This window comes from Hirundo rustica, chromosome Z, assembly GCF_015227805.2.
Source record: "Hirundo rustica isolate bHirRus1 chromosome Z, bHirRus1.pri.v3, whole genome shotgun sequence".
Classification (NCBI taxonomy): Eukaryota; Metazoa; Chordata; class Aves; order Passeriformes; family Hirundinidae; genus Hirundo; species Hirundo rustica.
The window spans coordinates 16,603,541-16,747,719 of NC_053488.1; the positions used below are offsets into that span (position 1 = coordinate 16,603,541).

At 41.6% G+C, this 144,179-nt stretch overlaps 2 protein-coding genes across 2 annotated transcripts in view; both read left to right on the forward strand.

The window, feature by feature from the left end:
* The first annotated feature begins 5,909 nt into the window (after positions 1-5,909).
* Positions 5,910-101,715, forward strand: PLCXD3 (phosphatidylinositol specific phospholipase C X domain containing 3). The gene is made up of 3 exons (XM_040090410.2): positions 5,910-6,094; positions 63,951-64,659; positions 94,289-101,715. Exons 1-3 carry the CDS (start codon positions 5,992-5,994, stop codon positions 94,443-94,445), a joined length of 969 nt encoding a protein of 322 aa, XP_039946344.1. The 5' UTR covers positions 5,910-5,991; the 3' UTR covers positions 94,446-101,715.
* Positions 101,716-128,188: 26,473 nt separating this feature from the next.
* Positions 128,189-144,179, forward strand: part of C6 (complement C6) — a 25,561-nt gene continuing 9,570 nt past the window's right edge. The window contains exons 1-11 of the mRNA XM_040090579.1: positions 128,189-128,218; positions 129,871-130,028; positions 130,862-131,018; positions 133,277-133,421; positions 134,032-134,173; positions 135,010-135,148; positions 137,066-137,266; positions 140,895-141,135; positions 141,819-141,941; positions 142,910-143,076; positions 143,991-144,179. The exon at positions 143,991-144,179 is cut by the window's right edge and continues 37 nt beyond it. Coding sequence (XP_039946513.1) covers positions 128,189-128,218; positions 129,871-130,028; positions 130,862-131,018; positions 133,277-133,421; positions 134,032-134,173; positions 135,010-135,148; positions 137,066-137,266; positions 140,895-141,135; positions 141,819-141,941; positions 142,910-143,076; positions 143,991-144,179 — 1,692 coding nt within the window. The remainder of the gene's footprint in view (positions 128,219-129,870; positions 130,029-130,861; positions 131,019-133,276; positions 133,422-134,031; positions 134,174-135,009; positions 135,149-137,065; positions 137,267-140,894; positions 141,136-141,818; positions 141,942-142,909; positions 143,077-143,990) is intronic.

Genomic DNA, 144,179 nt, shown 5'->3' on the forward strand with positions numbered 1-144,179 from the left:
TCACTATTTCCTCATTTAATGCAGTTCCCATTTTTTTCAGAATGTTTCAAAAAACACTTCCTACAGATCATGAACAGTTTGACAGATGTTTACTCTTTTAAAAGTAATCATACAGAAAGAGATGGGAACTATGTAATAGTACATATCTGCTGCTAGTCAAATCCAGGGTCAATTACAAAATGTCACTCTAAATATCGTGATGGTAAAGAAACAGTTGTGAAATCTGAGTATTTCTTTTTATAGCAATTAATTTCCATACCTTGAAAAATTAAAAAGTACTTTAATATCTATTTAGAAATACTATTTTTATCTTTTCTCTCTTTTCTAAATTCTGTGAATGGCAGTTCTGAACTGCATCCTAAATGGTTTACACTTACAAGCAGATTGCACCTCCTGTTTCTGGTGGTCCACTGTAAAATCCTGCAAGCATTATCCACTTCTGATTATCTCAACCATTTAATTCCTGCTACTTTCACTGATTTTCTGTATATGGAATTGGTTTTATTTACCACTATGTGATAACACAATATATAGTCAATGAAAAAAACGTTTTTTCACTTGGTTTGTTCTTGCATTTTTAACAGTTTTTACTCTGCCTTGAACATTCCTAATTCCTCTGTGCTAGTTACAACCCCAAAGGAGATCAGGCATCATGCAAACCAACTTCTGGAATGTTTTGTCTATCATTAATTTTTAGTGAAGATTTTACTTAAGACTGTTCAGAATTTTCTGTTAGTACAAAGATCTGTGTTTTCTGACAAAACTGAGTCATGGGATTATCTGGCTGCCTTGAAAACTTCTCATTCTTTTTTGACAGGGCTGGAAAACATAGCAGGGAAGAGGTTGTTTTGGGTCTTTCAAGTGTGGGTCTTTTTTTTGTGTATGTGTGTGGTTTGGGGGTTTTTTTTTGGTTGTTTGTTTTGTTTTGTTTGGGGTTTTTTTGTGTTGTTTTGTGGTTTTTTGGTTAGTTGGTTGGTTTTGTTTATTTATTTTTATTTTTTTTTTTTTTTACTAAAGGTTGATATTTTCCTATTGATAAAGTCTTCTGTGACCATGTCAACACTATGTTGAGAGGCTACAAGGATTATGATCAGCACTGATGCTTCCTTCTGCATTGCCGATGGTAAACCCACCACTAAACCATCTCATTTAGCTTTTGTTTTCAATAAAACAACAGTTTTCTACCTAGAAAATGTACTCACATTCAAATGCTTGAATCAAGCTTCCTCTGCAAGTCCTTAACCATGTCAAACGTGAAGCCTTTAAGTCTCAGAAACACTTATTCATGACAAAATGTTCATGAGCTTCTACAAACACCTTTTAAACATCATCAGGCTGATCTGGAAATAAAAAGCAATCTCTTTCTCACCTTTCCCTGTATCAAATTTGCATAGTTTGCTGTGATCTGGTAGCACTGGCTGTGAGAAAATAGGGTTTATCATGTTCTGACACTGCTGTTCTTGATAATGCCATTAGGGCCTTTTCAGTAATGACAACACAACCAAACCTCTTTGTTTTCAGCCAGGGCTGCTTTGATGCAGCCATCTTAGTTGAGACACAGCAGGATTCTGTTTGACAAAGTTACAAAAGAAAAAGACAAAACAAACCTTCTACCAGAAACCTAAAAATATTCTTCAGAAAGAAGTGGCTAAGATAAAACTGATTTCCACCTTAGGACTGCGTACAAATAATCTAATTTGCCTTTTATCTTGTTTATTTAAAGCTTCTGGAATTTGGTTAATTATAGCAAACTGTCTTGTCATACACTTTAATTATTTAATATTCTGTATATTTTTGTAATGTCTTTGCTTTCATTATAAAGTATGCCAGTAAATAAAAACATGAGTTGTACCTTTATATTAACCCATCATCTTCCCTGTCACTGTAATTTACCACAAGAGAGTAAGGATAACATTAGCATCATTCTGACATTTGTCAGCTGCTCAGAACAAGTATTGTTTCTTCTCAGATTCATCACTGGCACAAGCAAGTACACTCAGGTTTTCTTAGCAGAGAATAACAAATCAGAGTATAGAACAAACCAATTTTCTTCTGCTTGAAAATCAAAAACAGATTTATTCTTTCACATAAAATGAAGAAAAATACTATTTTCCTGTTTCTATAAGGTTTCTGACTACTAAGGAATTTTGTAATCTGTTTTGACAAGAAAAGTACTGCTAAATAGAGATTGCTTAACGAATGCAGGGTGAGTAGTCAGACAAAGTATAAAATCAAAACAAAATACCTGTCATGACTTATATTCACCCATATGGCTATTGAATAAGTGATCTCATTCAGTCAATCTACTTTGACTCTTTGAGATTTTACATACTTGTCCTCCTTGTTATACCTGTTAGCCATGAGAAGTAGCAAAATTGAGAGCATAATGGATCCACTGTTTTCCCAAGTAACAAGAATATAATTAGGAACTCAGCTGCAAACTGAAAGTTACTGCTCAAATGTTACTCATAGAGTCACTGAAAGCCATGAGAGATCCAAACATGGGGTGGCAGCCAGGATTTCTGAAAAAGTTCTATTAATAGAAATGGGTAGTAAGAAGGAGGAAGAAACCAACCTCAGAAGCAGAATCCACTGAAAAAGTTCAAGTATTTCAACAATACTAATTCTTTCATTCCAAGACTCATTTTGAATTAGTTAACAATAAATTTAAATAAGTAAATAAATAATTTTCTATATAATAGCATAGTCACAGAAATACAATGCCTCATTAAATAATTTTTTTTCTTTTATCTTTCAGAGTGGAATGTACTTTTTGTAATTTACAGAAGAAAATCCTGTTAGTCCTTTGTTATTCACCTGATTAAAATAGATGCCAAGGACAGATGAAAAAGCAAACTCTGTGAATACAAAAATAAAAAGTCTAACAGTGAATGTACACTGTTAAAATGCCTCTTTTTTTTTGGTAGAATGAAAACAACAGAAAGCCTTTTTTTAACAGTATAATTAATTTTGTATGCTCAAGCAACATTCCTCTTGGTGAATTATTCTATTTTGCCATTCCATGGAAGCAGAGGTGTCTCTATTCATCCACACTGCAGACTGGAGAAAACACAATACATGATGAACAGATAGCACAATTTCAGTTTTCCATCTCTTTGTGGCATCTTCAGTGAGCTCAGCATAGCCATGAATAAAAGAGCAAAGGGAGTATTTTTTGTATGTTGGCACTATTTTTAATTTTTATTTTACCTGGTATTTTTAAGTTTTAAAATTATTTCATTGCTGAAATCTACTTTCTTTACCATTCAGACTTGCTATGTTTATATTACTTTCAGTAATATGGCCAAAAATGTGATTTTTGTTGTTGTTGGTTTTGGTGGGTTTTTTGTTTGTTTTTGTTTGTTTGTTTGTTTTAAAACTTGTTTTTGAACAGGAACAAAAGTTTGTATGGATACTCTGTCTTTGATTTACGGGCTTTCATTGTTCATAAATCTGTGAAAATTAGTAATATGACAAGTTCAAACTAAACCACAATACTCTGCTCTTCAATCAAGATAAATGGTTTGCCTTTTTTTAATTAAACATCTCCCAAGCAGATACACAGACAGATGCTGACATCTCATACCACTGAAAAGCTAACACCCCCCCCGCCTTTTTATTTGAAGTCAAAGGTTCCAAGTCAGTGTTTCTTAGTTTGCTCTATAAATGTTTCTGACTTTCTATCCCATAAAAGTCTCCTTTCCTATCCCATTTCCCTTCAAATTATTTAAGTCTGTGACTCCCAAGTTCATAGAGACTGAATGACAGATTGTATCTTAGCAGCTACATTGCACTAGAGACAGAGGCAGACCTCTTCAAGCACGATTAGCGTGAGACACGTTAGAGTGGGCTAGTTTTCATGAAGCAGAGTATCTATGGTTCTAAAACCCAGACTATGAAAAATCTTACTTCGGGCATTAAAAAATAAAGAAGACAAACAAGCCTAAATTACTTGCAGAAGCAAAAGCCAACAAGTTTCTAGTCACCTAGTACAGAGAGAGAGATTTACAGGTCTTCAGCAGAAGAGAAAGCACAGCTGAAAGTTTTAGATGTTATTGTACATATTAATACATTTTAAAGCGATGAGTTTGCTGCTTTTTGTTTTATTTAGCTCTGAGCTATCCTCAAAGCTTCAGAGACCATAAGAGATCAACAACAGCCCTAACAACATATTTAATCATTCAAAAAGATGTATACCTCCATTTTCTCTCAGAAAAGGTAGGCCACATAGTGAAATGGATGAAAGTTCAGCAGCAATTTTCCAAGTGACCAGTGCAATCCATTAATAACTTTGCCCCTTAAATAAAAAGCCCGATTTGATTTAATCATGTGGATAGAAATATGAATTGTTCCCTACTGGAATGCTCATTAGAAATATTTAAATTTTCCTTTCTTGAAATTTTTACGAAAATTTCTTCCCATTCTTGGAAAATGATGTAACATCTTCCACCTTTATGTGAGCAACATCTTCCATGTTTTTAGTGAGGCTTATGTCTTCATATCCAAAATGTGCATTTGTCTTTTTTTTTCATGCTTGCTAACACCAGTGATTTTGGAAGGGGCAGATTAGCATCTTCATACCCAGGATGCAATACTGCAAAAACTTAAGAGGCCTTGGTGGCTGTTTTCTTTCTCCTTCCCCCTTTTCACATATTGTTCAAATCAGACTCAACATCTCCCCCAAGGTCAACCTTACAATCACATTTCCCCAGTCAAATCCCACCTCAAGTTATTTCTATTGCAAAAAAGCGAGTCAGCAGAATTTCCTTTATTTAAATACCTCAGAAATAGTCACTCAGTTTCTAAGAAATTGTGGTCAAAGGAAGAGTTTCTCATCATACTTGCTCTGGAAACTTCAGACAGAAAGAGAAGGGAGGGCTATTATTAGTTGTTCCCTGAAGTTTTATTTTCAAACCCAGCTGTTTTAGAAGGGTTGGGGTAAGAGCAGAAGCTAGAGTTGATCCTCCTAAGAATTCAAGGTGAACTGAGAAAGTGAACTCAATCACAGCTCTCTCCAGGCACTGTTTTTGATAGCTCCACCATATGAACTCCTAGACACGTATAAACAACTTTCACAAAAATGGTAACAGCTGAAGGTGAAAAGACCAGGTTTGTTCTAACAGTTCAAAATGGCTCACAGAGCTTTATCAGGTTCATTCATTTATCCATCCAGAGGCAGCCACGCAAATCCTTCCTTGCTGCCAACGGTAAGGAAAGTACTGTCTCCAAAACCAGGCTAGAGATGGTAAAAGAAGACACTACTTTGGATCATCCTCAAAGAAAAATAAAAAATTATTGCCGAAAAATTAGATCTCCACGGCATGTTCATCTAAGGTGGTGTTTTATTTTTTATCCGAACAACCCATTGCAAAAAACAGACGTTCGTATCAGGGGCAGATGAAGCTATCCGGGGGGTAGCCGAGAGGGTGTCGGCTCCCGACGCGGGGCACTCAGCCGAACCACGGCCAAGGTCAGGCAGGTTCTGCTGGGGCCCACGGCCACCAGCCGCCAGCCGGGGCCCCGAGCGCCATCCCAGGCGCCACACCCGGCCGGCGGCAGCCCCGCGCTCCCGGAGGGGCTCTGGTGCCGGCCCCCGGCCCGGGGCGCTGCGGCGGGGGGTGCCCGGGATCGGGGCGGTGCGGACCCGCCACGGCCGCGCCGTGACGCCGCTCCCTCCCCAGCCCCGCGCGGTACTTGGGGCGGGATCGCCCGCCGAGCGCCCGGGCCGAGCCCGGCGGTGCGGTGCCGCCGAGCCCCGCGCTGCGGTCCCTCCGCGCCGCGGTCCCTCCGCGCCGCGCTCGCCGCGGGCCCCGAGGGCTCTCACGCCGCGCCGCGGGGAGGCGGCGGGGGGATCGGTGGGGCGGGGGGAGGCGGTGCCAGGCGGGCGGGGCCGGAGCTCGGCCACACCACCGCTGTGGCAGTGGCGGTGGCCGCGGCCGGGACCGGGCGAGTTGGAGCGAGCGGCGGCGGCGGTACGGCTGCGGCGGCAGCATGGCTTCGTCGCAGGGGAAGAACGAGCTGCTCTTCGCCGACTGGATGGCGGCGCTGCCCGGCAGCCTCCACAGCGCCCCGCTCACCAACCTGGCCATCCCCGGTGGGTGTTCCCGGCTCCCTGCCCCGCGGCCGCCCTGCGCCGGGAAGGCGAAGCGCTCGGCGCGGTTCAGTGCTCCACGCCGCTGGGGAGGCGGCGCGCCCCGGCCGTGCTGCCGGGGGGCTCCGCGGAGATCCCCTACCGCGCTGCCGCGGGGCTCCGTGCCCGTCTTCTCTCCGCGCTGCCGCGGGGCTCTCTTCTGCCCCTGACCGCGCTGCCGCGGGGCCCCGTGCCCGTCCTGTTCCGCGCCGCCTTGCAATGCCTGCGGAGGGGGTGGGAGCGAGCGGGGCAGGTGCGGGCAGAGGCGCCGGCGGGACGCGGCTCCGGCGGCCCCGCGCTGTGAGCGGCCGTGGGGCGGCGGGTGCGGAGTGCGCGGCTGTACCTAGCGCCGGGGAGGGAAGGCAGCCTGTTTCTGTACCGCCTGACAGCCCGAGCAGTAAACCTCGCTTAGGACATAATGCCACATACTGCCCCTTTCCCCATAAACTTGTGCGGCGAGGTCGGTCGGAGCGGGAACGGACGCAGGGCTGCGGCTGCGGGAGGGGAGACAGGCTGCGGCAGTGTGCGGCTTCATGTCATGTCGCTGTCAGAAAACGCTCGATCTCAACACTGTTTTAATAAAATGAGGGATGGCAGGTAATGGTGTTCAGACTACGAACTCTTTCCTGTCCTCTCTGTTGTTTTTTTTTTTGTTGTTGTTTCTTCTTTTTTTTTTTTTGTTTTGTTTTGGTTTTTTTAAGATACTAACTATAGTAGTAGACTTAGGCAAAATATATGTTAGAATGCAAATCAGTAATTGATTCAGATGATCTCTAGTTCAAGGGAGCACCTCAAGGTTTTGCAAGGACTCTAGCAACATCCTTTCTCTATAAGGCGTCTAACTGGAATGTGATTTCAGAGATGCTGAAGCTCTAATGTCTTTTAAGCTTCTTACGAGAAATCTTCACTTGCAAGTTTCGTGTGGTAGCTACTCGTGTTACACCAGTTTTTATAACACTAAAGATACTTTAGGACGATGTAATAGCAGCTGACATTTGTGAGAATGTGTTTTCTATAGTTTCATTGAGACACAGGTGTGCCCTTCTAAAATTAAGTGTCTCTTATTTTTTTACAGTTTGCACAAATTAGCATTTTACTCGCTACACAGAGTGTTGCTGTTGGTTGAATATATCCTGTACAAAATTGTGTCTGTCCAAGGCATAGGAACCCCGCATCTGCAATTCTTACATCAAATTCTGTTGGAGATGTAAAAATCTTTCAGTATAATAACTTTTCAACATAATAACAAACCGTGGAATGCTCTTATGGCATATTGGCATGATGAGAAATTATTCTCTTTCAGATGGATGGTGGTTTTTCAGGTTAAATGTATTGTTTTAGACACTTTTTTCTGGTTTGAGGAGATGTGATGAAACTTTACTGGCTTCCAGATGCAAAAAATTGCCTTTGTTATGCATCACCATTAAGTGGCTTCCTCTACCAAAGGAAGCATCATGAGGCTGTTGCTGGTACATCTACCTCACCAAGATCTCTCTGTTACTTTCTCACAGCCTCCTTCTAAAACCTGTCCACAGTTTTTGCAGTGGACATTTCTCAGAGCTTCAGCAGTAATAATACAAGCTTTCACATCTTGTTAACATGTTTAAATGAAAAGCAAACAAACAGATCAATTTACAGTGGGCTGTGCCTGTTAATCCCAATATAGCATTTAGCAGTGGACAAGTTATGCAGGCTGTAAGTGTGGAGACTGATCCCTTACATTGGCAGAACAATTTTGTTCACGTAACAGCATTGCACACAGACTTGCTCTTTGTGAAATTCGCAGAAAAACTTATATTATTTGAGTGGCATAGTGTTAAGACCTTTGAAATTTGTCCTTCTGTTAGTGTAAATTGACACAGACTTCTTCTCTGCCTGTCTCACTTTTAAAATGCCAGATTTGGCGAATAGAGTCTTATGGGGAGGGTGGCAATATTGTTCATGTGAATTTCTAAGCTAGGGAGCATGGCACATAGACTACAGGTATCAGAGCATTTTAGAAACTATCTTTTAACAGTAGATTTATTATTATATTCAACGTACAATGTGGACATGCACAATATTAAATACAAGAGCTAACATGGGATTGGTTTCATCCTTTAAGAAGAAATAACCATTCAGACATTCATAATATTTATAAGAAAGTTTTCTCCCATATGTCTACAGATGAGCATTAATGATATGTGCATAACAGCTGTTAGCATATAACTAGTATTCAAGTAGTTAATGCAAGGAATGTGTGTAATCCAAACCTTCATGTGTCAAATCTTCATAGTTTTATCTTGCGAATTTTTCGATGCTTTTGAAGTTAGTGTTTAAGTACTAAAGTATTCAAGTATTCATATTGACTTTTTTTTTTTCTCCTTACCAGAAGAAGTTAACAGTACATTTTTATTTTTTTTTTTCCCCAGCAGGATTTAAACTTCCCTTGCGCAGTAGGAATACTGATTTTGACCTTAATTCAGCTGGATGAATTATGAAATTCAGTTCTGGAGCCAGAGTCCAACAGTCAATCCAATGCTAATGTTGAAGAAAACAAACTATTAGCTTGAAAATGTTAGAATTACTTTTCCATTACAAAGGGTGTTCCACTGTATTAGGGGGAAAATGTTCTAGAAATCATCAGTACATTTCTCACTGTGTAGAAGGAATGCTTGGAACTGAGGCGGTACACTCTGTTGTCTTTGCACAGACATGCTTGTATCATTTTAGCTGTTGCAAAGAGAAGCACAAAAACCACGATACTCTGCTGTGACTGTATTTAAACAATATTACTGAAGGAATCTTCTGTTCATAATACATTTAAAAATGTCATTCACACACCCTTTCATTGTTCAGTTCCTAAGCTTTTGCAAAATTTATACTATTTACCACTCCATATACTTTTGTAAATAACAAATCTGTGCTGGATTTTGCTAGTATTTCAAGTTCTTCTACTCATTTCATTCTCCACAGTTCAAACTAGTTCCTTTTGTTTTCCCAATGCAGGAACCATCTAGATGAGACAGAAATTTCTTATATAGCATTAGTTTTATCCATCAGAAACTCTTCTATTTGAATTTCTTCCAAATATGAGGATGGTACATTTTCTATGAGGTTTTCTTCTTTCTATAATTTGACTCTGTCTGTGTTCTCTTATGCTACAAGTACCAGATTTTCCTCAATTGACAATGGTAGCAAATAACAGTATACACTCTTTGGAAATAAAATAATCTATTAGTTTCCAGAAAATGTCACACATATTTAATCTTCTAGTGCTATGGCAATTAGAATAATGAAGGGATATATTCTCAGGACTTTGGGTCAAGTTGTATGTCTTCTAGTGCTTGCAAACTGTCTCTTGTGTTAAAGGATCTGCCTGGTTGAACTCTCAACAGTTTGGCTAAGAAAAAAGTTGGAGAACTGTGGATTCTGGTCTTTGGGGGGGTTTTTTTCAGTAGTTAATAAAATTTTCAGTTGTTGATAAAATGTGGCTTTGCCAGTGCCTATGCCTCTTTGACCAGGATAAGAAATAGGTTTTTGTAAGCATTGTATGTTTATAGAACTGGAATTTTGTGCTCCCAAGGTGAGGCTGAGAGGTGAGGTATGGAGAACCAGTGTATTCTGCTGTGTCAATGCACCTTCCTTTATCTGAGCTGATCATATAATTTATGTGCAGTGCAGTAAAGAGACATCAGTAGGCAGCATTTCCTTATTAATTGTTTCACTTACTGATCAATAAGCTTTCTTACTGATAGTCTTTAAATATGTGTCTAGTTTAATATCAGAGCCTTTGTACAAATAATTTGTGTAATCATTGTTGCTTTTTCCCCTGGTGCCAATATTCCAAGACTCTGAGAAGTCCGTAAGAATAATTTATGATGGAAAAGAGTATTTTCTCCCACAGCTAACTCATCCCTCCACCAAAACTGATACTAGCCTAAGATCTGCCATATGAGCAGTCTTGATGCATGCTAGGAGGATGTCTGTATAGTATGAGTAAAATCTGAATTAATTTAAGACCCAGAATATCTCTTGAGTGCATAACTTTAAGGAGTGGTGATTCTTCATGCTTTTGTTTCATAGGAGAGTTTCTGATTTCCTTGTGCAGATGAAACCTCTGACCTCAGCCCAGGACCTCACTGGCTTCTGTGGTCTTTCGGATTTTTTTTTTTTTTTTGACATATAAAGTTCTTTGTCCATCAGTTGGAAAGCAACTTCTAGACACAGCAGAGCTAGCTTGGCTCCCCTTAAATTAGAAGCAGTTGTCAGGTGGAATTTTTAATACTACTGATCTTTAGAAAAAGGCTCTGAGACTTGAAATTTCTATTTCCCACTATCATCATACTTTGAAAAGAAAGAGCAAGACCTCATAGGGAGTTTTTTACAAAGAGGAGGATGTGTGTTAGCATCAAATGTCAAAGATGTATCAGGATATTGAAGATGGTATGGTGATACTTGAGAAAAGCAAGTTAATGCAACTGGAATGTTTTAGCCTTTTTTTTTTTTTTTTTTTTTTGTGAATGATAGCAGTGCTGCACTGACATAACAACTCTGTTTCAAATATTTTAACTTCTGTTGTAGCTTGCAAATCTTCAAGTGATATTTTGTTTCTTGGATAGACATTCCTCATTCTCAGCCCCTTAGGAAAATTCTTTCACCTTAATAAAGGTTAGAAGTTCTTCCTTGTTGGTTATGTAGACACACACAGCATTTTCACTGTTTAAATGTTATTAGGATACTCTTTAATTTTGATCTTGAATAGCCAAGATTAAGAGCAAAGGGTGATTGTCTTTGAGAAGCAGGATCTGTTTCACCCTTGTCTGTCTGCTCACGGTCACCAGAATACCTCTGCTTCACTTGCCTGGGTCTGATTCCGTACAAAATTAGCTTTGTCTAGAACTGTAAGCTGATAATGCAGGTAAATTTATAAATAAAACTGTAATGCAAGTTGCTTTTGACATGCATATTTACCTAGAAGTATTCTTTCTTTTTCTGCTTGGAGTGTCTTGCACTCCATTTTCAGTGTTTTTGTACCAGAAATAAGTACCTTACGTTTTCTTTTCTGATCAGAAAATGAGCAAATATCCTTATAACTTTCCTTCAGCATAGCTTTTTTTAAAATTTGTTGATTGTCTTCTTTTTACATCAATCACTTTTATCCACAAAACAGTTTCTCACTGGCCTTGCATGTGCTAATATGTCATTTCCAACCCTTTCAGAAATACTTCTGTGTGATACAGTTTCCTGTGGCATTTGCCAATAATTTCTCCTGCTGTGACATGTTTCTAGCACACACACAATAAAGCTGTTGGGTTACTCACACTGCTGTAAAAATCAAACAGTTCAAACCCTTCAGTTACGTGCCCATCTGCTACCAGAAGTAATTCGAAACTGCCTTTGCTTGGTTTCTCAACAAGGGCTGTTTGTTAATCCAGTAATCTCTGTCCACTGTGTCTCTTGCGGCTCAGTTCCAGCAGAAATGCCTTCTCCAACCTGCCTCGAATCCGGCCACCATGGCAGGTCGGGCAGAGGGAACAGCTTTGTTGCCATCTGGAATTATTTCTGCCTTTCCAACTCAATGAACTGCTAGGGTTTTTTATTTCTTGTCTGGAACTTTCTTGGCTGTTCTGTGTGCCCAAACTGCCCTTACCTTCTGACAGTCTTTAACTTTGTGTTAGTTGTGTGTTTTACGTTTGGTTACTTCCTACGGTTCTTGCTATATTGAAGCTTGAGCTCTGGTCTTCCATGCAAAATGGATCTTGCTTTGAAAATCTTCAGCTGTGAGACACAGTTAACTGTGTAAGTAATTTAAAATGCAGATCCTAGGTAGACAAAGTTATGCAGACTGTAACTTTAAACCCCCTAAGAGTGCTGTGCAGTCTCTTCTACTGTTCTCTATAGAAATAATAATTAAAATGCTCACTACATTTTTAGAAATTAATTGTATGCAATTTATAAATACCATTCAGATTTAGTAGACATATTTGTGTTTAACCATTATATTCTTCAAAGAGCAACCAGTTTCAGGGAGATAACTTTCATCCCCATCTTGTTCTTTCTTCAAAACAGATTCAAATTATAGGTGCTTAATTTGTGAACAGATCTCCTTGTGCAATCCCTACAGTATAGCCCTTGGGACACTGCAAACAATGTAATTGGGAAGAAATGTGGTTCAAAATCTGAAGGTTTAGATTTTAATTTAAATTTTTGCAAAGTTGAATGGTTTTTCATTTGACCTACTATAGCAAACCTTGCTTTAATCTTTTCCATTATTTTCAACAGCTAAATAGTGTCAGCTGACAACTATACATAAAGGCTGAAATATTTTATTTCATTTTAGGAAGTTCAGGTTTCTGTTTTTCTGTCTGTTTTAATACCATCTCAGTTTCTACCATAATCTAATTTAAAATAAAATGCTAAAACAGTTTTCAGATGCTTTGCTGTCTTTTAAAACAGTGTCTCTGTTCATTTTAAATAAAGTTAATCTTTGGTTCATCCAATCTCTTACCTTGTTTGCTCACATACCTCATGCTTAAATATTTAGTGTTTTAACTGTGAAAATAAAATGTTGTAGAATACTGAAAAAGGATAGAAGATGGAAAGAACAAATTGATTTCCTTTGTTGTGGTTCCAGGCTTTGCTCCCTTCTGTGTGTGTCACTTAGGAGGTTTCAGATGATTGGAGATACATGACATGCTGCTGCCATCAAGGCAAAATACCATCCATGAAGTCTACTGCATTATGAATTTTGCTTGTAATTTACAAAAGCCAGGATAAAAGGCACTGAACTAATGTAGCCTTTAATAAATTCCATAGCCTTTTTTTTTTTAACAAAACAAACTCCAGGGAGATAAATAGTATACTTCATGCTTTACCCTGCTGTCATGCTGTCATTCATAGTGCTTTTGTGTTTGAATAGAAAGTCTTTAAAATCCTATTAAACATTTGGCTTTTATTTATATGTTGGCAGCCATGCAGCTTGGTTTTATAATTATGAAAGGTTGCTAAACTGGAATTTAAGTGAGAGTAAGAAAAATGTAGAAAAGATGAATTACATGAGGTGCTGTGCAATCAAATTGATTCTTTAGAGCCTCAAAGGTTATTAGTTTGTTAGTTTTGCTAAATCCTGCTGTTAGAAATACACTCTTCAAAAATACATGCTTCAGGCTAGTCTGGGTGTTCACACTAAAACTAAATGATTGCATGTTTCTACCTCACCTGAACCAGCACGTGACTGGAATTGTCTTCTGGTGTTTCACTCAGATCACTGCCATTAAAAGGTGGAAGAGAAGTGGAAACGTTTGACACATTTTCAGTAACTATGAAGCTGCTGATTGATCTTAAGACAGAGGTTAGAAATCTTAAGACATCTGCTAGAAATCTCTGCCGTTTTTTCTGATTTGTAGACTGGGTCTGGTAATCTCAAGGAGACCACTGATACTGAGGTTGGCCTAGTTCTTAGGAGGAGAGCTGGGTTAGGAAGTCTGCTCAATGGGTTATGGAAGATTTCATCAACCCCTAGGCTGTGACTTGGAAGAGAAGGTGTTTTACACTGCAAAGCTCACAAAAGCTTTTGGTAGAGTGCTGCTTTCCATCCATTGTGCACGCTACCCAAAACCTGTGTCAATGGGGATATTTGAGCAGGTGGTCATTCTAGGTGCTAGCACAAGAATCCCAAGAGATTTGTTATTTTGGGATTAGTCTTCTTTCTTTCTGTGCAAACCCTCAAAATTTGCAAGACTGTTCTAATTGTGTAGATCATGTTCACAAAGACTGTATCAGAAGCCATGCAATCTAGGGTAGATGTGTCTCTTGTATTTCATATGTGAAGATGTGATCCAAAAATGTGAGACACTTGGGTGGGTTCCCTCAGACTTGAAGTGCCTGCATCTCCAAAGGGGCTCCTCTCTGGGTGGTGGGCAGACCAGGAGATCACTTTGAAGCTGCTCCAGGAGGCACCTGCCAGTTGCTTTTTCCATTGCTGGAAAGCAATGAAGATTGTGTTTGCACTTTGCATGGCACCGCAGTAGGAGCAATTCATTCACAGGGGTGAACAGGCTGGATGTAGCTGGTTTTGAACAGAAATTCCCAAGTTAACCTAAGCTGAAAAAAGGGGGAGGAGGATATTTGTTGCAAGAACAAAGATCTAGCTTGGACACCGAGTTTGCAGATGCTGTCTTTTTATTCATCTGCTTCCTCACTGCACTAAAGAAAAAAGCACTTTTAGGGAGTTGCGTCAGTAATTTTTTGGTATAGAAAACCTGTATGTTTAAATTCAGGACACTTAGACCATGTGAATCCAAATCTGGCATTATCTGCTTTGAGCCACATTTCTGTGTTAGTTTGGTTGGTTTGTTCTGTTTTTAATGCTTTAATTTTCCCCCCACCTTATATGGTTCTCTTACCATTTCCTTGGTTGAAGTGAAATACTCAGTTTTGATGAACTGTAATCTGCAAACCATTGCTCAGTTGGAGCTCTGCCTTCCTCTGCTTCTGGTGCAAAATTGACAGCTGTTCTTTCAAGTAGGAGAGATCACCTCAAAACAGGTGCTGTCCAGGATGGGAATGGGGAGCACATGTCTAGACATGCTTCAAGGCTTATCCAGGAGTGCAGGCTCATGCTGTGCGAGGGAGCTGGACTCCTGCCTTTTGCGAAGTGTTATTTAGAGCATGTGCCGAGTGAGTGTTTTGAGAAACATTTTGTAAGATGACAATACATAAGGAGAAAACAAGCCAGCTTCAGTAATTTTTGGATGTAGCTGTATTATAGGGGAAATGAGCCAAGGGACACTATGAAGGGCATGAACAGCACATGTGCAAATTAATGCTCTTGCTTCTGGTGTGCATGAGGTGAGATTTTCTTTAGAAATCACAGTGTGGAATATGGATAAAACTGGTATTTCTAAGATCAGTTTTAACGAACTGGCTAGCAATGCTTCAGACTCTCCTTGCTGAAAACAGCACATGAACCAATAAAACAAACACCGACCTATTTGAGAGCTTAGGATGATGAGGTGGTGGTGGTACTGCAAAGAAATGGTTGGCTTTTGTGCCATTATGTATTTGGCCTTGTCACATCCTCCTGTCTTGCAGGGGTCAGAACAAGTCACTGTAAGGTTGGGTGATCTGGTCCATGTTGGGATTACAATTCCTAGCTGCTTATTAATGTGCTTTGTACACCACAGAATTCTTACTGTTTCCTTTGAGGCTGCATCCTTCACAAAACCAAGAGTAATCTCTGCTTATTGGAAAGTGGCTTCAGTTTTGCAGGAGAGCCCTGTTTGTATCTGGATAAATAAACTAAACAAGGTTAAACAAGGTGGAGTTCTAGGGCTGGGGGGAGAAGTGCTGTGCTGAAGGGGATCAAAGTTGCAGTTAGTTCAATGCCTTGGCTCTGGTGTCATCTCTGATGTGTATCACAGAAAAGGCTCAAGGACAAAGTGAGAATAAAGGGATATTCCCCCCTATACATATCCCTTTACTCTTCTGGCCTGTGTAGTTTTCAGGAGTGGATTTTACCTTTATTCAGCATGGTTCTTCCAGATGTGCTAAGAGAGATAAGGTTTCTTAATCTTGAAGCCATCTATCCTGGGCTGTGAATTACCTTGAATTTTCCCACGGAAAAAGAAGATGATGGTGATTGTTGTAATTTTTAGGTTTTATTAATTGGTCTACTATTTAAAAATGTATTCAGAAGTGCTGATAAACAAATTAAATCCCTTGAAAGCAGCTTCTCCAAGTCAAGTGAGAGATAATGCCTTTTCATTTTGAATTGCTATTGTCTGCAAGAGCATGTTGTTCTTGCAACCCAGAAGCCAAGAAGCAAAATGCAATCCTCTTTACATCTCACTTGCATCAGGTGTTACTTCAACTCTGTCTTAAGTGTGGGATACAGGCTGGAAATAGTTAGAGGATATCTAAAAACAACAGAGATATGGAGAAGTATTCTGATCGGAAATTACATTTGAAAGTAAGTGGGGATAAGATAACATGCCTGTTTTTCTGCCTGCTAGATTAAAGCAGGGCTTTCAACTTACTATGTCAGACAAAGTTGGTGTTTAAAAATTCACACCAACTTACAGGCAAACCAGGAAAGATCCAGGAGGAGAGAAGGGAACTACTATGTTCAAAGTGAACTTTTTTCCCGAAGTTCTACTCAGTTCATGGTTTGGGTGTTGCTTTTTTTTTTTTCTTCTTTGGAATAGTTTTCAGCAATTTATTGGATAACAGGATTCACTCACTGAGAGGAGAAATTTTAACATGAATCTAACTGAGTCTGGTTTTACACTTCCTTATACCATGTCTAAGTGCAGATCTGTATGAAACGTCACTAAATCAGAGCAGTATGTTTACTTTGTGCACTATGCAGGGTGGAACTTAGTCTGCCTCAGTTACCTCTTGATGAATAAATTGCTCTGAACAGCTGAGGAAAGCAATGCTGACAAGATGATGAACTTAAATATGGCCTTCTAAAATGCACTAAAATGTAGTGCATTTGTCAGAAAGAAGATACTGGTTTACATTGCTTATAGTCTTTAAGTGAAGCATTATTAAACAGCTGCATTAAAGAAAAAATAATCCGTCTTCAGAATAAAAAAATCACAAGATTTATGGTTCAGCTTTATCCAAAAATTCCATTATCTTTGCCTATAACCTAAATATAAGTCAGGGAACAACAAGAGAAAAGCAGGTTTGGGGATGTTACCTATTGCATTTTAGTCAGCTGACACATACACTGTGATGACTAATGGTGCTAGATCAGACCCTTACGTACAGAAGAGGAGGAAATAGCATATCTTCTAATTGATTATTTTGAGGCTGAAATACCACTAAGTAATATTTTGGGTTTTATCTGTATTATAATGTTGTTTGAGGCAGCAGGGCTTTCACAGACTTGCTCCTTTTTGCTGTTAAAAATACAGTGTATTAACATTTATTTATAATAATACACTTTGATATTTAGACCAAAGTATTTCAAAATCAAGCTATGTAATTTTCAAAGTCTTAGCATATCTTTTAAGATGTTGATGTATTTGAAGTCTGGAGAACTTTTGGAACAAGAGTAAGTAAAGGTTGAAATTTCTGCGTTTTGTCTCCCAATGCATTTGTAGTGATTTTTTTTCCTGGAATTACTGTGGAATTGAGATAGGCATTGAAACAGAAAATATTCTTCAAGAAAGGGCTTTAAAATCTATGTTATTTGAGGCTGCATACAATTGTTCTATAGTAATATTTTATAATTTTATAATTGCTCTGTTTTCTGAAGCCCTGGAACACCAAGGCCCATCATACGTCTTTTGAACAGCTTCTTCCAAAAGACCAATCCTCTTCCTTTGGTCTCTGATCTAGGCCGGATCTTCTTGTTGCATTGCTGTGTGATGGCTTGAAAACAGGTAGTTTAGATTATGCTGGGGAGAACAGAAGAGTAACTGTCAAAAATACTACATGGATTTCTGTGTTGTATTGAAGGTAAGGATTTATGGAGTTTTTGATACCTGGACTGGGCATTGAGAAGAGTAGTAGAGCTGGAGATCCTTGAGACATCACAATGCAAGTGATCAGACATGGTGACTTTGACATTAGTCCTGCCAAGTAGATACAGCCCTATATCAGCATGTAAAAACACTGGTGGCTGGTGGTGAGGCTGGTCTAGGACAGGGCTTCTGACAACTGGATTTTCCTGATGCTTGAGCCAAAGACATGGGCTTAAAGCCTTTCTGAAAGAAATGGTCAGAGCATGGAAAGTGTGTGCATGTTTTAACACTCTCCATAGCCTCCGTATTAAACACAAATTATAAAGGATTCATTTTCTCTATTATGATGGGATGTTTTCCATGTTTTGTTGACAGGAAAACTAAATTACTTGATTAAAATAGGGGATGCTGAGGCAGGAATAGAAAATGAGCCTGTGTTTTATAAATCTTAATTTAGTGACTTGACCTTTAAACCATGCATTTTCATAAACATAGAGGAGAAAGAGGGTTAACAAAACTTCTCATGACAGCAGACACGTCAGGTTTTTATGTGTTGTACATGAGATTTGTGTGCTTTGCACATATCATAACAGCAAGGAAGGGAAGCATTTTTCACAGGAAAGCGACATGTGCATCAAATGTGATGGCATATGGACTACTGCATTGCATCACCCGCCTCTGAAGTGGTCTCTGAAAAGAAGGACCAGTCAGAGGTGAGACCACGCTGTAAGTGGTTTGGCAGATCTCCGTGGATTAGGAGGTGAGATGCAAGAGATAAAGTTTCTGGCCTTGCTTGGAAATCAAATAAAGGGTTACAGCAGCTCCAGCTAAATGGGAGGTTTGTAAGCTCTGCAGAGCAAGGGAGGCCAGTTAGCAGCACATTCTGAGTTACATTAGGAGTTGCATGGGCTGTGTTGGAGTTATATGCAAGCACTGCTTCAGCAGTGCACTGGATGTTCCCTAGTAGCATCTGGCAGCACTTCTTCCCCTTTCAGTCTGGGAACCACAGACAGCTGGTGTTACCTGCATTCTTCAGTCACCTGTGCAAAAAACCCAAATGTGGGATTGTCTCCTGATGTGATGGTTATTGAACAAGTTGCATATTCCTGTAATCTTTAGTGTATTATAGTGGGGAGAGAGTCAAGGTGTGGAGCACTTGGAAGACTCATAAACATTTCCTGAAAGCAAGAAGACACCAGCAGTTTCATTCATGCTCCCAAAATGATGCAAGAGATAGAATAAAGTGAAAAAAAATTATACATATACATAGACACACATATATTCTGAAAGCTGGAGGGATGCAGATGAGCCTTTTTGGTTACTAGCCTAAGTCTCTGCCTGGAGATTAGAGGGTGAGCAATGCCAGATTTAACTCCATCTCTTTGCAAAGCATTGCTTCAGAAAGCATCTAGAGCATATCCCAGGAGGTTTTTGTTGGCTTATTTTTCTTTCAAGACTTCAGCAAAAGTTAAGGAAAATTTGTGCTCAGAAAGAGGGGACACAGGTATTAATTACACTGCTGTTGGGGAAAATAAGCAAAATTTATGGTAACAAGGCTCACATTTTACTTCTAAATAACAGGATATACCCAGGCATTTCACCAGCTGCTCAGTTTTTTGTGGGCTCTGAAAAGACTATTTTACTTCTGTTGTTCTTCTGAGTGTTCTGAAAATACGGATTGCTGCGATACCCCTATCTAGTAAATTTTGTACTCAGGACCCCTTTTCGGAGAGAACTTTCTATATACCATTGCAGCCCAGGCCTTACTTTAAAAAATATGAGTGGGAGATAATTTGCTGTGAAGTTTTAGTATATTGGGTGATAAACAATACAGGTAAAAGTTTCTGCAAGCTCACAGCAGAATGGGGCTGTGTTCTGACAATTTGGATCAAGCAATGTTGCAGTATTGAAATACATCATGAATGCCAAGCTAGGATGTTTAAAGTGAAAACTGTTGACAATATTTTTTTTATAGCTTTAAATTTTTTATAGCTTTAATTTACATCATAATATCAAATTACTGAAGCCCTAAAAGGATGTTTGCTAGTAGGCCTATGCCTGCTGTTATACACTTCCTGCTGCTCTTCTTGGCCATGAATTCATGATGACTTCAGAAAAATAAGCTTAACGGAATTTCTTTGGGGATGAAAAGTGAGGCTGCTTAATGACTTTGTCAAAGCAACAGGATAAAACTTTTTTACTGTTGTCCTGTTGTGTATGATACTTTCTAAAACATCCAAGATAAATCTTGGTAGCAGTGTTTGCATCTAGTCAATCTGAATGGCTGGTGAAGGCAGCACTGAACTGGTAAAACTGGGTACTGAACAGGGTATTTCTTCATTGCTGCAATATTTGAGTCCTGTTTCATTTAATATTTTTTCACTAACAACCTAGCTGAGAATGAACTCCTTGAAATTGAAATAGGCAAGTAATACCAATGTAAAGAAACACATGAAAAGTGTCCTGTATTGCATCACAGTGAAATGGACTTGATTTGGATAAAAATAAACCGAAAGTCAGGGTTTCTTTTTAGAAGGGGGATCTAAAACATGTTAAATTCAGGAAGAGACTAGGAGGGTGGCAGAGGCTGGGATTATGACAGGTGAGGCAGCTGGGAAGAAGTCATCACTACTGTCATTAGTCACACGCTCAGAACTGTGATGGTAAATGAAGAGGAGGAGGGTCTGGTGTGCCTGCAAATGAGGTGCAGTATTCACTGAATAAACTGAGTTGGAAGGGACTCACAAGGCCCTGCACAGGACTGTCCCTAGGAATCACACATTACGCTGCATAACATCAGATGGATTCCAGGAGCACTGGACATCGTCTGTTGCAGCTGATGCACCTGTCTGCGGCAGGTTGGCAGCACGTCGGTGAGGTTTACTCATGAGGGAACTCTCTACAAAACACTTCCAGAAATGTCTTGAGAGATGAAAAATGTTCACACATGCCTTGTTGATTTCTCTTGAATTGAGATCACTTTATGGCAGACAGCATTTAGAAGAAGCAGTTTAGAGAGTAACAATTAAGATGTACATCTTCGGAAGGGTATTGTGAATTTAGGGAGTTTGCTACTAATCGATGGGTGACTTACCACAACTGTTGGTGTATAAAACTTGATGCTGTGGTAAATGGTTTTCCTATGCCGTATGAAAAGCCTGGGCAGGCAGTAGAAGACTGAATTTTTTTACGTGACTTGGCTTGCTCCCTGAGCTCTTCTCTGCAGAGGGCATCTTAAATTCTGTCAAAATGCAGTACTCTTTTATAATGATGTTTTGTGATGAGTAGCTCTGTCTGGTAAAGAGCCAACATCTGTGACCTTGAAGCCTGTGTCTAGGTTGTTGTGTGTGTGGTAGAGTCAGAACTATTTGAATTATATCCTGATGATTGTGCAGAAGTCACTACTTATCAAGCAGCAAATTTTGGATTTTCTCTTACCAGTGAGGTCTTTTATATGAACCAGCCTGCTGATAGGACTGTTTACACTATAAGAAACCTCTTCTTAACTGGAGGATGTCAACATCCAGTTGGGCCTTAATTAGTCATTGGTATAACTCAGGTGAGAAGTAAATATATATTTTAGTTATTTGCTGGAGCCAAAGCACATTCTATCCTAGAAGAAAATGTAAAGCAGGGAAGACACAAGAAAATATATTAACAATTAAATACTAATTTTCAATATACAATGATGCTTTGAGGTTAGCTGTCCCTGACCCATGGGACACACCTGACCACACACTGTATCAGGGCAGTTCCCTAGTTGTTGTCTCACTCACTTCCAATCAGATTTCAGCTAGGCTGGCTCAACTATTATTTTTGGGTACTGCCTATGCTGTTGTTCTCTGGCAGCATTTCATCCTTAACCTCTGCAAGATCCAGACAGAGAATTTGATCTCTCCATGGGTTGTTCTGGGGTGCTAGTCATGTCTTGTGTTGTAGAAATACTTCCATAAGATGAAGACAAATGAAAGGTCTGGTGATGTGAAAAAAAAGACTAATGGCTCCTTCTCTGAAGCTTTTCTTGTAATATACACTGAAAAAGAATTACTTTTATGTTCAATTTGCACAGTTTCTCCATAGGTGTGTTAAAATGCTGGGGTGCCTCTTGGGGTTCCACATGATATCAAATTGTCATCTTTTTTTTAGGCAGTGATGCTAACTTTCTGAGCTGTCCCTGTATCTGCAAAGGAAAGAAAGAACCGAACCAAAACCCTACAATCACCACAGTATTTGTTACTCTGTTCATTTTGCTTGAACCGCCCTTCCATCCTTAATGCAATCCTCTTTTTACCCTCATGAAGGCATTGTATCTTTCAAAGTGTGTTCAGGTTTCAGATATGTGACAGTGTCATTCTGTATAAAAATATGTTTTTGCCTGTGCTGTGATCCATAATCACAGTTCTCTGGTTGCTCAGGAAGAGAGTATGGCTGTTTAGTATGTCCAAGTTGAATTTCAAAGCATCAAAAAGAGTGAATGATGAGGAATTGCTTATCCCAGCTAAAGGGAAGAGGAGTAAGCTGGCAAAATCAGGAGAAAATGCTGAGATCTTTGCCCTGCCTGTGCATTTCCATCTCTGGATCCTTGGGTGTCAGTTGAAGATGATCTCCTGTAAGTTATTCCATGAGCTGTCCTTTTAAAGCTTTTAATGACACATTTTATTCTGCAACTAGAAATTTTGAAATTCTGAAGAGACCATTTGCTACATCAAGACCATGAAGAAAGTTGGTGTTAGAGACCCTGTGAGAGTCATATTTTTGATGGAGATGTCTTTTCCTACAGGGTATGAAAATGTTTGAGTCTGATTAAAGAATATGAGCAATGATTTTTCAGAATGGCTTTCTGGTAGGATTATAACTATAACAGCATACTCTGGGGGTAGTCAAGAAGTGAAATATAAATGTCATTTTTCTCCATATATATTCAGCTTGAAATTAAACTGCATGTTTTTACCGATGAGACTGCTAGAACAACTGATAGATTGAGAAGAGAAATCTGTTAAAAGTGAGATCAGAGTTCTTTCCAGAAAAAGCACTCCATCTTAGTATGAGGTTTCAGAGTTGCTGTAGAGTCTATTGAATTGAATTATTCCATGGCTTGAACTGATTTCTTCCATGCAAGGCAACAGTCCAGCATCAATAACCATTACCTATTCTGGCCTTAGAGGTAAAGAAATCTTGATCTGAAATGCCCTTACTGTTGTTGTGCATTTTCCAGTAAATGCTGTATTATGAGGAAAAGAACTTGGAAAGTAACAAATGCATTTCTTCATCTGCAGTTGATGAAAGACAGCAAAAAAGGAATACTCCATTTGGGATGGAATGCAGGCATTCTCTCATTCAAAAATGAAAAGTTTTACTTCAGCCATTGAAAGTGTATTATTTCAGTATTTTCAGGCTGTATCAAACCCAAAGTATGTATTTCAAACCGAGATGTTATGTTTAAAGTGACATGTAAATAGTAGTACTGCCATCTTCCCATTGTCTTGCTCTCCAGAAGTGACCATATGCAGAGTTACAGGGAAGAGCAAGAACAGATCTGTTAACTGTTTTGCTTGCTCTTGCAGTTATGTCAGCACTAAAACTGACATAAATTTTGCTTTTGTTTCACTGAAACACTTCTAAATCTTTTGGTGCTGCTGAATAGAGAGATGTATGCTTTTTCAGGACCATGAAAAATGCCCATCCAGTTCTGTTCAGAAAGCCTCTCAGGTCAACCTCGAAGCATTTTTATTCTGTGAGTTTTTCCATATCTTGAAGGCTTTTTAACTTGTGCCTGGGTCATTTTAAGAATAGTGTATTTCTTGTATAGGACTTATTTCTGGGGAGCTGAATATCCCTGTATAGAGGTAGTTTACTAAACAACACATATTAAGATTTCTTGTTGTAAGCTTACCTTTCTGTGATGTCTGAAATACAGATTTTTTTTTTTTTTTTAATATATTTTTGTTTTTAACTGCTTACATTACATATTTCATTTTTTGGTGATTATGGACTTAGATCAGAAACTGGAGTTGTGGGATGGAAACTTCTGGCAAAGAGACAAGATGAGCTGGAAATACTCAAGAATTGAAGTATATTCCAGTCTCCAAGTGTTTTAAAGCCACTTCCCTTGTGGAGCTAGTTGTTGCAATCTCTATTTGTTAAACAGCCTATTCGAATATGATTTTGGTGTGAATCTATAGATATTGTTTGTTAATCCCCTTGGGTTTTTCTATTCTGTAAACCAACCATGTAAAATTACTTTCCTCTAAAATACTAGCTTTCAGGCACTCTTGAACAATAGACTGTGTAAATGTAGATTGATAGTTGAACCCATATAAAAAAAATAGTTTTTCTTAGTGACTTAAATAATATAGGAAATATTTTATGAAATGGGCATGTCTTGTTAATTTAGGTATAACAAAAATAAGTATTTTTTTATTACCTGCATGACCTGGAAAGTATGGTAGTGCCTTGGCTTGAAAGACAGGTATCTTCTAGGGAGGGGCAAGGCCTCTCTAGGAATGGGGAATTCCAATCCCCTCCCGCCAAGTTATTATAATTTAGAAAATTAAAGAGGCTTTTCAGGCAGAGGTATGGGTGTAGGAATAACAGTTCTTTACTAGTAAGTATAACAAAGCAAACGAACAACAACTACAGCATTAATAATAAACAGAACCAGGAACCTCGAGGGGCTTTGTTTCACAAAGCCCGGGGCAGTCTGATCCCTTGGGACTCTGAAAGCACCAAGGTGGAACGGTGGAAACTCCCGGGCAGGGCTGGCCCAGCTCCAGCAGGGCAGGCGAAGGGGCTCAGAATTCCTGGGCACATGAGCTGCTGATGGTAGGATTACCAGGACTGGACTTTCTGTTGATAGCGGGCTCCTCCCACAGCAAGCAGCAGCCTGGCGGCCTCTCTCCGATGCCCAGAGCAAGACGAGCCCCCAGCTCCCCCAGTCCCGTCCTCTTCCTGCCCCAAAACTCGGGTGCTCTTCCCCCTCCCAACTTTCAGCCACCTCCTTTGTGTTGGTCAAGCACCATCTAAGCACCAGTACTTAGCCTCTTAGCAATTTATGGGGAAAAATTCTATAAGAAAAAAAAAAGGAGCAAACCTATCCCCCAACAGGTAGTCTCACCATTTTACAGAGATCTCTGTCAGAAACCAAACCATTATCACTACTCTTTATTAAATAAATAATTTTTAAAAAAAATCTTCAAGAGACGGAGACTACTTCTGACAAGGTTATGAAAGCATATTTCACCTCAATGCAATTTTGCTGTCTGCTTCAGGAAGAGTATCACCTGGATGACTAAATGGTTACTTCACCTGTACACCCCCTGAAGCACTGAATAATTTTTTGGCTTTTAGGACCAGAAGTTTGGGGTTTAGGAGTCAGAAGCAGGCAGTGATATCTGAAAATGTTCACTTAGACATTATATAGAGAATATGTGGACTGAAACAATATTGCTCTCCAGACTGAACAAGGAACAGTAGTTGTGGCATAGTTAATCAAGGACATTTAAACGTGGCTTCAACAATTTCTTATAAATTGATTTATTTTTTCCTACTTTATTTCTTCCCTTCATAGTTATTAAACTTAATTATTTGCTTACATAACAGGTAGTGTAATCACATTGACTTGTAGAATTTTTGTTTTCTTTACTCTTACTGTCTTTTTACATTAGTTGTGATATTTTTCATCTTCAATATTTTAAAAATCAAACTCTTAATTTGTGGCATTGGAATTTGGTATTTATCTTCTAATCTCTTTTTGGAGAAAAAGTAATGTTTGATGAGGGTTTTTCTTTGGATTTTTACATTCCCTGTACCAGAATAAGATATCAAAGATGGACTTTAGATTGAATTTATAACCATAGTCCACAATGGGGTAGATTGGGTTAGACAGAACAAGGTAGAGAGATAAGGAAACACATTGTTTTCAGCAATATTTTGTATTCAGTTTTTCTAGCTAAAGTATAATTCTTTTGTCATCAGACTTGTTTAGGTTGAGCTTTGTTCTCAAGGTGTTTTATAGAAGCTTAAATTCTAAATGCTTAGCCATACACTCAAAACAGGAAAAATCAGAATGTGAATAGGGCACAGTGTGGCTGTGACCCTGATTCAGTAGCTTACAAACATTTGGGAAACAGTAAATTAAAATTACCAAAAGGTCCTTCTTGGATGCACTGACCAAATGAACTTCCCTGAACACTTGCATAACCTTTCTTACACAAAACAATTATGTGTGGGAAACAATTTGTGGGAGTTTACTCACCACTACTCATAGGAGAATAAATTGATGAATCTGGCTGATAAATAGGCTGCAAAGTTCAGACAGTACTATTAGTCCCAGCCAAATTCACTGTTTTAAAGCAAACTGTGGACTAAGATACATAATCTCAATAGTGAATCCTATGCTTGGAGTGTGAACATCTGAGTTTTAACATAATGAATAAAAATATACAAGCAATATAAAGACAGGGAACCTTTTTGGTAGGTGATCAGCAGAATAGTAAAGTTAATGAAAGTATTTTTATTTCCTTGTTTATGGCTAGCACTGGCCTCAGAAGAAATAAATATCTGTATATATTTTCAGGATTCCACATGCTTAATATCAAGTGAAGATTAACAGAATGGAAATATTTTTCTGTGATACTTGACATATTTAACAAGTGCTCTCTGGGATTTTGGCTGGCTTGCTCAGGTAACATAGATATATGATTTTTCTTTCATGGGAACTGGTAAAAGTTCAAATTTGAATTTCTAAATGCATCTGGAATTCATGAAACCATGCTCTCAGGAAGTCAGAATTAGGTTACTGCCGAGGTCCATGTACATGTTGCCCTAAGCTGACCCATTTGAACCTTAAGTAAATACATGTGGGCTCCCCTGTGGACAAGAAATTTTTCATGTTTTTAAGACATTTTAAAAGTGACCCTATTCTATGACCATGTTTGAGATGCTTCCCTCTTCCCTAATGCAGGGCAGACTACTGTCTGTCTCAGTCTGGATATCTTGCTGATTTCACCATGTGTTCTTTAATTCCAAAAAAGGGCAGTGAGTGGGATTGGGATGTAACAAATGATGGCAAGCTTCCATCCCAGTCTTTTGAAGGTGTCTGTACATGTTGCAGGGGTACTCTTTAGGCTCGTATTCAAAGGAGTCTTGCAAACTTTTTAATTCATATATATATAAAAATACATATCTATGTAGGAAGAATATTTTTAATTTGTATGTATGTATATCTATATCTGTATGTCCATATATTTATATATCCATCCATCTGTCTATCTATCTATCTATCTATCTATCTATCTAGATACAGATATTTACATATGTGTGTCTGAATGTAATTCATTCATTCACGGCTTTTTCCAGCTGCTGAGATAGGCTTTCACCTATAGTGATCTGCTCAATTAATTATCCTCTGTGTACAGATCTTCGGGGTAAAGAGGTTGAAACACAGTACAGCTTTTCTTCTCAGAGTTCATCATTACGTCATTGATACATTGGAGGAGGCAATACTTGGTGTCCTTGCCCTTATGTCGGACACCAGCTGTGCCACTGATTTGAGAGGTGGCTATTAAAAGTGTCAGAAAGATTAAACTCTTCATCAAATATTGTAACCAGCTGAACGCAGAGCTTTGTAGCTAACGCATCTCCTTGAATCTGAGTGAAAGGACTAGTATTATCAGTCATATCTGAGCTTCAAGACAACTCACTCACTTTTACTACACAGAGATGCTTGAGTCACTAGGACTTCTTTCTTGAATTGTAGAAATTAGGTCTTTGAAACGCATTGCTAAAAACGGACTCACAGGACCAACCTGCCCCTCTGCCTTCTGTGCAAACTTGAGTGTTCTCACTTGGGTGTTCTTGAGGGCTGAAGATCAAAGATCTGCACTGGACTTGGGCACAGGCCTTGCAAGCTGAAAGAAGTAGTTAAGTATTATTTTAAATCTTGCTGAATTTGTGTAGCTGCTTAGAATTGTAGAGTCACAGAATAGTTTCATTTGGAAGGGACCTTGAAAGTTGATCACATCCAAACTCACTGCAGTAAGCAGGGGCATCTTTGTAAGCAAACACTTGCCAGAGATAAGCATGATCTCATTTCGAGTCAGCTCTCATTAGACCATCCCTCCATGTAAGAGGGCTGAAGAGGGTTACTCATCCTGTGCAGGACACAGGAGGCCAAACCAACATTAGCATGAACAGTGATTTGAAATTTCTCTCCATTTTTGGCTACCACCTGTAGTTTTTTTTCTCCTCCTTTGCAGTTGTTTTTTTGTTTTGTTTTGTTTTCTCTGTCTCTTCTCCTTGTAGACTGTAAGATGTCCACGGCAGACTGCCTGTGGCTTAGCAAACTTAAGTTCTACACAGGGGTAATTTTAGTAAAATTTTTAATTCTTTATAAAACCCCAATACAAAACCAAAACACATCAAAACCACAAAAACTCTACAAAACAAACAAACAAATATAAAAACCCCACTTCAAAACCAAGGCACACCTGTTGTTGGAGTAGCTGCTGGGATTGAGTGACAGAGAGTGGAGATCTCAGGAACTGAAAAACTATTCCTGGGCCAAATCCTAATTGTTTTGAAATCTGCCTTTTTGAAGACAAGAGAAAACTTTTCCTCCCCAGGAATGCATAAATCCCCTTTAACTTATAAAGAGCAAGGTTTCACATGATGTAAAGTAATCACTTGGTTAGTAGATATAATAATTTGGATGTATATTAATCATTGCATTTACTCCAATATGGAGTGTGTATGGGTGTGTTTGCATGTGTGCACATATATTTTTCTGTTGTTTTTTCCTTCAGTTGACAACTCCCTCTTGAAAGTTCTTAAGGGATGAAATGAAACTTTATTTTGCAAGCTGCACAAAGAATATGGGACAAATCAAGGATGAAAGGAGGACCTGTTTAGAAAGTTTTCATGTCTTTGTAGGAAACCCTGGAAAGCTCAACAGACCTTTTTCAGAGTAAACATTGCCACTGTTTTCTGCAGTTCTCTGTTCCTCTGTTTCTATGTGTGTATCTGTTGTGAAATGGGGCAGAAAAAAACCTCTACAACTAATAATAGTTGTTGGAGCGGTATGTATTTTTAATTGACGTTGAGATGTGTGGGGAATAATTTCACCAAATACACATGTGAACACTAGAGAGCTTGCCCCTTCATAATTTTCTGAGATCTTGCATATGCATGGCATTGCACAGTCCTTCTCATACATATTCATTTCTTGGCCCCAGCCATCCTTGCTTCAAATGGTAATTAATTTCATGCTCTTCTGGGCATGCTTAGTTCATTGTGGTGGTCTCTGGGGGTCTCCAGGAGATGAAGGAAACAGAGTCTTCTTCAGTGAGCTCTTCACCTTTATCTCTCTCATGTGCTTTGGCCCTTTTGGCACTTTTTCAAGGTGAGAACTCGGTTTCTGCTGGCTAAGGTACATTATAGTTATTTCCTTTCTGTCAGTTTATTCCCCCCACCTGTACATGACCTGTCTGATTTGGCTGGAGAAATCTGATAGGGAAAAAAGCTAGATATGGGAATTGTGTTTTGCTGTGGGAGGGCTTTGATTCCCAGAAGTCCTTTGTGTGAGAGGAACAACCCACTTTCCTGCTGCAGCTTACAGCATCCACATGCTTTGAATTTACATGTTTGCAAGATTACACTTCAGCTCAGTAACCCTGTCAGAGATATGTTCCCCGTAAGTGACTTGGAGCTGATGCTTTGTCTCTTGTGATGAAACTGTAGGATTTAGGGCTGCAGGTCAAATGCCATTTCTCTGCCTCCAAGCCTCCTTAGTAGCTAAAATGTCCCCTGGGAAAGTACTGTCTCTGTGGTCAGCATGGCAAGGTGAGCCCCTTCAGGACTTCTGACAACATCAGACAGAACCTTCTATGGAATACACAGATTTTATCTTTAGACTAACTTATGTCATCTGAAGCAACATAACTTTTAGCAATGTAACTGGCCAAATCTCTGGAGGCTTTAGGCAAATTCTATGCCCTTCTAATTTCGTCAGTTAAATGCTTGTCATCCTCTCCAGTTTTGCTGTGATTGTTTTGTAAGGACATGTGCGAAGGACATTCTCTACTGAATGGAACCTAATAGGGCATTGAAATATTGATGACTAAAAGGTTAATTTTTAATTCCCTGTCAATCTGAAATGTTAGAAATTCAGTGTGCTTCTGTCCAAGGGACTTGCTGACATTATATAGTTTAATGTATCTGCAAGTTAAATGAGCATGGAGCTACAGCATTTTATTTTGCCCAAGGCAAAGGTGCTTTGTGTAATAGAAGAAAATCACAGAATCATTTCAGTTGGAAAAGACCTCTATAATTACCAAGTCAACCATTAACCTAAAACTACCAGATTCACTGCTAAGCCAAGTCCCTTAGTGCCACATCTGCCCATCTTTTAAATACCTCCAGGGATGGTGACTCCACTGCTTCCCTGGGTAGCTGGTTCCAATGCTTGCAATCCCTTCAGTGAAGAAGTTCCTCCTAATACACAATCTAAACCTTCCCTGCCTTAACTTGAGGCCATTCCTCCTTTTTGTTTAATTTGTTACTTGGAAGAAGAGGCTGACCTCTGCCTGGCTACACCCTCCTTTCAGGGAGTTGTAGAGAGCAATGAAGTCCTCCCTGAGCCTCCTCTTCTCCAAGCTAGACCACTCCACTACCTCAGCCACTTCTAACAAGACCTATGCTCCACTCCCTTCACTTTGTTGCCCTTCTCTGGACATGCTCCAGGACCTCAAAGCCTTTATTGCCATGTGCTACCATTTGTAGTTGTGGCAATGTCACAAATTCTGCCCTTGCATGCCCATTGATGGTAACCACGTAATGGTGCACCCATTTAGCTAAACCAGCCACAAGGTCTTCAAAAGATCATGCCAGAGATCATATATTAATACATTATTATTGAGCACATATGAAGAATAATATAACGTAAGCACAGATACAAAACTTACATAGTTGCACATTCCTTCTTTGTGCTGGATCAATGTCTTCCAGTCTTGAACACTCGCGTTTTTCATAGTATCTTGGAGACTTGAGCCAGCTAGAGTGATGGATTTCTCACTTCTGTCCTCATTTGTGTTTTGGTTGTTTGATGGTTTTGCCTGATTAAAATGCACTAAATTTTATGATGCTTGTATTTTGAAATACATAAAGATGTTCACAAATCCTGATTTTTATTAGTGAGATAGAACTTAAGAAAATGTAGTGGAAAAGGAATGCTAATACCTGCTTTTCATGCTCAAGTATTAACCTCATTGAAATGGATTAAACATAGCTAACATATTGGAGCATCTTCACGCTTCAAGATAAAGTAACACTACAAGAAAAAAGGACAAAGAACTTCAGAAGGTAAGTTTCCTACTGCCCCTGGAAAACGTATTATTCAGTGACAGAGCCAAAATCCATCAGAGTCAGTGCTCAGGTTGCATTTCTGTTCGAGAGAGCTTGGATTGCATTTGCATGAACCACAGACTCAGTAGGTTTGGCCATAAAGAGAAGCTGCTAATGGTAGGTCACCAAAATACCTGCTTCACTGGTGGCTGTCCAAAAGATCAGTTCCATTTATGCATTTGTCATAAAATCATTTATGTGAGGCCATCTCTGGCATTATAAGTTTAGCTTATAAACCTTCACTGCCAGAAGACACAAACTTGGTCTATTTCATTCTTGCATCCTTAATAGGTTGTGGTGTGGCGCTTTTTTTTTTTTTTTTTTCCTCAGCAAAACTGGGGAGATGATTGCTGGTATATGCACAGTAATAAAGCTTGTCAGACACAGACAGTCAGAATTCTTCTGAATTCACATTAATTTATTCACAGCACGCAGCAGAGCTGATGGCAAGTTAATGTGCTGCACTTTAATGAGATGACTGTTTGCCTCCCAGGTTTTGAGGTTTATGGTAGTTTTATTTGTCAACCTGGCCAAAGCCATAAGGAATCACAGCTCTATACTAAAATATTTTATTTGCTTAGCTGATGCTTTTGCCAGAGGAGAAATCAGTGTAGTAATTAAATAGCATTGCTTTTACTTTAGAACAGGAATGGGAGTTGTTTGAGTTTACCATATGTCCTTGTCAGAGTTCTGGCTCACAAATACTATCTAGATAAAAATATTGTATTCAAAATTTTCCAGTTTTGGTGGAATTAAATTTCCACCTGTCTTTGAATTGATCACCTCTTCTCATTTTCTTTAGAGGTATATATTTCTGGGGAGGAGGTACAGGATGGAAATTATCTGTGGTATCAAATGCAAATACAGAAACTTCAGTGTGACAGAGAGCTGCAAAATCTCTGGATATATATTGCCATTAAACAACAGATGATGTGGCTCCCCTCAGGTTTTGAAATGCAGTTCATTCTAATTGTGTTCTTGTGTTACATCTTCGTCTTCTAGCAATGGCAGATCCTCCTTGTTAACTAATTATTGCATCTATAATGAAAACGAGACAAACCCTAGTCAAGAAAAATGAGGTTACAATGTATCATTAATTAAACCATATCTGTGGTATGGAGGGAACACGCAGGGGTAGGGAGGCATCTGGGTGTGTCACCCTGTAGGTGGCTGTGGGAGGCACGTCCCTCCAGAGTGGATGGAGAAGAGCACAGTGTGTGGACACAGTGTCCTGCAGGAGCCCTGCACTCTGAACTATGCCCATCAGTGACCGTGTCCTCTGACAGGCTTGCATTAATTTATCTGAAGTCAGTTAAAACATTATTTTAAGGCTTGCTTGTACTCGTGCCTCTCTTTGGGGGACACATCCAGCAATGTATGTTAGACTCGATGATGTTAAAAGTCTTTTCCAAAGTAAATCATTCTGTGATTCTATATAGAAACATTGTTTCTGTACAGAAAAGAGTCCTTGGAAAAGCGTCTTTGAGACAGAGCTTGCATCTTCTGAGTGTATTAACCTTTAATGTCTAAAACCTGTCAAAGTGAAGGTCAGATTGACCTTTCAATTCACCATTGTACCTTTGAATTATGTTTTCTGCAAAACTAAAGCCACCTTTTGCAGGAGGAATGCAGCCAGATTAAGAAACTATATAATTATCTGTCCATTTTATGCACCCTTTTTGATACAAACCGTTGTCTGTTTGGCTACATTTGCATGAATAATTATTGGGAAATAACTGATAGATGTATGGAAAAATGCTGTTACAGGCTTCAGTTGAAATGTACATTATGTTGGTTATAATTTTGTCTTCTTTCTTTGCTGGTAACAGAAGGTTGAGAGAATTGAGAGGGATGGGGAGGGAATGTATGGGAGTGGATATGTCACTGAGCATAATCAGTTTTGGGAAGAAGAAAAATCAAATTTTGTCCAGCCCTTTGCCAAGACACTTCAGAAAAATACATGTAAAGTCTATATTTGGAAATACCAAATTATGTTTGGCATTCGAGTCAGGTAATAAAATCCATAGAAATCACAAGATCAAGCCGACCTTCTGTGTGTTTCTTCAAACAATTTAAGAAAATGTTAATTTCCAGTGCTGTGCAGGTGGGAAGATGCAGAAATATCAGCACATTTGCCAATGTGTAATGCTTTTTATTTATAGATGTATTTCCTTTCTGTTGGACCATGAGCTGCCTGTTAGGCTGTGTCTCCCCTCAGATGTCAATAGCATATCAAAGCAAAAAGTCAGGCGTGTGAACAGGAAGAGCTGGTGGAAGTGACTGGGGAAGAGGGGCTCTGCCTCCCAAAAAGTACAACCTCTGTACCCTGACAGTTCACACACATTCTGTTGTTTCTTTCCTATCTAAAAAATGTAGTCTTTGATATCAGATCAGCCTTAGTTCAGAGGTTATGTCCTTGGCAGATGGAAAATGTAAACTTCTAGCACAGATTACTGGGTGTTGTTACCTTTGTAAGAGCTGGCAGTTGAGTTTATTGACCAGGCATTAAAGGGATTAGCTTAATGAAGAACTTAGAGTTAACAAAAAATATTAAAGGTTTAAGAGGCTCGGGTTTTTATTAGTCTACTTCTATTAAAGACATTTTTAAGGACTTAAATTTAAGTTCGTGTCCAAGAGTGTTGATTCTGACATTGTTATTTCTTGATGCATTCATAGGGTTTCCAGGTTAATTTGTTGCTGGCAGTGGGTGTTTCATCTTAATGAGATCTTTTTCTCTCTTGTTTTGTCTGTTACCAGATTATTTTGGCAGCCTAATAGGGTTTGCTATGTAGTGCTTGGTTTCGTTGTATGAATGTTTAAGTGTTTGGGAGGACTTTTCTTGTTTCTGTTATTTCCTGTGGAGTTGAGTTGGCTGAGTGAAACAGATGATTTCTCAGTGTTAGAAGTTCTCTACTTAGTTCTCTACTTAGTATATAGTAGTTAAAAATGAATAATACTTAGAGGTTTAGGGGTATAGGTCTTCTGGGCATGGTGTGCAAATTCCAGAAGCAGTAATGTGACTTCATTTTTCTTCATTTTGGGCAATCTCCGTTCAGACACCAAATTCAGTATCTTCACATATTGCAGTAGTTTCCCTGTGACTGAGATGGTCCCAGGCACGTAGGAAAGGTAATAACTTTTGACATCCCGCAGCTATAATTGGAAAAAAATTGGATTAACTTTTAGATATAGAAAGCTTTCTCCAGGTCTGAAGTGGAAGCAGCAGACCTCAAGCTATATACAAAAACACAACCTGACACTAATACTAGTGCTGTCTAAGAATATGCACAGTCTGAATAGCTCTGTCTGTGAAACCTGAAAGTGTTACTGTCTGGATATCGAGCATATTCCAGTTTGGGTTGTGCTGACTGTGTCCCAAAAAATGCTTTCCCTTAGTACACCAAGGACTGACCATCTAGGCACTGTTCTTGTGTCGTGGTAGGAGAAATACCAAGTTGGCTTGTGTAATTTTAGTTTGTCAAACAGAAAATATAATGGGTGGTATGGCTTTTCTCCCAACAGGATTTCTGTCTTTCCTGTAACTTACAGAGAACACTTAGGGGTTGTGGTGGATGTCTCTGGGCTGTGTGAAGCACGCACATTCATCCCACCACTCACGTACAGCAAACATGCAGAAGAAGGGTGTGTTTCCCTACAGGTGTTCCTGCAGGACCTGTAGCAGCAACTCTGGGCCTGTAGGCTCTTCCTCCTTTTGTCCTTGTGCACACCTCCCTGCCCACACCAGTAAACACAGGGTGCTCACTCCCAGTTTCAGACCCCATCTGGCCTGTGCCCAGCTGGTAAGTCCTGGTAGCTGTGGAGAGTTGGTTCTTGCCTGCCTCCCTTTAGTAATGGCCTCTACTTCTGAACCTGAGTCAGCATTTCCCACAAAACACCATTATCATTTATCTCTTATGCTTCTGTGTATTACTGCAGTGGAGAAACACTGTTTCAAATTTGGAGTCTGATTCCAGTCTGTCATGGTTTAATCCCAGGCAGCCACTAAGAACGCCACCGCTGCTCGCTCATTGCCCCGCTAGCAGAATCAGGGAGAGAATTGGAAGAGTAAAAGCTGGAAAACTCAGAGATAAAGACAGTTTATCAGAGAAAGAAAAACCCACATATACAAACAAAGCAACACAAAGAATTCATCCACCACTTCCCATGGACAGTCAGATGTTCAGCCAACTCCAGGAAAGCAGGACTCAATCACATGGAACGCTTACTTGGTATGAAAAATGCCATCTTTCCAAATATTCCCTCCCCCGCAACTTTCTCCTTCTATCCCCCTACCTTATATCCTGAGCACGATGTCACATGGTCTGGAATATGCCTTTGGTCACCTGTCCTGGTTGCATCTCCCCCCAGCCTCCCATGCTGGGTCCTTACTAGCATGGCACTACAAAAAGCAGAATAGCAGAAAAGACCTTGGCTCTGCATAAGCCCTGCCCAGAAATAACAAAAGCATCCCTGTATTATGTCTCTGTAGAAGTTTCTCCAATTCCTAGCTAAAGCAAAGCAGACATGCTCCTTGTTGAGGACTTCTTCAAGCTGCCCTGTACAGGTGTGACTGCTATAATTGGACCTCAGTGAGACAGAAAAGAGGTAAGACTTTCTATTCATTACCTGTCTGCCACAGAGGAGTTTTCAGGGTTACATTTTTAGACTTTAAACTTCTACATTCAGTGTAGATGGACTTTAAATTCTTTGAAAGTACAACTTAGAGCCTCTCAGGACCCTAATTTGCCCATTAGTAACAAAAGGATAATATTTCCCTCCCCTTAAAGACTCATTCATTAATAGCAGAGATATATATGCTGGGATACATCTCACCTTATTTTAGCTGACTGAAGTGAGCTGTTTTTCCCTCATCTGAAGAGGGAGAAAAAGAATCACCTTCACTAATGAAGTATCCTAACTTACATTAGTCACAGATATGTGAACAAGGTAAATATACACCAGAGGTCTTTCTCTTTCACCTCAGAAGGAATTTAGATAACCAGGACCAGTTTAGACAAGAGGCTTCATTTTTAAGTGGTTAGAACTTGATGAGATAGTTGGTGTAGTAAGCATGGGCCAGCTAAGTGAATGTGCTTCTGTGTGATGAAATTAAATACCCAATGAGTTGCTGCTCCTGCACACAGAACTTCAGCTGGGAGCAGTTTTAGTGCTATAATTTTGTAATGGTTTCCCAGTTTCTAATTTTTAATGGTAAGGATTCAGATCCATCCTGAAAGTCTCTAGGTCTAAATATCACCATACAATTGCAGGGGCAAAGTCATAAAAGCATATCTTTCCTTTGGCTTGGTTTCAAACAGGGTGACATAATTTTTATCAAACTGCCTCTATTAATGCTTTAATTCAGCAAACAGAGATTGCTAAGTAAGGTTCCTTTCTAGCCAAAATGTCAATCAGAACTGTATGCTCCACAGAGTACTGTACAAATTAACATTTAAACATCACTAGTGTAGTAATTACTTTGAGCATCTTTTTTTATGACACTCAGAAGAAAAAGGATGACTTTCTGGTGAGTTTCCAGACACTAATTTTCTCCCTATGTAAGTGTGCTCCACCAACATGTCTTTCCCCTCTGGCTGTGCCGTGTTTCTCTGCTGCTGATACCCAGCTGGGAGCTCCCTGTCTTAGTTATTGAGCTGCCACAATAGAAGCAGGAAGGATCCAAACAGCCTTTGTGTATGTGGTTTGAATGTTCAGAGGGTTTGATGAATAGACAAACATATGATCTGAATGCTAGGGAGATGATTTGATGGCAAACAAAAGGTCACATACCAGCAAAACTGTTAAATGGTACCATGAGGGCGGGAACTGCTGTTCTGCTCACTGTTAGTTTTCCTCCTACACTGAGGGCCAGATTCTGCCTCCATTGCAGCTGCTCTTGCTGCACAGGATGGGGAAGTCTTTTGGGTGATGTGCCTGTGTGCAGCCACTAAAAGGAGCATGCAGCAGGGGTGAATTTCAGCACAGATTGCCTCCTATCCCTCCTTATGGGCTGTTGATGTGTGGTATCATACACAAACCCATGTCTAGCACTTAGATTCACACTTGGCATGTCATCCTTGAATATGTCATTAACTGTCCAGAATTTGTGCCTCTCTTCTCCTACTTGGATGGTGAAAATCAGTCAGTGCCATGAAACCTGGCTCTTTGTATGCAATTAATTGAACTATCTTGTTTCTGAAGTTCTTCAAAGGATACTGACTTGTGAAAGAAGGAAACAAGTAGTGTTTAATGTGGATTTGTCACAGATGGGTATGCAAGATGAAATAAGGCAAAAGGTGGAATACATCTTCTGCTTTTCTGGGTAGCTAAGTGCATGGAGCAAGAAGTTCCTGTGCTTCAACTGCACTTCAGCAAATATAGAAGGCATTGTATTGTCAGTCTCTTCTCAGACAATAGTTTGCAATTTGAAAGCCTTTCTTCTCAAGGTTTTGTGCTGATTATTCCTTTGGCTTGCACTTACCTGCACCATGTTTGTGTTATTAGTGCTTTAGGACAATTACATTTCACCCAGCAGATCCAGCAGATGAATAAAACTCTGCACTTGAAAACTGAGCTCAAATAAAACTGCCTGGAACAATGCTTGGAAATCAACTGTGGATGTTGAAGACATCCTGTTTGAGACCTGAACTTCAGTAACAGTAACACCAAGAGCTATATCACTATTATAAAGGGTTGAAATCTTTAATTTGAATTTTAAAATTGTGTTTCCTCAATAACAGTATTACTGCATGTTGTAGTTAAACACCACCAGGCTTAAAACTGTCTCATTTGGAAGAGCCTAGGTGTCACAGCAATAGACAGAATCCCACAAGTCAGGATCTCAAAGGTCCGTAGGAAGAGAGAGAAAAAATCATACACTCAAGAGGTTTTTCTTTAAAAAACTGATGATTAGTTTCTATGTCCTCTTGAAATGTATTTGAGAAAAATACTAGTCCCTATAGCAAAGGAGTGGGGGTTTTTTTTCCCTTTTTTCTTGATTGTTTCCAATGAACTGAGATTTTAATGCTTTTAGCTAGTAGTTTATATATGATTTTGAGAAAACCAGAGTTCTTAAGTAGAAGACAGGTATGTCATAATAATGATGTCATGATGTCATAATTCATGATGGGGAAAATAACCTTTTTTTGCATTAGGGAATTCTGTAAGAATAAGGTGACCATATGTTGTTAAAAATGCACAACTGCTTCACAACTAACGTGTCACTATTTTTCTAGACAGTGATCACAATTTGTGAATTAGAGCTAATTAAAGTATATCTGTAACCTAATGTAAAAAATGGCTGATTGACAGTTGTAGGAAAGATTTTGGAGCTTTCTAGAAACTTTAATTTTGATGAACATATTTAGATTTAAAAACATGCACTCTGATAAGAGGTATTTATTTTTTGTTTATATGCCAGTGATATTGCTAATAACAGAGGATTTACAGACTAGATGTTTTCATAGGTGAGAAACAATTTGCTCAACAAAATGCAATTATTTTTATATTTCCTTTTCAAAACATTAAACATTTTAACTGTATGCAAGGGTGAAGGGTTTACTCTGATGAGCAAAACACAAAACTGAACTTCTGTAGAAAGACCTCCTCTGTTGAATGTGGGATCTGTCTGATAGCTCCCCAATCTTTGTCCTAGGGTAACTTTATGATGCTTGTATCCCCAATCGTCTGTTCTGTTTGTGCTGTATATTGAGTTCTGTGCCTTTAAGACTGGTTCTAAGAGCAAGGAGAAGCGTGGAGTTTGTTTTGAGAAAACTGCCTGACTCCTCCACATTCTTCTCTGGACGGGGTGTTCGGCGGAGGCTTGGAGAGACTGCAGGACAGAGATTTCTTTTGCTTTTAGTTAGTTTCAGCTAGCTAGGGCAGAGAAGTTCCCTGGACTGTTTTTTTTCCTTTTTCTTGGAACTGTTTAAACCTGCTCTGGACTGAAAACCCAGGGGAGCACTGGGGGCTGCACCTGCGGCCCACCGGGGCCTGGACCTCGGCATTTTCCAGCAGCGCCGGAGGGACTGGGACTGAGGAGACGCTGAGAGAGAGCCGAGCTACACCCACGGCAAGGACTTTCTCAATTTGCCATCTCACTCCAGAAGGAGAGGTTTTATTGCTTCATATTATTCATTCTTTATACTTGTATGCACTTCATTTGTTTAGTAAAATAGTTTTTTCCACTTTTCTCCAAAGAGGTTTTTTTTTTTACCGGACTGGTTGGAGGGAGGGGCCACTTGGGTTTGCTTCCCAGAGGGATCCTATACAGGGGTTTTCCCCCAAATTTGTCCCCAAACCAGGACATGCTTCCAGGGTGGAAGGGGTGGACAATGTCCTTGCAACACCATCCAGAGCACTGTATGCCTGTAAGTCTCTGCAGCTGCCGTGGTGGCTGGTTTTGGCTGGATGGACTGGCAGCAGTGCTGAGGGGTTCTGGCTTCCTGTGGTGTGCAGGTTTGCAGGGTGAAGGGTGTCAGTCCAGCTGTACTGCTGTGGGCAACGCAGATATTCCTATGGTCTGTGATTGGCATTAATGAGAATGTTGTGAAGATATTGGCCCTCTATTTGCACCAAACACTGCCCCAACTAAAAATCCAGCAATATCTATTTCCTGTGTTGCACTTCTTACTAATTCTAACTTTTACTGAAAAGCTAGCTTTTGAAACCTTGAAAGCAGCTGAAATTAGAGGATAGCGATAGTATGCAATTACATGTTAGAAAAATACTATGAAATGCTGGTATTTTACTTGGTCTTAGTATGAAACAGCTAAACTTATAATTGCTTTTGAAGACATAAGCTTATCCAGTGTAAATTAGATGTATCCTGAATCTGGAAAAAGGACAGATCATCTGTCTGTTTTCTCAGTTAATCAATAGTACCACCTGTGCTTTTTCATTGACTTCTTAATGCTAAAGTCTAACACCAACAGCCAGATCTGCAGCAGTCTAAACTGGTCTAATGGGTCATTAGAGCTATACTGATAAATGCCAACTGGGGATCTGGTGTGGACTGTAGGCTGGAAACTTAGGAAATGAAATAGCATCAATACTGTATTATAACTGGTTTCGTAAATTTCTTGTAGCCCTCTATATTGTGTAGTGGCTTATTTGACTGCTGTGTTGAATTGAGAAGGGATAATGTTAGCAGCAAATAATGCAAGAACTGCTGACTGAAATTGGATTCCTAGGCATTACAAGGTGTTTGACAGGAGTCTAGGTTGATTGATCATGCAGACCTTTAAATTCCCTCTTTAGTGACGGTAGAAAAGATGTGTAGAAGACAGGTATTGACAGTTTGAGTTCTCTCTATTTTGTGCGTCTTTACCTGTCTTCATTCTGTTTGCAAAATGAAATTAGAAGTGTCTTTATATTACTGGGCTGGTGAGGATGTAGACCATGTCATGAGGCAGATAGATACATTTTGCAATCCCAGGTAAGACTCTTCCAACTGCGGCACTTGTAATTCTTTCCTATATCACAGTGTGGTGGTTTGTTTCAATTACTTGTTTGGTTTTTATTTCATCTATTGGCTAAAATAACATCCAGGTGTGTCCTGTTTCCTGTCTGTTGATTGAGATTGATACCTCTGGTGTTTTGCTGTGTTTTCTGTTCTTTTTGATATATATTCATGGCTAAAAACACAGCTCACCTTTGCTTATATCTCCATTTAGCAATGTTTAAATAAATAGTTTTATTTAAAGGTGTTCTCTGGGTTCTTCTTTTACAACTGGATGTATCTCTCTGCTGCTTCCCTTTATAAAACCTCTTGACTCATTGTCTTCCCGTTTTGGTGCCACCTCACAGCAGGAGGCTATTTTTCTGGCATTAATCCTGTGTTTTACAGGTGTTGTAGTTTCTTTCCTTCATTCAGTATGTAGCAAGTCACATTTTTATCTTCCATACTTGCTCCTAGAAAGGATAGTCTACAGTGACTAAAAATGACTGGAGAACTTCCGTGGAAATCTGAGCAGCAAAGTATGGTGCAAGACAGGGCTGAAGGGCATGAGGGCAAGCACTGTCTGAGCAGGATGTGCTCTGACACCTGCCATGGACTCTGGGTGACAGCAAGCTCAGACCTTCAGGTGTCATTACCTGATGTTTCATGAGGCATTTCAGCTGACATCCTAGGAAAGCCACGGCTTGAATGCTCACGTACAAAAATCTTTGAATGAGAGTGTTTTCCTTGTTATGCAGTTGGAATTACAAGACAAATACTGATATGTGGAGGAGACTGTGAGGCCTCCTAGAAAGGTTATTTTTCTCTGTAGTTACTTTCTGAGGCAGTGTCATGGGTTAACACAGTTTAGTTTTTAGTGAAAGAGGAATATAGAATATTGCCCTTCAAGACCTTGGAATTGTTTTGGAAAGGACAGGGACCTATCAGAAGCTAATTTTAGGTATTGACATGCTTTGACCACTGAGAATGTTAAATGTGACTTTGGGAAGTACCTATATAAATCCTAATTTTTGTTCAAGCCAGCCCTTTTCCCTTTGGCTGGAGAGAGAGGTAACATCGTACAGCAGCCTGGCCAGGGCCGGGCCGGGCTGAGGCGGGCCCAGAGGAGCGGCCCTGGCCGGGCCGTGCCCCCGGGCCCAGCTGCTGCCAGCACGGGGCCGGGCAGGCGCTGCCGGCCGGGCCCTGGTACCAGCTACGGGCCCGCCTGGGCCGGGGCCCGCCCCGATTTACACTGAGGGTGGGCAAAAAAGGTATCTGTGATCCTGCCTGGTTTTTTGATTCTGGACTGCCCGGGTGCTCTGATCTCTGCTTTTTCAGCGGGAGTTCTCCCCGCCTCACCAGCGTGACCTTGAAAACCTAACACTGAGAACTGCAGAAAGAGAGAGAAAAAGACTCTGGGCAGATTTAACCCTTTCCTGGCAAGATGAAGCTTCCAAGGCCTAACCCTTCCCTGAGAGAGAGAAGAAAGAGACAAAGTGGACGTAGAAAAGGCACAGCATGAAGTCAGTGGAGCAAGAGTGAAAGAACTGATAAAAATTATTGGAAGGAGAGATTGAAGAAGTGGACATTTTTTAACCAGACTTCTCTGGTGTACACTGTGGAGAAATGGACTGTTTCTTGCAATATCATAATGGTTTTTTGGGGAATGCTGGTTCTAGTCAAAGGTTAAGGATTGATATAACTGAGATTTAAGTGAGAATCTGGAACAGCGTAAACCCCTCACTCCTAGGATAAAAGGAAGTCTCAGCCTTTGAGATGAAGATGATTTTAAAGAAGAAGTGATTTGAAGCCCTCAGCTCATGGGGTAAAAGCCATTCTCTATTTCTTTTGAGACAGAGATGATTTTAGAAATAGAAGAAAAGAATCCTTGTTTTGCACTAGAAGAAGCATTCTTAAACAGTACCCCAAATACACTGAGAGGCCCATGAGTAGCCAGGGGAAAGGCTGCTGATGGATGGACTGTAAAATCTGCAAAAACTCCAGGCAGTTTCAGATTTGTGACACTGGGAGCCACTGGACTGTTTTAGCCTTGTGGCGAGTGTCTCCATGGGACTCTAGAGAGACTCCTCTCCCAAAGTGATAAAAGATTATGTTTAAATGGTGAAACTGACTAAAAATCACAGGTTGTGTCTCTCTATATTGTTTTGTAAGAAAGTGAACAGTTTGTGGAGGAAGGGAGGAGTGTTTTGAAGTTTCTTTTTTTTTTTTCAACTTTCTTTCTTTTCCATTCTTTTAGTGTGTGTTAATAAAACTATTTATTTATTTTTAAGTGTGAACCTGCTTTGCTTCTCCTAATCGTATTCTACAGAGAAAAAAAGAAAGTTAACACTAAGACCACTACACTAAATTTAGTAAACAGGATTTAGCGAACGTGTAGCCACTACAGGTAGTCGTTGTAAAGCAGTGGTGTATGTAACAAAGCAGAAGCTGTGCTCTTATTTGCAGGCCTCTGGGTTTGAGAAGGCCAGTGACGCCATGGTGTGGTAACTTGGCAGAGGTGTTATATTTATGGCCAGCTGAATGAGCCGATGTGTTTCTTTGTGGTGATACTGCTCCACTTGTGTACTCCTTTGCCCATTCTCTTGAGTTACAGCAAAGTAAACTGACTGCATGGGAGCCCCTGGGATGGCAGGGTGCGCCATTTGAGCATGTGTAGTTGGTGAATTCCTAAAGATCAAGCTTCAACTGCTTAGGGAGGTTTGTCTGGAGTTTGGCAGGAAAAAATTGCAGAAAGGACATGGTGTTTTCCATTTGTATCTCAGGGTCCTAGGGAAATTGCTTCAGTATTGTCCTCTAGGGAACATGAAGTTGAGCATTACAATGTCTTTGCTTATCCTTGAGGAGACCTTGGATGAGAGACTTCGTTTAGAGCACCTGGTCTCAGGAGGAGTCTTGCACTCAGCAGATTGGCTTAGGGAGTTATTTTGTTTGTAGCTCTTTGGCAAATCTGCAAAACAGTGCACAAAAGTAGAACAATGTCTAATGTGAACCTTGGAGGCTACCAAATGATAAGGAAGGATGCCTAGCAAGGGCAGTGGTCAAAATATGAAACACCTGATAAATTTCCCTCTTACTCCTCTTACTCCTCTTACTCCTCTTACTCCTCTTACTCCTCTTACTCCTCTTACTCCTCTTACTTTGCAATATTTTACATCCTTTTTTTTTATCTCTCAGGCATGGTGTGGTCAGTCTATATGTACAGCTCTTTTAAAAGGGATATTTTAAGAGTGTTCCTTTGTGAAAGCCTTTGCAAACTGACTCAGAAAAGGGTATAATATATTACTCCCATCCCAGGGTATAATATTCTGCACCTTTTCCCCCAAGCATCAGGTGAACTGCTTAGATTTGCCTCAGATTTTCAAACTCAGTGACCGAGAAAAAGAAAAAAAAAGCTAGCCTGGATTTTTTGTGTAGTGATAGAAAACTATCCATATTTCTTTAGGCTGTCCTATTCTAGAGTTCTGGTACACTGACTGCCAGAGCACTCATTACAGTGCAGGAAGAGTACTTTCTCTCTGCACTTCACGTGTTCTTGCAGCACAGTTTGATATTTGTAAAATTAAAAAATCTTGCCTTTTAAATTTCTTGTGGCAATCCATCTCAGATGGCAGTGGTGGCCTTGTAGGGATCTTAAAATTAACAGGAAAACTGATTTAATGGCTCATTCTTCCCACTAGCTTTGCAATGCAGTTTCTTTTTATCCAAACACACCTCTTAGTTGTCCTTTTCTTGGCCTTAAAATTATGGATAAAAATGCAGAAATTACATATGCTGTAGTTTCTGTCAGCTACAAGATTACTAGAACTGTTTAAAATGGATGCTCAGATTTAGTAGAAAATACTGCAACTTTTTTATTTTGTTGAGTTTTTAAAATTACTGTTACTCATTTTTAAATAGAAGAGAAACCTTAATGAAATATACTGGGTCTAGTAGATGTGTCACGAGTTAGGAAAAGGCTGTACTGTGTATGTCAGAAAACAAAAATCAAAGAAGAGGACATAGGCAAGAGATGAGGGAAAGGCAAGATCAAGTATCCAAAACTTGTGTTGCCAAAAAAGATACAATAAGTGGCAAGGGAGACATCACTGTAATCAGAGGCAATTATTTTAATGGAAATTTCTCACGTTTAAGAGTATTAAAGAATCTTTCTCATGAAAGCAAATCAAATAAAATCTGAAGAAGCAGAAGTTGACTGATTTGATGCTGTTTTAGAGTGTGAACATTGAATTTCCTGTGCTCCTTGTGTGCATGGAGAGGTAGAAATATGAGCACTTTCTTTTTTAGGAACCTTCTCAGGTGCATGCAGTCCTTCAAGGTTTTTCTGTCAATGATAGCATTTGGATTATGAACCAGATTTATGGTCAGAAGGTGCTAACTGTTGGCAGATGCCATTTTGCAGGTTCAGCAAAGCTGCCTGGGATCATCACAGCCTCTCACTAGTCCCAGAGTTATTGGCTCACAATTCTAGTGCTTCTGATTGCCCCAGGAGATATGACTCGGATGCTGATGACATACTCAGACAGACTGAGCTGGTGCTGGAACAAAATACGCCCCAAACTATTCTTGGCACATTAATTTTATGCTTAGAATTAGATATACCTCTTGCTATTTTTTCCTCCCTTTTTCCCTCCTTCACATTCTTGTCTGCTAGTCCCTAAATTAAGATGAAAAAATAGTTATCAGAGTACTTCTGAGACTAGTGTTTAACTAAAATGTGAGATCGGATAGAGATCCCTCATGCATATGAACACACAGCACTGAGCTTACAGAGCAAAAAGATGCAATACTAGATTTGTTTGCACAGTTCACAGAAAAGCAAAGCCCTGAAAGAGTTTTCATTTGTGGAGTTTGGGTGATAGACAGTAGCTATTGTTCTGCCCCGAGGAATTTTATTGCCAAGTGATTAGGTAATTAATTTGTCTTCAAATTATAGTTGGGAATAAAATAAAAAGTTATATGTAATGCTAATTTATGTGATCTAGAATATTCTATACAATCTTTGTATATGCAAGCATATAAGCAAGAAGACCATGGCAGTCTGCATACTACAGCACATGACCTGCACCATGCAAGCTGGTGGTGTGTCCAGTCTGCTGCTAAAGTTATGAATTCTGATGATCTTAAGCCATATGTTTTACGTGCTTGGTCAATCCTGATGTAAAGATTATTTTTAAAAGCTGTTGGGCATGTGTTTTGTGTTTTAGTTTTTTTGGGTTTTTTTCCCTTTCCTTATTCTTGCTCTGCCAAAAATTAGGAGCTGATTTAGTAATTTTTGTAAGTTTGGGTTGAAGTTCTTCCATGAATCCTGCTGAGTTTTAGCCTGATGGGTGAAAGGAGCCTTCTTCTATTATAGAATTTATGCTATATGTCTGCTAACAAAACACTGTGGAATCACGTTAACAGTTTTGCTTGACTGAACAAAGATAACTTTTCTAGTGGCTTGTTGTGAGGAGGTTTTTAAAGTTTTAAACCTTTGCATCTTTTAAAATTTTCAGTGCGGTGCACAAAAGTTCAACAGGGTTTTTTTTGAATGTGGTATATGCACAAGCAGTATCACTGCCTTCCTCCTTCACCTTTTCTACTGCATACAGATGAGAGGTTTAAACCATATTTGGAAAAAGACAGTGGAGAAGACACACCAGCTGAATCTCTCAGTCCTCAGCATGATCCTTTCCACTTTTACATCTATAATGTGAAAAGGTTCCCCATACTTCTGTTTGCCTTTGAGTACCTGCAGTTCTGGTGGCCTGACTAGCTCTGGATGAGCAGTGGGACATGGCTCTGGGCCTGGGGAACAGTGATGCTGCCCCACGTCCACCCTGCTGCTCCTGCAGTGCTGGGTGAGGCAAACAGAAGGAGACTGCTCTGCCCTGTGCTGTGTCCTGGCCTTGCTGCCCTTTTTCTGCTTTCCAGCAGTGTTAATCTTACAGTTGCTTGTGTAAAATCTGCCTTGTTTAGAGCCTGCGTTTGAATAACTTAACTTAAAGGTGAGCTTTTAGAATACGTAATCTGGTTTTGGGGTTCGTCGCTCTCGGGGTTAAATCTTGGCTAGCTCCAGACCACGGTGCGTTACTCCAATAATGGACAGAAAGTAAAAGACAGAGGCGCTCTTTTTCTTCCTCAGGATCACAGTCCCATAGATTTATTGTAGAACCCAAACTCCAGGAGGAACAGAAAGAGGGAGAAACTCTTATGGTGGGAATTTTTTTAACCCGGGGGAAAGGGGCAGGGAGAGGAACCACAACCAATGGGAAACAACCTGGGGGTGGGGGGGCATGTGGAGGGACTGACTAGAGGATACCAGAACCTAGAGGGGGTATAGAACAGAGCATGTGCAAAATAAAATAAAACTATTTTTGTGTGCAAATATGATAAACCACCCAGTGCAATAAAATAACAAAAACTAACTATTTAGTGCACTACAACATCTCACCCTTTTTTTGTTAGAATAAAGTTAAAAGAAAGGCGTTGGGCCTATTTTGATCCAGAATATGAATTTGTCCACCACTTTTGATCTGCGAGCAAGTTAGTCTGCTCTTGGTCAGCAAATTCTCCATGGTTGACTGCTGCAGTAGTAGGGATAAAACTGTTGAGGGCTTTTAAAATTAAACAAGGTAGAACTCCAAATGCTAACACAATTAAAAACAAAACAACAAAAAACAACGTGTTTTAACTATTGAAGTGCACCACCCAGAGAGTCCCCAGCCTTTGAACAGTCTGCTTAACCAGTCCTCAGATTCTTGCTTTACTTGTACAGCTAAGCTTCTCAGTTCTTTGAAGGCATTGTGGATGTTGGGTGCTTTTGATGTTAAATTCATGCAACAGAGTCCTTCAAATTCTTGGCACTTGTGTCCATGCAGTAGCAGGAGGAAGTCTATGGCTGCCTGATTTTGGAGTGTGGCCTGCCTGGTAATTTCCTCATCCTCTAGGATGGAGCTGATGGTGGTGGATGTCAAGTTTGCCTGTTTGACTACCTGACACTCTAGGAGGCCCAATTCACCTAGAGCTTTGGCTGCTGCAACCCATGGAAGGAAGAGGGACGCAGCAATTATTTTTGACTTGGCCCAATGAAAAATTTCTGAATTACAATTTGGGTCCAAATTGTCAATGCTTCTCTTATGAATTTTGTTGGCCAGATTGTTTTTTCAAGTCCATTCGCCAATCAAGGTTTTGTTGGGTGCCAACAGGGACAATTGCCTGATGGTACATGGCCCTCCTAAAAGCCGGCATGGGATTCCTGCCCATGCTTGATCTTCGCAAATTAGGAACAGTCCCCTACGGAGGCTTTTGGGATGTGAATGGGATGGATTGTCTGCTGTAACACAGCTTAGAATATTACACCACCTTTTGGCAGTGAACTCTTCTCGATATTGTAGTATGTTGTGAAAGGCTTTAGTGTTAGACAATGGTGTAAAGATAAAGTGAACGCAATATGGTGCTGGAGAGGAACCTAACAGCTCTAATTCTTGGGGTTTGTGAGCTGCTCTGGGCAGCTTTGGTAGCTACTCTTCTATGGGATTCTTAATCATTATAGCCCACTGATGATGGATTTAGTTTGGTCATTTGTTGTGTGATTTGGGACTTGGGTTATGTATACATGTGTCAAAACTGACAAGATACTCTCCAGCTTACAGGGGAATCCCTACCAGGCAGGGTAGGGTCTCTTAGGGTCTCATGCTGCTGCAGTGGACAGGCATATATTTTCTTGTTGGAGTGTCTGTGCCAGAATTACCCAGATGTTTTGGCGTGGTTGAGGGACAATCCACACAGCAGGCAGACTGCTCAGCATGAGCAGGATGATAACTTGGACAGGGCTCATTGTGAGGTTGAGTGGAAGGTAGGGTTTTTCCTAAAAGGAAAAACAAACATGCTTAACGTATATTAAAAGTCAAAGATCTGCCAGAATTAACTAGATGTTAGGAAGGGTTTTCTCCTTTTTTCTGGCGGTGTCTTCTTTTTGAAGCAACAGCTGCTTGCTTCTCATTGTTTTCTGCTGGTGCTGGATATTTGGGGACAAAAGGTTTTACCCACTTTTGGGACATCCAGTGTGGACCTGAGGGGCTGGATACACACATATAGCCACGTCCCCAGGTCACAAGCTCACAGGGACCTTTGATTTCCCAGGTTTCTGGGTCCCTAATTAGAACTGGTGGACACTGTGACAGCTTAAACTGATTACTGCTGTTAAAGTGACGTACCACCCGAGGACTCATATTTTCAAATGAACAATTCAGAAAATAGATTGTGAACAGGGCTTTGCAGAGTTTTTGTTGTGGTGACATCCACGCTGTGGAACTGCTCTGCCTAGCCAGGACCTGTTTGAGCATCTGGTGGGCACGCTCAACCACAGATTGACCTGTAGGGGAGTGGGGTCTTGGGTTTTGTTCCCGAGATTCAGGTGGTTTTAGAGTCTTTTTGCTTCTGCAAAGCCCTGAGCCGGATACAAGAAAGAGACTGAGTCTTCAGGTTCTGATTTTCAAGGTTGCACGCTTTGTTTATTATTTCGTATCTTACAACTCTCTCAATGCCCAACTAAGGTCTGTGTACCTGCTCGGGCATCTGATGACTTCTCCCTGCACTGGGCTGTCGCTGCCTCTTATACTAATGGTTACGTACACTTTATTTATAGTCATTTGCCAGTACCTACTACCTGTACTAAACAGGTCATCTCTACTCTGACCCAATCTCCTTAAACTACTTTGTGCCACTGTCACTGCAGAAAATGGAGAGAAGGAAGAAGAAAGAAGAAGCAAGAGACAACGCCCAAAATTCTCCATCTTGCTCCCATTCACTTCCATACTAAGAAACCCTAAACTGCGATTTTCCACCCTGTGATAAGCTAAACTACTATCTTTCATGCTCTTGTGGCCTGTAATTCATCTTGCAATGTAGGAAGCCTCTCCCATGGACTGAGATCAAAGCCAGTGTCTTCCTGGGCTCTGTGCCAGGGTCCTCCCTGTCCAGGTCTCTGACCCTCCAGGGCAACCAAAGGAATGCCCTGAACTTCAGCAGTGGGGGATGCCTTTTGTATGCTCCACTCCCCATTGCTGGACAAACTCTAGGAATTCCTTGCTTTTGTACACTGAGCTATTGTCAGTTTTGATTTTCCTAGGGATCCCCAGTACTGAAAAGGCTTGCACAAGATACCATTTGGCCTGTGCAGCCATTTCCCCTGTGTGAGCAGAGGCATAAACCGCATTTAAGGAAGTGTCAATGCTTACATATTTAGGGCAACCGAAACTGGGAATGTGTGTGATGTCTGTCTGCCACCCTTCACAGCTCTCAAGCCCTTGGGGGTTAACCCCCATACCTAGTGATGGCATGGCTTGGACCTGGCAATTAGGTCAGGTGGCCACGATGGCTCGAGCCTGACCCTGTGTTAGCTGGAACTGACGCATCAGGCCGGCACATTTTGATGGTATTGCTGGTGGCTTAGCTTTGCCTGCTGAAAAACATCTGGAAGGAGTGCCATTTCTGCTGGGGCTGCAAGGGAATCTGCCTTGTGATTACCCTCTGAGATCTTGCCTGGCAAATTGGTATGGGACCTTATGTGCATCACTTAAAATGGTCGCTCTCGATGCGAAACTAAATAAATTAGTTTTGAGACCAGCTTGAAGAGAAATGTCTTTGAGAACTACCTGCTCTGCCCTGGACACTACTCCTGCCACGTAGGCTGAATCGGTGACCAAATTAATTGGCTCTGAGAATTTTTCAAAGGCTCTCATGAGTGTGGCCAGTTCAGCGACTTGGGGCGATCTCTCCACAAACTCCACATCAGCTTCCCAATGCTGAGTTTGGGGATTCCTCCAAGTCATCACCGACTTGTGGGACACTCCGAATGCATCAGTGAACACTGTGAGAGCTTTGAGCGGCCTACGACTCCTTTTCTCACGAGGAATGAGGTGGAACTCCTCATTGAATAATTTGTGTGACGAGGCGTGCACTGATATTTGTCCACTGTAGCTGTCCAGGGATAACTGGAGGTTGGCATTCCCCTGGAGCAGACACTCAAACATCTCTTTGGTCAGCCTCTCAGGAGAGTTCCTTCCCTTCCCAGAAAGCTTGACCAAGAGGTGAACACACGCAGTGTCACAACCAGCCAGCTCACGCAGTCTCAACCTGGTTTTTTGGATCAGCTGAGCTATCAGCTCTTGTGGCCTTGTGATGGTCTTGGATCGTTGGTGGGAGAAGAAAACCCACTCTATTATTAAGAGCAAATCTCTATGCCCTTCGATCCATTGGAATGTCAAACCATGCAAATGTGGCAACTTTCCCAAAACAAAGAATTTGAAAGGTAGCTTGGGCTGATAACAGTGAGCCTGCCTCTCGGTCAAAGCTTTTTTTGTGTTTTTTTGATTGCCTCTGGGGTCAGTTCTCTAGGAGACATCAGCTCTCTCTCCCCTGTCAATAAATTGTTGAGGGGATCTAGGTCCTTGTTGGTGAGACCTAGCCAGGGCCTGACCTAGTTCAAAGACCCACGCGGGGAATGGAGATCTGCTAGGGTTTGGGGATCACTTTTGATTTCCGATTTTTGTGGAACAGTCCGCACAGTGATCTCCAAGCCCAGGTACTTCCAAGGTGGCAAGGTGGCATCCTTTGAACTTTGTCTTCCTGCAGTTGGAATCCAGCAGAGGTTAAAACTTTAATCACTAGGTCAAGTGTGTGTTGGAGTATAGTGTCATCGGGGGCACACACAAGCACATCATCCATGTCATGGAGAATAATGGCTTCCCTTCTTTCGGCACGCACTGGGGACAGCAATGAAGCCATGTACCACTGGCAGATGGAGGGACTGCATTTCATCCCTTGAGGCAAAATCTTCCAGGGGTAGCGTTTCACTGGGGCTTCTCGATTAATGGTAGGAACTGAGAATGCAAACCATGGGGCATCTGAGTGTAGTGGAATTTGGAAGAAACAGTCCTTGATGTCTAGGACAACCAATTGCCAATTTCGAAGGAGCATTATTGGGGAAGGCATCCCTGGTTGGAGTGACCCCATGTCCTCAATTACTTTGTTTATTTCCTGGAGGTTATGGAGGAGCCTCCACTTATCCTTCCCTGGCATCTTTATTACAAAGATTGAGGAATTCCAAGGACTAGTTGTCTCTTCTATGTGACCTTTGGTCAATTGCTCCTCTACAAGCTCTTCGAGTGCCTTCAGCTTTTCCTTACGGAGTGGCCACTGATTTACCCAGACTGGGGTGTCATCCAGCCACGTTAACTTTTGGGTAGGGTGCTCCACAGTGGCTGCCTTTAAAAATCCTGGGGGGTTTTAGGGATAACTAATTTGACCCCCCACTGGGACATGGTGCCTCTCCCCCACAAGGGAGCCTTATAATTGATGACAAACGAAAGGACACTGGCCAATTTTCCGTCCAGCCCCTCAACTTGCACAATACTTATTGAGATTTTCGCCAATTGGAGCCCTCCTGTATCTTGAGGTTTGCCAGCTACGGGTTGCAATTCCCAATGTGATGGCCACATTTTTTTGGGTATAACTGTAAGATCTGATCCGGTGTCAGGTAAGCCTTCTACATGGAGATGGTCTGTCCCATGGGTCAGGTTGTATCCCATAATGGGTTTGTCCTTGCCAACCACTTTTGCCCAGTAGACATCAGATGTTTTGTCATCTACTGGGACTCCCGCTGGAGTGGGAATGGCCTGGGCAATGATTTGGCCAAATAGAAGGGTGGTTGAGGGTAACGCGCCAGGCAAATGAGTTTAGGCATGTTTCCCTTAATGGTAATGGGAGTGATCTCAATCTCCACAGGTGTGTGTGCTGTGTCCCCAGGAACAAAATACTCAGTCCAGTCCTGTGTGATATACCGTTAAATCTCGTTATTCCTCTGGCCAGTCCACTTCAATGACTGTCCAGTGGGCAGGTCTGAAAAGCCTCTGTAGTTCGAAGCTTAAAATGCCCAAGAGGCTATTAAGCTTTGTCAGACAAGCATTCCTTATTTTTGTCTTTTTGCTGCCCCGCACCCAGCTTCCTTTCCTCCCCCTTTTTTGTTAAGAGAGAGTCTTTTTCCACAGTGGAGCCCGCTGCATTTATGTCATGGTGCAGCATGGGCTCATTCTCTGGTCCTAGTTTTTTTGATTGTTGGTAGTTCCATCATTCTGATTTTTTTTCTTCTTCTGCTGGCTTTGGGGACAGTCCTTGGCAAAGTGTCCAGGATTTTTACCCTGGAAGCAGATGATGTGTTGAAGTTGTTGTGGTGACCTTTTTAGCCGCTTTATTTCTGGTGTTGCAGCTGCTACAGTCTTTGGGTTGGTTGATCCAGGCTTTCTCTCTGGTGTGCTGAACAGTTCTGCTTTCTTGGTACATGCTCCAATTATTTGTGGCAGTGTGGGTGAAGGGTCAATAGGCAATCCTAGGATCACTCTACGGCAGACTTCGTCGGCATTCCTCTGAGCCATCTCCTTAATTAATTCTGCCTGTGCCATTGGGTCTTGTACTTGTTTTTCTATTTGTGCTCGAAGCCAGTTGACAAACTGCAAGAAATTTTCTGAGGCACAGTATTTAATAATGACATAGCTACCAGTTATTTCAGTTGTTGGTAATTGGTTAAAAACCTTTTCTGCAACACTACAGATTTTATCTAGAATGAATTTTAATAATACTCGAGTTTGGTCCTCAGGGTTAGCCCACTGCCCCTCACTGCACAGATGTTCATGAGTGATATCACTGCCTTCTATATCCTTCACACTCTGGGTGCTTTGTTTAAGCTCTTCTAGGAATCCCCTCAAAGACCTTTTCCAGGTGTTTTCCCAGAGATCAAACTCTGAGGGTGTAAGGAGACACCAGAAAATATATTTGAGATCTGTTGGCACTAACTCAGCAGATGTTAAAGTAGCTCTCACCATACCCTTAAAGATCTCAATATATCAGCCAAATTGTATTTGGTTCTTGCACAATTCCTTCATATCTTGGTGAGGAAAGGGCTGGTAACTTCTAATTGCTTTTTTCTTACCAGTATATGTGACAGGGGCAGCTATGGGTGTTGTTTCTTTTTCTTGGTTTTGATCTCTAGGGGTTTCCGAACTGGTCCCAGTTCCATGGGAACTGTCTTGGGGCTCTCCTTTCTCCCCACCCTCTCCCCCAGCCCCACTCCCCCTGTGGGAACTGCTGGGAGGATCACCACATCCCCTCCCACCCCGGGATCCCACCCCCATGGGAACCATCAGGACCATCGCCCCCCCTGCCATCCCCACCCCCATCAGCCTCGGCCCCACCCCATGGGAACTGGGTGGGGGAGCATGGGAAACAGGAAGGGGGGTGGAGCTGTCTGGAGAGGTGGAGCAACAGTGGGAACTATGATTGCAACCTCTGGAGGCAGGGTTGCAGTATGATGTCATGCAGGGCGGGAACATGGGGGAGAGGGGGGTGGTGTTCGGGGAGAGGAAGGGGTTGTGGGACCGGAAAGGGCTGGGGAGGGGACAAGTGGGAGAAAGGGATTGTGGAAAGGAGAAGGGTAGGATGGATGGTCTGCCGCATGGCTGCCGCCATTATTAGTCCTGGCCATATGGCCGCCTCCATTTTGGGGAGAAGGGGGTATATTTTCAGGGTTAGCAAAACACAAAATTTTAGGTACATCAAGTGGGAACAAGGGATACAGGGAAGGTTCTCTGTCAGCCTGCGTACAGTTGCCAGAGCCAGGGTGCTGAGAGGGAAGTGCGGGACCAGGGGAACAGTGGCTTTCTTGCCAGGTTCCCTGCATTTCTTGGGCTGCCCTGCGCATCTCTCCCAGCTCAGGGGCAGAGGAAGTGGAAGAAGGGGTAGGAAAAATGGTGGTGGGGGATGGTTGTCGTAGCTGTTCTTTCATATCTTTCTTATTTAGTTCTTTACGAATTAAAAGGAACACTGGGATAAACTGAGATGCAGCTTTGTCTCTCTGTTCGATTCTGGAGGTTAATAATCCTCCCACTTTTTCCCAGGCAGAGACAGAACTTACATTCTGCTTGGTAATCTAAGGCAGATGAAAAGACAACCATCGAACAAAGCACTTCAATTTCCCCTTAGACGCTTTAACGTTCCCACCATTTAAGGTATCTAGGACTTGGGAATATATCCCTCTTTCCTGCGCAGAGAGCTTAGAACTCATTTAGATTAAAAGCAGTCTGCGTAGTTTCAATCTACCTCCCTTTGCAGCAAAACCCAAACCAAACTGAAAGCTCTAAAAACAGACTTAGGAAAGAGTTCGCAGTTTCTCCTACCCTCAGCTCTGAGGTAAGAGGAAGAAACTCCCGTGTGGGGAAACCCGCGGCTTTCAAATTTGCCACTGGCAGCTACATAGATGCTGCTGCAGCACATGGCGAATGGAGCCAGGAAACTGCAAAAACCACTGGTCCGTGCCGCCTGCACCGGTAAAAATAACACCCGCTCTCATTTGCCCGCGCCCCCCACCGTGCCTGGGAGCCGCCGCTGCCCCGCACGCCAAATCCCCATCCACGTGGGGCCTCCCTTCCCTAAAGCCAGAGTTCTGCGCTCCGCAGCCCCCACACACCCAGGGGTCACTTCGGGATCCCCAGCAAGGAGTACTCACACCCCCACTTGGGACCTCGGCTGGCTGGAACTGCTGCAAAAAGAGTCCTTTGGCCTGGAACCGATTCATCCTGGGTCTCAGCCACGCTGCCGGTCCCATCCCTCACCACTGTGCTGTGCAAAAAACGGCTGTCGCGACCAGGGTAGTCGACTTTCCAAAAGCTTGCAAAATCCACAAGTGGAAGTCCAGCTACGGTGTGGGGTCTCAAACTAAAATGGCGGGGCCACCATGTTGGATGCCACCTTCTTGGGGTTCCTCATTCTTGGGGTCAAATCTTGGCTAGCTCCAGACCCCAGTGCGTTACCCTGATAATGAACAGAAGGCAAAAGACAGAGGCGCTCTTTTTCTTCCTCAGGACCATGGTCCCACAGGTTTATTGTAGAACTCAAACTCCAGGAGGAACAGAAAGAGGGAGAAACTCTTATGGTGGGGATTTTTTAACCCAGGGGGAAAGGAGCAGGGAGAGGAACCACAACCAGCGGGAAACAACCTGAGGGGGGGCATAGGGAAGGACTAACTAGAGGATACCAACATCAGAACCTAGAGGGGGTAGAAAACATACCATGTGCAAAATAAAATAAAACTATTTTTGTGTGCAAATATGATAAACCACCCAGTGCAACATAATAACAAAAATGAACTAACTATTTAGTGTACTACAACAATCTAGGACTTCTAGAAAGCCCCTGCTGTCCATGTGCTGCTGCACCATGCTGCCTTCTAAGTGCTGACTGCATGAAGCCTCCAGATAAATCTGTCAGAAGGTGGTTTGCCTGCGAAGAAGTGAGTGGCTATCTGCACCTGGCAGTGTCTCAGAAAAAGTTACTTCACTTTATCCTACACAAACAATTACAGGACAATAAAGAAGTTACTAAGTAAGATGGAACACTCTCAGGAGGGCAACATGTGATAAACTTCTGTTAAATAACAGTTTCTTTAGTAAAACTGAGCTTGTGAGGGCCATGATTGTGAATGTGCTCACACTGTTTGAAGAGCTAGAAATACAGTTACAGTGGGGGGTTTTTTTGTGGTTTTTGTTTTTTTTTCCCTTATTTCTTTACTTTTCAACACAGTATTAAGAATTTGAAAAGTGGAATTAACTGATACAGTCTTCTAAAAGCAACAGGAGCTGGTCTTTGTGTTGGCAGGAGGGAACTTTGAGAAATTGCTTGTGGGTACTTTTCTATACACCAAACATATTAGTATGGATTGAATAATGAGTAACCTAATCAGATTTGTAGCCAAGCTTGTCTGTCATACTGTGATAATTACTAGCTACCCAGGGCCTTAGTACCAAGCAGATTCTTCCCTACCTCCCAGCCTGTTTTATTTTTCAGAAGTGAGGTGTTTATGGAGAAGAAGCAGTACTTAGGCAAGGCACTGATCTTGGCTCAATCCAGTGACCAGAAACACTTCCCAGTGCAGGCATTGCCATATTCCATAAGTTGTTTCTGAACATCTTCAAATGGTAACATCTTTGGCCTGAGTGAGGAACAATTCATCATGGTCATGGAGTACAGGCAATATCAACACTGGTAGCCTCCCCATGGAAGCAATTATAACCATGTTCAAAAGTACAAATCAAAATGATTCTCAAGAGTGTTTCACAGGTGATAAGGACATGTAAGAGGAAAAAGAGCAAGTAATTGTTTCAACTCCTCTCTTGTTGCATGATTTAATTTTTTTTTTTAATAGGGAGGAAAAATAAAGTAATTCCAAATCTGAAAGTTGGTTATTAGATATGGAATGCCATTTCTGGACTGATGGTCTACCAGTTCTGCCTTCTTCGTGGCTAGGAAGCTGCTTAAGTGAGGTGTTTAGAAGTCTTCAGTGTTCTCTTGTCAACTCTGCATAATTTTTTTTTTTCCTTTTTCTTTTTTTTTTTTTCTTTTTTTTTTTTCTCCCCACTCAGGAGAAGGGAGGATTGGGCCAGATGAACTCCAGAGTTCTCTTCCAAATTCAGCTGTTCTGTGAATCTATGAAAATAAACTCTCTCTTCTGTATTACACTGAACAAGAAGCAGATTCTTTGTTTTTAATGCTTTGTTTGGTTCTGGGTTTTTAATGCTTTGTACTGCAGTTATAGGCTGTGTCCTAGATCATTCCAGTAGCTGGTGAGTCCGCTGAAGTTGTGCTCAGACATCTGATGTGGATTGAGGGGCCCCAGCTGAGATGTTTTGGCTAGGAAATGCTGAGTTCCACCCATGATGGAAGTAGCATTAGAAACCCAGGCAGAGGTTGGCAAAATATAGTACAAAGTAGTTCTTCTTACCCTTGCAAGCAAACCATGTTAAAATGTTTTCATGGTGATTACTGTGATCTTGCCTGGTTTCTCAGATTGTCCCTTCTGTCTGCAGGACAGTCTCAATAAAGCAGCACAGTCCAGACTCCCAATGCTGTATTCCCAGGCACAGGACTAGGGTCCAAGTTACCTGTATGTGCAGTTCCAGTGGCCAATCCAGAATTCACCTGGTGATGGAGAAAAGATGCAGGAGGAGGAGAGGGGGCTATCACTTCTGGGAAGTTATGGGGCAAGAAGGAAGCAAACATTTACTTTCCTTGTTGTTTCACACATTGTAACCAATGTCTCCAAAGCAGAATGAGATACAAGTAAAAGAGTGCAATTTCTTGGAGTATATCAGCATATATGTATGTATGTATGTATGTATGTATATGCATGTATGTATGTTGTATACATGTACATGTATGTCAATTTTTAAAGTCATGCAAGTGTTCTCAGGACTTGTTCAGTATCTGGATTTTTGCTTTACCTGAGGTAGTGTCTACCTCTCTTACCATGCCTTTAGATTGTGGACTCCTGCGTGTGAATATGTGACTAAGCTCTGTGACCTTCAGCTGGGGTCCAGGACACAGAGCTGGTGATGAACACTGGAACAACAACTGGAAAGTAACTCAGTTACCTGTGGGGACACCTGGACACTCGGCAGTCTATAATCTCTCTGTTTCTTACAGTTTTTGTTTTGTTTTCCTGTGTAGTGTTTTTACAAAGCTGATATCACCCAAGTAGTTTGCATGCTAAAGGGAACGGGACTGTTATGTCTGAATTATATTGCATTTGGCAGCACCTTTTGACTTCCTGAGATGTTCTGTGGCTTTGAGGAGAACAGCACTCAGCCATCTAAAAAAGAAGGCAAAACACAATACTGAGGTGCATGACTAGTGTGCATGACTAGGCTTTGCTGTTCCTTGAAGTGGCGGTGCAACTAGCTGACGATTCATAGGGCTTCCCCCCTTGACTGATTGATTTATAAGGCCAAAAAAGACAGGGTGAAGAGACCAAATGAGATTGCAAGAGCATCTGCATTGAATTCCTGTGTATCAGAGGTCATGAACTTTGTCCTACCTGTTCTCTACATCATCTAAGAAACCTGCTTGTTTCATCTATGTTATCTGCTGTCAGTCACTATAGAGCTTTCATTGATAAGTATGTCTTTAAAGAAATTGTGTGGCACTGCATGTGACCTTTCAGCAATAGTCACAAAGGGATGACATCTCCTAAATACAGAAAGATAACAGGTGAAGCTTTTAATGACACCTAAAGTACTAGTAAAACATTTCACTTCCAACAGCTGTTGGATAACTCCTAGCACAGAGACAAGAGATCCATGAAGGAAGATGAGGAGAGCAAAACATGCTAAAACATATAAACTGTTGCTTCTATTTGTTTGTGGTTTTTTTCTGATACTTGCAGATCTTCAGAGTATGATTGCTGCTGTTGTGAGCATATTGGTCAGTGGTGTTCCATTCTAGGTGCTGTTTACAAGGCTGTGTTTGCCAAGGTGTGGCCAGAGCTGACCGGGAAGCAAGGGAAGGCACAGCAAAGTTCAGCTATACTTGTCAGCTTTGTGAATGATATATTTAAGCTTAGCCACCAAAACCAGTAGATTTACTATGCCTCTGAATAAATCTTCAAGAGACTGAAGAAACAATTCTGAACTAAAATGCATTCTCCCTTAGGGACTTCTTTCAACACCAAGCCAAATTACTTTTTAAATGGGGGGATGAGCCCTCCAGGGAAGCCATAAATATGTCCATAGTGAGCTGCAGTGGGTTAAATATTCTCAATTGCCCTATTACAGGAATCCAGTAAAGAAAACAGTAGACAGTTCTTCCTAGTGAAAAGTACGAGCGGGTGTTTTCTAGCAATCTAAGTGATACTGCACAATTTATTCTTTAATATCTAGTTTGTGAAAACGTAGTGTCTCAGTGGTTGAAACTGGCCACTTCTATTCTTTGAGTCATGGCTGGTGTAGACATTTTAAGTGTCTCAATAATTTCTTATGGAATAGTGGAATGCTTTGGAAAGGATCTTAAAGATCATTTGTTCCAACCCCTTTGCCAAGGTCAGGTATGTATTTCCTAGACCAGATTACAAATGCTATCCTAGCACTTGGCCTTGAACACTTTCAAGGATGGGGTATCCACAGTTTCCTTGGTCAGCCTGATCCAGTGCCTCACTGCCCTCTGAGAAACACTGCCCTCTTATTGACATCTAATCTAAATTTCTCCTCTTTTAGCTTTAAACTGTTCCTCATTGTCCTTTGGCTGTCCATGTGAAAACTTGCTCTCTGTCTTCTAAATAAGACCCCTTTATGTACTGGAAGGATGTTATTCAGCACCTTCCTTTTCTCCAAGTTTAACAACCCCAGCTTTCTCAGCCTGTCTTCAGAAGAGAAGTGCTCCAGCCATTTCATCATTTTCATGATCAAAGGCTCTGCTCTGGACTAAATCCAGCAGGTCCCTGTCCTTCCTGTGCTGGGACCCCAGCTCTGGATGCAGTGCTCCAGGTAGGTCTCAGCAGAGCAGAGCAGAGCAGAGCAGAGCAGAGCAGCAGAATCCCTTCCTTCCCGTGCTGCCCACGGGGCTCAGGATACGTTTGGCTCTCTGGGCTGGGTCATGTCCAGCCTCTCACCCAACAGCACCCCAAGTCCTTCTGGGCAGGGCTGCTCTGGGTCTGTTCATGCCCAGCCTGTGCTGGTAACCAGGTGTTGTCCCTACCCAGGTGCAGCACCAGCACTTGGCCTTGTTAAACCTCATCAAATTCCCAGAGGTTGCATCTCGAGCTTGTCCAGGTCCCTCTGGATGGCATCCCATCCTTAAGGAGGTCTTCCCTGTTCTGTAGCAGACTAGCTTTCTCTATGCTTTCTTTTGCTGCTGATATATCAGGAGAACCTGTCTTTTGCCTTTCCTGTTCCTTGCAGGTTTCCCTTCTCAGCTGCACCCTTCCTAACCCCCTCTGTGCTTTTGTCCTTTGTTCCTCCCTGGCAACCTGTCCTTGCTAAAACCTTATCTAAGGCTTTTTATGTTTTATGCCACTCAGAAGTTACCCCTTCAGCCAAATTTGCTTCCTACCTTCCCTCCTTGTTTCTTTGCACTCTGTTCATATGCTTTAGAGAAGTTGCTTTTCAAGTTCAGCCCTTTCTTCTGAGTCTCTTGGCATTTAAGGTAATTGAGTTCTTCCAGGCTACCACTTACCAATTTCCTGAACGAGCCAAGACAGTTGCTCTGAAATCCAGGATCTGTGTTCTGCTTTTTGCCTTCATTACTTTCCTGAGCATTTCAAATTCTTATTCCTCCTCATAGTCACTCAGTCTAAGGCTGTCATCAGCCTTTATGTCCTTATCCATTTCTTCCTTAATTCATACAACATCCAGCAGTGCAACTTCACTACTTAAAGGAGTACCTGCAGAAAAAAAAGTCTCTGATGCTCTCCAGATTTCCTGCACTCTACTGTTCTGCTCTGCCAGCAAATGTCTCAAAATTCCCTCATGAAAACAGGTCATTATGAAATTTCTTCCTGTTGTTTAAAGTCTTCATCCACTTTTTCTTCTTACTGGGCAGTCTGTAGTATGTGCACACCATGTTAACTGATATTTTGCTACTGCCATCATGCTGATCCATGAGCCTTCATCCTTGACTTCTTGGATCAGTGATATGTTGGGTTGCTGAAACAGTGGGAAAACAGTGTGCAATATTTTAAGAAAAAATTAGACTCTTACTAAACTAGTGAGAAAATATGTTTTCACATGGGAGGAGTATCATCTTTTGCTCCCTGAATGACTTGGGATAAGCCATTTCCCCTCCTTGCTTCTCCAGGTCTCAGACTGTGAAGTCTCTGTGGTACAGACCTACCATAACAGAGATAGAAGATTGTATTCCTAAATACAGCTTTTCATACTCTCTTCATGGAAGCTGAAGTTTGGTGATACAGAGGACTTGCAAGAACGCTTTCCTGTGAGAACGTAGGAGGGGAATATCCTCATTCACAAAAGAAATATTTGCTCTGCTAAGTGTAAGGATTTTGAATTTCTGTGAGTTACACAAGTAAGCTGTCTGGGACAACAGCACAGGATTAAGGAAAAAAGAAATGTAGATGAGTGCATGATGGAAATAAATATTTAATTGACCTGTTCAAATTATACATGTGGAGAGACAAAATATTTGCTGTATTTTTTGTTCAGGAGGGATCTTTACATACTTTCGAAGAGCTGACCTCTGCTTCATTTCATGTCAACCAAGTTAAGCCTTATTTCCTTTTGGTATTATGCTGTATGGCTTCCTTGTTTGAATTACAAAAAATGGAAATTCTCAGAGCGCTGTTCAGTTTTCTCATTACCATCCACATAGGAATACCTATTTTTAGGCCCAAATATGTGCACAAAGACTTTAAGGAGGAAAAAATACTTTTCTGACCTATCCTACTTGCAATGTTCAGGTGTTTCTAACTGTGGTGTTTACACACCTCCACCCCCACACACATCCTTCTATGTTTTTTCATTATCAGTAGCTAAAAGTTACCTTTTGACAGGTTGTTCTCCTTAGTTTTCTGCTGTGAGAATTGTACTGCCTTTCTTGACTAAAGTAGTTTCAAGAAGTAGTTTAAACCAGTATGTGCCTACTGGCAGTGCTGGGGTCAAGTTTAGCTACTACCTTTTCTGCAACTTCAGGTTGCCTGTGTCTGCAGATAAGAAGATAAAAGATAAATGGTTTAATTAGTCTTAATATAATTTTGAGCCTACTGCTCTAATCAGTTGATCATGTTCATACAGGTACTTAATCTAGTATAAGCCCCTACAAAAATAAAATGGAATTCAATGGACAAGGTGGGGGGGGGGCGGGGGGGCGGTGCAAAATCCATCCCTTCCTGATATCAGTAGCTCTGCCTTAAACAAGACTCGATTTACTTTGATTTCTAGATTAGTTCAGGTTACACTGAGCAGAACATTTAATGCTTCTCATTGATTTTCCCTGTAATACTGTTGAGACACAGGTTACTGCTCTAATAATTTGTTTTATCATTAGAATTCTGTATGCAGATCTAGTCCCCAAGGATATCAATGTGTAACCAGATACTACATGATCTAATCAGGTTCTGCAAGAAATATATTATCACTTCAACACTTAGCAGTAGAAAGCTTCATCAAAACAGAAAGATTATCTAATATTTAAAGCAAAATGCAGTACAAAGAGCCAACTACAAGAAGCAGGCATGTACAAAATTAAAAGATATTTCTCAGATTAAACAAAGCCAAATACAAGCCTGAGACTAAGATGATTTGTCATTACTCCATCTATTGTTAAAGAAGAAAATGCTATAGCTGCTGCTTCAGTTTATAGGGTTTATTCCAGTTCAGGTAAAGTAGCATTGCTCTCAGAAATTACTGACTAGCAGAATTTCATTGATGTGATACTTACTTGCTACAGCATGCATGCTTTGGAAAGTAATTTTGAAAAGCACTTGCAAAGGCATTGGTGACAGGCAAGACTAGTGCTCTGAATTCATTTTGATGTAGGATTTGGATCTCTGAGTGCCTAGTACTGCAGTCGATTTCCAGCATACAAGTCCTGCTGACCTTGAAGGACTTTTGCAACCAGTGTGTCTCAGGCTGAGCAGCAGACTTGCTTGCTGCTGCGAGCCTGACCAGAAGCATCTACGGCTGGAATAGCAGGAGTGTGGCTCTGCTAGCAGCTGGACAGTGTTTCTGTGTAAACTGCCAGGTGCAAACACCAGGTGTTCAGAAGGGTAATGGTTGACAAAGGTGATAAGGATCTCCTAGGGTCTGCTTATCTCTCCATAAAACTGTTTTCATGTCAATGTCTGAATGCTGAGCACTGTTAATTGTGGCTTTTGTTTTGAGATTGTGGAATTTTACAAATAGACATACCTTGAGACAGAGAATTTTATATAGCAATGTGCCATATATATCTGTATTCAAATTTGTTTTGTAGAAAATGGTAACTCATTTACACAGGCATGTTAAGCTTTATGCCCCATTCCTGGGAAGAGCATGCAGGAGAGTTTCTGAATTTTATCAGTGGAATTCAGTGCTATTCTTGGCTCTATCTCTTGTACTTATTTAACAAAGGAAAATAAAGAATTTTAGAAGTAAATTTAAGAAGGAAAACAGCATTCAGTAACCTTGTGGTTGACCAGATGAGACTTGAAATAAAGATCAGAAAAATTATGTTCCTTGACATTTTTCCAACTCCTGTTTTTTCTGGCTATAAAGATGTGTGTGGAAGAATATTGGTTTGGTTTGTTTTTTTCCCTTTTGGTTCTACAAACTAGACAGTGGAGGATTCAGTGTGCAGGGCCAAACTCTCATCCTTGGCTCAAGGGATTTATTGTGTGACTAGCTTTGCTACCAGAATTGCTTTGATGTTCAGAGACCCCTGGGTTCATTGAGCCTAAAAGCATAAGCAAGAGCCAGAAGAGGGTGACTGAGCATCCAGAGAAGCACTGAAACAGACTTTCTTTCAACTTCCTGCAAGGTGTTGTTGGGGCAAATGCTGCCAGACAAATGTACTGTTGTTGAGCAAAAGGGCAGGGGAGGTGGTTGGTGGGTGTTGGTATATGTCAGAAAATTATTTTCATTGAGAAAAACTAAAGGCTTTTAATAGATGAGTATACGATACTGATAAGTTTTCTCCCTTGTGTTTTTAGGGTCTCATGACTCTTTTAGCTTCTACATTGATGAAGCCTCTCCAGTTGGACCTGAACAGCCGGAGACGGTCCAGAATTTTGTGTCAGTTTTTGGGACTGTGGCTAAAAAGCTGATGAGAAAGTGGTTGGCTACACAGACCATGAACTTCACCAGCCAGCTGGGGGCAGGTATACGGTATTTCGATCTCAGAATTTCCACCAAGCCCAGAGACCCAGACAATGAACTCTACTTCGCTCATGGTTTATTCAGTGCCAAAGTCAAGGAAGGTCTGGAGGAGATCAATGCATTTCTCACTGAGCACCCAAAAGAAGTGGTCTTCTTGGACTTCAATCATTTCTACGGGATGCAGAAATGCCATCATGAAAAGCTTGTCCAGATGCTCAAAGACACATACGGAAACAAAATGTGTCCTGCTATATTTGCCCACGAAGTCAGCCTCCAGTACCTGTGGGAGAAAAAACACCAAGTGCTAGTGTTCTACCACAGTCCAGTGGCTGTCGAGGTAGCCTTTCTGTGGCCAGGCCAGATGATGCCAGCTCCCTGGGCAAACACAACAGATACAGAGAAGTTGATTCAGTTCCTGCAGGCATCAATAACTGAAAGAAGAAAGAAAGGCTCTTTTTTCATATCTCAAGTAGTGCTGACACCAAAGGCTAGTACGGTGGTGAAAGGGGTTGCAAGTGGTCTCAGAGAAACAATCACAGAAAGGTGAGTTTGTGGCTGGTAAGGTGTGGTGACTGTGCTGAATATGTGTTGGTAGTGCTGTTTTTCCAATTCCTTTTAAAGACACTCTAGCAGATACATTTCTTCCATGCTGCTGTGGGCTACTCAGAACTTGGGATAATCCTAAAATCTTTAAAGAGAAACACATTGCAGGACAAGCTTTTGCATCTTGAAAGAAAATCTGCCACTTAAGCATAATGAGATGTTAGAGGATTGGCTTTACCATCTCTTTTTTCTGCATGCAGGTTTTGCTAATTTGTTTTGTTTTCCAAATGTGGTTTCTTACCATAAACACTGGATATCGTGTCTAGGATTTCCTTACTGGGAAATCTTATCTATATGGTCTAGATGAATCTATCTGTATGATCTGGATAATTTAGGTTTTTATTTGTGTATCGGACTTCAGATATTGGATTTAAAAAAAAAAAAAAAATCTTGTCTCATTAGCAAAGCCTGATGCTTCAGAATTTGCCTTTACACACCTCAAAGATGCACGGTTTCTGTGTTTCTATACCATCACACATTGTATCAAAGACAGCACGACACCATTAGAGAGAATTTGACTCTTCAAAGTCTACTCATTTATCATACAGAAAGGAGATGCCAGACCATTGTATAGGTTCTGTACATGGAATATTTTTTGACAGGCCATTAGTTGTTATATTACAAAAGATGCCACCTGTGCAAGATGTGATTATTTATACCATTCTGACTTGCATAAATCACAGCCAATTTTGAGCTTAAAGGCATATATGTGCGATTATGTTCTTTAAACTTGGTAGGAAAACTGAAATTTAATGCCAAGACGCAAGAACTATTTTCTTTTTCTCCTTAAAAATAAAGAAGGGTTGCAGAGTATGAAAAAATTTACAATGGGGTTCAGTGGCCTGCTAATGTTTTGCTCTCTGCACTTATGTGCTTGTGACAGGAAGGTCTGTTGGGAGCATATCCCCTTCTATGAGATGAAAGATGCAGTGTCTGCAAAGAAAACATGCCTCATATTTGTGAAAGGTTGAGCTGGTTTTACGGCTGCTTTCCAAAGCAGCTGTTAACTTGAAAAAATAGGCAAAAACTTTACCCAACATGGTAAAACACTGCCATGGAAGGTTTTATAAGCAGTGGAATGTAATTTAGAAGTGCTTGTGGGACTGCACTTGCAGCTGGTGGTATGTCCTTTGTCTATGTTTTATGGGCTACATCAGACTGGGGAGTCTCCCTCTCTCCTGAGTCTGAAGAGCAATTCTCTATGCTAAAACACTGCTTTGTTGATGGATTTTACCAGTAAACACCTTGTTGTTACGGGATTTTTTTCCCTCTGGTAAACATCTTCCTGAGTGTTCTTTAGGACATGAAGTAGCACAGTCAGGAAACTAACAGGTTGTTCTTAAAGCTTGTTATATCAATAAAATAGCCATCAAACCTCATTTTCTTCATCTTTGGCTTATAATGTGCTTTTTAGAAGCTGTTTGTAAAACAAAGGCTTGAAATACATGCTGAGTATGTTGGACTGAGCTTTGAATGTCCACAACCATTGAAATCTTAGTATGCCTTTCCCAACAGCAAATTTTGAAATTGTAACCAACTTCAGAAATCAATAAATAATTGGGCTGAAAAAACTAGAAATGTTGTTTTGCCAGATTTCAACTGAGATTTTTTTCACTACCAACATGATCCCCAAGTGTTTAGTCACATCTGCTACATGAAAAGGTGTTTCCTTTTTTTGCATAATTCTTATAGCCATTATGAGAGAAATAGATCTTCAAAATAATCTCCAAGGCTAATATTTAGTCTTCCAAGTGTGCCATCTAATCTTGAATTTTTATTTTTAATACAAAAATGCACTGTAGAAAGAAACAGGCTTGGAATTTATGATAATGTAGATAGAAACTCAGCCTGTATTTTGAATTAACTGCTCTAAAAGTAAACATCAAATATATGCAGAACTACTCCTCATTTTACGATGATTCTGTTAAAAATAAATAAGCAAGCAATTAAAAGATGAAGTACAATTTACACAGTAGAATTTGCACAGTTGTCTTCAATCTCATTGCCTTAATATTTCAGTAGCTTAAAAATATGTAATCCATACAAAATGTGTACATTCCAGCTGTGCTGTGTTTGCCACTTTGAACCATCAGTCAGTAAAAGTATTATTTTGTCATTTTCAGAATAAATACCCAGATCAAATCCCATCTTTGTGCCCAAGTAGAAAACATATGTGATTTTGCTGCCAGTTACTTCGTAGGGATATTTTTTACTGTTTTCTCCTTATTAAGAAATGCTGGTGAAGAGCCTTACATTAAGAACGCAGTTATCTTGCTTTTGGAAGCAGTTTTGTAACCATACTTGGATAGAGTCTTCCCTCCCATTGAACTTTAAAATATCTGAATGGAAATGAATAAGGTTGAATTTTTCAAATAATTCTGGTGTGGGGGGTTGTTATTTGGTTTGGTTTGGTTTGGTTTTTTTTTTTTTTCTCCCCAAAAATTAAGTGTTTCATTTAAGAAATGTTCCTTTGGCATTTTCAAATAAAACCTTTAGCAATTTCTTTTGTTTTGTTCTCCACCTGTACAGTGGTCTTTTATATATTGACTTAGTTTTGAAAACAGGGCAAAGCTTAGATCCTCTCAGAGTCAATAAAACATACCAGGTTTTGATTTCTGAAGTTGTTTGTTAGTCATGAAATTGTTTCTGATTTGAAGAGCCGTGGGTACCTTAGAGGAAGAGCATGGTTTCCCTTAGTCACAGCATCCATTGGACTAGGAAGTCTGTGCGCAGACTCTATGCAGCAATCCCATAGAGACTCCACTCTGCTATTTTGCAGCTTATGTTGTGGAAGAACACAGTGAAATATTCCTCTGTAGCCAAGTTGGTTGGCTTAATGGCATTTCACCATTTTTGCCTGTGGTGATGGAGGTCCACATGCACACTGCAGTAGAGCAGCCTTCCAGGGCAATATATTTCAGAAAGAGAAGCGATGTTATTCCTTAACCTGTTCTCTAGAGCGCAGATATGCAAGCTGTGAGGCCCAAAATAACCTCAGTTGAGGAAAAAAAACCCAAACCAAACCAAACCAACCAACCAAGCAAGCAAACAAACAAAAAAACCCAAAAACAAATGAACAAACAAAACCCCAAACACCCCCCCCCCCCCAAATAATGAAACAAACTAACAAACAAAACCCCACCAAACATTTTCATGCTCCTAAGACTCAATTCAATTAAGATAAACCAGGAGTTTTCTACTGATAATATTTGCTCCCAGGCTTTGCTGTCATCACAGGTGGTACGGTAATTAGAAAGAAGGAGAAACTAAAAGTTACAAAGCTTTCTGTCCTGCACAAATATGAGAGGGCAAAGCCATTTCTTCTGAGATCTTCCTAGGACCTAGTTCAGTGTAACAAACCTTGGTAACACAGATTTCACTTTCACTACTTGAAAGAGGAGAATCTCTTGCATGTGTGCACATTATGTTTCTTGGATTTGATGAAAATCTTTGAGGACTATCAATGTGTTTCCAGGCTTAACATTCTGTCACACACACAGTTTAGATGCCAAGAAATTCTGTTTGATTAGCAAACAGTATATGCCAAATGAATTACATTTGCTGTGCTCACTGAATTAACTTCACAGTGAGGCAGCTGCCTTCAGTATATCTGAAAGGTGGTTGTGAGACACCCTTTTGATTAGTGTCGAGCTGTTCCTAGTAATCTAGTTTCCTTTCTGATTTGCAATGAAATTACTAATTTTATCTATGACACTTGAGACAAGCATGATACTCTTTGTTGTCGCTGTCATTTATTAATATAGCAGAAGAATAGATCTACTTCAGTGGATGCAAAACTCCTGGGGTACTTTTAAAGTTTTCAAAAAATAGAAAGTAAACACGTACGCCGCCAATTGTCACTTGATTTCCAAATTAATCTCCAAGGATAATGTTCCCTGTGGCTCTCATATGACTAAATCCTTGCCTACCATGCTAAAGCTTCCTCCTTAGCAACGAAACGAAAAAAAAAAAAAAAAAAAAAAAAAAAAAAAAAAAAAAAAAAAAAAAAAAATCCTGCACATGAGAATGATCCTTTGAAGTAGAGGCAAAGCATCCAATCCACACTATTAACAGAAGGGGCAGTAAGTAGGCCACAGAAACTGTCAGGAGAAAATCCATCTCTGGGTACAGTCATGAACTAAGCAGAGTCAGATTTAGCTAGAGAATAGATAGATATTGTATGAAAAATGATCCCTGAAGCTGCAAGAAGTGGGATTTTTTGAGTCAGTTACTGATGGTGCCACACCTCCATCAGCTGAATTTTTGAATTTCTATGTGGCAGGAAGAGTGGGAATTGATCATATTTTAATCCACACTTCATACTGATTGATGCCATTCTTGAACTATTTTATATGAAAAAGAAAAACAACAGAAATGGTGACTGTATTTTCCTAAATTTCTGCATCCTTTCTGATTGTAGCCTTGATGTCGGTCTGCATTGTAGGCTGCAGGAGAGAAGCAGGCTCCAGTGAGCTGGTTCTGATTTTAGGACTTGAGAAGCTGATGTGTCAGCTCTTTAGCTGCTGAGAAGTTAGGGGAGACTCAAGTCTCTCACCAATGTGTGTGGTACAAGCGCACCTGACCACACCATGTTTAACTTGGAACACAGCTGTATCGTTTGTTTGTTTGTTTGTGGATTTTTTTTTGTTTTGTTTTGTTTTGTTTTTTGTTATTTCCTGACCACAGAAGGCACAGAATGGCATTCTGGTATATTAGTAGGGCTATTCAAAAAAAGTCTGGGCAATCCAGACAAATCCTTAGCATTTCTGTTCTTCCTCAAACTATCCTTAATTATTTTTCCATTTGTTCTACACAAGAGGCAATCTCTGTGTTTGCACACAGAGCAGCATAGGGAGATTTCATTGGAAGAATCTATCTACCATGTCAACAGACCTGCACAATGAAATCCCCAATGGGCTGTGTATCTGTAGTGGCATTTCATCATCAGACCATCTACCTGCATGAGCATTTTAGTATAGCATTCCCATAGGAAGGGCTGTGTGGTTGTGTGATGCCTTTGGTCAGGAAATTGGAACAGTATTAAATTGTCACAAAATACAGGAGCAGAGATTTTTAGTAACTTTGCTAAAGTATTTATCTACATACCCACTAGTAGCCTGTGGGATTTGGTGGAGGAAGAAGATTGGTGATCACCACGGTGACCTCCATGATCAGTGGCTTGGCTTTGGGGTGTTTGTTTGGGGTAGTTGTCCTGATGTTTTCTTGTGGCAGGTGTGGGTGTCTCACCGTTTTTCCCTCTGTTTGGTGTGATTTTGAGTTTTATCTTGTTGGGCATCAAAACACCTTTTTAGAGTTACCGTGTGTGCTGTGTGACTACTTGTAAATATACTTCATGTTTTCCTGTGTTGCAGTCTGGACACAGTGTGACCCTACACAATAGAGACAGCAGCAAGTGTTTTTCATCACAAAAAAGGAAAGGTTCATTCCTTCAGCTCCACTGCTGTAATCTATCTCTATCATCTATTTGTCTGAAAGATTTCACACTTCAATCTTTACAGCTGCTGTAGTGAAATTGCAAATGTCTCATTAAGTCGCTTGGGTTTTCTTTGATCTTTCTGTGTTACTCAGCTCACTAAGGAAACTCAAAACCTAATAGATGCTAACAAGTGCTGACCCCAGGGAAAACGCATTTGCTAATGTTGGGCCTGGGTCTGTGTAGCTGCTCTTACCTCATTGTGAAGGAAATGGTTCCTTGATGGGTTGATCCTTCTGCTCTTCATTTATAAGGTACAAAATGAGCACAGAGATTTACACAATGTGGTGTTCAAATTGGTAATAATTTTCTCTAAAGCAAAGATGTTTCACACAAACACAAGCAAATACAAACTCAAGTAGATATGGCAACGTCCATGTCTGTGTGTTGAATTAGCTCTTGCATGCTGCAAACCATTGGTTTCAGGACTATGTAAGTAGATCCATAAGCACATCCTTGTCAAAGTTTAAGCAGGGAATTGGACAGTTCTGCATGAACTAACATGCTCAAAAATTTGCATTTTTAATCTTTTGTAGCTTCTCCATGGTTCTAGAGGGGTAGGATGTGAATAGAAATGTCAAAACAAAATCCTGTCAACTCTTTAAAACCATGTTGAACATGCTGTATAATTTCTGATGGGTTTGAGCAATTCTCAGCAGCCTCTAAAACTTTAGAGGGCTTTTAAATGTAATCTGGAGAGAATGCATCCAACACTGTCCCTGAAGAAGTTACCTGCATATCCCCAGCTTCTACAGTGGGTATCTCCACTTGGCTGGTAGGAACGATTTAAGACAGGAAGGGATGTTAAAGAAGCCTTAGGGACAGAAATCCCTTAAATCCATTTTCAGAAGATACACCAAGCCTGTAATTAATTTAGTTAAATGCTTCCCTGTGCTTACAAACAAGTAGCCTTTGTGGGCTGAATGAGCAGTTGGCCATGCAGGCTACAGCCAGAGTTATGTTGGATAAAACATGCAGAGGAAGCAGTAGGGATTCTGGCACACTTCTTCTACAATTGTACAAAAGAGATCACTGCAACAGGGGTCTGGAAGTAGTTAAAGCAGCCAGGCCAAAGGTCTTGTTGATGTACCACCTTCTGTATGATGCAGAATCTGCATAAACTATAAAAATGCCTGTGCTTTTCTTCTGTTAAAGCAGAGTTTATACAGTTTTTGCCCTAGGAATTTAGTAATGGGTTGCAATGCAATTTTTGCCTAAGGTGCTACTGTCACTGTGAAAGATGCTGGTTTCATGAATACACATCTTGCAAATATCCAGCCTTCTTTTATTGATCTTTTCTTTACAACTTTATTTTTAGGCAAATGTTTAATAATTATATTTTATAATTATATTTTTCTCCAGGACTAATTTTTTTTTTTTTTTTTTTTTTTTTTAAACTGGGAGGGGAGGGCTAGTTCTAATATACAAACTTGATATAGTCAAAGATTATAATAAGAATTTGACTGTAATTGTAATGATATAATTGCATGTATTGTCCTGGGCTCTACAGTTGCCCTAGAGAGCACAGCCTTTTATATTAAAATGTCTTTCAGTATTTATTTCAGACACTAAGAAAAATAATAAAAGCCATATCTATAAGATGCTGAATGATCATACAGTGGGATTTGACCTTTGGCAATATTTTAATACTGTAGCTGTTGATCTGAGGGTTTTTGTAGCTAAGCAACTGTCATCCAGAATGTATTATATCATAAAAGAGTATTAAGATATGAAGGAGACTAAGTAGTTAGAGTGAAATAGAAGCCATGGTGAGATGCAGGCACTTTCCTATTGAACATTCTTGTTTTCAGAGCTGTAGCATGAAGGATGAATCTCGCCATGATTTGTTCCATGGTGGGGTATTGAAACCTGCACTCTCAGTTCTGTGAGCAGGCACTGTTGTATAGTAAATCAAGTATGAAATTAGATCTTTGGTAACAGACACAATAATTTTGCTGCTAGACAGCAAAGAGGGACTGCCATGGATCTTTATTCCCTTCTTACTTGGATTTAGAATCAAAGACTCAATAAGCTTGGAAGAGATCTCCAAGATCATTGACTCCAGCCTTTGAGTGAATACCATCATACCAAGTAAACTGTACCACAAAGTGCCATGTCCAGTACTTTCCTGGACACTTCCAGGGATGGTGATTCCAGCATCTCCTTGAGCAGCCAGTTTCCAAACCTTAACCACCCTTTTGGTGAAGAAATTCTTCCTGATGTCCAACCTAGATCTCCTGTAGTGCACCTTGGGGCCATTTTTTCATGTCCTGTCACTGGTTGCCTGGCAGAGCAGGTCAACCCCACCGTGTTACAGCCTGTACAGACTTGTAGAGACCAAAAATTTGACTGTTGAGCCTCTTTTTCTGCAGGCAAAATAACCCCACACCCTCACCCACTCCTCATTTGACTTACTCTCTAGACCCTTTCTCAGCTCTGATGCCCTTCTCTGGACTCACTCCACCACTTCCATGTCTTTTTTAGAATGAGGGGCCCAAAGCTGGGCACAGGATTCAAGCAACCTCACCTGTGCCCAGTACAGGGGGACAATCCCTGCCCTGCTCCTGCTGGCCACACCATTGCTGATCCAGGCCAGGATGCCATTGGCCTTCTTGGCCCCCTGGGCACACCCCGGCTCACGTTCAGCTGCTGGCACCAGCACTTTCCAGCCACTCTGTCCCATCCTGTGGCACTGCCTGGGGCTGTTGTGACCCAAGAACAGGACTCAGCACTTGGCCTAGCTGAACCTCACACCATTGGCCTCAGCCCATGGATCCAGCCTGTCCAGATCCCTCTGCAGAGACTTCCTGCCCTCCAGAAGAACACTCCAACCCAACTTCTTTACATACTCTGATGTCTGAAGCTGTCTTTGATTTTCCAGTGAGACCTGTTCAAATTACAGCTCTGAGGCAAGGCTATAATCCCAAATGATTCCTGCAGGTATGGTAGTGCACTGTGATGCTTGAATAATGCAGAAGAGGTAATTTTATCCAGTGTGTTCAATGCTCTCTCCCAAGGTTTGAGTGGATATTGAAAAAAATCTTTCCTCCTTGTGGGTGGGCTTTTTTCTCAGAGCTAGGTTCATTACAATTTGTCTTGGATTTGCATGTCTTACCAGAGAAAGGCAACTAGAGGGCTATCTCCCTGTTCCCTGGTTTTGGCTGAGGAAAATGCTGAAATAGTGAGGACTTGGATCCTCACAACTTTTCATACTCTCTCAACTGACCTGTCCAGCTGTATGGGTCTTGTGCCAACCACCCCATGTCAGAAGGAGGATCTACCTCTGCTAAATAAACACTGTTGTCACATTGTTCCTTAGCCACCTTTCTTCACCTCTCTCCTCCTACATGCTCTTTTTACTTAGATTTGCTTTTTTCCTCTAAACTATTGCAAGTAGTCAGCCCAGCAAGCTTCATTTCTACTTTAGCCACATGTGAGGCACTGGTTAGAGTTTGGGTAATTAAGGCGAAAATATAAATCTGAAGCCAGAGGGTTACCAGCCTTTAAAGATGGTAAAGATTTAAGAAAGGATGTTTTCTACCCAGGGATAGTGTTTCAGGCTGTTGTCAGGTGCCAGGTGGGTTGTCCTGAAGCTCATTGCTGGAATGTCACAAAGGTACTTGTGTGTTGTCTAAGACTGTAGCATTGTGTGGCAACAGTGACTATCATGTCCAGGGAAGTTACAACCACTGTCAGGGAAACAGATGAGACAAGTCTTTGTTGGTAAACTCGAGAATCCATTTATTACCCCCTACCCCAGGCCGAGGAAGGCGTGAGAGCGAAGAGGGGTGAAGACAAAGAGAGTGAGCAGGGGCAGGGTTGTGGGTTTTATCGGGTATTCTAGGGAAGGAGTCTTAGGGTTTAGGTCAAGGGAGGAGATCAGATTTCAGCCTCCTCAAAACAGGACTCCGCACAACTCCGTTTATAAATTGGTTAAAAGGTGTGTTGAATAACTTATAATAAGGGGATTCTCGGGAATATGAGTTATTGGTTTGCAAAACTAAAATGAACATTATCAAGCTGAATTTACAAGTAACAGAAAAGCATTTGAGACTTAATTACAGAGGATAAAGTAACAGAACTGATGATACTGAATTAAATGAATACGTTTTTACTTAATGAGCTAATAGTTCAATCTCGTTTGGCTTTTGCTCTTCCTACCAGAAGGGGTGCAGTTGTTTCATCTCTTCTTTATGAAGGACACAGTTCTTACTGTTTGGTCTCAGCTTTGGTGCTGGTGTTGTGGGTGTTATTATTGTAGGTGATGATGACTGTGAAGCGAGGAATGGTGAAAGCAGCAGTGCTAGAGCTGTCAGCAGCACACAGCAGGGTCCGGCCTTCTCTCGGGGCTGTGCAGCTCTGCCACACCTCCTACACACCTCCTCTGCCACGCCGGCTGCAGGGCACAGCAGGGCCTGGCACTCTCGGGCAGCCCCACCTCACCTCCTCTGCTGGGGACAGCTGCAGGGCACAGCAGGGCCTGGCACTCTCGGGCCAGCCCCACCTCACCTCCTCTGCTGGGGACAGCTGCAGGGCACAGCAGGGCCTGGCACTCTCGGGCCAGCCCCACCTCACCTCCTCTGCTGGGGACAGCTGCAGGACACAGCAGGGCCTGGCACTCTCGGGCAGCCCCACCTCACCTCCTCTGCTGGGGACAGCTGCAGGGCACAGCAGGGCCTGGCACTCTCGGGCAGCCCCACCTCACCTCCACTGCTGGAGACAGCTGCAGGGGACAGCAGGGCCTGGCACTCTCGGGCAGCCCCACCTCACCTCCTCTGCTGGGGACAGCTGCAGGACACAGCAGGGCCTGGCACTCTCTGGCAGCCCCACCTCACCTCCACTGCTGGGGACAGCTGCAGGGCACAGCAGGGCCTGGCACTCCCGGGCCAGCCCCACCTCACCTCCACTGCTGTGCGGGCCTGGGGCAGGACAGCTGCAGGACACAGCAGGGCCTGGCACTCCCGGGCCAGCCCCACCTCACCTCCTCTGCTGTGCGGGCCTGGGGCAGGACAACTGCAGGGGACAGCAAGAAGGGGTAGGTAGGCAGGGGAAAGGCAGGCACAGGACCGGAAGAGAAAGACTTTGGTGGGGGGAAAGAGGGGATCTCAGAATCCCGTGGTAAGCGCCATTTTTTAGAAAGAGTGCCTGGGATGGCACAGCCACTGCAGAGAACAGAGGATATGGAAAGACGAAGGGGTGAAGGAGGACACAGGACAGCGGGAGGATGGTAGTGCACCTGTATCACTTCTGGATGGTTTCTGACCTTGTCCTGCCTTCAGGGAAAGGGGGATAGGGGTGGAGAGGGGCACAGGATGACGGAGAAATGTAGCAACTCTGTGCCATCCTGGCAGTTTTCACTCCTTGCTGCCCTCTTAGGAACAAAGGGTGAGGAAAGATCTAGGCAGCTTCACAGAAACTGAAAAACTTGAAAGTTCACAGGAGGGAGGACCACTGATCTAGGGCACTGACACTGCATGCAAATCGCTCATAATCAACCATAAGTAGCCACCAGGACTTTATCTTCCATAAGTTGCAGCAAACGTGTCAGGAGAATTGGTAAGAGTCCTCAGCATGGTCCTTTTTGCAGGCAGATTAGCTGCTTGTAGCTCTTAACTCCTTCCCAGTGAGAATGAAAAGACTTGTGATGGTAGATGTTAGTTCATCACTCAGTCCCAGAGAGCCAGTCTCCTTCTTGGGAGTTTCCCTCCCTGTAAGTGTTTTACCCCCGTGTTTTTATGGGGGTCCCGCAGGGGTGACTGACAGGGTGCCGGTCCTGTTGCCCTCACTGGTTGCACGCATCCTCCACCATTTGTTGTGTCGTGTGGCAACAGTGATAATCATGTCCAGGGAGGAGGTTAAAACCACTGGCAGGGGAGACAGACGAGACAAGTCTTTGTTGATAAGCTTGAGAATCCATCTATTCTCTTGAGAATCCACTACCCCAGGCTGGGGAGGGGGTGAAGATGAAGAGAGATGAAGATGAAGAGAGATGAAGATGAAGAGACTGAGAAGGGGCAGGGTCCTGGGTTTTATAGGGTATTCTAGGGGAGGAGACATAGGGTTTAGGTCAAGGGAGGAGATCAGATTTCAGCCTCCTCAAAACAGGACTCCACACAAGACTGGTGCTGTTTCCATGTAGGGTAGGAGCACATGGCATGGGGAGTGTCTGTGCCCAGTTTGGTCCATCTGTTAAGCAGCCTTCTGCTAAAGGTAAAGGATAGGACTCAGCTGAAAGAGGTGAGCAAGCTCACTGCTGTGGCACTGCAAACAAGAGCCATGCTCTTGCCCTTTTTTCACACCAGGCACAGCGAGTTCTTCTGAGCCTGTTGCTAATTGCAGTTCAGAACATTTGGCTGATAATGATCTGTCTTGCCTAGTGGCATTTGCTGCTGTCTTCCTCCCCCCATCAGACAGTGTTTCACTGCTGTTGGTGTCTGGCTGTGCTAGAACAGGAGAGATATAAATCCAGCTGAATGGTTTTCTCTTGGTGGAAAGCACCCTCATTTGAGCTCTGCAGTCTGAGGAACATTCATGGAGGTATTAATCCATATGATGAACACCTGGTTTGTTTCTTTTGTTTTTTTTCTTCTAAGCTATTTCTCCTAAGAAATACATGTCGACTGTCTGAAAAGTACTTTTCAGCTCTGTAAGGACATTGCTTTGTCCTTTAGTAGCTGGAATTATAAGTATCCAAAAGAGATCTACAAAGATGCTAAAGAGTTTAGAGGAGATACTGTATGAAGACTGGCTGAATTCACTTCGCTTGTTCAGCCTGGAGGAGTCTCAGAGGAGACCTCATAGCAGACTGGAGCTTTATCACAAGGGGAAATAGAGAGGCTGCACTGATCTCTCTGTTCACCAGTGACAGGACCATGGGAATGGCATGAAGCCATGTCAGGGGAGGTTTAGGTTGGATATCAGGACAAGGTTCTTCACCTGGAGGGTAGTCAGGCACTGGAACAGCTTCCCAGGGAACTGATCACAGCACCACATGTGACAGAGTCCAAGAAGAGTTTGGACAATGCTCTCAGGCACATGGTGTGACTCTTGGCATTGTCTTGTGCAGAGCTGGATTTAGATGATTCTTGTGGGTTCTTTCCAAGTCAATATATTGTATGACTCTATGAAATAATGCATTGGGTGGACTGACATCCAGGATCAGTTACTGTAATTCCCTCTCAGTAACTTTCTGGATTCCTATTGTTATGGACAATCAATAACCAATTTAATATAAAGTAATTTTATTTTGCCATTTTAAAAATAACAATGTGAAATAGACACAATAAAAGAGACAACCTCGATCCCGGGTTATCGAAGTTGGGTTAATGTAGAGACGGTCACAATTGAACCCAGTCTTCCCCTGTTCACTATCACCTAGACTCAGTGGGTAGGTTTTATACAGTTTTTCTCCCCCGAGGCAGTTTTATTGTTAGTTTGTATCTGAAATACATATTCATGTGTTTTCTTTCTCTGGCCACTTGGCTCTGAATGCTTCTTCCCGGCAGAATCAGGCACTCGAATGGGGTTCTGAGAAGTCGGCATTGGGATGCTGATAGCGACATCTCTGGGTCTTCCTCTGCTAGACTGGTATCATGTATTAATCACCGGAGAAGGCAGATAGCTCTTCCTTAACGGATGGGACATCTCCTGTTTGGCCATTCCTTTTGATTGTTAATTTGGACTTCGCCCTGCCATTGTCTGGAATCTCTATGATTGCAAATTAGTCTCGGCAAGCAGAAAAGTTTCCATAATTTTGTGGAAACCTTCTGCTTGTAATACAGTTTATAGTTTATAACATATAAAACACATATTTATCTCGAAACATATATCACACTATCCTGCCAACAGCCAGTACTGACCGTGCCAGCTGCCCAGCTCTTCTGAGAAGAGAGGGTGTATCTCTGGAGATACAGACTCACGTCTGCTTGTTGAAGTGTTGTGTGTTTTTCTCCCGGCCACTCTTTGTGAACTCATGTTGTCTCTTAAATAACATCTCTGTTGATGCACATTATGCCAGTGCACTGGGTCACACTGATAGAGATTGTGTTGTCTAGCAGATCTAGCCCGGTCTGTGCTGAGGCAGAGGTGTACAAGGTGTGTCTGCCTGGTCTTTGATGCAAGACAGAGGCTTAGCCAAGACTGACCACCATCAGCCTCTAGTGTGAGAGGTTTATTGGAGGAAGAGGGCTGCAGCAGCTATGTGGTGAATGTGCAGTTTGGTCTGTATTCTGCAAGAGGCATGTGAGCCACTGCAGGGACTCTCAGGTACCATGTATGGTTGAGGTGGCAGGTCTGCTTTTCCTTGTGCTGATGAAGCAGCATGACTCAATGCTGTGATGATGGAGAAGGCAGTGATTTCTCTCGGCAGCCTTTCTTCCTGGATATCTCAAGAGAACTGATATTAAAGCAGGGAGGAAAACCACTATAAGAAGCAGATCAGATTAGTGTTCTTTTTAGGAACTTGGTAGTATGTAAGTGTATGGGACCTGAGGAGATGCATCCTAAAGTCTTGAGGGAATTGGCTGTTGGAATTGCCAAGCTTCTTTACATGGTGTTTGAAAATTGCTGGCTGTCAGGTGAAGTCCCAAGTGACTGGAAAAAGGGAAATGTTGCACCATTTTTGAGAAGGTTAGAACGGAGGACCTTGGGAACCCTGACCTGTCAGCCTCTCATCTGTGCCAGGGAAGATGATAACAGAGTTCCTCATGAAAGTTACACTAAGTCACAAGGAGAACAGGGAGGTGATTCAAGGCAGTCATCACAGCTTTACTGAGGGCAAGTATTGCCTGGCAAACATAGTAGTCTTCTATGATGGAGTGACCACATCAGTAGACAGGGAATGTCATCTGTATGGGCTTGTGTAAAGCCTTTGACATGGTCCCCCAAAACATCATTCTCTCTAAATCAATGAGAGATGGATTTGATGAGTAGACTTTGGTGAATGAGGAATATCTGGATAGATATCCAGAGTGTTGTGGTTAACAGCTCAGAGTCCTCCTGATGGACATCAATGAATGATAAGTTCTGTCCCTCAGGTGGCTTTTAAAGATCCATGTCAACCCAAACAGTTCAGTTATTCCATGACCTCTTTGCTAAAGTATTTCTCAGCAAAGTACCTCTTTTGTCTTCTCTCTGTGGGGATTTTACTTTATTGCTGATGCATCATCTCTTGTCCCCTGGTAAATTTTTACAGGATATATAATATATTTTTTAGTCTACCTTTTCCCTGATGGTTGGCAACCATGGTTCATTGCTGTGGAGTTCTCATTAAATAAAATATGGGATCAATTCAAAAGTTATCAGTATTACTGGAAACATGACACTTCTCACTTCTGCCTATTATTAGTGCTGATCAGAACCAGTAAGAGTGCTCCAAGTCACCGAGTAAATGTTTGTTTTTAAAGCTAATTTGAGATCACATCAGTGGTATATTGTTTAATATTTTATTTCCTTTGTTAAGAATTTGGTCTAAAGTTGTTGGTTTTTCAGATGTGACATCAGGGGCAGGTCTCTGTAAATTTTTTCAACCCAGAGATTACAAATCCATTTGTTCTGTTTCCCATCAATGCTGCTTTTTATTGAAAACTGCAGGTGTTTTAAAGTCTACGCACCTTTTTTTTTTTTTTTTTTTTCCCCCATTTCTTTGCCAGGAACGTTCCTTTCAGTGTTTTTCCCCAGGGAAAAGTCTATTTTAGCAAAATACTTTATGTCAAAACATTTTGGTTTTTACTCCTATTAATTCTGTCTTGTCTTTAGATTTATGTTACACTCTTAATTGAAATATTTGATGTTGTTTCTGTATTTCTATATTCAACTTTTCATGTTTTTATTCAGAAATAGGTCTTGGACTTTATTTTGTGGAAAGGCAAACATTTTGGTTTTGCTTTCTAATATGAAACAAAATCACATTTTGAAATACTGTAATTTATTGGAACAGCAGTTCTTGGTTTCAGAATCTTGGTTTCACATCTATTTAGTACCACAGTGGATATCTAGCACTGAAGCATCCAGCCTTCGCTTGCCCCTTGGTATCACAGTTGATCAAGTAAGTGACAGTCTTTTTCTCTCATTCTCAATTCCCATTTTAACTTTGCTCATGACTATTTGAACCTACAGTTTTATCTGCTGTCTATAAGGTGAATACCACCAGCCAAGCAAAGCAGCAGTATTATTAACAGTAATAATATGCACAATAATCAGTGCTGTAGAAGGATGGAGTTTTTCAGAGAGACTCTATTGTCTAAGTAGTACTGTGTCACACTTCAGGGTCCTTTACTTTTTTGAAGAAAAAATAAATTAGGATCTGTCCCTAATTATTCTTTGAGAAAGCTCAACTGCTTTATCTTGGCTGAAAGTTTGTCTCCGTTTGAAAGACAGGTATCTGCTAGGGAGGGGCAAGGCCTCTCTAGGAATGGAGGACTTAAATCCCCTCCCTCAAAGTTACTATAATTTAGAAAATTAAAAGGGTTTTTAGGCAGAGATATGGGGGAAGGATTAACAGTTCTTTACTAGTAAGTATAACAAGGCAAACAAACAACAACTACAGCATTAATAATAAACAGAACCAGGAACCTCGGGAGGCTTTGTTTCACAAAGCCCAGAGCTGTCTGATCCCTTGGGACTCTGAAAGCACCAAGCTGAAGCGGTGGAAGCTCCTGGGCTGGTGGCTGGGATGGCAGGATGTCCTGGCAGGCAGGAGGGTGTCCCCGCAGGTAGGGCGGTGTGAGGCCACAGCGTAGCACCAAGAGCAGTGCTGGAGAAGCCGCAACTCCCGGGCAGGGCTGGCCCAGCTCCAGCAGGGCAGGTGAAGGGTCTCAGAATTCCTGGGCACACAAGCAGATGATGGTAGATTTCCCAGGACCAGACTTTCTGTTGACAGTGGACTTCTCCTGCAGCAAGCATCAGCCTGGCCTCCTCTCTCGGATGCCCAGAGCAAGAAAAAGTCAAGCTGCCCCCAGCTCTATCTTTTTCCTGCCTCAAAACTCTTGTGATCTTCCTTCTCCTGACTTTCAGCCACCTCCTTTGTATCGGTCAAGCACTATCTAAGCACCAGTACTTAGTCTTCTAGCAACTTATGGGGAAAAATTCTATAAGAAAGAAAGAAAGAAAAAAAAAAAAAGAAACAAACTTAACTCCCAGCAAAGTTAAATGACCAAACTGCCTTCTCTAAAATTATTTGAACTCAAGGCAGACAGCATATTGTCAGATGGAGTCTAGAGGTAGTGATTCAGGACTATGCAATGTGGAAGAGTTTGACTCAGCTTTTTGACTGACCCAAATTTTGCTGTCCATCACTTTATGCTTTCATTGATAGTATCATCATGACTTTTCAAGACTGTTGGCTATAAGGTTAAGTTAAAAGAAAAGATGAGTATTATTGTTTGATTACTAAATGGGCCAGTAGTGAATGTCTAAAAGGGTGGCTCAGAGGTCAGCAGAACTATCCAACAGAATGAAAGAAGCAGATATTATTTCCCCCAGTGCTTCCCCAAAGCCTTCTCTTTTCTAGGCAGAATAGCCCCAGCTCTCTCATACTGTATTCATTGAGGTGCTTTAACTCTCTGATCATCTTTGGGGCCTCCTTTGGATCCGCTCCAACAGGTCTTTTCTGTGCTGAGGACCTGAGAGCTGGACGCAGTGCTCCAGGTGAGGTGTCATGAGGGCTTTGGGGCAGTACTACCTCCCTTGACCTACTTGTCACACTTGGTATGGCCCGGTGCAGCTGTAAAATAATGCATAATGCAGTGTTAATTAGTATATTAACACCTGAAAAGGAGTTTGGAAATCAGAAATTAAGTCTAATTAGCATTGGACTTGTTAGACTTACCAGACTGTAGAAATAGCAGCTTTCCTGAAAGACCATGGTCATCTTTAATTTTGCCACTAAGAACCTTGAATTCTGCTGTAAAGAATAAGGGAGTTACAACAGAAAGTAAGAGTCTGTCATAGTAAATGAGGAAGGCTGCGGGGTAACATGTAGCAAGACCTGCATGCCTGCAGAAGCAGTGAGAAGAAATTCAGTGGTATACAATGTAAGGTCATAATGATGAGATCCTGCTCTCATAAGGCAGGATCTCATCAGCTGGGATTGCCAGGCAAGGTAGCTGCTGTGGTGTCACCCGTGGTTGGCTAAATCTCGGCCCTCAAGGGAAATTGTGTAGAAGAAAGGGTAGTATCCTCGTGTAATGCACCTAGACATTTACAGCATGCTCAGAAGATTCTGATAGTACCATCTGAGGTATGGTAGTATATCTTTTTGGATGTTCAATGCAGTTTTGGTCATCCATGTTCTGAGTAGCTAACACTGGCACAGCTATAGAGAGGGGCTTCTAACTAGGATAAACAGGGAGTGAATTGCTGAAGACATTGAGACACAGTGAATCCTGAGAGGTTCTGTGATTACCTACTCTCTGTAAATATCATGGGAATAAATACCAGTGAGGGAAAACAGTTCAGGACAAGGGCCAGCATTCTTACAAGAGCAACAAGTATACACTGAGTAAATAAATTTAAACTGGAAATGAGAGAAGGGCTCCCTACATTGAAGTTGTCTAGCTGGAAAAGTAGAAGTGAGAAAAGTGACTGCTTTTAAGATGAGCTCCATCAGCTTTTGAAAGAGGAGCAGAGATCACTAGTTACCAAGTTTCTCCCAGTCCCCATTCTACAGGAGAATGTCATGGCTGCTAACCTGCCTTACCAAAGGCAGCTATGCATAGTCTTGTCCATGGCACTTGCTTTGTCACTGGACACAGGAGGACAGGACCTCACTGTGTTCTGCTCCCCCCTTATCTGCTTGTGGGAGCCCTGGGAGAACTCTAGTCTTGAGACATGGGATGGGGACTCCCATCTGGTGATGGGGAAAGAGGTGCTCTTGCATTCATGACCCCACTGGTAATTGAGAAGTCAGAGGAGTCTGTGTTAGGGGCACAATTCCCCTGACCCCCTGATGTGGGACCACCTTGGCAGAAGGATAACCTAGAGAGCCTGTCTCCACCAGCTGTATCTAGGACAAACATTTCTTACAGTAAAATAGTGACTATTTTGTAATATCTCCTGGGTACTGTATTTTGGATAATTATAATTGGCATTGTAAAGGGTTTATCATATGAATGCTTTGGGCTTGTTAATTCTAGGTTGTGAGGAAAGTTATGTAGAAGGAATAAGGAATAGCTCTGGGAAGGCTGCTCCTGGTAAATGATTCACAGCAATGCCCAGGATGCCATTTAGGAGGATAGTGCCTCTGGGATCCAGCTGATTAACAAAGATGGTTTAGCTGTGGGAGTCCAGAGTTATAAGCCAGAAAATGTATAAATTATAATAAGCAGCTTGGTCCTTCTCTGTGGTGAGATGAAGCAGTTTTTGTGGAGGAGTTAATAGGTGTGTACCTGTGGTCCAGGTGCCAAGCTGGGGTTGTGGGGGACCACAGCACTAGAGGTGGCCATGGCAGCAGTGAAATAAGCATCTTTATTATATGTGCTGTGAATCCATTTGGTACACACCTTGCAAGGGAAATGATAAAGCTAGCCTTGCAGATGAAGACTTGGTGAAGCAAAAAAGAGAGACATCCAGAAGCAGAAGTGATGCCTCAGGTGTAGAGAGGTACCACAGAGAGGAGTTTGTGTGCTAAATGAAATGTGCTGGGAAAACAGAATTGTGAATGTTGTTGATTCTATTTGTGAAATGGGGAAAAACTTGAAGACTAGTTGTATATGAGAAAAATATGTAAGAAAACGTATACGTGTGATATTTTCTATGTTAGTATTTTAAAAATATTGAAGTGTTTTGACAGTTTTAAGAGACCAAAGAGTGAGAAAAGAATGTTTAATTTGCTATGCTGAATATGAGCTACACATTTAATATACTTTTAATTAACTGAAAAACTGTGTGTTCCTATGTCATTTTGTTTCCACCATCTAATTTTCTGACTTGTTTTAATCACAACATCATTCAAATCAGAGCTGCAATTATGCCCAATTTCTGTTACTTGGATGTGCTGCCTGAAACCCTTATTATATTCTTTGCTTCTTGCTGTCCAAATAGCAGTAGGGATGAAAAACTACTATTTCCCTTCTTTGGAGGTAATTCTTTCTCTTATAATTTTCCATTTAAACTTTGTTAGGTGGATTGCTTGTTGTAATCTGTTTGCTGAATGTTTCATGAACAAAGCAGATTTTCACCTCTATTCTAAACAGTAAAAAAGTATTAAACTCCTGGGAACACCATAAGATGCATCGCTTTACTGCAACTTTCTCTTACTTGAATATGGTTATTTTCCTTGTATTTTTCAACTTTGCCTTCCATATGAATTACTCTGCATATGTCTGTCTGAATAACATATTGTGGAATATACTGAATAAAGTACTATGGCAAACAATCGCCTGCAGATTTTTACTTTTTGGTTGTCTCTGTATTCAATAACAAAGAATTCAAATATTTGTGAGATTCACTTTCCTTTCAAGGTATCTGCAGGAAAAAATGGTTTTTCAGGCTACACTATTAGTCTGCTAAAACAAATCCATATTTTTTCTATTTACTTAAGTAATTTAGATTTGTTGTAGTAACGATTTCAGTGGAAACTGTGCAATGTGAAATTCTGTTACAAGTAGTACCACAGAGGAATAGTGCTGGCAGTCAAAAGTTTCTTTTTTTTTCACAAGTTTTCTTGTGCTGCTCTGCTTTCTCTGCTAATGTTACATACCTTTTTACTAACTTTTCCTGTTACTCAAAAGTGGGCTTTTCATAATTCCTCTGCTAATTCATCTGTGTTCCAAGGTTCTGGGCAGGGCTAAATGCTTGTAAAAATCACCTCTTCTCCTTTAATGTGGTAGATTCTCTTTCATTATTCTCCACATTAAATTTCAGAGTATTTCATCTATGTGCTACCTTCTATTTTTTTTCCTCCCTAAATCTATCTTCTTTATTGAATCATTCAAATTTTACATTTTCAAGCACGTTAATTTTGTAACAAGAAGATGAACCAGCAGCAGCAAGTGAAACTCTGAAATGTGGAGTAGCTGAACAGTTCTATACCTCAAGAACCCAAATAAGTTCTTCAGCAGGACAGCTCTTTCAAAGGTTCCAGATAACACATGGTGGCAACTCTTGGAGAAGACAAAACGCTTGGCTGAATCTGGTGGAGGAAATCTCGGCTGTGAATGGTCTGGTACTGGCTACAACGTATATCTGTGACAAAGGAGTTCCAGCTCTGCTATCAGATTCTAACACCTGATTTGGATGCTTTAACACAGGGATTCAAGTGTAATGGTTGTATGAATAAATCATAACTCTTTTTTTAAAGAACTAGAAGATGGTGGAGTACGGGATCCCAAACTTGCAGCTCTTCTTTTGATTGGTGATATTTTCTTCAGTAAAGTAGAGGTTTTCTGTTTCAAAGATAGTGGAATAAGTTCCAATTCCAGTTTCCATATCCCATGCATATTGTCATTTATGTGATTTTTTTAATATTTCTTTAACACCCAGATTTCTGTGTGGAATTGGGAGCAGGACCAACTGTCTCACACAGATAAAATATGCCTCATCCAGGGACCTGTGTTAATGAGTGTTCAAGCTTTGTGTTTGTGCTACAAGAGGTTGAAAGAAATGATGACTGAACACCACTCTGACCTCCCTGAGCTCCACTCTGTGATCTCCAAACAGATAACTGATTAACACAGAGTCATAGAATAGTTTGTATTTTAAGAGACCTTTAAAAGGTCATCCCATGCCAGCCCCCGGCCATGGGCAGGGACATCTTGCACTAAATTTGGTTGCTCAAAGCCCCATCCAAGCTGGACTCGAACACTTCCAGGTATGGGGCATCCGTGACTTCTCTGTTTTGGTGCCTCATGGTAAAAAATTGCTTCCTAACATCTAATTTAAACCTGTTCTTTTTCAGTTTGAAGCCACTGGTCATATCCTGTCACTCCATGCCCTTGTGAAGAATCCCACTTGAATCCCACTTCAGCTTCCCTGTAGGCCTCATTTAGGTACTGGAACATGCTGTATGGTCTCCCTAAAGCCTTCCCTTTGTGCAGAACAATCCCAATTCTCTCAGACAATGTTCATAGAAGAGGTACTCCAGCCTTCTGCTTCAGCCCATCATCTTCATGGCCTCCTCTGGACTTACTCCAAGGTCCATTACCTTTTTATTCTGGTGGCTCCAGACCTGGATGCAGCAGTCCAGGTGGGGTTTCTCACCAGTGGAGCTGAGGGGCAGAATCCCCTCCTCCAGCCTTCTGGCTACATTGCCCTGGATGCAGCCTGGGTTGGCTTTCCGGGCTGCAAGTGCAGATTCCTGGGTCATGTTGAGCTTCTCAATCACCAACATCCCCATGTGCATCCCTGCAGGACTTCTCTCAATCCCATTAGCTCCCAGCCTGGGGGTTGCCCTGACCCATGAGTAGAACCTTGCATTTGACCTTGAACTTCATGAGGTTTGCACAGACCTGCCTCTCAAGCCTGTCAAGGGCCCCCTGGATGCCATCCCTTCCCTCCAGTGTGTTCACTGCCCTGCACAGCTCAGTGCCATCAGCAAACTTGCTGAGGCAGCCCTCAGTCCCACTGTCTATGTGACCCACAAAGACATTAAACAGCACCAGTCCCAATACCAACCCTTGGAGAACACCACTTGACCCAGCTTTCCACCTGACATTAGGCCATTGACCATAGCTCTTGAAGTGTGACTATCCAGCCAACTCCTTATCCACCAAGTGATCCATCCACCAAATCTATGTCTCTTCAATTTAGAGACAAGGTTATCATGACCATGTCAAATGCTGTGCACAACTCCAGGTTACTCCAGGTTAGAGAGGCAGTTGATGAGCTTGTCTAATTTGATCTGCTGAGTCACTGAGGAAGACCAACCTTTGAACAGAGACATCCACACAACAAGTAGTACTCTTCCTTTAAATCCTTTGGCTAGCGTGTATTTCCCTTACAAGCGTAACTACATGTTTTACAGGCATTTTTCAGTCATAATGTAAAAGCTAAACACCATGATTTGTATGGCAGCAGCTCATACTTTTAGCTCTATCTTTGCCACTTCAATTCCCTACTGCATTAACCAAGAGAGCAGCCAAAATACTAGAATTGTCTCCTTAATGAGATCTTTTATACTATGGGATCCACTGAGTTCTTTTCCTGCTGCCTGCATTCCTAATGCTATTAGTTAATGCTTTAGATGCAGTGGCTAAAAATGGGGAATAAGGGAAAAATGGGATTTTGAACATTAATTACCTCCAGAAACCACCTATTTGCTGCTATTAAATATCCCATTGCATTTTTGTACAAGATGTATATTTAACAAATTCAGCTGAAAGATTTTTTGAAGGGAGGGCAGGAATATTCCTTTCGAGCTAATTTCTGGCTCCCTTTATAAATGAAACCCAGAAAGCCAACACCAGTTCAATCTGAGAAGGAAGACATCTGGCCGCTGATTCTGTAGAGTATGCTGCTAAGGTAATTACATTAAAAGATGCATCTGACTGTACATACTTGTCTGTGTCATTTGAATAGATGCATTTCCAAATTGTATAAAGCAATTGAAGATGACCAAATTACGGACAAGTTTTCCAGAAGAATAAATTCAAGGTTGTTAAATAATAACATAGGTAGTTCTCGCTACATGGCAGCTCACATGCAGTAATGTCCACTCAGGATCCAGGGAAAGAAATTGCCACTCAATGATGCCAAGATTTTCTGGTTTGAGTCAGTCAGACCTTGGTGGTGCCAATTTTATGACTATGCTACTGCTGCCTAAAGAGGATCCAAGAGGTGTGGAAGTGGAAGTGCATCTGAGGCGTTCCTTTCCAGCCTTTTTATGCTGAGGTCATGTAAATCTCTGTGCTTCGGTTCATTTGTTCCTTGTTTGTCACTTTTCAGTTAGCAAGGACCTGTTACAACCCAAAACTTGTCAATGAATCAGGGACAGAGGGAGAGCAAAACCACTTGTTTTGCTCCTGTTAGTTCAGACCATTTCCATGTGCTGTATTTATTTTGTCTCTACAGGTCTATTAGCACAACTGAGAGAATTGTAAATTTTGATCAGGGAGTGGAAACAAATGGCTAGCATATAAAAGAGGAGGACCTTTTAAAGTAGTTTTGCTGCAGAGAAAATTATGGTAGAATGAGGTAGTGTGGAATGGTACCTAAGGCTCATCCTTTGCAGGGGAACTTTTTTACAGGTGCAGAATAAATCTTTTGCAGAAGCAGAGTTGAGGGCATGGTAACACTCTTCAACAGCATGCTACAATGCCATTATTTCTGGATACTCCAGCTGAAGCTAATGAGGATGTGTAAAGATATCTGTATAGGGGTGCTCAGAATACACAGAAAGGTTGATCCTGTTCAAGATGGGCTGGATGAACTTGGATGACTTTTCAAAGTTCTTTCCAGTCGTGATTTTCATGCTTCAGTGACACATGGGAAATCCACTGCTCCCACTGGAGCAATGAATTCTCAGCAACCTTGAAAAGCCAAGGTGAGCATATGCTAAGTTATGTGGTGTTGCAGACAGAGGTAAAATTGAATGGAGACTGGAGGAAATGAAGGAATGTAGGGACTCTGAGTCAGGCTTGTATAAGCACAGCCTCCTGCAGTGGGGAGCTGGTTTGGTTCAGCAGTAACACCTATTTGCAAAATGCTGCAGGGAGCAGGGTGTGTGCTTCACTGGAGAGGGAAGAAATGCCGCGTCACTTTACCCAGAGCATGGAGACCTGCTGCAATTCTCTCTGGTGTTACTGGGAATGGGCACTTAATGCTCAGCAGCATCACACCCTGTGAATGGGAATAATTTCTCACTGAGGATTAGGTTGTACTGACTCCCTGCACTCCAGAAGAAAGCCTGTTCTCCGCCTTTAGTGATCAAACTCTCATTAAATAGTGAATAGCTGTTCTGTTTTGTGTTTGTGAAGTTGCTTTTCCTTCTCCTCTCCTATGAAAGCTCTGCAGAGAGGAATGGCTGTTCCGCCTCGCCACGGGAGGTCCTGTCTTACAGCACTGCTGTCATTAGTCTTCTGTCACATTGTCAGGCTTTCATGACTCAGGCATTAAAAAAACCAAATAAACAACCCTCTTTCTGAACTAAAATAGCCTAAGAATAGTTTTTTAAAAGCAAGTCTTAATACAACTAATTAGGTGACATTTTCTTTCTGAAAGCTTTTAATGGGACTCACGATTTTACTGCTTGAACTGAAGCATCTTGAATGCTTAATTATTATTTTTTAAACAAAATTCAATGCCATTGAAGTCACTTGAGAGCTTTCATAGATTAAAAAAAGTGAGAAGAGGTCTTGAATATTTTGTAACTTTAAAAAGGGCTATGCTTGTTTTGCAGTTGAGATCAGTACTTCTCAGCAGATCCCCTCTAATGCATCAGAAAATGGTTCCTGAAAGAAGAGAAAAACTTAAAAATAAATATGTGCACATTTCTGAAAGCAAGCAGAACAAAGTAAATAGAGGTAATAAAATAAGTGTCAAAGCTGAGTCTAGATTTTTACTGTGTTGTAAATGAAAATTACTGTAGCAATGCTATATGAGAAAGTACACAGCTCCTCAAAAAAAAAAAAAAAAAAAAAAAAAAAAAAAAAAAAAAAAAAAAAAAAAAAAAAGGCTGGAAGTGTTGGTGTAAGACATGCTTGCAGCCATGGTGTGAACCATCTTGGTACCCAGGTCATGCCCAAATTATGAGTACCTCTGATTGACCTAGTGAGGTGTCCCCTGAGATAAAAGCTTAGGTCTCAGAAGAAATACAGCCATATCAAGGATCTCTGTGTGACTTTGCATTGTCCAGCATAGGTAGGTGCTACCACCCCTACTACCTAGTTCTTCTCTACTTTCCCCCTTCTCATGCAGTCTTTGGCAGGTGGAAATGCTGCTCCAGAAGGCTGGTGGCATCACGGGTGGTGGATCTGCCTTCTCATGTGGAGGTGCTGTGGTGGTGGCTGGGGCTGGACCACAAGAGATCCTTCCACATCAATCAGTCACAGGGTTTACTCCCACCATCCTGGCAATGAGGGGCTGCTGTCTGGTACCTCCTAGCTCCAAGTTAGTGAAAAGAAATGGGATACTCTACATATTCCTTCAGGCTAGAAAATTTATCACCAAGATTACTGATCTCAATCCACAGTCAAACTGAGATAACACATCATTCACCTTCTTCCCTGCCAGTATTCAAGCCCACCAGCCTTGTGTCTTTGCTCTCCCTACACTACTGGTGCTATTATAACCCCTCTGCTTCCACCAGGGATGTGGAAAAATCAGCTGGTTTCAGATGCTCGTTTGAGGGGCAGTGCTGCACTGGCCTGGCAAGGTCAGATCTGGCCAACTACAACCCAGGCCAGAGGAGCTGCAGCAGGATGAAAACAGTGCCCCAGGAAGTGAGGTAAGAGAAGAGGACTCCTCTCTTTCTCCTGGCACAGATTTTGTGGAGGAACACACCCACTCTCCTCCCTGGCTCTATGCAAAGACAAGCAGCACCTTCTGTGCCTGTGGCTCTGGGTTACGTGGCGGCTTCGGAACCTGTAGGGTTTAGAAATGATTCCTTGTGAGAACTGGGACTGTGGCCATAAGGGCTGGACTGTACCAGCTGTGAGAGGCACCCTAAAGCACAGATATCCTCCATAGGAGAGCCAGGACCTGCCCAACACAGAAATAAGTCATGCTCTTAGGGTTTGCAGGCTGAGAGGCTTCTGTGTATATGCTCATGCATAAAATCATTTGTTAGCAACTCAGCAAGATGGATTGAGTTTACGGGGCATGGTTTTGGTAGGGGAGGTGCTTCAGGGGTGGCTTCTTTGAGAAGTTCCTAGAAGCTTCCCCCATGTCTGACAGGGAACCACATAAAAATATCTATGTAGACCATGGTACATACTGGGCTTTTGTAGGTGGTTTGTTCACCTGACTAAAACCCTAGAACAGTCACTAGTTTGAGGCACAATTTGGAAGTTACAAGGCAAGGTTAACAAGGTTTGTACTGCTACCACAAAGGCACCCCGAGGAATATTAAAGCAGGCTTATTGTAATAATTATTGTGAGATTTTGACATACATGCTGAAACTGAGCAATGTGTGGTTTCTTAAAGTCATTGGTGTAATCCACTCTCAAGATGGCACATGGGGAAGAGATGATCTGTATGGTTTTTGTATTAACTTCTTTTATAAACAGAGCTACAGAGCCTACATCAAATCTTTAAGGTCAGTAGAATATTTTCTTCTATCTTTTTTTAATAGGATTGTGTTACTTGGCTTTGCTATGCAAATAAGCTTTTTGTTTGATAATGAGATTCATTTCTGACTTATCCTGAAATGCTCTCTAGTCTCATGAACAAAAGATTTCTGTGACTTTATCTAGCAATTTACATATAAGCAGAGGATCACGCAACTGTGTCCTGTGTGAAATAGCAGTAAAACAGAAATAACCCATTCAACTAACCAAGCCAACTGTGGATGAAATGGCAAGGCAGGCTGACTTTAGGATAAAGCACTAATCAAAAGGAGGCATGACTGTCTGGTGGAGTCTGAATTACTAAGAACACATTAGCAAAATGAAAATAGTATTTTGGTCAATATGGGTAAGAGTATGGATGGCAAACTGTATGGTGTGAAGAAAGAATTACATCAGAACCAGCTTCATAACAAGTAAAAGACACCAAAATAAATTAATTATGCCTCAAGGGGGAGTGGAAGGGAGGAAGGGAGGAAGGGAGGGAGGGAGGGAGGGAGGGAGGAAGGGAGGAAGGGAGGAAGGGAGGAAGGAAGGAAGGAAGGAAGGAAGGAAGGAAGGAAGGAAGGAAGGAAGGAAGGAAGGAAGGAAGGAAGGAAGGAAGGAAGGAAGGAAGGAAGGAAGGAAGGAAGGAAGGAAGGAAGGAAGGAAGGAAGGAAGGAAGGAAGGAAGGAAGGAAGGAAGGAAGGAAGGAAGGAAGGAAGGAAGGAAGGAAGGAAGGAAGGAAGGAAGGAAGGAAGGAAGGAAGGAAGGAAGGAAGGAAGGAAGGAAGGAAGGAAGGATGGAAGGAAGGAAGGAAGGAAGGAAGGAAGGAAGGAAGGAAGGAAGGAAGGGAGGGAGGGAGGGAGGGAGGGAGGGAGGGAGGGAGGAAGGAAGGGAGGGGAGGGAAGGGAGGGAAGGGAAGGGAGGGAGGGAGGGAAGGGAGGGAAGGGAAGGGAGGGAGGGAGGGAAGGGAGGGAGGGAGGGCCTGCAATGAATCAGTTTACCTTTAAACCTGTAACTCTTTGGGCTTAAACAGGGTGGTATTAAATACAAAAGCAACATACTGCCATCTCTTAAGTGCAACCTTATATCTCTGTGCAGAGTTCAGCAGTACCTTTCATATGTGAAGATGCAGTGGAGTTTACTGAGCTGTCTTTTGTCACCTTGGTGGTCTATGCTGTTCTTCTTAGATCTGTTCTGGTTTTGGTTGCTTGCAGAGCTTTTCAACCAGTCCAGGCACTGCCGCGTATTTAACACCTGATCTGTGACCTGACAAATTTCAACAGAGTTCAGCTTTTCAGGATTACACAAATTTTTCATCTAAAGGTGCTGGCTGGGTTCATAAACAGCAGAATGCTTGAATTTGGTTTTATGAGCTGGTGTTCATACGTACAAGTGCTTCAGTCATACTGAATCAATGACTGAAATAAAATGTATTGCTGATATGTAGATCCCATAGTAGATTCAAGTACATTTTGGTGAAATAAAACCTTGGTATTCTCCTGTGAAATCATAGAGAGGAAAAATTTTAGCTGCTTGGGTTTTATTAGGTTTTAAATTATTTTTAAAACTGACTGATTCTAGTAGCCACTGATAAGTACAATCACTGTCTGCTAATAATTCTCTTTTCTTTTCATCTGTTTTCCTAAAGCTTTTGAGAGAAGATATAGGTTGAACATGTTCACCTTCACTTAAATTACCGTCAGACCAAAATTTTCCATGTACCTCGTATTTGTGTACAAGGCTGCACAACATGCTGATTTAGGGGAAATCACAGATTTATAGCTCTTAGAGCAAACGGAGTACACAATGTTCATCTAAACTGACTGCAGCCCTGCTCAGACCTTAGATTCTTTTATTTAACTCAGCAGCTTGCAGTTGACCAAGAGTACAATTTTGGTACGATACACAGGCTTGATTTAAAGACTCAGAGTGCCGCAGAATTTGTCACAGTCATTGGGATTTTGTACCAATGGTCAATTACCCTTTCTCTGAAAAATTACCTTTCTCTGAAAAATGTGTACCTTATTTTTTTGAACTTTGTTAACTTCTTTCTTCTAAAAACTGGATTTTGCTGCTTGACAGCCTCAGCAGACCTAAGGAGCCTTTTATTTTTCTCAGAGATATTTCTTGTGATTTTTAGCTTGTATTTTCATAGAAAAATGTCATAAAATTTTCTTTATACTCAGAAACACTGTTAGGTGGATATCATTTAGACTCCTGTATTCCTATGCTAAGGATCTGACATAATTAAAATCTTCCATCTTAGAAAGGAGTTGATATGATTATGGTGCTTTCTATTTCAGTTACCAACCACTGGTTTATTATTAAGTCTAATTAATTTATGTCTTGGGTATCAGTACTGGTGAAGAAAGAGTTTTTGGTTTTTGGAAAGTATATGCTGTACTTATACTGTAGGAATCATGATTGTTTCTGTGTTCCTCAGAATACTATTTTCAGCATTTCCTTGAGTGTTTCAAACATGCTTTGCAAATAGCTTGAGTTCTCTCTTACTTACTTTTCCATAAGCAATTCCCTTGGAGTCATTTGGCCAGATGATATTAAAAAGTATCTGGTCCATGGTCCAATTTTTCCTTGTGCTTAGGCAAAATCAATAATTATGCTAAGCCTGCATGATCTTCCTTCCAGTCTTTTCTACTGAGAAGTTGAAGTGCAATCAACATATTATTTCCCCAAAGAATGAAAATAAAAAGAGTTTTTAAAAAGCTTGAGAAGCAATCTGTGTCTGGTCTCACTTGGTTTCTTTCCCTTAGGAACCAAGTAAGAGCAATGGGAGACACTGCTGGTAAAATCTATCTTGATGCATTTGTCTCACTGATTTATGAGTAATTATTGTTCCTCTTTTCTCCTTAGGGCTCTTCCTGCAATGATGGAGTGGGTCCGAACTCAGAAAGCAGGAGAAAGTGGTGTGAATATTATCACTGCAGATTTTGTAGAACTTGGTGACTTTATCAGCACAGTCATAAAGCTCAACTATTCTATGGATGAAGGTGAAGATGACACTACTTGATAGTACTGTGATATGTGTGTTGCATTATTCAGAATTTGGAAAAAAAAAATGGATTGTATTCTAAAAGGATTATATTGTAAAACATTCATCTTCTCGTAACACACTAAGGAGTTTAGGGCTTCAGTGGGTGGGCATAAGGGAAATGTTTTCATCATTCATGATCATTTTTCATATTTGTGTTTAATGTGAAGAGCAAAACTAAACATGTTTACAGTGTTTGATAAAAGAAGGCCATTTACAGGTTCTCCATGAGGTACCAAATGTGATTCATGTGTCTTCTGTGGTTATGAACAGTGCCAAGAAATTTGTTGTTTTCAAAGCAAGGGGATGTATATACTGTCCTCTTCCTGCTCACAGCAGGATTCCCAACGGTGTGAGCATTGCACCAGGAGACTGAGGACAGTGTATCTGGCACGAAAATTTAAGCTGCTACATTTCATCTGTTAGGTGGTCCAACTGATCATATTCATCACTGAGCTGCAGGTTTAAATGCCTTTGTGATGTAAATCCAAAGTCATGCTTCCAAAACATGCATAATCAGTGGACAGTAAATGTAATGTGTTATGTACCATAATCAGTGGACAGTAAACGTGATGTATTGTGTAGCTTGCACAAAGCATAGACAAAATCCTGCTTGCTTTTTCATTCTCAGAATGGGGTTTTCCTACGTGTCTGCCGCAGGTCAAGCCAGCAAGTATGTGATACGGGCCTAACTCTGTAATCACAGAATGGCCTGGGCTGGATCCTTAAAGATCATCTAGTTCCAACACCCTGGCCACCGGCAGGATGCTTTTCACTAGACCAGGTTGCTCAGAGCTCCATCCAGCCTGGCTTTACATGCTTGCAGGCATGAGGCATCCACAACTTCTCTTGGCAACACATTCTAGTGCCTCATCACCCTCGCAGCAAAGAATTTTTTCCTAATATCTAATCTAAATCTACCCTCAGTTTGAAGCCATTCCCCCTTGTCTGTCACTGCATGACCTTGTAAAAAGTCTCCTCCACCTTTCTTGTGTTCTCCCATTGGGTACTGGATGGCCCACATTAGGTCATCCCAAAGCCTTCTCTTCTCCAGACTTAACAATCCCAATTCTCTCAGCTTTTCCTCATAGGAGAGGTTCTCCATCCCTCTAATCAACTTCCTGGCCTCCTCTGGACTTACTCCAATGGGTCCTTGTCCTTTTTCTGCTGGGACCCCAGCTCTGGCTGCAGTGCTCCGGGTGGGTCTCAGCAGAGCAGAGCAGAGCAGAGCAGAGGGGCAGAATCCCCTCCCTCCCCTGCTGCCCATGGGGCTCTAGATGCAGCCCAGGACACGTTTGGCTCTCTGGGCTGTGAGTGCCATGGCCAGGGCATGTCCAGCCTCTCACCCAGCAGCACCCTCAAGATCTTCTGGGCAGGGGTGCTCTGGGTCTGTTCATGCCCAGCCTGTGCTGATACCGGGGGCTGCCTGTGCATTTTTGTTAAACCATATGAAATTCCCATGGACCCACTTCTCAAGCTAGTCCAGGTCCCTCTGGATGGCATCCCATTCTTGAGGTGTGTCAACAGCACCACTCAGCTCGGTGTTACCTGCAAATTTGCTGAGGGTGCACTTGATTCCTTCATCTATGTCATTAATGAAAATATCAAATAACACTTGTCATAATATGAACCTCTACGGGACAGCTGCTGGTACATATTTTCCCTGGAAAAACTGGTTCCAGCAGGAACACAGTTAGGCCAGCTTTGCACCATTTCTTCCCAGGATTAATCTTATGTAAGAGCCTGATCCCATATCCATTGGATTGAATAGGAAAACATCTGTGTTTAGCATGGATTGAGCATAAGGTAAGTGAGTTGTGCGTACTCTAGGATGTGCAGCATTTTGTCCCGTGGTGGAAACCCGATTTCTGCAAGACTGAAACTGCACTTGAAACAGGTGCAGTATAAGCTTCTCTTTAAGGCAGCTATGAACAGAACACTTTTCCACTGATTACAGAAAATCAGTGCCAGTTTCATCGGCGAAAAGTTCCTGTACTGAAGAGTGTAGTAGTTCAATTCTAGCTAATAGCAGTACTCTACAGTCCTTAAATTGTCTGTGGGATATAACACCACATAACACAAGATTGAAAATCTACTGAATGTCACTGTTCCAGCAACAAAATCACTGATCATCATAATTTTAGAGAAACATATTTAAAAAGTAAATAGAAAATGTAGTAATTTATAAAATGAGAGCGTTGCAACTGTGTGACACCTAACTGGATAAAATACAGGCAGTCCTATCTTCTGGACACATCAGTACACAAGTACACAACTTTGGAAAGTAAAACATCTCATCTGTACAAAACAATAGATTCTATAACATCTTACAAGGAAATGCACTTTGAAATATTGCAGGGTTTTATGGGATAGAATTAAGGTCAAATTTCTTTTGATATTACTAGAACTTATGGTTGAGTGAGAAGAAAGAATTGCATCATACAGTCCATTGCTATTTTCTATAAGATGACGATGACTTATATCCCATCAGTTTAGAAATTCAGAAATGGTCATATTGAACAGATGGGTAACAAGCATTATGGGGGGTTTCTTGGCTTTGTTTTAGGGACTGGAAGGAAAAGAACACTTTCTGCTATTTTGTACTGAGAGGGTGCCTTGGAAAAAGTGTATGCACATGTCAATGTGGACTAAAGAATAATTTAAGGGTGTGTGTAGTATAATGATACATTTAAATATATGTGTATAACACAGACATCCTTGCACACTTGCATAATGATTTTTGGGGTTCTGGACAGGAATACTATAAAATTGTTTGAAAGAAACCCCTTGCAGCTGTTAGGAAGTTGTGATAGCTCTTTCAGCAGCATTCTCTTCTGTACAGGTTGGGACTCTACAAGTCATCCCCAGTGAAATCCCAGGCATCTAAGCTAGTTAGGTTTTTTTATGGCATCAAAACTTCACCCAGACTATGTCAAAAATTTACCTAGAGTCACAAGTCATGCTTTTGTTGAACAAGAGATATGACTTTAATGCTTTCAACCACAACTCAGCCATCAAGTTGGCTTGATAGACTTTATTTCTGGTTTCCACAGGGCCTCCAAGTAAAATTTATGTAACAAACATATAAAATGAAACATGAAAATAAATTTTTGAACCCACACCTATGTGGGTGTCCTACACAGAAATGTGAAAATGCTTGCTTATTTATTGGCAGTATGGTGTGAAATGCTTTTTTCCACGTAGATGGAGTTGGTTGCTTCCAGACTCCTCCTATGATCCTTAATCTGCTTAAATATGGTCAAAAGAGTTAATCTGTCCTTCTAATACAGTAAAGTGATCCGAATCCTTGGGTGGAGGGAAAATTAGTTGGTTATTTGTTTGTTTGGTTGGTTGGGTTGAGGTGGTTTTTTTGTTTGTTTGGTTGGTTTGGGGGGGGTTGTTTTTGTTTTGTTTTGTTTTGTTTTTACTCTGGTTGAAATTCTCTTACATCTGAGAGCATCGACACCAGGTTTCTGCTGGTACCCCTGCTCAAACACACACCAGATGCAGCAGGCTTTTCACTTGCTCAGAGGTGTACTCAAGGCAAATGCTTTGCTGTATTTTAAAAAGTGTATGTGTGTGTGCCTGTATATATGAGTAAGTATAGAGCTATCTAGAGTTTGTTAGCGTTGTTAAGAAATGTTTGCTTAGTGTCAGTTTTATTCTAATTCTCCTTTGGAAATAAATAGAAAATAAAAGCAAAGCAAAAAAAAAAAAAAAAATCCTCTGACAAGAAACAATAATAGACAAATTGTATCATTTGTCCATTAATGGGGAAGAATACTAGCAAAATGTTAAATTCTGGTTAAAAAAAAAAGTTCTCATTTAGCTGTTGATCTTTCTATTGGAGAAGCACAGCACTTTATGGTAGGAACAATTAAACAAACTTGCCTTAATTATTAAAAGATAAAAGTGCATGTGGGGATATACTATCCATGCTCTTCTGAAGATTTCATCTGTGAGGGCCTAAAACTGTAAGTCCTGATAGAGATGCACTCCCTGTTGATGTTGTTCGGGGATCTTGCCAAAAAAAGAACAAGCCAGAAAGTACTATGCAGCACAACTGGACCATTCAAGAGCCCAGTTTTGCCACCCATATGCAGCTAAAATTGTCTTTGATTTCAACCAGATATGTCCTTGCAGGGTTGGGTCAGACATGTTATTCTGATCCCATTGACTTGGAAGGTTTCTTCACATGTATTATGAGAAATCTTGCATGAGAAATTAGTTTCAATCAGCCCATTAAGGAAAAATACCTGTCTACACTATTCATCCGTATAAGCATTTACTAACACAAACTGTCATGTCATTCACTGCCAAAACATTTTTTCACTTCTTCTGCTTATTATCCCCCTCCCTATGTTCATCATGTATACATCGGATGCTGTTGTCTTCTGGCAGTATAATGTAATTACTTGATCCTTTCTTTTCACCCATACCTGAAAAATGGTGACTGTGCTGCACACACGGAATGTCTCAGCTCTGTAAACCCACCTGGCTCCATTTTTCAGTTTGCACGTGCTGAGACATCTTTGTTCCGTACTGATCTAACCTGCCAAAATGCAATCCAAACACGAGGTGATTCCTGGAGTGCAATTCCTGCATTGTATAGTGAGGAGTAAATTGGAATCAGACCACAGGAGCGTAGTTTTAGAACTAATGGGTTATTTGCATTATTTTGCTGTTGGGTACATTATCGGTTTTGTAGGTCCTGCCATTTCAAAACATTCTTTTAAGTGTACACATGTATGTGTATATAAATATATATGCATGCATGGTTGAGAGGGAATGTATGATCCTGTATGCTGGGCTTAATCTTTCTGTCATAGTGATACAAATCTAGACAGTTTCTACTAACTTCAAAGTAGTACTAAGCCTTTACCCTGAGATGAGAGTGAGCAGATAGTCACTATGTAGTAATTATAGGCTGTGTTGCAAATTAAATTTAAAGTTGTGGAGCTTAATTCCACAAAATTTAAAAAAATATATTTGAAAAATATATTTTAAAAGCAGGGTGCCCTAAAAACACAGTTCCAGTGCTGTTTATCCTCAATTTAGCATATGAAGCACTAGTTATTAGCAATTGATTAGGCCATTTGGTGATTTCAAGAGTTCAAGTAACACCATTTCAAAGTTCTAAATTCCTTTTCAGTGAAGTAAAAGCTAATCGTGTATGATGTATTTGCCATATCTCAGTGGTTGCTTCTGTGTTACATACAGTCAATGTTGTTCTGAATTATATGTGTTTACCCAATGATGAGGTTAAAATATTCTGTATAGTATGTGTAATGTATTGATTACGAGTATTTGGAGTTCAGTGGTCTATTTAGTTTTTTACTGTGCTACTGTTTCGTAGGTATGTGTATAAATGGGATTATGGATTGTCTACAGTGTACAAGGAAATAATAATTAATCCTAAAGGAAAAGGGCAGTTATGTGACCTGCCTTAATGCATTATTGTTAAATCTCCTAATTATCAGTTCTATTTCAGATGTTACCAAGGGTTGTCCATAGAGCTGACTCCCTCACTTTCTGGCACGAAGGAGTTAAACTTGGAGTTACTTGGAGCTCACTTACAGATTTGTAAATAAAGAATAGGAAGTTTGCCTGATAAACTGCCTTGACTGTACAAGGTGGCAAAGGCATGGTTTCCAGTGTGTTACAGATCCAATCGCTTCTGCGCACACACAACTCCTGCCGATGTCGGCAGGAATTGTGATCATGTAATTGAGTGGCCTAAAATTCATCTTCTGGAATATAGTCATGATAGGAGGATGGGGATATCCTGGCTTTAAGGAAGTGCCTGGATGCTATGCAATATTGCTCATGTCCTGTGTTGGAACATAGCTTTAAATTTGCAGGAAGAGCTTCGAACTTTTCTCCAGTGTAGGTTGGACCTATCAAAAAGAAAGAAAAGGAAAAAAGAAAAAAAACCACCTCCTTATGTATAAATTGTGAATGCCAAAGGCTGATCAGCATGGCCTGGCCTGCCCACATACAGCATTCTGTTTTCAGGAATCATGGGAGCTTAAAAAAACCCCAACAACAACAACAACCTGTAATTATTCCCTCTGCTGGACCTGCTTGGGAATCTCTACATTGCCTACAAGTATGACTCCTGTACTATTTCCACAGCTAGGTCTAGCTTTCCCTTCATAGTTTAAGGCACCTGATGCCAAGAGTAACTAGGAAAGAAGTACTAACTAAACACAGAGTGTCCACCTTGTGCCTGGCTGGTTGGAGTAGGGTGTCTGCACATGAGCAGCACAGTTGGGATGAGGTCAGCTTCAGTCAGATCCACCTGAACAGTGACTGAAGGTAACCACAAGTCTGATTTCAGAGCCTTTTCAGTTGTCCAGTTAAAATTCAACATCTTCCCACTTCTCTCCTTTGCCTCTGCTCAGTGCTGATAATCTGACTTCTGCATGCACCTTCACCTACCAGCTGTGAATATTAGATATTTGTCAGCTTCAGTATATCATAGCAGTCTACATGGTAGTATAAGATGTTATTTGTATGGGGCTAAATGCTGGTAGTAGGCCTCATCTGATGTCCCAGGACGGTTTATCTCCACACTCCAAGTTACATACACACGTCACCTTGGCCATTGAGTATCTCCTCAGAGGGAGGTGCACTTAGGGATTTTTGTTTCTGCAGTCCGATGGCATGTACTAATCTCTTCCTTTGGTCCTACAAAGATCAATTTGATTGGAAAAAATTCCTCAGTTCCTGCAATTAGTTCTGCTGTGAAGTGTGAATCCTTAAAGCAGAATCCTGGAGCTATATGTAATTACTGTTACTGAAAATAAAAATACATGGTTAAAACTACAATTGTAAAAGGAAAAAGAAAACTTATGTGGGCTTGCCAGGACAGTTAGGTTTTTGACTGCCTCAGTCATCAGTAGTTTAGTATCATCTAGGTGATGATTATAAGCGTGTTATTGCCACACTGCCTCCTGATACTGTTCAGGGTCTCTGTACAGAAGCCTTATTATTCCCAGTGAGCATTAATGCATTCGAATGACTTATCTCCCTTTTGGTGGGAAGGTTGATTGTGTAACACTGAGAACATGGAGCTCCCTGTGTGTTGTGCCCACAAAGGTTCACAGAGCTGCACCTTCTCGTTTTAGGATCTGTTTAATGGTACTTTAATAAATGTTGTGTTAAAAAATGCCTACAGTTCTGTATAGCAAATGTGAATTTTTATGACAAGAATGTGTATTTAAAGTTTAAAAAAAAAAAAAAAAAAGTAATATAAAATCCAGTTTCTTTGTATCCAGTGAAACATCTAATAAAGCTCTGGTACCTGTAATCTTGTTTGATCGCTTCATTGCTTCATTTAAGGCTTTTCATGTAGGAGGCTTTGGGGTTATGGGGTGGAGCCATAAATTAGACACAGGCTGTGCTGTTATGGTAGGGGTGTACATGTACTGCCCCATGACGGCATTGCTCTGGGAGTGTCCTTTCCACTTGGCTGTTACGGGGACCCTTCAATACCACAGGATGCTGTGATCCGTCCATGCTGCCAGGGGCACAGCAGGCTCCTGGCTACCTCTTTTCCCCTGTGGGATTCTGCAGCCCCAGTTTGCTTCAAGCAGCAAAGCACAAGGCCCGGTGGTGCAGCCTGCTGGCTCATGCCACCGGCGGTATCTTGCACACAGGGGACGGCACTTCTGCCAGTCTGTCTCGTGGTCCCCTGCACCCTCGCACACGGCTGCCCGCGGTGAGCACTGCCCACTGTCGTGGCAAACACACGCCCCTGGCCTGCAGGTGCAGTGAAGCAGACGGTCTGCTGCCCCAAGTCTGGCTCCAGGACATACCAGTAAGGAGGTGAGTCTCTCCAGCTTCTCCCTGGTGTCTCCTGGGGGGTGTGGGACCCCTCCTCAGAAGGGGGCACAGGCAACTTCTTGGCAAGAGTGCTCTGTAAGCAGGAGCAGCACCAGCAGCTCGGCGTCCTGCAGAAGTTGGGTGTGGCATGTTAAAAGCTTAAAGTCTTTCTGCATGGCAGAAGCTTGAGGTTTAGGGTTTGGGTTACCTTATCTTCCTAGCAAGGCCAGAAATTTTGTTTTCCAGGACAGACTTCTATTGCTCATTTCTTCTACTGTGTCACAGGCAAAATCAGCCCAAGTGCAGTGGCCTCCTGCTCTTTGTGACCTCTCACTTGGCCCAGGTGAAGGCAAGAAGCCAGGTGCCGGCTGCAAGGCTGCAGTAGAAGAGGCCATGAATGATGAGCAAGTCTCTCAGTGACTCCCTGCAGAAACCCATGAATTAAATTTGCCTGCTGCTTAAAATATCTTCCCACTTCTTCCTACCCCACGGGTACTGTCTTACCAACAGGAGCATGTTAATTGATCGGTACACAGAATAAATTTTCACCATTGCTAAAGTGGTTACTAAACAGTAAATGTAGCCTTTAGTTTGGATCAGTATCAATCAACAAAGCTTCTATCTCTTCTTTAAAATGCTGGAAGTGATACCAATTTTTCATACAGTTATGAAAAGCTAGCCAACCTGCACACAGAGAAGTAAAACTCTGAAGGTCTTGACAGTGCAGTGCTGCTGGACTAGAGCATGTGGGAGCTGGCACAAATTGCAGCAGGAGCTGGCCAGCTGGAAGGGACGTCAAACACGGGGTTGAGTTTAGCATGATGGCTCCTAGTGCTTTTACTCACATCCAATAACAAGTGTTCAGGCTGGATGTACTCTACAGGCATCCCTGCTGGGAAGGGGCAGGGGGATGTGGGGGTGGGGCTGGCAAAGGAATATGCCCACAGAAGCTTCCTGCAATCTTGAAAGGCCCAGTTGTTCCAGTGTCCAGTAGCATTTCATACCCTTGATGCCCAAAAATAGCCTGGAAATGAAACCCCATAGACAGGTGTCCATAAAGCAGGTATTTGTTTATTGCAGTGCTGGAGGTGAGGGGGATTTCTCCACCTAACTCACCCACCCTTATCAAGTGCTGTGGTTTATTTATACAGTAAGTATCCCTTAGTATCACTGTGTCACTGCAACATCATCACATATGCGCTAGAACTAATTGACATTGCATGAACACATGGTTATTGGAGAGTTCTTCTGCCCTGTGCTTGTGCCTGCCCAGTTCAGGGGTCTTTGATGAAGGCTTCCAAAGTCTTCTTCACATCCGAACTTTCCAACTTTGTCTTTGAAGCATGCACAGTTACCATGTTCCTTGGTCTGTCTGGTCTTAACCCCAGCCTAAATTCTTTGTATCTAATTGGCTTTGCACTTGCCAATTTCTCACTAGTACTATACTTACCTATCTTCTCTTAAGCCATCCACCTGGTGAGTTTTTCCTCTTTTTGTCTATTCAGCATTAGGCAACTAGTTAACCATATACTAACCATTACATTGTCTAAAAAGTTATTTGTATCACATTATATAGGTATAAAAGTTATGACTCAGATTATATAGGTATAAAAGCTATGATTCGGGTTATATAGGTATTGGGTTATATAGATATATATAAAAAGTCATTATTTAGGTTATGCTGATATCAGGTTATATAGATATATCAGATTATATTGATATCTTATAACTCAAGTTATATAAGCACCTTGTAACTTTGATCTAAGTTATACAGGCATCACCCTTTAGCAGGCCAGTGTGCACCAAAGTCAATGCAAACATCTCAGCTCCCCCCTCTCTGGAATATAGTGCTTGTACAGTCACACAAACAGTTCCTTCTGCAATACCCACCTGGTGTTCCTATCTTAGACAAACTACACTGAACATCAGACACCTTAGAAGGGAAGAGGCGGTTTATTGGAGGGAGGGAGGATGCACTTGAAGATGACCCTCTTTTGTATCTATCCCAATCACACAGATTCAACCCAACCTAAATGTGTAGCCTGAAAGACATACCTGATCACCTTCATCTTCAAATAAAAATATTAGAGCCAGATAAAGCCATGGAAATCGAGAAACTTAAAGACTGAACAAAAATCTGCAGGCAGGTATGGGGTTTGCAGTGCTTCTTGTTAGTCGTTGTTCCCTCACAGCATTCTGATTAAAAATAAGAAAGTTTTAAAAACTCCTACTTGATTTACAGGATACACATGCTCCTTTTTCACTAATGTCATGCCATCTATGCAGATACATTCTGTTTCCTTGTTCCTGTACCGTTTCCAGGGTTGCAAGCACCAGCCTCATTAGCAAAACTATTGTCTGAACAAACCATTTCTGTTCCCTGAGAAGACATCACATTTCCGAAGCTTGTAGTTTTCAAAGAAGAATTTGAGAGCATGAGCTGGGGTGTGTTTTGGATATGTCAGGTACCACACTGATGAAACAGCCAGTATAGATCCTACCTAGGAGTATAAGCCAGCAGTCTGAGCCCTGTTACTATCCAGCAGTCTAAGCCCTCTGGCTTTACTTTTCTAGAAATTCAGAAACATGGAACCTCTCAATCTGCATTCAAATCCAGGAGGAGGAGGGGGTGTCATGTTACTGGGTGAAACCTGAATGAATTCCTTGTTTGTTGTAGTGCACTAAATAGTTAGTTAATTTTTGTTATTATATTGCACTGGGTGGTTTATCATATTTGTTTCCCACTGGTTGTGGTTCCTCTCCCTGCCCCTTTCCCCCAGGGTTAAAAAATCCCCACCATAAGAGTTTCTCCCTCTTTCTGTTCCTCCTGGAGTTTGAGTTCTACAATAAACCTGTGGGACCATGGTTCTGAGGAAGAAAAAGAGCGCCTCTGTCTTTTACCTTCTGTCCATTATCAGGGTAATGCACCGGGGTCTGGAGCTAGCCAAGATTTGACCCCGAGAGCGAGGAACCCCGATACTTGTTCCTAAGTTTCCAAACCCTGCCAGCCCCAGTGCAAATGTGACCTGCTGTGGCCAAGAACACTGGCACCAGCCAGGGTTTGCCACTTTTGCCTTTCTCTAGTGCCATACTCTTCAACCTGGCAGTCATCTGATACAAGTCATCAGAGATCTTGCAAAAAGTTTTAGAGCGTTGGTTTCTTAATAAAAAATCACCACATTATTTTCCTGCAGTAATGGGAAGATTTTGCCCATGTTCATTGAACACTTGACCCAAAATCTGAACAAAGTCCCATTGTGTCATGTATCTGCAACCCTGTAAAATACATCTCCGCTTTTCCTCCAATTATAGCACTGAGAAATAGAAAGCATGGAAGCTGTTGGAAAGAAAACATTCTGGGTGTACTTTTACCTTCTTTTGACATTGTTGCTCATATGGAGTCACTGCATGCTCCCAAAGTGGCCAATAGATTTTAATAATCACATTGGGATTGCTTCAAGAGTGTCTGGTTTTATATTTTACCTGAAATGAAATATGCAATTAACAGTGAATACAAACAGAAATGTCTGCAGTCTATTTTCCAGGTTATTGAGAAATATGGTTTGTCATCTGTCTACCTTTCAATCCTCTACTGACAGTTACCATCAGCACTTTACATACAAAAGTATGTAAACAAACTTTAAATAACGAAGCAATAAAATTAATGTGCTTTGGCAGTCAAAAAAGCAAATCACAGTAGGGATCATGGGGAAAGATGTAGGAACAAAGTAGAGCACATCATTATGCATTCATCCATGCACCATCAATACTAGTACAGTTTGGTCAGTCAGTATTAAGGGGCATGTGGCAGGCTTAAGAAGACTCAGTCAGGGCAACAAAGATGAACAAAGTTACAGCAAACTTCCAGCTCAGGAAAGTCAGGACTCCTCGGATAGGAAATGAGGATGATAGGAAGAGGTATCACAGCTGGCTATCAAACCACAAGTGGCATGGCTGCAAGTGGTGGCCCATAAGCAATAGGATGAGTTATCACCTGAATCTTTCCAGAGGCGTGTTCAGAGCATGCATAAGGAGACTTCACCTGCTGGGTAAGTACGCCACAGCACTTCTTACCACGGGATGCTGAGATGGGTGTTGAATGTTTTCATCAGCCCAAAAGGAAGATTAGGGACGTTCAAGAAAAATAAATTTGTTGAAGGTTGCTAATATAGAGAGAGCGGATTCATCTCATGAAATACCTGTGCTGTGAATAGTTTGGTGCTGGGGGAGTTCTTAGGAGCAATTGTTTCCTAACAGAAAGAAACAAATATTACTTTTACTAGTAAATAAGTTAATCTTTCATGCAAATCAAAATCTGATAGCTCTTGTCTAGTGATGAACAGAAAAAAAGTTAATTCATATTATATGCATGTGAAGATAAGCTCTGCTTGGATAGCACCCCCTAGAGCACCCTTCTGATTTGTTATCACAGGGTCACAGAATACTTCAGCTTCATTTATTTCCATATTTAATCCTTCCTAACACCCTTGGCTAGACAGGATAATCAGGTGCTAAAAACACTTTGTGAGAGGAAAAGATTTTGTTGTGTCTTTGTTCATCTATTTGATGTAGTGATTTTCATAAGACTACCTTGGATATTTACCTGGTCCACATTTGGGTAACAGTAGTGTGTGGTGGTGCAGAACTGTTTTATTAGGTTTTTATAAGAAGTTTATGTTATGGTTCATTTCACTGTATCCCCAATGCTGTAACCCTTTTTGTGTTGTCTGTATAATAAGGTGTTTTGTGTCAGTCCTCCCACTCCTCACCTGACTTGTAACATCCCCTCTGCCCCAACCCCCCTGCTCTGGGGCAGCCTGTCTATCACTTTGAGGAGCCCTCCCAGGTTGCAAAATCTCAGGGAGAGGGCTTCAGGTGATAGGCCCCCGGGGGCCGGGGGGAATTCCTTTAGCTTTGGATTTTAGTGGTCCGAGGCTTGGGGGTGGGCACACCTTGTTACCCCCTGAATCCCCTGATTTGTTGTCTTGTAGTATCCTCCCTGGAACCCCTCCCCCGCTTGTAGGGGGTAGGGGGGAGGAAAAAACTCTCTGAGCTCTCAGCCGCTCAGCTCGCAGCTCGGAGCTCTGAGTCTCTCTGCTCCTCAACTCTTGAGCCAATAAACATCTTTTAACCTGCTATGCTGAGAGCCAGCCTTTTCTCTTCTGCTGCTGTTGGCTGTCACGACACTATCGGGTCCAGCTGCTAAGCCGAGAAGCTGAAACGAACTGGGACCCTCTGTGGCTGTGTTGACCCGGGCTAGCCGGAGGTCAGCTCCCACCCGGTGCGGGACAGAACCAGACACAGTAGTCTAGTGGACTAAATATTTGTGCATATAATGTAGAGCAGAGTGGAGAGCCAGGAGTACTTTATTAGCTGGAGTCACAGAGCCTGGTACCAAAGTGATCCACATGCCTTGTCTCCACAGTCCAATCTAACAAACTATTGTGTCTTCCTGCTCCACATTCAAGGAAACAAGGACCACAATAGCTTTTTCCAGATCAAAAGCAAGCTTCCACATTGAATGATTTGGGGTGATTAACTATGTGGTTATACAAACAGGTAATCATATCCACAATTCATGGACTTGCACAAAATAGCAGCTCTGCAATTAATCAAACATTTTAGAGATGAGTTTGTCGCCTCCTTGAATTACTGCATCGCTAAAGCTCTAATATGGTCGGATCAGGTGCTTTTTTGTAATATGAGGATTATTACTCTGTACATCTGTCTGTGCAGACACCACAGTCTGCAAGAAAATCAGTTAATCTATATTCTCCTTACTACAACAGTTAAATGAGCAAGCTAAACTTGGCTGAAACTTTTTGTACATCTGCATAATTGGTCTGTGTGTAGCAGGGAAGGCAGGAGGAAGCTTTTTCAAAAAGCTTCTTTCAAAATCTGACGGTACCACTGTAAGTACCACATAGTCTGAACATTGTGATTTTAACCTGCAAGCTCAAAGGTGAGTGGGAGGCATGGGATAGGGCCATTAGCTGCTCCTGCTATGGAAAGCAGCAAGGCCAAGCTTGTGCATATCAAGGCTACTGAAAGCCAATGGAGGCCATTATACCACATGTTGCTAGCAAATGCTGAGGTACACTTGATGTTTCAGCAAAGACTAAGGCTAGTCACATTTACGGGAGAAGAGGAGCATGAAAAGCCCAGCCAGCCATTACAGAGTACTTAAGATACAAGAAATTTAGGTGTTTGGCTTCTACTAAGAGCTGATGGCAATAATTTGTTAAGAGCTGGTGCTCTGGGCTAGCTGTCTACTCTGTCCAGAGGAACACACATCAGGTAGGATCTCAAGTTTCTAAGGGCTCAGCTAAATGGTTCTGACTTCATAACTGGGAGGAATTGGGGATTTTAAACCAGAAATAGTAGATAAAAGCAAATGTAAACGCATCTTTCCTCGGCTGTTTGCTGGTGAGGAGGGAAACATGGTTGCTGCTGCTCTCAAATGTCTGTCATTTTCAATCTGCGTTATTTTTACTTAAACCTCAAGTCCTCAATTAGGGCTACAAAGACTTGACAAAGAAAAATGAAAATCAACACTTTATGATGAAGCTGTTTTTCAGCTTTCAGGGCTGTTCTTTCTGTACACTGAAAGCATCAGTTGTGCAAAGGCTACAGTTAACAAATATGTATGTGTAAAGTGCTGTAATTTGCCTGTAGTCATAATGTTTATCAAAGGAGAGCTCTGAGGAGCTTTTCCTCTGATGTTCTCTTTGTGTAATGAAGATAAGATTTTGGATTAAATAAATACAACTCTTAGAGCAAAAAAGAAGTTTAATTTGAAACACCATGTTACTGATACTATGAACTTGCCTACACTTTACTAAATTAATCATTGAACCTCCTGCTACATTTTTTAATTGGTCCTTTCCCCAGAAATTCAGAAGAAATCATTTGACCTTCAAGAAAAATTAAATAAATAGCTTGGAGTATTACGGTCACAATTTTTGTAATAACTCTTAGTTCTATTGCACTGAGTAGAATAATAGAGAATTGGACTGGAATGTCTCACTTTTCACATCAAACAAAATGCTTGGACCTGCTACTGCTGCAAGGCACTCTTTTCTTCTCTTTCTTGGGTATGATGGACATAAACAGGACAAAAACCTTATGCTGTTAACCAGTGGTGTGTCATGGCAATGTTTGGCAGCTCCTATTATAGTGTTTTAGCATTGCTTAGATCAAGTGCGTGAGTCTTAGTGGACAAAATATCAGTATTAACCTTTGGTCTGTTTTATGTGATGGGAGCCAGTGCATGTTCAGAAATAGTTTATTAATAAATATAAATGGGATTCATTCACAGGTTTGTAGAAGTTCTCTCTTACCTAAAGGCAAGTGGTAAATATTGTAGCATTAGTGATCTGAGGGCCATTTTGATGCATTTGGAATTTACCCTTCTGAGTTGCAAGAATTTGTCAATTTTTTGAAAAGCCATGAAAAGGAGCTGAACCAAACTATATTTACAAAGATTTGTCAGTAAGCGTATGTATTTTTATTTTTTTAATTTTTTTTTGTCTCAGAAAAAAAGAAAGTGATTCTGCGCCATAAGCATCATAAGTATGAGCACTTTCATGCACTTAAAGGAGACAGAGGATCTCCTTCAAAGAGGAATTGTCCTGTGTTTTTACAATTTACAGGATTATATATTATTTTGGGGTTGGGTTTTTTCCCGTTTTGAAGCTTCTTTCCAGAAACACATGCTTTTTCAACACAAAGTTGCTAATATATCTCATGTTAGAAAAATATCTTTGTGATGCACAATCACTGGGCTTCAGCCCCAGGCAAGCCCCTATGAACAGTCTATGTGACAGCTGGTCTGAAGCTCTTCCATTCTCTCCTCCTGGGGCTCTTTTATGTTGTGTAGAACACTTAAATACTGATAGACATGGAAATGAGAATATCTTGATTCAAGTCCATACTCTCCTAAAAATTGGACAAGTTTGGAAATCGGAAGGGAACAAAATGGTTTGGAGACCTTCATGCTGTTATTTTGTGATTTCAAAAGGGATGGGTAACCAGATTTGTAAAGGAGAAGACAGGACAAAACATTGGTCTACAGGTTTTTTTCTCATACATCTTTTCTTGAATTGCTGTACAAAACCTCTGGGGTTGATGGTTCAAAAGACATTGAACTTCCGAACAGAAAACCCTCTGCAAGCAGATGCTGGCTCTGATACATATTTGCATACCCTTTTTGGGGTTGGGGGTAGTGTGTGATCTTTTAACAGGTAATTTCTTGTGCTTGCCTCTTACAGCACTTCTGTTGCAGAGTTGTGCCCTTTTGCCTTGGAGCAGGCCTCATAGGCATTTATACCTCTGCAAAGTACATAGATTCTATGGGTGCTTTAAGTTTGCAAACACTTTGTATTCACATGGAAAAAGCATAAAGCCTTGGGGATGGGAGCTTCTCTGTGGATTTTTCAAACAGCCGGGGACAGCAGTGGTGGAGGCTTGGGTTCCTGCACATGCCCAGTTGACCAAGGGTGAGAAGAAAGAGCCCCACCATCTGCTGGGGGAAGCTTTGCATCATTTTGCAAAGGATATTACATTTTAAAGTACAATATGACTGACAGTTTCTATGCTTTCAAGATGGTTTTAAAAGCAGCATTTTCTTTGACTGACTGTTGTATCTAAGCTGCATTATTTGAGATCCTATTAATTGCTTATGTTTGATGGAGATGGCTCTTCTATTTCTTCTCAGTGTCTCAAAGTTTGTCTTCAAAGGTGCAGCTGGCTGTCCTGCCTGGGTAACACCCTCCTGATGTTTCCCAGTCACGTCAGGATATAGACACGGCTCCACAGCAGGTCCAGGTGCCCATGTGCTGCTGCTGTGTGTTCAGATGGCAGAATGAATACTTCCTTTGAAACACTGTCTCCATGCTACACTGATCCTGTCGCCTTGCAGGTGATGAAACTTTGCAATTCTGACTGAGTATATATTTGTGCATTGCTGATAGAATTTTCAGGAAATTCAGGAGAGACATCTGACTCTATAATGAGCTTGTCCTTCAGACTAAACTGAGGCTTGTGCAAATCTCATCCTTTAAGGACCCACTTCTTAGTTATTATAAAATCCATGTGGTCCTGTTGCTGTTACTGAAGCAGCACATGTATAAGCTTATTGTCTGGGTCTCATCTGTGTTATGTCTCACTTATGCTTAGCCCAACTGCATCCATCCTCCTGGGAATCATCAGTGGTTTTGAATCATCAAAATACTCCCTGTCAGACTGACTTGCATTTCCCATTTAAAGATTTTTTAACTGGTATTGACAGCCTTACAGGAATTTTGCAGTGGCAAATTGTGAACTGAGCTATCCTCAGGCATCCCTACTGGCTCTTCTATTTCCAAACCATAAGTCTAGCATGGACTTTTTTCTTTGTGGGGAATGGACAAGAAAAAAATTACTCTCAGGACAGTGTCTCCTCCTTCTCCATCCTCTTCCTACCCAAAACTGTGCCTGTGAAACTGAAATGCACTGAATTCTGACAGCGTTTAGAGGATCTGTGTTGCATCAGTCTGTCATAATTCCTGTCCCAATGTTGCTCAAGGACCAAATAAGGTGAAAAAGAGCTTTTGACAAATGAAGAATGTGTGATGTGAGCAACTGTGAGGCTGTGGGCACAATTTATCTTAGTGCCACCAGCCAGACATCGAAACCTGTTTGTGTGGTACTTCAAACAAATCAAGACTTAAATCAAGATTAGTTGCTGCTTTACAGCAGTCAGCAATCCTCAAAACCCTACATTAAGGAGCCAAACACAAGACATGTTTGTCTTGCCCTGAAGTCCGTAACTTGCTCTGCAAGTGCTTACTGCATTATTTCCAGTGCCAGCCACTGTTAAGAATGGCATGACTGGTTTTGTGTCTGCTGCTTGATTCAGCAGTGCTGTGACCTGAAAGGGATATTGCCATGACCTACAGAACACAGTAATTCTTACACTGATCCATACAGTCTGACCATATGTTAGCCCTGGACTCAGCACTGAATACTAAGGCACTAAATCGCAGTGTTTTCTTCCCCTTACAGGGAGTGATAGTGGGTCTGCAAATCACAATTCTGAGTGCAGATAACGAAGTTCTGCTGTGACTTCTTACACATCTGGCTTTCATGGTTATCCCCAACAATTTGGAAAAGGTAATTGCTCATATTTATAAATTCTTAAGTGAACAGTGCCATGAGACTTCAAGTGACATTCAAGAAACTAAATCAGTATTATAGTAGCACCTTTTCAGCAGTCTTGTCTTGTGTTAGGCAGAAAACAGTAAACCTGGCTATGATAAACCTCCATGCATGCTCAAGGCTGTATTTGTATCAAATAAGTTGTGATTCCTCTTGAGAGAGAGAGAGAGAGAGAGAGAGAGAATATTCAGCACAAGCTCTCTCTTGTACAGCACTGTGCTGAATGTGTCTTACAAATCCACCATATATAGTTCGGACTCTCACTGGGAAGCAGGGCTTCAGCACATGTAATGGTTCTGCCAGAAGGCAAACACTGAAAACTCACAACCTTCCTCCTCCCTCTCTTAGCTTATATATCTGAGCTGACATCGTAAGGTACAGAAGACCCTTTGGCTAAGTTGGGACAGCTGGCCTGGCTGTGTCCCCTCCCAGGATCTTGCCCACTCCCATCCCCTTTGATGGGGGAAGGAATGTCAGAGGGACAGCATTGCTCAGCAGTAGTCAAAACACTGCTCTGTTATCAACACCCTTCCAGCTACCCGTGCAAAGCACAGCGCTGGGAGGGCTGTGAACTTTACCTCAGTCAGACCCAGCACAACATGACGTTTCTAATCCTTGTCTGAAGGAACAGCGTATTTATACCCAGAGATGGAACTGACCTTGGCTGCAGGATTGCAATTATACCGTGCCTATGCAAAATTCAGGTCACTGGCCATTTTCTTACCTCTGCAGAGCAGAATTAACACTACAGTGTCAGCTTGATGTTAATGACTCAAATTGCCTATAATGAAATGAAAGATATTTTGCATGACCTTGTTGGCCATGGTGAATAGCACAAAAAAGAAGGCAAATCTGTGATATATGTTGCCTCATTTGTTTCTGTGGGTTCCCTTGGGCTAAATTACTGCAGTAATGCAGTCAGATTTCTTCACCATCATTAGCAGTGCTGAAAACCCTCTCATTATGACTGCCTTTATGGTGCAAAGGTGGTATTGAGCAAGTATTCATGTAATGTTCTGTGGGGCTGACAACTGCAATATGCTAGTGGGAAAAAAAAAAAAAAAACAAAACCACGGCCCAGGAGATCAGCTCCCTTTTAACACCTTTATTAAAATCACCTCCTTTAAAGGGGAACTCGGGCAGAGGTGGTTCACACCTGCTCATTCTGTACACCACTGACGAGGGAGTGCAAGTTGACTCTGCTGCTCGCACTGCAGTCACTGCAGAGTCAGGATTCCTGCCTCACAGGGGCTCCCAGGAACTCTCCTTGGCTTCCATAATCCAAGTGTGTCTCTTTCTCTTAGCACTCTTTAGTTTATGGAGAGGTGATAAAAAAGATTAAAACTGCTCATGGACTAGTAGCCTGAGGTTCTGTCTATATAAGAATGTCTTTTCCAAGTTGAGATCTTGTGTTGGCTCATTGTTTTAGGGACTTTCTTGTGCTAATTGGACTTAGGCTTGGAGCTAGGCATCACGGGAGTCTCTTGATTTCCCTATTAGGCGTGTCGGTAGTTCCACCAGCAGGAGAGGAGCAGGCGAGGAGCAGGCGGTGTCAGTAGTTTGACGGACAGGCGGGGAGCAGATGGTGAGGAGCAGGCAGGGAGCAGCGGAGACCTAGCCGGCTGGGGTGTAAGGGGAATTCAGGATTTGGGGAGGAATATATATAACTTTGGAATGCAAGAGTCTGGGATTTAAGGGTACAGGGTCAGAATGAACAGTTTGGAATAGGGGGTAAGTAACAGCATAACATTTTAGCAATAAAACAAACAGTATAACCTTCTTAACAATACAACAAGCAACATAACTTGGAGTCTTTGGGTTCTTATTCATTTCACTAGTGCTGCAATAAGTGTTCAGCTTGTTCCAGGTTCTTTCACCAAGACTGACTTCAAACGTTGAATTAGGAAAGTGTATAGACAAATTGCCCATCTTGGAATACCCTTTTCTAGCCACCATTGATGACTTAAGTTTTAGCTTTTATATTTTTCAGATCCTGTACTGCATTAGTGAATAACTAACTTCATATAGAGTGTTAGTAAGTTCTCTTTGCAGTTTGGTCAGACAAAACAATCCTTTTCCCAGATGGGAACCACGGTCATTATCTCAGCCTCAGGCTCAAAAGATATAAACAGAAGTGAGTTGGGGGAGCAAACTGGGGGAATGCGACTTCGTTACCTGAAGCTGTAAGTGGACTATTAACCCCTGATATGCCAACAGACTAAACATATATCTGTCTGAAAAAACAGTGACTGTCATCCACCTTGGGTGTAGCCTCTGCGAGGCTCTTGCACTGCCCAAGGTGTTCCCTTTGAAGGCCTTTCAGTCTAACTCTGTCTAGCCTCTGTTCCAGGTATCCTCTCCAAGACATCACCATGAGGCCCACATGCAGTTTGTTGTGCCAAGTTTGTGGTGCCGTGATGGCAGCGTGGAGCAGCCTGTGAAGGAGAAACCATGGCCATGGCAGCCTAGAGTGGTGCCCAGCCTCTGTGCAAACGGGACAGAGTGAGTGCATGCAGGACTGCCTGGCTGGAGGGAAAGGGACCCACGGAGGACAGTGGCAGCAGGCATTGCTGTTACCACCTGGGCAAGGAAAGATGAGTGTTACAGCTGTGCTGGTTAATGTATAAAGAATGTATAAAAGAATCCGGGAGTTGGGCTGTCCACGCCTAAACACTGGGAATAGGTGGATTTAGTGGAGGAGGTGTGGGTGGGAAAGCATGCCTCAAAATGCCGGCAGTTAGCAATGATGATGCACCAGAGGCCCGTGTTACTCATGAGACCTCCTTCCTATGGGGTTAAATCCAGAGGGTACTGTAGACTTGAATCTTCACCAGCTTCCTCCATCAGCAGACTTCTCCCTGTGGCTCACAAGCACAGAACAAAAGCCTTTCCTGCACAGCACTGTCTTCTCTTGTCTCTTGAGTGAGTTCATACAGTGGCAGGCAGAGAAAAGGGAAGTGCAGGCTGTTCCAAAATGTGTGATGACAGGCCTGGCTGTCAGTGATGTCATTATCCAAGAAAATTAATAACTTGAAGACCATGTAGGGGGTGCAGAGATGAACAGATCTTTTTTTTAAAGAATGTGAATAAGCCCCTGAGTCTACAAATAGATGAAGAAAAGGGCAAGAAAAGTGAGTGACCTGGCCTAATCCATAGAAACGGATGTATGGAACGAGGTGTTGTAAATTCTAGTTTCTAACCTGGTGTTTGGTTGTCTGGACTACACTTTCCTCTGCTGCCCTATCTTGAATTTCATTAATTTAATTACTTCAATGACAATAGGAGCATGGCCTTAGATCAGGGTTTCCAGGGACAGTTGAGGGAGTCAGAGACTCACTGCTGGTTTCCAGAGTGATTTCGTTGGTTTTGAAACCAATTTGAAAGGTCAAGATTTCAGTTACTTGTAAATGGTGACTATGGGGATTTGAAATTCCTTTATTTGCCTCCTGCTTTCAAAGTAGGAAGTAAGAAGAATTATGTGGATCCTAGTCAAACTGTCAGTTGATTACACTTGTTGGCACTTGCTTATAACCACTGAGATCCTTTATAAATATGTATGTATGCCTCCTTCAATTTTTAAGACAACTAAAAATAAATGTAAAACTATGAATCATGTGATGGGTAGACTTACAACAAAATCACAGTATGACCTGCTGGATCCATATCTTGAACACCTCAAAATGTGTCAATACAGGTAAGGCTGAAAATCAGAAACTCAAAAAGGACTCACTGAAGATCTACTGTCAGTTTGGGCAGGGGAATGGACAGTCAACGACTGCATGAATATTCACAATAAAGGGAGAGACAGAAGATGGCTTTCCCTCTTCATCAGGCTAACTGTATGGGTTTCCACCTATGTCTGCTACAGAGGAAATAGCAGCATGAGTAGATCATACAAGCATAATGTAGATTCCCCCTTTATTCTTCTGGGTATGGAAAACTCTACAGCGCAGCTCAGAGGTAGCCGAGCTGGGAGCTGGGTTAGCCTGGGGGTATCACCACTCTGAAGGAGCTTGATGGGAAGAGTGAGAAGGAGCCTGCTTGAACCATAAAATATAGTGCATAATTTTTTTTCCCCATCTTTATACAGGTGTTCAAGGAGTCATGTATGCAATTATACCAAGGCATGCCACCAGATTTACACTGCCAGCTGCACTCTGCATGCAGGTCATGTGCAGAAAAATGCACATGCAGCAGGTTCAGAATGCAACTCTCCTTCAAACATGCAATGTCAGTGTAAAGCATGAGAATTAGGGACTCACAGCTGAAACCCTTGCCATTGGTATGCAAAGGAGTTCCATTATCATCAGTTCCCTGTGCTTTGTCTTACCATAATGGATCATGAATAAAACATTCTGAGTCATGGAGAAGAGTGCAGCTCTCATAATTGAAGGTGAGTGATGTAAAGGTGGCATGGCAACACCAGCAGCTCCATCCTGCTGTAGGACACGAGAGTGACAGAGAAACAGTCATGCTGGCTCCACCAACAGACCACCTCAATAGCCTGCCTGCCTGCACTGGGACACATGTGCACCTGCAAATATCCCAGTTCTGCTGGGGTGTCTGACTGGGAGTTTAGGTCCCTCTCCAGACTTGGCTGGAGAGCTTAGAGAATGCTTTTTTAATGCAATTCCTCCACTGACATTTGTCTTTCATCAGAAAGTTCTGTCCAGCATTGAACAGATTTGCCTCAATGCAAAAATTCATACATGAAAACATTGATTCGTGTTTGCAGAACTGCAATTAAAAAGGGGACAAAGCTGACTTTGTGAAAAAGAATCCTTTCAGGATTTGTGGAAAGCTGTGGTCATTTACAACTTGCATTGTGCCCTTGACAAAGATGGTACTATCCAGCAGGAGCTGTGGTGAAACCCACCACCTTTAAAGATTTTCTATAGGGATAGGGACACTCATGGCAGTAGAAAGAGGTCACATTCAGGAAAAGGAAAGCAAAGCATCATTTCCAAATTTGCCCTTTGTATGGGGTTCACTCTATGAAGAAAAATCTTCTGTTTCCTCCTCTACTTCTGTTATGGGTGACCTATAAAACAGGCACACAAACACAGCATGCACATGCCTGTTCCAGCTGCAGCTCTCATGAGAAAGATCTAACCACATACTTGTTCGCGTTACTTTCTAAACCCATCGTGATTAGTATTGTGTCATGTTTCTTGGAAGCAGCCTGTTTCAGGTCACAGAGTGTAATTAAAGGCAATTAATGCAATTACTCACAACTGTGCTGCTGATAATGCTCCAGATGCCATTACAGGACTGTGCCTCCTGTTGCTGGTCCTCACAGGCTGTGCCTTTATGTTCTCCTAGTATTGTCATTGTGGTTAAACCGGGGGGCTGAAAATGGGAGTACTGTTTATTGCTCCTAGCTCCCTCCTCTCTGAAAACTTCAAGTGTGCTAGGCAGAGCATAAACCCTTTTGTTTATGCACTGACTGATGAAGAGTAAGAAAGAGTGAAGATTGCCATAGAAAATTACCATCGTTGAAAGGCTATAAAGAAAATATATGAAAAAGTGTGTTTCGTAATAGTCTATTCTACAACTAAACATATACAAAATATACTGATTTCTTCCAATGAGTTTTATAATTATGGAGTAAATTTTCAAAGGAACTATAACTTTAGGCAGTAAAATCTAAAATACCTGAATTAGCTGTGAACTTCAAATTTTCCTTTGCAAGCCAGCCCTGCTTTTCCCTTTTGTCTCAGCCACTGCCAAGTAATTTACAGTTCAAGAAAGGCTAATGGAGCTATAAACAAAGCACAGATGCCTCTCACATTTCCTTTATTGGGCTGAGGTATGAAAATAGCCACTGCTTCCAGAGAAGGGCACACATGTAATTATAGAAATACCTCCGGTCTCCTGCTTATCTGCAGGACAGGTACACCATAAACCATCTTAATTGAGGTTGGCTTAGGGGGCTACAATCTACCTGAATTCACTCCCTGCCCTCTGGGTTTATTTTTGTAAAGTGAGCATTCGTTTACTGGGATGATTGTTGAACTCATTAAGTATCTAAAGAAAGACTGACTACTGTAAGCTTGATTTTAAAAGCTGTCTCAGATAGATAGTGAGATATCTTTGGATCCCCTTGTGAACCTGTCAATCACTGCAAGCACATTAGAGTTCAACATTTCCCACTTGCACCGGCATGAAACAAAAATATCTCATCCGAGCTGAATGGTGTTGAAACAGTTTTGTAGCGATGCAGCTGTGACTGAGTTCATCAGCAGCAGGTCAGGGCTGCCTCCTGTTCTCTTGGGCCTTTCTCAAAATGCAAGTTCAGCAGTGCTGGAGCCTGGGCAAACAGCGCTGTCCTGCCTCAGGTGATGTCTAGAAACACAGCCTGTCTCCAGGATCAGATCCTGCTGCTGCTGCTGGGACAAGGGCTTGGGGTGGTCCGGGAAAGCCAAAAGCTTTGGGAAAGACAGCTTAGTCCATTTCCCTTCTTCCTAAGGGGGTGGCTGCAGTAAAGGGGAGTCAGTATCCCTGGAAAAGTGCAGTAAGATCCATACAATGCTTTGTTTGGTGGCTAACTATGAGCAGATTCTGGTAGCTGATGGTCAGAATCAGTGCAAGCAGGGTGTTTTAGTGCATGCAAGGGTATTTTAGGACATGAGTGCAAATGAGCAGAGGTAGCAGCCTGCATGTGCACCTGGCAGTTCACCCTCCTGTTTGCTGAAGCTGTATTTGCTGGCTCTGGGACCTTGCAGGGCAGGCAGTCCTGCCAGACACAGGCTCCTGTGCAAAGCTGAGGCTGATCTTCAGTTCTTCAGTAGCTAGCAGTGCCCTGCAATGTGTAGGCTGGGTTACATGTGGGTTACATGAGGAAAATGTTTCTGACAGTGTTCAAGAGCCCTGATGATGCATTTGCATCTCAGCTCAGACAAGAGCAACCATGGCTCAGACAAGAGCCATGGTTTGAGTTTTAGGTCTGCTCAGAAATACCATTGTTCAAAGCACAGCAGAGTTGCAACAGAGACCTTGGGACCCCTCACAGCTCAGGGCTCCTTTCGTGCACTCGTGCCTGACACCAAACTTTGACTGTCTGTTCCACTGAGAGTGTGGGTCACAAGCACTTTGGAGTGCAAACCTCTAGATGGGTGCTATGGCTATAAAGGCAGGTCAGAAATAAGGATGCTAAGACAGGAATTAGTAGTTCTTGTATTAAAAGAGAAGCATCATATGCCAGCATAGGGCATTGCTTAAATTCTGCTTTCTACAGTCCATAAAATGCCCATAAACCCTCAAGACTTTCTCTATGGTTTCTCCTATCCAGCTTTGTAGAGTGTATCAAGCATAAATCAGGTAAGCAACAACTGTTCTCAGTTTAATTTCCCCTCAGTTGCCCCACTTCAGGTCTGTGGAGCTTTGCGTCACCCGTCCTTAGACAGCTATGGCAAAGAATGTTGTTTGGAGGATGTCCTTGCAGCCATGCCTCCAAACACAGAGGAGATCCTCTTTGAGCAGTGGCTATAGAATAGCCTCCATTTGAGCCTGCACTGTTTTGTGGGAATCACTGTGAGGTATGTCAGGGCTGTATTTTGAATGGTGTACAGCCTGGTTGTTGGGGAAAATGAAGACTATAAACTTAAGTGGTTCCTGAGTCCCTGAATTATCAAGTCTGATCCCAGCTTCTAATGTCAGAAATGTCAGAAACAGAAAATAAGATTTGATATATTACCTTAACAATCAGTTTATTTTATGCTTTGATCTCTATCCACAAAGCCATTTAGTAGTTAAAGTTCTATTGACTTGAGCCTTTGTCTTCATTTCGTTGTCCTGAGGCCCCTGAACACCTGGTGCAACCTGGCTGATGGAGCATACAGATAAAACCAGAACAGCCAGAGCACACTCTGACATGTCCTTAATGTCACCCCATTCTGCACAGGTGTTTACAGCTATGCTGATGTTTTCTGTCCAACTCAGAAAGAAAGAGAGGATAAGGAGGACTTGTGGTTCCAGCTAGAGGAACTGAAGGTGTACAGGGTGAGCTGTTAGCAACCATCTCTGGTCAGCCAGTTCTGCTGTGTGAACTGCGATTTGAGCTACAGCTCTGAATTTTCTTTGTCTGCCCTGAGTCACTGCCAAATACTGACAGGCACCTCTGATCTTGATTTGCCACAGAAAAAACAAGCTGTTTGTTCTCTTGGCTCTGTAATGTACCCTGGATTTGACCTAGAAAGTTAATCTCTGGTAGAGAAAGACTCCTTCATTGCCTGGCTTGTTTGGTTTTTTGTTTGTTTGTTTGTTTTTCAATGATGATAAAGTTACCAGTCATACAGAAACTTCAAAAAAATGATCCATGAATTGCAGAGATGAATCAGCAGAGCTCTGAGAAGGTGTCCATTACAGGACTTGCCTAGTGATCAAATAAACTAAAATCTCTTGCCCCATTACTTCTGATTCATCTAGTTTCTCAGTAGGTATTTATAAAAAATTGCAATTTAAAATATTTATTGTAACATTGTAAAATGCATTTTGTAGTTTATATTTGTAGTTTGATTTCAACATAGAAAATCTCTAAAAAACTTTGTTTATTGGTGCTCCCTAGTGGTGAAGTTTTCCTTCAGTAGCGCAAATTTCTCTATTACTGTGCAATTCCATATCTTAATTGATTCAAGTCACCTAAAAAGCCTCTTTGGAGATGTAAGGTCATTCACACATTGCAGATTTGCAGGACTGAGCTTTCATGTGGCACAGGGCCTCTATGATGTGAAAAATGTACACTGCAGCAAAGAAAAGCCCTTTTCCCACCTACGCTTTGTTCAGTTCTCTCCTTAGTGTTAATGTGCTACATGAACTGTCCTAAATATGCTGAGATATGCCATTCTTATTCTATTTCTCACCTTGAGTCTGACAGAAAGCCAGGCACCAATACAATGTGCCTGACTGCCTTCCAATAAGTGTGCCATGTGTACCAAGCACTTGTGGAAAGGACTTTGATAAATGCCAAAATGGCCTCACTCGTGGGCTGAACTTCATGAATATGAGAAATATCTGAGAGAAAGGGAAACCCTACAGCATATGTCAGCTCTTACCGGTGAAACAACTGTACACAGCCACGAACCACAGATCTGTTCCTCATGGAAACTGCCAGTAATCCTGGGCAAGGCTGACTGGTTCAGATTCTGCAGGGAAAAGAAATTTGTCCCAGGATAGGCCCTGGAGAAAACAGCAGAGCCAGAGAATCACAACTTTCTGCACAGAGTCTGAATGGGTTGGGAACAGGTATATTGGTGAAGGAGCACGGGTTAGGAGTGCACCCAGTTCCCTTCACCTTTTCCCAGTGTAGTGGCTTTCAGATCCTCTTTTAATCAAACAAGGTTACTTACTTTCATTGATAAACTTGTTTGATAGTAGTTATCATTGTTTATAAAGGATCGTTATTGCTTTGCATTGTTATTTTTGAAGTTTTTCTGTCCTCTTGTTTTTTCTGTCAGACAGGATCTTCCAGTCTTCTGTTTTCAGCAACTTGTTACCTCTTTCAGGAAGCTGAGACCTACCAGCAAACTGTCCAGAAGTAAATTGAAATAAGTCTGTAGTACCTGTAAAAAAGGATTTCAGTTTCTAGTAGTTGCCTTATGTACACACACCTTCTGTCCCCATGCAAGAAAGACCAGCACAGCAGATGGCCTCTGCAGTTGCAAGGTGTATTTCCAGTGGCCTGGAACAGAGCTTTTCCCCAATGCAGTTTCCATGACTCGGGTCAGCTTCTGAGACGTGGTTCCCAGGAAGCATCCAAACCCTGTAGGCAGGTAATACACACCCTGTATGCAGTTTCCTTGCTGCTGACAGATGTTGCAGATAACATTGAGGAAATCAGCTGTGGCACAACCTGCTGCCTCCTGCACTCTAGACACGCTTGCAAGTACTCATGATACTACCATCTGAATCAAGCTGAGTTAGCTGTGTGAAATGACAGGTATTTTATCCTGTCTTTTATCTAGAATGTGTTAAGCCATGGGGTACAAGTGCACCACAGCTCTGTTGCCCCTCCGGTTTGATAGCGCTCCAGAAGTTCCATTTCTCATAGAAGAACTGGGCAGAGATGTAGTACCCAACATGTCTTCCTGGGTGATGATTCCAGGATTCCAAATCTGGTCTTGTTCACTGTCTCAGTCCTCAGCAACCATCTCTCACTCCAGTGCTTCAATGCCTATGGGTTCCAAGAGGAGTTAATTTACTGAATGACTTAAACAGTGATGGGAAGTGATTTAGCAACTGCAAATGGAAGACTGTGGTCTCACACTGCCATGTGACAGACACTTTAGGATAAAGTGGTGCTGCCAGCTTGTTTGCAGTGATGCTCATGGTCCAGCCATGGATTGTGGGCCAGGTTGATGCAGCAGAACAAGAGCATGTGGCCAAAACGCTGCCATCCTTCCCCTGAATTCATCCCTCTGTGGCCTTGCAGTGGTGGCTACTGCAGGCTCCTTGCTATGGTGCAGGAGGTGCCCTCTATCACTGCCACTGTTATGGAGGATGAGGGACTCTCTTCTGGGACAGACCAGCTCAGACTCTTATTCAAATGGTGCTTCCTTTTCCCTTGGAGGCTGGTTTGGAAAGCAGAGTACTGTGCAAAAGGTGGCTGCCTTTCCACCCACATTTCATGGTGAGGTGAGGTGGCTGAGTGCTGAGTGATGAATGCCTGCATGCAGCATTTCTGGTGGGTTCCAGTCCCCCCTTCTGCTGGTAAGGTGCCTTATAGGTATGGAACCTGGGATTTAGCTTCTCCATAATTTTGGTTCTTCACTGTGTGATAGATGAAAACCACTTTTAAAGCATTTCAGCCCCTGGAAGAAGGGGTGGGTTTATTTGTTCAGGGGAATGTATTTATGCTGTAAATGTGCTGGGGGAGGCCTGTAGTCATCCTTCTGTCTGTCTGAGCCATTACTGGGCACTCAATGGGGATAAAATCCAATGTGACTTCTAGAAGTGAGAAGATTTAAGTTAATTTCCAGGTAACGTGTGGGCTAAAGGAGTGACGGGACAGGGTCCTGAAAACAAAGGAAGCTGCTGGGCTGGGGCTTTCCTCCTTGGCTCCAGCCCAACCATTACTGTGGGACGCAAGCAAGAGGGTGAAAACTCAGCAAAAAATGTTCGTGCTGGGTCCTCCCAGTGATGCAAGCAGTGAATGTGCATTTCAGAGCTGAATACTCTGAACTGTGCCTAATCCAGAGCAAAACATCTTGAATATATTTTCAGAAGTGTTAGCCAGTTCTGCTTCCTGCTGTCCTAAAGTTACCTTGATCACACCCACATGCACACACACACGCACACCCACACTCCTCAACATGATGAAGTCCCTAGTCCTAATGCTGATGCTCCAAATACTTGCAGATTATTAATTAAACTCAAGGAAAAGAAATTTTGCATAACAGAAAGAATGCCTGGCTTTGTTCATTCAAACAAAGCAGCTGAAGACAGAAGCTGATTCCAAACTCTGTGTCATAAAACCTGAATCTGCTTGTCCAATCCTTGGACATAAATAGTTTTTCTTAACAGGTGCTGCTGCTCCACAGAATCCTCCATGCTGATACCACCCCTCTTCTCAAAGCCTTGGCTCTGCTCTTCAATCCCACACCTCCTTCAGCTCTGCAGTGGCAGCCAGGGAGGAGGCAGAGGCGTGGGATCCCTGGTGGAGCAGAGCACAGGCAGCAGGTGCCTGGCTGCATGCAGGGCTGCCTGCTGCTGCTGTGCCGTGCCAGTGGCACTGCCACCCCCGTCCTCAGACACCCCTGTGAGGGACAGAGCCTATAGGATATTCTATGGCTCACTTTTCTTATTGCCACAGGATGTGTCAGAACAACTCATTATTGAAGATATTCAGATAGCTTTTGTGCTTAAAGGTGTCCTTTTTTTTTTGTTTGTTTCGATATCCGTTCTCATCGGGGGCATATATGGAGGGAAAACAACTCTCTGAATTATTAAATTAAATACAAGGTGTATTTTCCACCTGTTCCATCAAGATAGTAAATTTTCATCTGCCATGTAGGGGTGAAAGATTTCTCTCATTGACGCAGTGTCCCTTATGGAGCAGCACCTCCGTCCACCCAAGCTTGCCCGACACCGTGGTCATGCAGGGGACACTCCTCCGGATCCTGGGAACCAGAGGGGCGGCTAAGGGGACTTTATCCTTGTCACGGGAGAGACCACACTGACTGCAGATGAAGGAGTTTGACTCAGCCGGAGGGCAAAGTCCAAGGTCTTTATTCAGTCCCAGCTGAGACCCTTAAGCCTCAGGGAGGCAACTCCAGCCGAGCTGCCTCAGGAAAGGAGACCTGGGCTTAAATGCAGGGGAGGGACTAAGGGGGGGACAAACCAACACCCAGTGAGGGACAAGGTGGGAGGGGAACAGGGTTTGGAGGGACATTCAAAGAAACCAATGGGAACATAAAGGGAGGAACCTCCTCGGCTCCTGCCCTATCACTCGATGGCCTTACCCAAACTCTCCAGAAGCTGGGAGGAACAATCGAATGACAGGCAGGGCCCACAGGAAGGGACCGGGAGGAACATGGGAGGATTGACAGGGAAGGGGGGCAGGAGCAAACCTTGGAACACAACATTTCTTCAGGAGAAAAGGGAGGTGTGGAACAAACCATTGTAACAAAAATAAATAACATAGAATACAATGCAACATCTCATGCTTTGTTTTCAGGAAGATATTGAGGGGAAAAAAATGTCTAGTGAATAGTATCACTTTATGCTCTTAAAAGTCCAGATTTTTTCAGAACACAGACAGCTGAAGCCATGTTTGTAAGTTCAGTGTGAGATGAGAGATGTAGTGCAGTAAACTCTTGCTAATCTGAAGAACTGAAGATTGGCAGTAACAGTCCACAGATAAAAATTTTATGGGGCAGGATGAACAGCTTTTCCCATCTCTGTATATAGGGAATATGAAAGACACCAGAGGATGTAATTTAAATTGAAGAGCTGTCTGATTTCTGTTTTGTTTACCTCTCAGAAAATGCTGTGGTGTTTTCCCCCTTCCTTCTGTTCTTTCTCCTTTGCAGTTCTAGGCTTTCTCCCTTGAGCAGTGGTTTGCAGTGAGAACATGGGAAGGGGAGTTAGAGGTTGATTTGGGAGAATAACATAGTTTTTCTAGTATGAGGAATTAGATATAGAGTGAAATCAATGAGACATGACCTTGAAACCCAGCTAGAAATGCTACAGTGTCTGACAAAATACTCAGTGAATTTGAGGTAGTATTTCCACATTCTTTGAAAAATTATATTTTATACAGACATTGCAGCAGAGTTGAAGAGATGTCATATTTGTTTTCCTGGAAAAATATTTCTTGTAGAAATAGTGAAACTAAGGCGATGAATACATTCATAAATATTTCCAAAGTCTGAGGACAGTAAAATGGCACCTACACACTGACCTCTTTGCGCTGCTCCCATTTTCATTCCAGCATTGGTGCTTTGGTCTTTAGGGAATACTGCAGCAGAACCTGAGACCAGGGAATCAATAAGGCACAGAAGATATGGGAAGATCTTTCCCTATTGATGCTTTTCTGTGTGAAAATCAGTTCTAGAAGGTAACCTGTTTTGTATGAGCCAGCATTTGCCATATTGCTGACTGAATTTCTAAGTGCTTCTGTTCTCTGGCCGACTGTCAGGACAGAAGGTGAACATGAACACTAGGGTATTGTCCACTGTTTAAGATGCCCTTGAGCATCCTGTGGTGTAAGGGAAAGATGCACTTGTGCAAGTGTTAACCTCCATCCAGGGAACAGAGAGTGAGATGGTTTTGAGGATATTCTGTAGACAGAACCTTTGAGAAACAGATATAAAATGGAGAGTAGTCCTTCAGTGACAGGCAGTGAATGCCATGCCTGTGAAAAACTCCTGTCTTTAGTCTCTTTGGTGACAACATGAGTGCCTACTTTGTTGTTCTGGTCCAGACCCACTCATCACCTTGTCAGCTTGCAGATGGGCAGAGACCCTCCTGGGGCACATCAGTAGCTTTGCCAAAATGTGAGTTGACCCAAGCAGCGCTCTTTGCTGCTGTGGCCCGTAAGTTTCAGGCTACTGATTTAAGTTCACATTACCTCCCATCTAAGCTTTCAATATAGATGCAGTCATGCTGTTCTCAAGCCATGGCTTTGGTGTGAGGCCAACCAGTGCCCATCTCCACCTAATATTTCTCTTAATGCTAAGTGTGGTGCTTGTCTGTGAGCTTGTTCTCTGATTACAGATGGCTTTTTTTATAAGACTGCTATTGTAAAAGACTGCTTTTATACTATGTGAAATGTCTTTCCTTCCTAATCTTTTAAAATTTAAAAACTCTTTAGTAACTCCTTTTTCTTCTGATACAAAGAAGTAAGAAAAAAAAAAAAAAAATTCTCAGCTAGAAGGTTTTAGCCATCTGCATGATGTACTGTGAACACTGACTTGCAGCTCACAGCTGTGGTTTGTTACTGCAAGGCATCTCCTCTTTGGGGTCCCACTGGGGCTGGAGGGGCTGCCCTCAGTGAGCTTTGAGTGCTGAGGTTTAGAAGATATTCTCTGGAGGGTAGAACACAATATTTTTTCACATAACTTTAAAAATCCTACCCAGCAGCAATGATAGAGCCAGTGATAACTATTTTGATTTCCTATGACAAGTTTACACAATGTAATAAGGATCTGGCAGAACATCACTTTGCTAATTTTGTGTGCAAGTTGTGTAACAACACTTCTTGGCCGAGCTCAGAATTAAAAAAATCTGAAAAAGCAACTGGAAAATGAAGCTGTGCAGGCAGCTCTGAGGGTTTGGTTGGGTTTTTTTTTTTTTTTTTTTTCCAAAGATAGAGATGACCTTGGATCCAAATAAATTGGGAAATATGTTTTGAGGACTCTGACCTCTTGACATGTTTCTGCCCGTCCAATGGAGCCAAGGGGTTTCAATGCAGGATTGCCCTCTGCATGGAATCCTTGATGGGTATTTGGGAGGTCAGGGATTCTATTTCATACTGTGGTTATTTTTTAGGGAAAACTACTTCCTTGTTTTGTACTTGCCATTGCTGTTTCTGTTCTGCATGTGTATATTCTCTCATTTGCCATTTTAATCCCTGCCTTGGCACCTCAATCATGAGGTGCTGCCCATGCTGCAGGACAGAGGTTCTCAGTTCTTGTCTGCTGGCAGCACTTCCCCAGGGTTAGTGCACAGATCTCACCATCGAGGGCATAAGGCAAACATTTGTAAATAACCTCAAATGTATTTGGACTTTTGCTTTCTCTCAGAGCCCCTCTTTTGTGGAAATGGTGCAGCAGCAGACAGGTACTTTGCCTTAGCCAGGACTTTGTCTCCCATTTCCTTGTGAAGGCAGTAATGAGTTATGAGCATGAGCCTTCACACCAATTTCTCACTCTTTTGCTGTCAGAACAAAGGCAAAAAACCCTACTGCAAGGTATGTTGTGCAGCTCTCTCGGGCAGCACAAGGAGACCCGCAGTGCATTGAGCCACTATGGCCTAATGCAAATGTACTTTGATTCCTCTTGGCTCATCCTGGGCAGCTGGATTTGTACAAAGAGGTGCTTCTTCTGTAGAACACATCTCCCTGGGGGTGCAGGTGCAGAGGCCATTTAGTTCTGAGCACTCCTCCCATCAGATCAATTGCCTTCATTAAAAGATAACCAAATCAAACAAAGCCTCTGGCCTTTCATTTGAAAGACTGCAGCAAACCACACCAGGGTCACATGAGTCTGCAACATACACTAACTTTTCAGGTAACAATTTTACAGTAAGTTAAAAAGGAGGATTTTTTTGGTTTTGGCCTCAATGCATACAGGTTACAGGACCTATGGAGAAGTGTTCTGTGGGATTTGTTTTGTTCTATTTCTTTAAAATGTTGGATTACTCTCTCATGTGCTAATGTTTATAAGGCTTCTGCTGCACTGATGTGTTGGTGTTTTTCTCACTGATGAGAATGAAGAGTGTTTTTCTATGTACAGGACAGTGATGGAATGAAGCAAGTAATTGTTGTGTAGGTCTTCATCTGTTTTCCAAGCCGGCGTTGTTGGTGCAAAAAGCCAGGAAGTCAGGTAAGGAAAGAGAAAATATCTGTCTCTTCTTGGTCCACTGACAAACTGATACTTCATCTGTCTTATCATATTTTGTATTTGATTATACTTAAATCTCTCTGCAAAGCTTGTTCATTGATGAGCTTTCCATGTAAAAAGTGCTACAAATTCTCACTGCTCAACAGTGTGAAGACTACTGCCTTTCTTTGCTAAGGGAGGAAGTAATGGCTGGATTTGATGCAATTTCATTTTTTTCAGCAAGGTATAAAAGTCATTATAGCATAGGTAGTTAAAAACCTATAATGAAAAACAATCACACTATTCATTTCAAACTTTTTGAAACTAAGTACTTTGGAGTATTGTTTTGAAATAAATACTTTCATTTTTATATGTCTTATTGGGTTGGGGGGCGGGGTTTGAAGTAAACCAAATTTATAATGTCAGCTGTAACAGCCTATAAGATTTAGTGTTGACTCAACCTCATGATGAGGTTTGCATTTTTTGATTAATAAGTATTTTCTCTGAAAAATGGCGGGGGGTGGTGGTTTTGTTGTTGTTGCTGGTTTTGGTTTTTAGTTTACCAAGCATTATTACTTCCTAAAGACTACCTATAATCTTTTGTGTCAGCAAATAAAGCTTGATTGACCACTGGAGTGAGAAACAGGCTAGACGTTCTGCTTCTCCTGCTGGTGGAAAGTTCAGATGAGCTTTGAATAGTGATGGTTTGCAGTTTCAATAGGCTAATCAAAGCTTTGAGAAGGCTGAATTCACTGCAATAAAATGTTTATGCAAAGGGGGTTTATAGGCATATGAAAATTAATTGGTTACAGGCTAATAGATGGAGCTGTCCAGTCTTAAGGGTTTGGGTGTTTGTTTTGTTTTGTTTTGTGTGGGGTTTTGTTTGTTTGTTTGTGGTTTTTTGTTTGTTTTTTTGTGGTTTTTTTTTTTGTTATTTTACATAATGTATAGAAAGAACTCTTCTTTTTATTCTTATTTCTAGAAAATATTTTTGAGGATACTTCTGAGTCATGAAGAACAATAACGGATCTTTATTTGTCACAATCAAAATCATTTATAAACAGCTTCAAAGACAGAAATTATGCACAATTGTGTTAGTACTCCTGATAAATAAGGGGCCAAAAACCCCATTGTGTCCTCTGATCGATCCTTGAAGAATTTACAGAATTACTGTTATGTCTATCATGTGTGATTGCCCCTTTCTAGGTGCCCTCCTTAGCACCTTTGTATTTTGAAGCAGATTTATAGACTATGCATTTTAGAAGAGACATCTCTGTAGGAACTCTGGCATAACTAAGTGATAGTTTCTTGAGGTTTTGTTGCTCGTCTCTGTGATGTAGATGGACACCTTTGCCATGGGCGTGACTGTGCCAATGCACCTGGTCCTGCTGAGCCTGGTGATTGGGAGCAGCCAGGGATGCTACTGTGAACATTACCCATGGGGTTCATGGTCTGCCTGCTCACAGACCTGCAATTTTGGCACACAGACCAGGCACAGGTAAGGCCAAGCCATCTCACTACTTCATGTTTCTTTTCTGTGAAAAAAGAAGAGAGTGGCTTCCATGTCCGAAGCTCCACCTACCATAATATACTGAGAAAAACTGTCATGTTCAAGTGTTTATCAGACAAATTGATCATCTTTTAATTACAATGCCTTAAAATGATAAAATTTTGCATATACAACATTACTGCCCATGAGGGAGGGAGGGAAGGGGAGGGCTGGAATTAAATGATCCTGGAGATCCCTTCCAACTCAGACCATTCTAATCCTATGAGCCAGTGCCTCCAAACAAACCAACATCTGCCAATAGATGTAATGAGGGAGGACAGCCAGGTCCGACAGTGACCTTGTTGGCAGCGTGCTTTGGGTGTTCAGCTCCTGTGGACACATGAAGCTGGTGTTCAGTGTCCCACTCGGGGAGCCCAGCGCTGGGCACAATGCCAGAGGAGGAGTGAGCTCCAAGTTTCCTCCCTGCACCATTACTTTTATGACACCTGATTATGTCAAATAAAGATTCAGCAGCATCAAATTTGATGCAGCCCTGTGGTATAATCTAAACTTGTGAGAAATCCCCTCTTTTCCTCCTGACTCTGTCTGTAGCTATCCTCTGGGACATCCGAAGTGACATGAATTTTAAAAAAAAAAAAAAAAATTGCTCTTTAAACTTAAGGCATATTTGGATTTTTCTTGTAATCAACATTCTGCAGCTGCATATTATCTCTCAGTGTTTCTTAGTTGGATTCAAATCATTTTGTCAAGCTTCACCCACAAGCAGAAAACACCTACGCTCTGTCTCTTCTTTCCTAGCATAATTTTTTACATTTTTTTAGGCAAATAAGAATGGATGAATATTATACCCAAAACTTCTGTGACCAGCTGTGCACAAAGCAAGAATCTCGTACTTGTAACCAGCAAACATGTCCTATCAACTGTCAGCTTGGAGACTTTGGCCCTTGGTCAGAATGTGATCCATGTGTTAATAAACAAGTAGGTAGAAAATGTATTATATGGGTTATAATGCAAGAAATTATACTAAAAAGATCTCCTTGTTTCAACTTTATGGCAATTGATCTAGAAAATGACAGTTTAGGTTAACAGGGGAAACTGGTTATGAATTATACAGCAGGAGCTGGAGACCACAAGTTAAAATAAGCAGGTCAAACCAGAAAGGGGTGATTTAGTAGAGTAAATCCATTTATGAGACTGCTTGCAATGATAAATTTGCTTAAAAATTTCCACTGCCATAATTAAATGGGAATTTTTCACATAAAGGATCAACTAAACTGTAAAAATGTTCATGTCTGCTGAAGCAGGAGAAAATCACAGAATCTTAGCTTATCTATAACATTCTGTATCTTCTAAAGACAAGAAAAATAGAATCAAATCATCTCTTGAAAAAAGTCAACAAATCCTAAGTGCTACTGGCTAGAAATTCTCAGCCTGTATCTTACACTGATAGTCAGGATCAATTTGAAAATGCTGTTAAGAAATACAGAGCACCATTCCCTGAACCCTCACAGGATGCACAACCTCCCCCACACACCCAGAGGTAGTTGTGCTAATATCTGTGGGACAAACATCCAGGATAGTGTTTCTTTCTTCTTGGGCTTTTCTCTGCTGACAATGGTACACTTAGAGGTGAGACAGTAAAAAGGGAAGAAATGAAAAATTCATTAGGTGAATTTGACCTAATCAAACCAAGCCCTGTCAAATGAAAGGTTTTAGAGGATAGAGGTAAGTGACAGCAGGTTGCATGGATATGGCTGGTGGGTATGAGCTTTGACCTTGGGAGTAGCTCCATGGCTCTGTGCAGACACAGCCTACATCCCTCTGCAGGTACTCCTTGGTTTCATAAATCCATGCCTGAAAAGCAACCCTGAAAAACCGGTCAGACATCACAAGTATATCTTTGCATAGATGTCTAACTTTCTGATGCCCCAATGGGATGAGAAAGACACACAAAATCTGTTCTACATAGGAGAGGTGAACCAGCCTGTGGGGTTGCAACTAGGATGGGCCGTGTGAGAGCAGAGCAAGGAGAATCAGTGAGAGACTGGGAGACAGAAAGCTTCAAGAGGTGAAAGGGAGTGTTCCTCTCAATTGGACTGATTTCAGTACCTTCTTATCTGAATTTCATACCTTACATCCCTTTATAAATGCATTTATTTTTACTAATTTCAAGTACTGGTGTAGCACATACACTTCTTCAAGCAGAAAAGTGCTTTTGTGGACTGTGACGCCCATTTCCCCCTACAAACTATAAAGATCTTTGTGACCTTTATAAATAGGAACAATCAACAGAATGGAGGACCTAGATTACAGTGTAAGTGTGAAGACTAATGTAAGAAAGTCCCCATTGATGGGGAGAGATAAAGAAGTGGAAGCTGTGACAAATAATATAGTGAGTGCAGTGGAACTGAAATGGAGCATAAGGAATGGTTCTCATGAGCTTGAAAACTTTCTGGTATTGCACTTTGCGCTCTCCCTTCAGAGTCACTTGGTTACCAGTTTTCACTAGAATCTTCCTGTGCTGTTTGTCTTCAGGGTCTCTCTACAGAGAGAGAAGTCTGCAAGGAACCATACTTTCCTGTGGTAAACATTCTTAGAGGAGAAACTGTTCAGGCACATGCAGACAGGTCTCACCAGAAGTCCTATGAAGTGGAGTGGAAAGCATATCTGAAATGCTTTATCTATCACTCTTCAGCTTTACTGTTCTGTGTGGAGGATGCTGACTCAGGGAAAGAAAACTCAATGAGTTCCCAGAAACTTTCAGGAAAAGCATTTTTGTTCTCTCAAGTCATCCAGTTCTCCTCAACAAGAGGACCCACATTTGCAAGTCAACCCAGCTAGGTTGTCACTGTCAGGGTATTTCTAATTCAACCGAGATGGTAAAGAACAGGAAAAATCTCTGTAAGTCTGTCCTCACATAATTTCCTACTGTATATATTGAAGACACAGGGATGGAATTTCTGATTCCTTTGGTGATGTAGTGCAGGTAGTCTGCAGTTTAATAATTTATGCTCCATCAGGGCTAATGAGGCTCTTGGAGACCAGTTCCCTGCCTGCCTTACTTGGGATGATAGTATGGTAGAACAGAAAGACGAGAATGACTGATTATTTCCTTTAGGGCTCTGGTTCCAGTAAAGCTTCAGCAGCACTGAGGACTGTGACTCTGCTTTGGGTGGGACTTAGCTACAAACGCAGCTCACAAAAACAACCCTGTGTTTATTTCATCTGCCTTTCAGTTCCGTACCCGGACACTCCTGCGACCATCCCAGTTTGGGGGCCAGGCCTGTACTGAGCCACTGGTGGATTCTCGTCCGTGTTTCCCAGCTAAGCTCTGCAGCATAGTGGAAGTTGACTGCAAGAATAAATTTCAGTGTGAAAATGGTAATGATAATCCTCATTGTGTAACTGCAGTATTACCAGTTAGTCAAAATATTAGCTACTGAGACAAAAACATCCATACATTCCATGCATAGATTCCAGGGAAAAGGGACCAGGAAGAAAAGTTTATGTGAGGATTTTATATGTATTAATATTTTTTTTCAGTTTTTAATTAAAAAGTAATTAAAATGCAGTCCCTAGCCTGGGATGTCACTATGATCATGATTGCTGGACAGTAGCAGTATTCAAATTATAATTCTTTGCACAAATTTTTCAGATACAAACATAACCATAGAATTTGAACATAAATTCTCACTATTTTTATTAGGCTTGTGGCTCTTTCTAGTCTGCTTCAATTTAAATATACCTGATTAGACTAAATAATTTTAATTATCCCTTTGCTAGAGTTAAAATTAAGCCTTTGCAGCTTTAAAATGAAGAAAAACTCACAGAATTAAAACAAGTATTTCTTAATTGGGATAATTCCTGCCTTATACTAACTCAGTGTTAACATCTATGGCAAGCTCACACCTTTACCAGGGAAAAAGACAAGACTGCCCTTTTCTACATTTAGACATGGTAAACCTTTACTGCTGCTGTTTCTCTGGTGCAGGTCGCTGTATTTCAAAAACGTTGGAATGTAATGGAGAAAATGACTGTGGGGACAACTCTGATGAAAGAAACTGTGGAAGAAAAAAGACTGTGTGTAACCGAAAGTATGAGAGCATCCCAGGTGTGCAATTAATAGGCAGTGGGTAAGCCAACTCTGCTAATTTTTTTGTAAGCTTTAGTTGTTACCTCACTAATTTACATGAACAAAACAATTCCCAGTTAGCATGTGAGAGCATTCATTAAAGCATATAATCTCTCAAGTTAAAACTGGCAAGAAATTATAAAAATGCAACAAAACAATCAGGCTAGGACTTGCCTGCTGCATCTTCCCGTCCTGCTCTGCACTGCTGGTAGAGTAGATGAAGAGGTGTCAAGGAACACCTGAGTGACTTGCTCTGTCCCACAGCAACCAGAGCATGTATGGGCAACTTCCAGCTCATGGAATTACTTGCTTGTACATCCTGACAAGTGCTTCAGAAACTTTGAGGATGTTACTCTACAGATGTTGTTTGTCTGTGTGACATTTCACAGGATACTTCTTCCATGCTATTAATTAAAGCAATATAAAGCCTAAACATGGGATGCCTGTGACACCAAGCAGACTTGAATTTTTTAATTGAATTTTGATCTCACTGTTGTCCAGTAACATCACTTATGGTAGTAATAGAGAACCAGTAGTTCATTTCCCTAGAACCATTTTTAGGTTCTCCACTTAAGACTGACCGCCTTATGCTGACTCTGGGGTTATCTGTAAGGTGAGGCACTGCTGGAAAGTAGGAAATCGGATTGATGCTACTGTATTTTTCAGGTGAATTCGGTGTGAATGAGAAGGTGTTGTAGTTCCTTTCAAAGAAGTAACATGACCTAGATGCTCTCAATCTATTCTACAATACCTCAATGCAGCTGAATAACATGAAATATTTCAAGTCCATACATCTTTCTGGAGCTTTTTAATCTCTGGAAATTATTTTTTTGTTAGATTTCACATTCTGGCAGGAGAGAGCCGAGGTGAAGTTCTTGACAACTCATTCAATGGAGGACAATGCACAACAGTGAAGCGCAATGAGACGAGGAAATTGTATCGTGTCCCTGCGAATCTGGAGGCTGTCAGCTTTCAGGTACTCTCAAGCAGCAGCTCCAGGCTGTAAAACCCTTGCTGTAATCACTGTCCAAGTTAAGTGCTCAAGTGCTAGATAGTACCTTATGTTTTAGAACAAGATTTCTCAACCTGATAAGGCTTGAACATGCTTCAGTTGATGTGTGGAAAGGGGATAAATTTTCTTGCTCCGCTCACGTTTTTCAGATCTGTGTTAACTCAATGCACCATATATGAGAGCCAATATGATGGATTTGAGCTTCTCCTGCTTCCTTGTGGCTGTGGCCTTATTTTATTCTAACTTGGGTACCAAGGGCCTTCTCCTAGACAGACATCATCTAAGCAGAGGTTTGCTCAACTCCAAAGCTTATTCCAGCATCAGCTTCTGTGTACTTGAAGTACCGATGGCAGCAGCTATGGACTCCAGCTTCCTTCCTATCACCTGCGGCCTTGGGACCCAGTTCCTCCCTGAGCCATGTCAACCCCTCAGTCCAGCCTGTTTCCTGCCCAACCCCTCCACAGTGCAGCAAGGAAAAGGAGGCAGGCACTGAGCTTGGGAAACAGGAGGACGAAATAGACACAGCCGGGAGAGGAAGCTTACACAACAGGCTGGGAAATAACCAAAATGAAACTGGAGTGTATATTTTAAAAAATCTAGGAACCACTAATACCATTTTCATTGACACTAGCATTCAGAAAATGCTTTGAATACTATGGTTGGGGCACAACATCTGGCTGTGTACACATGAGCAGGCCATGTTTGAAGCCAGTAGATGCTGCATTGGGAAGAAAATAATGCAAACTGATGATTTTTGCCATCGGTGTTGTGAGATTTTAGAATTACTTTAAGAAAGACAGCTGGAAAAAGGACACCCTGCTACATTCCACAGAAACTGCAACTGAATTGGCCATGCCATGTCGGATTTGTCAACAATGGTGAAAAATTACTATGTGCAGAAACACCTCAGAGGAAAACCAGTGTTTGGTTTTCCCAGGTCTCTTTATAGCCAGTAAGGTTCATTAAGTTACTGATGCCCATTTGCGGAACTGTTAAGGATTTGTGAAGCTCACTTTTAAGAGTGCATCTTTATCTTTTAACATTTAGAGCAGTTTCTCATATAGAAGGGTCACTGGATTGGGCCTTCTTGTAACTGCAGTGTATTTTCCTGCAAAAGCATATGACCTGTAAAATGGAAGTGGAGGGGGAGAATGGACCGCCTCATATCCCAAAATGCTGGGCAGCCCTATTAAGCAAACAGTTCTAGAGGAGGGGAAAAAATATCTTGTTTTTCAAAAACACACAGAGATTTTCCCAAATTTTGGGAAGTAAGTAATTTCTGATCTGTGGCTGAGGTTGCCTTGGTGCTTGCTCAACACCACCACTGTAGGTTCACCAACTCATGCTCACAATTCCTCTTCATCTGCCTTTAATCCATCATGCAGTATAGGCGCTAACAGTCCAAGTATCCTCTAAGACTCTCCTGTGGAAACCTGTTCATTTTTCTAGCTGGAAATTGAGAAGAAAAGTCAGGAAGCACCAAAATTGTACAATATAGAAGCCATGGGGTAGGGAAGTAGTCATGATGTGGACACAACATGTATGTCTGGAATTCTTTTAAAAGTATGTTGAAACTTGTTGAAAAATATTCCTAAGGTTTAAGGCACAGGAGTGAGAAGCTTTAGAAGAAAGTGTTACAGCTTTGTTGTTGTTGTTGTATAAACAACTATCAGTAAGTCTGCTTCTTGTATTCATTTTTCCTCTTAGCCTTTCTCAGTCTCGTCTTTTGTGTTAAGAACAGTTTTGTAGCTTACTTTCACATCTAAAATAATTTGGAATATTTTTCCATTAAAAAAAAAGAAATCAAGAATTCTTTGCTTAATAGTTTTCTGTTTCTTATTATCATTTATGCAAATGCATTTTGCTTTACTGAATTGCCAGGTAACAGATGAAGAGGATGATGTAACATCAGATTTCTACAAAGATTTAACTCCCCTGAGTGATAGTACTACTGACAGTAGTTCATCCATTCGCAGTGGTAAAAGTTCTTCTGGTATCCCATATTTATTCTCAAGAAAGACACGTGTCCAGGTTACAACATCTTCCTCCTTCAAGAAAGCTATTAAAGCCTCATATGAAAAGGTAATTGAATGTTGCCTTCGCTTTCTTTCTTTTGATTGATTTCTGTCTGCTCTTTTCCGAACTGACTGCCAAAGGCTACTTTCCCTATCAAGACATTGGGCCACTAGAATAAGGAATTTTAAAAATCCGCTTCTGATATTACAACATATTCCTGGTTATTACATACCTTTTGATGCATCACGGTTTTCTGGGTTTAGCACAGAAAACATAGGCTTATTCCACTTTCAAAAAGCATATATTTGACATTACTATATTGGGCAAGCCATTTCTTCCCCTATCCTAATTATAGATTAAGACGACATAACACCTAACACTAGCAGACGACCCAAAAAATAAAAGAAGTGCACTCAAGAATGTTATACATATACATGTACTGGGTATCAATCTACATTATTTTTTTATTTGGTAACTAACTTGCATATTGGAGTCTCATGTCTGTCAAGAAGGATTTGGTCATAAAAATAATCTCAGAAATAGCCCACCCACAGAAAAATTTCTCAGAACAATAACATTTTCCCCATAAGATTCTGTGCCTTTAAACAAATGAATACCAGTAGGGTAAAAGACTTTGTATCTTTATAGCTTAATGGCAGTAAATGATGGACTACTGTTTGCACTTCTGCATGGGAAAGGCCATAGGACTGAACAAAGCTAAAGCCTGTTGAAAACCCGGAGTTCTAGTGCAATTACAGTGAAACTTTCACAAAAATGTTCGTCTTAACTTCCTATGATGGAAGTTTGCTGCCGGCATTGCTCACTTGTCCTAATGGTTAAGCAACTTGATTGCTTGAACAATCCATTGCTTCTAGTTTGAATGCAACTATCCTGAAGTTCCGACTGCTGGAAGGCAGTTCACTTTCATGTCCATGTAGACAACTGCACAGAGATCAGGCTGCTCTCTGGTACAATTGGCAAGTTTATTTTGGGGCAAGAGTGGCTTCTTATTGGCTTAAACCCAGACCAGAGCTAATTATGAAAATGTTAGTTTAGGTTAAACTTCCAACAGAAAAGTTCTTTTGCATATAGATTGGTTTTCAGCACTGTTGTCATGGAAGGTGGTGAGGTGCAGGAAAAGGTTGCCCAAACAAGCTGTGGATGCCCCATCCCTGGCAGTGTTCAAGCCTGGGTTTGATGGGGCTTTGAGAAACCTGGTCCAGCAGAAGTTGTTTCTGGCCACAGCAGTGGGGCTGATCCTAGATGGTCTTTAAGGTCCCTTCCAACCCAAATTATTCCATGATTCTGTGAAACACAGAAACCCACCAATAACTTAATCAGGTGTTGGCTAAAGATGACACAGTTTAAAATTCTTTCTTAAGGAATCCACAGCAGGATTGTGCCTTCATCGTGTTATCTACTGTATCAGACAGGAAGTTGCTATTTTTATTTCTGTCTCCATAAATTGTCTAAGTGAGTATTTGTCGGTAGATGTGCACAAGAGTATGTTTGACAGACCTACAAATATATTTGCAACACTTCCTTATATAGTGAAAAAAGAAGACTATATTGATCACTTAAAAGGAGGGAGGAACTTTGGGACTGTGCTTTGGGACATCTCATTCAGATCCATATACTAAAATGTGTATAAATAATATATAAATATGTATATTAAAATATATGCTATGCATATATATGTTGCATATATGCATATAAATGAACACATTGCATATAAATATATGCATAGAGATTTTTCATTACTATCCCAGAGTCTGTAGAGGGCCCTAGACACTTGAAGTGCTATGCATTTCTCCATATTGGTATGGAAGAAATATGAAGACTGGATTTTCTTTAAATTTATTTTTATTTACCAGAAAATTTTTAATTAAGCATACTGGTCCTCCAGTATGTCTTCATGAGTTCTGATCCTTTAATCATAGAATCGTAGAATCATAAAATATTAGAATAATTTGTGTTGCAATCAACATTTAAAGGCAACCTAGTCCGATTTGCAATCAGCTGGGACATCTTTAACTAGATGCTATTGAACAGAGCCCTGTCCAACCCAGCCTTGAATATTTCCAGGGAGGGGGCATCAACCATCTCTCTGGGCAACCTGCTTTATTGTTTCATCCTCATCATAATTTTTTTCCTCCTTTTATACAGTCTGAATCTACCCTCTTGAAACCTTCCCCTACTGCTGTAGGCCCTACTAAAAAGTTGGTCTGTCTCCAACTTTCTTATTTAAACCTCATTGAAGTATCACAATGCCACAATGAGGTCTCCCTGGAGACTTCCAGGCTGAATAACTTTTCCAGTGTCTGCTCATAGCAGAGTTGTTTGAGCCCTCTAATCATTGTTCTTGCCCTCCTCTGGACTGGCTCCAGCAGGTCCCTGTCCCTCTTGTGCTGGGACCCCAGCTCTGGATGCAGTGCTCCGGGTGGGTCTCACCAGAGCAGAGCAGAGCAGAGCAGAGCAGAGCAGAGCAGAGCAGAGCAGAGGGGCAGAATCCCCTCCCTCCCCTGCTGCCCACGGGGCTCTGGGTTCAGCCCAGGACACGTTTGGCTCTCTGGGCTGTGAGTGCCATGGCTGGGGCATGTCCAGCCTCTCACCCAGCAGCATCCCCAAGACCTTCTGGGCAGGGCTGCTCTCCATGAGTTCTTCTCCCAGACTGCACTCATGCCCAGGATTTCCCAGATTGCATGTAAGCGCATGCTGAAACCAGCTGAAGTTTTAAAATCAATATTTGCCAAAGTGGCCCAGAATTTTGTGTGTCCTGACTGAAATGTTAGCTGGCACTATTGAAAATTGAGTAAGTGGAGTGGAGCAAAGCAGTAAAATCCAGCAGAAGAACCTATGTATAAAACATAAGGTGTTTTATAATGAATCTTTCCTATCTGCCAGATAGTTATTTGCTCCAGTTTCCTGCCCCCCCCTTTTTCTCTTGATCACTTTGCTTTGGCCTTGTGCCTATAATTCCCCTTGTCACTTTACAAATCCCTTCTTTCAGTATTTTCCATTTGTTTCCTTTCTACTTAGTACAATATTAACATAAACAAACTCTGGCATTGCAAAAACACATGACAAAGCTCTTTTAAAAGCATGTATTTTTTTCTACATATAAGAGATGTCCTTTCCACCTCAGGATATCCTACAAATTTTATGTTTCTGGTGTTTGAACATTCTCTTTTTTTTTTTTTTTACCTCTCACACTGAGGCCTGACACTTTAACTCAAGGAGGTCTTTATCCCTACGTTTAGTTTCAGTTTTAACAGACTGATAAATGGTGGCATTTCAGAGTTAATGTTCAAAATACTCACCAGATTAGCTGCAAGCAACCTACAGACAGTTAAAAGGTGAAGCCTTCCTCAGAACCTTTTGGTCGCTTTACCAATTGCTGGTATTTTTTTTTATGGCAGGAACCCTTCTGGATTGGTAGGTGTTTGGTGAGCCCTATTTTTTACTGCAATAGAAGTACTGGAATATTTGCTATGTACTCCCACAATGCAAGATAGCCCTCAAGAACATCACAGTGCTCTTGGAAAATCCACAGCTGCTTTGCTCGTAGTTAAAACATCATGATAGCAGGATTATTTTGTTCTTGCAGTGTATCTCAGGATATACTCTTTGCTTCTCTAGTTTATGCACTTATCTCCCTCTGAAGGTGCTAAAACTCCACTTTTATCATTTCCAGAATTCCAACTTTATTAGAGTCCATAAAGTAATTTCTGTTGCAAACTTCACAATGAAGGAGTCAGATTTGCAGCTATCAGATGGCTTTCTAAAAGCACTCAACCACCTGCCCCTGGAGTACAACTATGCTTTATACAGCAGAATATTTGATTACTTTGGCACTCATTACTACACCTCTGGGAAAATGGGTGGCTCCTATGATATTCTTTACCAGTACAGCTCTGAGGAACTTCAGAACTCGGGTATGTAATCTTTAACAAGAAAATGTCCTTATTTGTTTAACAGCTTTTCTTATCCCTGTTTTTAGGTCTTAAATCACAGAGTAAGTTCTCCAACAGCAAAAAAATCTTCAGACTTTTACAGACTCATTAATTACTCACATTGCTTACATATAGAGCGAGAAGAACTTTTCGATCTACACAGTATTTGAAAAGTTCAGGAGATTTCTCATTTGGTAAATGTCACTGTGTTCAGGGAAACCACTTAAGACCTTCAGACCAAGACCAGGTGCCACCAGGAAAAGATGTTCCAGCATCCTATAGCATGGGAATGAGGTCTGAGAGGTTTAAGGGGTAATTCTTGGGATGCATTCAATAAAGTTGATAATTTGGATTAGAAATCACTTTAAAATTTTCCCATGGCTGCTAGACTGTCGAAATAAAAAGATAATACCACAAAAATGGAAGTCTAAAGTTAAAAGCTGTGATCTTTAATGCTACTGCTGTAACTTGCATGGGCATGGGAGGGCAGCTGAAGCGCGCCTCTGTCCAACACTGTACGTGGGGAAGCACCTGCCCGCTGTAGTGGTCTCCAGCAGCGAGTGAGGAGCAGGGGAAATGCCCACCTCAGTGTAGGAGCCTGGGGCATGGTGCCTGCTATTTATCATGGTTGTGGTGATGAAGATGCTGCTCTTCGGTATTTCTAGGCCTGTCAATTGAAGAATCAACTGAGTGTGTCCGAACAGAAACAACCAAGCGTGTGTTCTTCCGGAAGAAAAAGAAAGTCAGTACCAGATGCACCACAAACAGGATGACTGTGACACATGAAGGTGACCATGATGAGAACAGGGCCCACGTCCTGTTACTCACCCTGAAAAATGCCACTTCCCTCAGCTGCCCCAGGTGACCTCTCATCTTTGTTGAACTACAGATGCTCTTCTACCACTGTCAGAGGAGCCAGCGTTTCATTGTCCACCTCTGATACAAGCACTGAAATAATATGCTCATTTGCAAAAGAAATTATGATGTGGGTATGCTATTTCTCTGCTCTGGAGCACCATCTGGGATCTGGTGGCAGTGGCTCTCCAGTTGGTGACAGATCTGTCAAACATGGTCCAGGGCCAGGAATACTGAACTGAAAAAATGAGCAAAACTAGAAATTTGTGTCCATGACTGAGTCCCTGATATTCTTTAAGGGCTGCTCAGAGCTCATTGAGAATGTTGGGCAGCAATTACACACTCCCTGACTTCCCACCTCCCTCATGCCAAGCAGACATTTAGGTACCAGGGTGTCAGAAATGTGTCTCAGAAACTGCAGAAAGCTGGTTCATTTTCCAGGACAATGGCAGGAGTCATGTTCTGCATCACTAAGAATAGGAATTTCATCACTTCCACCATGTTTTTGTCCTCAGTAGTTGATGAATATCTGTTACTTGGATGTTTATAGCCAGGACTAAACCTACCATGCTGTGCATTCTAAAAGTATCCTCCTGCCATGCTGTGTGTTCTAGAGGAGGCTGCCGCATCCTCTGCATTTTCCACAACTGTCTTACACTCTGGATATCCCCATGGCTCAGGTCTTAAACACTTTTATTTGGAATATTGTTACAGGCTGCTGTCATAGGAGGCAGGAATTGTTCTTCTGAGCTTTGACTTCATTTTTCCAAGGATAGTTTCAAAAAATTAATCTTAGTATATTCTTTAATATCCTCTTATACTTTTTCTTATAGTTCTGTTGTGACATCCACTGTCTTTGGAAGCCTTTGTCTGAAAATACTGTGATGAAATCATCTTTCAGGTTCCATTTTGGAGTCAGCTGAACGATCAGTTTCCCTGGTAAAAGGTGGCATGTCAGAGTATGCAGCAGCTCTGGCCTGGGAGAAAAAGGGGGCTTTTCCAGGACACAGAGTCTTCACAGACTGGCTGGAATCAACAAAGGACAATCCTGTGGTGATTGACTTTGAGGTAAGAGAAGGACAAGAAAAACACGGAGATAGCAAAGACTAACTGGTTAGCAGCTCTTCATAGAGCTGTGTGGATAATTTTCCTTGTAAACAGGGATAATGCTGTGTGCAATATGAATGTCCATAAATATGGGCATAACATAAACATACAGAACTTTTATTAGGACAACTTCTTGTGCATGTTGTTTATAAGGCACACCGGTTTTGCATTGTCCATGGAGAGAGGGATTAAGAATGAGGAATGTGAATTAATTGCTCTGGCACCAGCAGAAGCTCAGGCATAGGCACTGACTAACATAGGGGGTTAGTTACTGTGCAGGAAAATAGTGCATGGGATCATTCCCCAATCAGGCCTATGTTGCAAAGTATTTCAGCTAAAATGAAATAAAACAGCAACGCCCTCTCTCTCTGTTCTGCTCCTCTAAATGCAGCCTGCTGGTGCTGCTGTGAGTGCACCAAGCTGTCTGCCTCTGCAGCTGGTACAGCAGCTGCTCAGTGGCACTTAGGGCAAACAACAAAACCTGCCTGAATGCAACATCCACTGAGGTCTCTCCTGCTACAGCTGCTGAACTCCTGAAGGCAACCTAGGGATGTCAGAAATGACAGGGGCTGGATGGAAGCAAACCGTACATCACATTGTGACATGTTGTGTGGTAGAGAGTGTCCTGAATTTTAGGACATAGTATCCCACTTGGTTGATTCTCCCCTGGTTCACAGAGTCCTAAATTGGGGAGATAAAAGAATTAAGAACAGGATAACATAAAGGTATAGCACTGCTGTGCTCCTTTAAAACAACCATAATTCCTGTGTGATACAGCTTCATGTGTCGGCCCTAGCTCCTCTAAAATGCTCTGGCTACCCCTGTGAGGGCCGTGCTGTGTTTCGGTTCCTGCTGACTGAACAGCTCTCTGCCAGGTGTCGCCCATCGTGGACCTGGTGAGGAACGTGCCATGCGCTGTGACCAAGCGCCGCCATCTGAGGAGAGCCCTGAGGGAACACGCGGGCAGGTTTGACCCCTGCCAGTGCGCCCCGTGCCCCAACAATGGCAGGCCCGTGCTCTCCGGGACAGAGTGCCTCTGCCTGTGCCCGGCCGGCACCTACGGC

Excerpts from the sequence above, each read along its gene's own strand:
- PLCXD3 (XM_040090410.2), top strand. The coding sequence starts at position 5,992 with ATGGCTTCGTCGCAGGGGAAGAACGAGCTGCTCTTCGCCGACTGGATG. Across the intron at positions 6,095-63,950 it reads CACCAACCTGGCCATCCCCG|GGTCTCATGACTCTTTTAGC; the intron begins GTGGGTGTTCCC and ends TTGTGTTTTTAG. Across the intron at positions 64,660-94,288 it reads AGAGAAACAATCACAGAAAG|GGCTCTTCCTGCAATGATGG; the intron begins GTGAGTTTGTGG and ends TTTTCTCCTTAG.